The sequence below is a fragment of the Euphorbia lathyris genome, chromosome 3, assembly GCF_963576675.1.
Source record: "Euphorbia lathyris chromosome 3, ddEupLath1.1, whole genome shotgun sequence".
Classification (NCBI taxonomy): Eukaryota; Viridiplantae; Streptophyta; class Magnoliopsida; order Malpighiales; family Euphorbiaceae; genus Euphorbia; species Euphorbia lathyris.
In genome coordinates, this window is record NC_088912.1 from 23,354,895 (window position 1) to 23,499,073 (window position 144,179).

The 144,179-nt window shown below is 36.1% G+C and overlaps 3 protein-coding genes, 1 long non-coding RNA gene and 1 pseudogene across 8 annotated transcripts; all 5 read left to right on the forward strand.

Annotated features, from left to right (window-relative positions):
- The first annotated feature begins 26,394 nt into the window (after positions 1-26,394).
- LOC136222573 (vacuolar iron transporter homolog 1-like) lies at positions 26,395-27,302 on the forward strand (annotated as a pseudogene).
- Positions 27,303-39,993: 12,691 nt separating this feature from the next.
- On the forward strand, positions 39,994-40,870 carry LOC136224131 (vacuolar iron transporter homolog 4-like). Its single transcript, XM_066012389.1, has one exon. The coding sequence runs from the start codon at positions 40,021-40,023 to the stop codon at positions 40,669-40,671; it is 651 nt and encodes a 216-aa protein (XP_065868461.1). The 5' UTR covers positions 39,994-40,020; the 3' UTR covers positions 40,672-40,870.
- Positions 40,871-56,135: 15,265 nt separating this feature from the next.
- On the forward strand, positions 56,136-57,449 carry LOC136223236 (vacuolar iron transporter homolog 4-like). The gene has a single exon (XM_066011128.1). The coding sequence runs from the start codon at positions 56,355-56,357 to the stop codon at positions 57,024-57,026; it is 672 nt and encodes a 223-aa protein (XP_065867200.1). The 5' UTR covers positions 56,136-56,354; the 3' UTR covers positions 57,027-57,449.
- Positions 57,450-78,186: 20,737 nt separating this feature from the next.
- LOC136223914 (uncharacterized) lies at positions 78,187-83,186 on the forward strand. 3 transcript variants are annotated; one of them, XR_010686201.1, is made up of 8 exons: positions 78,204-78,326; positions 78,752-78,898; positions 79,001-79,060; positions 80,424-80,515; positions 80,627-80,716; positions 80,800-80,865; positions 81,407-81,664; positions 82,603-83,186. XR_010686201.1 is itself a non-coding variant. In XM_066012084.1 (8 exons), exons 6-8 carry the CDS (start codon positions 80,968-80,970, stop codon positions 82,630-82,632), a joined length of 309 nt encoding a protein of 102 aa, XP_065868156.1. In that variant the 5' UTR covers positions 78,204-78,326; positions 78,752-78,898; positions 79,001-79,060; positions 80,424-80,515; positions 80,627-80,716; positions 80,800-80,967; the 3' UTR covers positions 82,633-83,185. The 3 variants fall into 3 exon arrangements, 1 of the variants encoding a protein (XP_065868156.1); XM_066012084.1 differs by having other exon boundaries at positions 80,800-80,988; positions 82,603-83,185; XR_010686200.1 differs by lacking the exon at positions 78,752-78,898 and having other exon boundaries at positions 78,187-78,326; positions 80,800-80,988.
- A 1,672-nt stretch (positions 83,187-84,858) lies between these two features.
- LOC136221989 (uncharacterized) lies at positions 84,859-88,364 on the forward strand. Of its 3 annotated transcripts, none has more exons than XR_010685453.1 (3): positions 84,859-85,358; positions 86,367-87,414; positions 87,986-88,364. It is a non-coding gene; the product is annotated as an uncharacterized lncRNA (long non-coding RNA). The 3 variants fall into 3 exon arrangements; XR_010685454.1 differs by lacking the exon at positions 87,986-88,364 and having other exon boundaries at positions 84,862-85,358; positions 86,367-87,113; positions 87,212-87,978; XR_010685455.1 differs by having other exon boundaries at positions 84,877-85,358; positions 86,367-86,443.
- Positions 88,365-144,179: the final 55,815 nt, after the last annotated feature.

The window sequence follows — 144,179 nt, forward strand, 5'->3', positions numbered from 1 at the left end:
CTATTTATAGAGATTTATAGCGGCCCTATTCATTTAACTAGCCGTTTTACCTAGGGACGTTCAACAGACAGAGATTCTGTCATTTATGACACCTTCGACGTATGGGTTTAGCCATTAATGTGTGTCTTTCCAAGGTGCTAGTTGTTACACGTGTAGGCATTTATTTTATGCAAGTGGGTTTTTACTCGGTTTTGCTAGAATTCGAAGCATTTGTGATATTGAGTACCTAGTTTTTGTGAATATGATTTTTCTATCTCTAGGTAACTCAGTATATGTACTTACTCAGTATAATCACTCAATATGTATGTCAACTCAGCATAGGGTGATTTTTCTACATTTCAAACTTAGTAAGTAGTAGTTGCTTATTGTTAATTTACTCAGCATGGCATTTGCACAATCATTCAAATTTCCACTCAACATGGCAATCACTCAACATTCAATTTTTCATATAGATTTATCTAGAGTGGATTTGACATACCGATGGCTTCCCTTAGTATGTTGAATTGTTCTCGTGCCAAAGGCTTAGTGAAGATATCTGCAAGCTGTTCATTTGTTGGCACATAGGTCAGCTTGATCTCATCTTTTAGTACGTGATCTCTGATGAAGTGATGTCTTATGCTAACATGTTTCATCCTGCTGTGTTGGACTGGATTCTTAGATAGATCAATGGCACTCTTGTTGTCACATCTGATCTCTATTGTCTTTGTTTTAACTCCATAATCCTCAAGCTGTTGCTTTATCCATAGTACTTGTGCAACACAGCTTCCAGCAGCCACGCACTCAGCTTCAGTTGTAGACAGGGCTACGGATGATTGCTTCTTGCTAAACCAAGATACTAGACAGCTTCCAAGGAAGTGACATCCTCCCGAAGTGCTTTTACGTTCTAGCTTATCTCATCCATAGTCAGCATCAGTATATCCAATGAGTGTGAAGTCATTTGAAGTTGGATACCATAGACCTGCATCAACTGAACTCTGCAAATATCTAAATATTCTTTTTACAGCTGTTAGATGAGATTCTCTGGGGTCAGCTTAATATCTCGCACAATAACATACTGAGTATTGTATATCAGGTCTACTAGCTGTGAGATAAAGTAGGGAACCTATCATACCTCGATAGAGTTTACTATCTATTGACTTACTTTTCTCATCTTTGCATAGGACAGTATCAGTACCCATAGGGGTTGATATGGATTTGCAATCTACCATGCTGAATTTCTTTAACATTTCCTTGGTGTACTTGGACTGACTTATGAAGATGCCATTCTTACCTTGCTTGATTTGGAGTCCAAGGAAGAAGTTGAGTTCCCCCATCATGGACATCTCGAACCCAGTTTGCATCTGTTTGCTAAATTCTTTGTACAAAGATTCGTCAGTAGCACCAAATATTATATCATCTACATATATTTGTGCAAGTAGGGTATGTTTTCCCTTTTTCTTAATGAACAAGGTTGTGTCAGCTTTTCCCTTGACATAGTTCTTGGTCAGCAGGAAGTTGGTCAACCTCTCATACCAAGCTCTTGGAGCTTGTTTTAGGCCGTACAGTGCCTTTTTAAGTTTATAAACGTGGTTTGGAAATTTTGGATCTTCAAACCCAGGAGGTTGATTAACATATACCTCTTCGTTTATGAAACCATTAAGAAATGCACTTTTGACATCCATTTGGTATAACTTAAAGTTCATGAAACTGGCATAGACACACAATATACGTATAGCTTCTAATCTAGCAACTGGTGCAAAGGTTTCACCATAATCAATGCCCTCTTGCTGACTATAGCCTTGGGCTACAAGTCGAGCTTTGTTCCTAACAACATTTCCATGCTCGTCTAGTTTGTTTCTAAAAACCTATTTAGTCCCTATGGACTTTTGATTTATGGGCTTAGGTACTAAATCCCATACCTTATTTCTTGTGAATTGGTCAAGCTCTTCTTGCATAGCGTTGATCCAATATTCATCATGCTCAACATCAGCAAAGTTCTTCGGTTCATGTACTGATACAAAGGCAACGTTGCTGAGGAACTTCCTAAGCTGATCTCTTGTCATCAGCTTGTTGTCAGCAACATCAAGAATGGACTTTTCTGAATGTCCTCTTGGAATTTTTATTTCCTTGGGCAATGTTGAGTCATTTGGAGCAGGTGTTCTACAATCTCTGCATGAACAGATTGGTCAGCAAAGGTAATTTCTGTTTCGTTTTTACCTTTGGTCAGCTCTTGTGCTAATGACTCAGCATGTCCATTCTGATCAGCAGAAGCTGTGTTGGGTTCTTCCTCTGTGTGTTGAGTTGTTTTTCCTGCAGGGTCAGTTTCATTGAAGTCTACATGGACTGACTCTTCTACTACCTGAGTCCTTTTATTATAAATTCTATATGCTTTACTGTTTGTTGAGTACCCCAGAAAGATCGCTTCGTCAGCTTTGGCATCAAACTTTGCCAGATTATCCTTAGTGTTGAGTATAAAGCATTTACACCCAAAGGCCCGAAAGTATCCAATATTGGGCTTTCGTCCTTTCCAAAGTTCATAAGGAGTTTTCTTTAATATAGGTCTTACCAAGGCCCTATTCAATATATAACATGCTGTATTGACAGCTTCTCCCCAAAAATACTTTGGAAGCCTATTTTCACTCAGCATTGTCCTAGCAATTTCTACTATTGTCCTATTCTTCCTTTCAACAACTCCATTTTGTTGAGGAGTTCTAGGGGTAGAGAAATTGTGGTCAATACCATTAGTTTCACAGAATTCATCAAACATTTGGTTTTTGAATTCTCCACCATTATCACTTCTAATGTGAGCTACTCTTAGGTCTTTGTCATTTTCAAGCTTTTTGACTAATGTGGTAAACATCTCAAATGTCTCATCTTTGCTACTCAGCAAGATGACCCAAGTATACCTAGAGAAATCATCTACAATAACTAAGGAAAATTTCTTACCTCCCATGCTGAGTGGCTGGATAGGTCCGAAAAGATCCAAATGTAGTAATTCCAATGGTCTTTTGGTTGAAACAATATTTTTGCTATGAAATGACTTTTTGATTTGTTTACCTTGCTGACAAGCATTACATAGTTGATCTTTTTCATATTTTAGTTTGGGTAATCCTTCAACTAGTTGCTTTCTAGCTAATTTGGCTAGGAGGTCCATGCTGACATGCCCAAGTCTCCTATGCCATAGCCAGGAGTTGTCCTCTGTAGACACCAAGCATATACTTTTTGAAAATTGTTTTTCCAAACTCAACATGTAAACATTTTCTACACGAGGGGCTGTTAAAATCAAATCATTTGTTTTTCCCTCGAGTATTTGACACTTAGTATCATCAAATATAACCTTTCTTCCACTCTTGCAAAGCTGAGCTACACTTAGAAGATTATATTTTAGACCTTTAACTAAGGAGACTGACTCAATTTTAGGGTTACCTCCAATAGTTCTTGAGCCAACTATCTTGCCCTTCTTGTTGTCTCCAAAGCTTACACTACCTCCTCGTTTAAGCTCTAGTGTGATGAACTGAGTTTCATCACCTGTCATGTGTCTTGAGCATGCGCTGTCTATATGTTGGTCCCTGGTAATTAGTTCCAAGGGGGGGTTAGGAACTATTATAACTTTTTCGTGTTTTAATTAAGCTGACTGAAAGTTATTTTGAGAGTTTATTAACTCAGCTTATGGTCAGCTTGGTGAGATATGTTTGAAGACAGCTTTAGTCAGATGTTGACTAAAGTTGTTTTCTTGTGAGTTGAGAATTGACACTCTTGGAGGTCAGCTTCTAACTCAGCACCACTTACTTACTCAAGATCAGCTTAGACAATTTATATGCTGAATAAATAAAGTAAACAACACATGCAATTATAAGAGAGAGTTTAGAGATTACTCAGTATCACTTATCCTGGTTCAGCCTCTCTGCCTACGTCCAGTCCCCAGAGTCCTCCGGGATTTTTGAATCCAATACTGAGCTCTTTAAAGGTAGAGCACAAACCGATTACAAGGCAGTTGAATATGCAAGAGTACTTTCCTCTATTCGTCTACTCAACTCCTACTAAGTGCTACAACCCAGCACCTAGATTTCTCTACCACTGAAATGCTTACAACCAAGCACTCAGCTTTACACTCTCAATATTCCTATTGATCACAGACTTATTCTTTTTGAACTAAAGAACACTTTAGATGATTACAAATCAATCTAGCATTTACACATAGAATAGAAAAGTCGGTGTAAGATTCTTTTTGTATTTGAGTGCTTTTGAAACTTTCTCTCTTGTATTTTTCTTTCGATTCTTCAGTAATTATCCAAGTTTTTCGATTGTCCTTTTATAGAAGGAAATCTGTAGATTTGATCGTTTTGAAATGTCCTAACCGTTAACATCAAAACGGCTCTTTTGGGGAACAATTTCTGGAAAGCTTCAGACTGCACCTCCATTCCCTTTCTCTATTTTCTTCAGGCGTCAGGTTTGTCTTCTAGCGTCTGGTTTGTCTGTTTGTGCCAGTTGTCTGTTTCCAATAATCCAACGTCCCATGACTCTTGGAATTAGTCTTTTAGGTGTCTTCGAGGTTCCAATTATTGGTGCAGAAGATTGGCAGACTTTGTCTTTTAGTGAACGGATCCTTCATGCTGTCCTGACTGTTACTCAGCTTCGTTTGTTCTTTTTGAATGTTCAATGTTCATGCTGAGTTCCTTCAAGGTCAGCTCCGTTTTGTTTAACCGCTCCTGAAGAAGTCTTCAACTTTAGTCAGCTTCGTTTTGCTTCTGAATTTTAACTCCACTCAGCTTCTATTCTGTCATGCTGAGTTCCATTTCTACTCAGCTTCGTTTATGCTGACTTTTGACCTGTCTTTACTTTATATATTTTTGCACTCAATATTTAACAAACATATTAGTACAATTAAATCAAAGCATCTAAATTTAATTGCCTCTTAATCATGGATGATTTTGTCAAATCAAAATCTTGTGGAAAGGTGTTTCAACAAACTCCCCCATTTTGATGTTGGCAAAATACATAATTACGGAACTCAGTTATAAGTTGCCCTATGATTGATATTTTTGATATGACTCCCCCGTAAGGGTTGCATACATTTTGTCTTAATTTTATTCTAAACCTTCCAAGATCTAATTTGATTAGACTTAAGACATTTGTGTGTACTGACTCAGTTTTGGAAGGATGTTGTCTCTCAGTTTTTAGTGTTAATATGTTTAACCTTTTTGATTCGTTTGTTCAAACTTGATTAGTCAGATCAGGAAGAAAACTGATACTTGTGATATTAGATTAAACCATTAACCAGTAGACAACAAAAATAGGAAACAGGATATGATGCTAAGTCTCTAGACACAGACTAGCTAGTTTTACTTCTTCTTTCTTTGAGCTGAGGGATCAACATAAGCAATGCCTTTTCCTTTGCTTCCAGACGCAGTACCTGCAGGCTGAGGCTGAGTTCCTCCTTTACTTGTCTCCCCCGTTTTGCCATCATCGGGTTTGTAGAGGAAAGTTTCATTCCGTGCTGCGGAGGAGAGATACTGAGAGTAGCGCTGGAGCCTTTTGGTGCTTTCACCCAAGCCATCAATGACTGGCACACTATCATCTTGGATATGCCGAGGAACCCTAAGAGAGTTGCTGATCATACTAAAGAGGCATTCATGAGATTTGCTCAGGCAGGTGAGGGAGCTTGTGATCTAACCAAAAGCTTGATGGAACAGCTTGAGCAGAGCAGAATCATAAAACATGCGTTGGCCATTGTTGATGCGCATTGCCTTCATGATAGCTTGTGAAAAGCTCATGAGTTCAGTGTTGGAGATGGGATCAACATCCATTTGGACTCGGTCAATGTTGAGTAGTCTGACTGCCTCACTCAATTGGTCAATAGTACACTGGGAAGAGGAGGATACTAGATCACGTGTGCTGGTCAGCTCAGTATGAAGTTGGGTGAAACATTTTTGAAGTTCGGCAGAGGTGGCAAACTCAGCATTGCCGGGTGGAATTAATTTGGTCAGCTCAGCATTCAATTTGGTAAAATAGTCTTGCAATTTAGCAGATGTAACAGACTCAGGATTGGCAGTTGCTTTAGAGGTGGTCAGTTCCCCTGCTAGCTTAACAAAGTAGCTTTAAAGCTCAGTGGAAGTGACATACCCTGGATTGACTTCTGACAGTTGGTGAATTTTGCCTTCAAGCGAATTCATATGGTTGGCCATTGTAAGCACTAGTTCAGTCAGTTTTGCGATTTGCTCTTGATTAGGTTGCTGAGTTTGAACCGCAGTGATAACACTAACCAGATCCTTAAGCCCTCGAAGTTCATTTAGAAGCTGAGTAATACCAGACAGGTGAGAGGACTCAGCTTGAGTGGATTGGTGACCATCAGCTTGAGTAGTATTGAAGTCTTGAAGCAAGGACTGAGCCGAAGCAATGACACGTCGGCCAGACTCAGTAGCATTCAAGTATGGAAACTTAGCAGTATTGGACTTAGAGGCTGGTACAAAGTTTGATGGTGGTGGAGGAGTTGGTTCTCTGCCAGATTGAGTACCTTGATTGGTACCTGGACTTTGATGGGTTTCTTGAGCTGAATCATCAACATGTTGTGTTGGGGGTGGAACTTGATTAGATAAGTTAATCTGCTCAGCTTGAAGTGGGGAAGTGGAGACAGGAAGTGTGCTACCTTGAGCATCTTGGATTGGATCTGCAGGGTTTTTGGCTTGTTCCTCATCCTGAGTAACAGAGGCTTATTTTTCCACTGGATCTTCTGGTGGTGACTCAGTTTCATTTGAGAAGTACTGGAACTGGATTGTAGAGAGGTCAGTTTCAGGCTCATCAATGGGAAAGTCGTCCATGAGATCAATTTGCTTTTGTGCTTTCTTTTTGAGTCTTCGCCGTGTCTCAGTTCTTGGCGGTGAATGGTCAGTTCGAATACCTTCACTAGACTCAATAGCAACTGTCTCCTCTTCTACAGGTTGCTCAAAAGGACCCTCAACGGTATTACTTTCTTTCTTTCTCTGCTCAGTATTATCCTGAGGTTCTTCAACATTGGGACATTCTTCCTGCTCAGCATTAACTTCTTGGTGTTCAACATGTTGCTCAGTCTCTTCCACAGCTTCCTTTTCTTGGTCAGTTCCATGACCTTCAGGTTGAGTAGAGGCTAGTGGGACAGCTTCTACTATCTTTAAGGAGTTACCCTTTTTCTTCTTCTTTAAAGGGGTTTCTGGAGTTTCTTCGTTCTCATCCTCAGGCTCTTCTTGCCTCTTTCTTTTCTCAGCTTGCTCCTCAGCCTTGTCGGCTTTAGCTTTTTCTCTTGATGAAAGCCTTACTTTCTTTGGGACAGCATGAATGTCCTTGGAGCAGGTTTCTGTAGCCTTCCTCTTCTTCCTTCTCTCAGGCTGAGCTGTCTCAGGTGACTCAGCATGAGTCTCAACATCTTCTGCAGGCTCAGCTTCAGGCTCAATTTCTTGTTGCTCATCTTCTTCATCTTCCTCAGCATCTCCAGCTCCTTCATAACCCTTCAAGGTTTGATTATACAATAGTCCATCCAGCAGGACTGTAGTAATTTCACTTCCCAATGTGCTTGTCTCATTCACCGTCTCTATTTGCTTGTCCTGTATAATTTTTGTAATGATTGAGCCCAAGCGGAGTTTCTTACCACTTCGTTGAAACGCTCCAACTAGAAAGACGGGAAGATTGAACAGAGTGCAGGTCAACATGTGCCAGATGAAGCACTGTTCGAAGTTTGATGCAGATGAAGCTGAGCTGAGTTTGGGGAAGATAAAGTTGGTCAGCATGAAGTGGACCATCTTTTGTGCTTTACCCATACAGGTGCTGGGTATTTCCCCCTTATGATCTTTGGGTTTACAGAACCCCTTTAGCTTATCAGATGTGGCTTTTGATATTTTCTCCTTTGTTGTTCTAAACTGAATTCCTTCGTCTGGTAAGTCTAGCGATGTGGCTAGATAGGCAGGGGTTACGACGATTTTCTGACCTTTAACAGTGGTCTCCAGATAGTCACAGTCATCTGCATCAACATGTAGATTTGAGTAGAATTCCCGTACTAACCTGGGATAGGTTGTTCCTGAAAGAGAGAAGAGACCTTTCCATTTGTTCTTCTCGATCCATTCGCAGAATGGTTTCTCAGACGAGACGAAACTTGGAGAAAACCATCGGCACTTTAAAACCTCCAGATTGTTGACCTTGGAGTGTACCTTGATCATTTTCCTTTCTATTTCCGTTGAAGGACCTGCGAGGTCAGTGGGTTTATCTGTGGTTTGAGTTTTAGGGTTTTTGTTTTTGCCGGGAGCCATTTTTGAAGATTTTGAAGTTCTTAGAGAGAAATAAATTCGATTTTAGGAGATTACATTCGTAGTGAATGAAGAGTGGGGATTTTTCCACTTTTTATATAAATCTACGACGGTCCTTAATCATTAACTAGCCGTTTTTACCTAGGGACGTTCAACCGACAAAAATTCTGTCAATTATGACATCTTCGGCGCATGGGATTTGCCATTAATGTGCATCTTCCCAAGGTGCCAGAGGTTACACGTGTAGGTTCTCTTTACGCGAGTGGGTTTTTACTAAGTTTTACTAGAATTCGAAGCATCCACGATATTTATTGCCTAACTTTTGAGAAGATAATTCCTCTATCACTAAGTAACTCAACATATATTACTTACTCAGCATGCGTATTTACTCAGCATAGAGTGATTACTCAATATGTTTATCTACTCAACATAGGATATTTACTCAGCTTTTATGCCTACTCAGTGTCATCACTTAATATATATGTCAATTCAGCATAGGGTGGCTTTTTCATTTTCAAGCTTAGTAAGGAGTAGATATTTTACTCAACATGGCATTTGCACAATTATTCAAAGTTCAACTCATGTGACAATTTATTCAATACAGATTTAGTTAGAGTGGATTTGACATACCAATTGCTTCCCTTAGTGTGTTGAATTGTTCTCGTGCCAAGGGCTTTGTGAAGATATCTGCAAGCTGATCGTTTGTAGGCACGTAGGTCAGCTTGATCTCATCTTTTAGTACATGGTCTCTGATGAAGTGATGCCTTATGCTAACATACTTCATCCTGCTGTGTTGGACTGGATTTTTAGATAGATCAATGGCACTTTTGTTGTCGCATTTGATCTCTATTGTCTTTGTTTTGACTCCGTAAACCTCAAGCTATTGCTTTATCCATAGGACTTGTGCAACACAGCTTCCAGCAGCCACGTACTCAGCTTCAGTTGTAGACAGAGCTACGGATGATTGCTTCTTGCTGAACCAAGATACTAGACAGCTTCCGAGGAAATGACATCCTCCCGAAGTACTTTTTCATTCTAGCTTATCTCGTCCGTAGTCAGCATCAGTATATCCAATGAGTGTGAAATCATTTGAGGTTGGATACCATAGACCTGCATCAACTGAGCTTTGCAAGTATCTAAAAATTCTTTTTACAGCAGTTAGATGAGATTCCCTGGGATCAGCTTGATATCTAGCACAATAGCATACTGAGTATTGAATATCTGGTCTACTAGCAGTGAGATAGAGTAATGAACCTATCATACCTCGATAGAGTTTACTATCAACTGACTTACTCTTTTCATCCTTGCATAGGACAGTATCAGTACCCATGGGAGTTGATATTGGCTTGCAATCTACCATGCTGAATTTCTTTAACATTTCCTTGGTGTACTTAGACTGACTTATAAAGATGCCATTCTTTCCTTGCTTAATTTGAAGTCTAAGGAAAAATTTGAGTTCACCCATCATGGACATTTCGAACTCAGTTTGCATCTGTTGGCTAAATTCTTTGCACAAGGATTCGTCAGTAGCACCAAAAATTATATCATCAACATATATCTGCGCAAGTAGGGTATGTTTACCCTTTTTCTTAATAAAGAAGGTTGTGTCAGCTTTTCCCCTGACATAGTTCCTGGTCAGCAGGAAGTTGGTCAACCTCTCATACCAAGCTCTTGGAGCTTGCTTTAGGCCGTACAGGGCCTTTTTGAGTTTATAAACGTGGTTTGGAAATTTTGAATCTTCAAACCCAGGAGGTTGATTAACATATACCTCTTCGTTTATAAAGCCATTAAGAAACGCACTTTTTACATCCATTTGGTATAGTTTAAAATTCATGTAACTAGCATAGGCACACAATATACGTATAGCTTCTAATCTAGCAACAGGAGCAAATGTTTCTCCATAGTCTATACCCTCTTGCTGACTGTAGCCTTGGGCTACAAGTCGAGCTTTGTTTCTAATCACATTTCCATGCTCATCTAGCTTATTTCTAAAGACCCATTTGGTTTCTATGGGCTTTTGATTCCTAGGTTTAGGTACTAAATCCCATACCTCATTTCTGGTGAATTGGTCAAGCTCTTCTTGCATAGCATTGATCCAATATTCATCTTGCTCAGCATCAGCAAAGTTCTTTGGCTCATGTATTGAGACGAATGCAACATTCCTGAGGTATTTTCTAAGTTGATCTCTGGTCATTAATTTGTTGTTGGCGGCATCAAGAATAGCTTGTTCTGTATGTCCTCTTGGGATCTTTATTTCCTTGGACAGTGTTGGGTCGTTTGGAAGAGATGTTTCTACAATCTCTACAGGAATAGATTGGTCAGCAAATGATATTTCAATTTCTTGCTTACCTTGAGTCAGCTCTTGTATAGATGACACAGAGGCTTCTGGTTGATCAGCGGAAGCTGAGCCTGGTTCATCTTCTTCAGGCTGAGCTGACTTACCTGTAGGGTCAGTTTCATCGAACTCAACATGTACAGACTCTTCTACGACCTGAGTTCTTTTGTTAAATACTCTATATGCTTTACTGTTTGTTGAGTACCCTAAAAAGATCGCCTCGTCAGCTTTAGCATCAAATTTAGCAAGGTTGTCTTTTGTATTGAGTATAAAGCATTTACACCCAAAGGCACGAAAGTATCCAATGTTGGGCTTTCGACCTTTCCAAAGTTCATATGGGGTTTTCTTAAGTATAGGTCTAACTAGAGCCCTGTTTAGTATGTAACATGCCGTGTGAACAGCTTCACCCCAGAAGTACTTTGGAAGCCTATTTTCACTCAGCATTGTCCTAGCTATTTCGACAGTGGTTCTATTTTTCCTTTCAACGACCCCATTTTGTTGAGGTGTTCTAGGAGCAGAGAAGTTCTGGTCAATACCACTGGTTTCACAGAATTCATCAAACTGTTGATTTTTGAATTCTCCACCATTATCGCTTCTAATATGAGCTACTCTTAGGTCTTTATCTTTTTCAAGATTTTTGATCAATGTGGTAAACATCTCAAAGGTTTCATCCTTGCTACTCAGCAAGATGATCCAAGTGTACCGAGAGAAATCATCTACAATAACCAAGGAAAATTTCTTACCTCCCAAGCTGAGTGGCTGGATAGGTCCGAAAAGATCCAAGTGTAGTAATTCCAATGGTCTTTTGGTTGAGACAATATTTTTGCTATGAAATGACTTTTTAGTTTGTTTGCCTTGCTGGCACGCTTTACACAGTTGATCTTTTTCAAACTTTAATTTGGGTAATCCCTCAACTAATTGCTTTCTAGCTAATTTGGCAAGAAGGTCCATGCTGACATGCCCAAGTCTTCTATGCCATAGCCAGGAGTTGTCCTCTTTAGTCACTAAGCATATGTTTTTAGAAAACAGTTTTTCTAAGTTTAACATGTATACATTTTCTACACGAGGGGCAGTTAAAATTAACTCATTTGTATTTTCCTCGAGTATTTGACACTTAGTATCATCAAATACAACCTTTCTGCCGCTCTTGCAAAGCTGAGCTACACTCAACAGATTGTATTTGAGACCTTTAACTAAGGAGACAAACTCAATAGTTGGGTTACCTCCGATAGTACCTGAGCCGACTATCTTACCCTTCTTGTTGTCTCTAAAGCTTACACTTCCACCTCGTTTAAGCTTTAGTGTGATGAACTGAGTTTCATCACCTGTCATATGCCTTGAGCATGCGCTGTCTATATACCATAGTTTTGACTTCTCCACGCATGTCAAGCTGACCTCATTGCTGTGATCCTCCTGGTCAGTTTCATCAGAAAGGTCAGCTTGCTCAGATTGGGATTGGTCAGCTCCATCATCCGCCATAAAGCATATGTTGGCTGTTTCATTTTGCTTAGCTTCAGATGATGTTGATTCGTCACTGTCACTCCATGTGGCTACCATAGCCTTTTTGCTTCCCTTCTTCTCTTTCTTGAGATTGGGACAGCTTGACTTGATGTGCGCAGTTTGATGACACTCAAAACATGTGACAAACTTTGAGCTGTCCTTCTTGTACTTGTCACTTGACTCAGCTTTATACTTATCATTTCTTCTAAATGACCTTTTGCTGTTTCTATCATTTCTCCTGAATAGCTTTTTCATCTTTCTGGTGAACATGGCCAATTCCTCATCATCAGTTGACTCTGCTTCAGTTGAGTCAGCTTTCATGACAAGTGACTTTTGTTTCTTGTCTTCTGATTTTTCTTTCTCTTTGGTTTCAAAGTTTTTCATAGAGATTTCATGGGTCAGCAGGGATCCGATCAACTCATCATATTTGTAGGTAGTCAAGTCTTGGGCTTCTTCTACAGCTGTTTTCTTTGCTTGCCAGCTCTTGGGCAGACTTCTCAGAATTTTCTTCACCTGTTCTTCTTCAGTGAAGTTCTTTCCAAGCCTTTTTAGCTCATTTATAATGTTTGTGAACCTTGCGTTCATTTCTGATATGTCTTCATTCTCCTTCATTTCAAACAGCTCGTAGAGTCTCATATGTTGATTGACTTTAGACTCCTTAACTTTGCTTGTGCCTTTATAGGTTACTTCAAGCTTTTTCCAAATCTCCTGTGCTGACTCGCAACCTGAAATCTTATTGTATTCTGCAGGATCTAACACACATTGAAGCATATTTATAGCCGAAGAATTATTTTGTAATTTTCTGAGGTCATCCTCTGTCCATTCAGCCTCACTTTTAACAATTTTCTCATCGTTAACAGTTTTGTATGGCACATGTGGACCTTGAACAATTGCAAGCCATGCACTCATGTTTGTGGCTTGAATAAAGTTTTTCATCTTATTCTTCCAGAATGTATAATTTGACCCAAAGAATAGGGGAGGTCTAGTGATTGATAGTCCCTCAGGGAGTATCTGTGTTGTTTGGTTTCCTGGAAGGAACCGAGTGCTATTCTCACCCATTTTTCGGGATCAGCTCAAGATTGTTAAATCTTTGAGTAGTGAGCTTCAGCTCTGATACCACTTGTTGGTCCCTGGTAATTAGTTCCAAGGGGGGGTTAGGAACTATTATAACTTTTTCGTGTTTTAATTAAGCTGATTGAAAGTTATTTTGAGAGTTTATTAACTCAGCTTATGGTCAGCTTGGTGAGATATGTTTGAAGACAGCTTTAGTCAGATGTTGACTAAAGTTGTTTTCTTGTGAGTTGAGAATTGACACTCTTGGAGGTCAGCTTCTAACTCAGCACCACTTACTTACTCAAGATCAGCTTAGACAATTTATATGCTGAGTAAATAAAGTAAACAACACATGCAATTATAAGAGAAAGTTTAGAGATTACTCAGTATCACTTATCCTGGTTCGGCCTCTCTGCCTACGTCCAGTCCCTAGAGTCCTCCGGGATTTTTGAATCCAATACTGAGCTCTTTAAAGGTAGAGCACAAACCGATTACAAGGAAGTTGAATATGTAAGAGTACCTTCCTCTATTCGTCTACTCAACTCCTACTAAGTGCTACAACCCAACACCTAGATTTCTCTACCACTGAAATGCTTACAACCAAGCACTCAGCTTTACACTCTCAATATTCCTATTGATCACAAACTTGTTCTTTTTGAACTAAAGAACACTTTAGATGATTACAAATCAATCTAGCATTTACACATAGAATAGAAAAGTCGGTGTAAGATTCTTTTTGTATTTGAGTGCTTTTGAAACTTTCTCTCTTGTATTTTTCTTTCGATTCTTCAGTAATTATCCAAGTTTTTCGATTGTCCTTTTATAGAAGGAAATCTGTAGATTTGATCGTTTTGAAATGTCCTAACCGTTAACATCAAAACGGCTCTTTTGGGGAACAATTTCTGGAAAGCTTCAGACTGCACCTCCATTCCCTTTCTCTGTTTTCTTCAGGCGTCAGGTTTGTCTTTTAGCGTCTCGTTTATCTGTTTGTGCTAGTTGTCTGTTTCCAATAATCCAACGTCCCATGACTCTTGGAATTAGTCTTTTAGGTGTCTTCGAGGTTCCAATTATTGGTGCAGAAGATTGGCAGACTTTGTCTTTTAGTGAACGGATCCTTCATGCTATCCTGACTGTTACTCAGCTTCGTTTGTTCTTTTCGAATGTTCAACGTTCATGCTGAGTTCCTTCAAGGTCAGCTCCGTTCTGTTTAACCGCTCCTGAAGAAGTCTTCAACTTTAGTTAGCTTCGTTTTGCTTCTGAATTTTAACTCCACTCAGCTTCTATTCTGTCATGCTAAGTTCCGTTTCTACTCAGCTTCGTTTATGCTGACTTTTGACCTGTCTTTACTTTATATATTTTTGCACTCAATATTTAACAAACATATTAGTACAATTAAATCAAAGCATCTAAATTTAATTGCCTCTTAATCATGGATGATTTTGTCAAATCAAAATCTTGTGGAAAGGTGTTTCAACACTATATACCAAAGTTTTGATTTCTCCACGCATGTCAAGCTGACCTGCATTTTAAACTATTCGTTTTTAGGTACCCAATTCTTTTTGGGTCCTTTCTTGTTAGCGTAAACAGGTGCAAAGTCATATTTCAACTTGTGACGACATACTTTTATAGTGTGGCCAGGCTTACCACAGAAGTCACAAAAAAGTACCCTCTGAGGGTTGTACTAAGTATGGTCAGCATTGTTGTGTTGGGCGTGCCAGCATACTTTTGTGGAATGCCCTTTTCTTCCGCAGAAGTCACATTGGACAATCCGCTTGTTATGCTAACACACATTTTTTGTGTGCCCCCTTTTTCCACAACACTCACATTGAGTGAATTGCTTATGCTGACTAGTACTTGCGTACTCAGCATGGGGTTTATTTCTACTTGAGCCTTTCACTTGACTCTGCAAGGTTGTGACATCCTTTCTAAGTTTCTTTGACTCAGATTGAACCTCCGTGACAAACTTATGCAAGATTTGCATGTTGGTATGTAAATCTGAGTTGTCCTGGAGGAGATATCGGAGGTCACTCAGCTTGACCTCTTCAATCTCGTCACATCGCATGCTGAGTGATTTTATTTTGTTATTGCATTTTTTAGTTAGCTTATATAAATCACTCAGGGCATTTACCATCTCATTTCTAAACAAAAGTAAGGGTGTTACCTCATTAGTGTGTACTTCCTGGTCAGTTTCATCAGAGAGGTCATTATGCTCAGATTGACAATGGTCAGCATCGTCAGCCATGAAGCATATGTTGGCTGTTTCATTTACATCAGCTTCAGATGAGGTTGACTCATCACTATCGCTCCATATTGCTACCATAGCCTTTTTGCTTCCCTTCTTCTCCTTTTTAAGGTTGGGACAGCTTGACTTGATGTGCCCAGTTTGATGGCACTCAAAACATGTGACAGACTTGGAGCTGTCCTTCTTGTATTTGTCACTCGACTCAGCTTTGTATTTGTCACTTCTTCTGAATGACCTTTTGCTGTTTCTGTCATTTCTTCTGAACAGCTTCTTCATTTTTCTAGTAAACATGGCCATTTCTTCATCATCAGTTGACTCAGCTTCAGTGGAGTCAGCTTTCATCACTAATGATTTCTGCTTCTTATCTTCGGTTTTTTTCTTAGCTTCAAAATTTTTCATGGAGATTTCATGGGTCAGCAAGGAACCGATCAGCTCATCATATTTGTATGTGGTCAGGTCCTGAGCTTCCTCTACAGCTGTCTTCTTAGCTTGCTAGGTTTTGGGAAGACTTCGTAAGATCTTCTTCACTTGTTCTTCTTCAGTGAAATTCTTACCGAGTCTTTTAAGCTCATTTATTATGTTGGTGAACCTTGCATTCATTGCTGAGATGTCCTCATTGTCAGTCATCTCGAACAGCTCATACAATCGCATGTGTTGGTTCACTTTGGATTCCTTGACCTTGCTGGTGCCTTCATAAGTCACTTCCAGCTTTTTCCAGATCTCCTGTGCTGACTCACAACCTGAAATCTTATTGTATTCTACAGCATCTAGAGCACAGTGAAGCATATTGATAGCCGAAGCATTATTTTGTAATTTTCTGAGGTAATCCTCTGTCCACTCAGCTTCACTTTTAACAATTTTCTCATTGTTAACAGTTTTGTATGGCACATGTGGACCTTGAACAATTGCAAGCCATGCACTCATGTTAGTGGTTTGAATAAAGTTCTTCATCCTATTCTTCCAGAATGTATAATTGGATCCAAAGAATAGGGGAGGCCTAGTTATTGATAGTCCCTCAGGGAGTATCTGTGTTGTTTGGTTCCCGGGAAGGAAACGAGTGCTATTCTCACCCATTTTTCGGGATCAGCTCAAGATTGTTAGATCTTTGAGTAGGGAGCTTAGGCTCTGATACCACTTGTTGGTCCCTAGTAATTAGTTCCAAGGGGGGGGATAGGAACTAATGTAACTTTTTCGCTTTTAATTATGCTGACTTAATGTTATTTTAAGAGTTTGTTAACTCAGCATGTTGGTCAGCACGGCCGATTGATTAGTCAGACAGTTTTAGATCTATGCTGACTAAGACTGCTTGATTTGAGAGTTGTGAATTGACTCTTGAGAGGTCAGCTTCCAATTCAGCACTCAGATTTACTCAGTTTCAGTTTTAACAATTTATAAGCTGAGTAAATATCACAAGCAACACATGCACATATATATATATATATATTGAGAGAAAGAGTTTAGAAGTTACTCAGCACGACTTATCCTGGTTCGGCCTCTCTGCCTACGTCCAGTCCCCAGTTCCTCCTGGGATTTTCAATCCAATACTGAGCTCTTTCGAGGTAGAGCACAAACCCTTTACAAGGCAGTGAGTATGCAAGAGTACGTCCTCTATTCGTCTACTCAGCTCCTACTAAGTACTACAACCCAGTACTTAGATTTTTCTACCACTGAATGCTTACAACCAAGCACTCAGCATACACTCTCAATATTACAATTGATAAACACTTGTTCTCTTTCCAGTAAAGAACACTTTAGAAGATTACACAGAATCACTCTAGCATTTACACAAAGAATAGAAGATTTGGTGTAAGATCTTTGTATTCGAGTGCTTTGAAGATTTCTCTCTTGGATTTTTCTTTTTGTGATTCGGCAATGATCCAAGGTTCTTGATTGTCCTTTTATAGATGGAAATATGCATATGGATCATTTGAATTGTTTTAGCCGTTAACACCAAAACGGCTCTTTTAGGGAACATCTTCTGGTCAGCTTCAGTTTTGCAGGCCAATCCTGTCATCTGTTTTCTTCAGGTGTCAGCCTTGTCTTCTTCCTATAGACTTGTCTTTTTGTGGCAGTTGTCTTTTACCAATAATCCATTGACCCATGTTTCTTGGAATTAGTCTTCTGTGTATTTTCGAGGCTTCAATTATTGGTGCAGAAGATTGGCAAGCTTTGTCCTTTAGTGAACGGATCCTTCATGATGTCCTGACTGTCACTCAGCTTCATTCGTTATCTTCGAATGTTCAACTTCCATGCTGAGTTCATTCTTAGTCAGCTCCGTTCTGTTTATACAATTCTGAAGGAGTCTTCTAATTTAGTCAGCTTCGTTCTGGGAACTTTGAAGGAGACTTCTGATACTCAGTTCTACTTCACTCAGCTTCTATTCTTTCATGCCGAGTTTCGTTCCACTCAGCATGGCTTATGCTGACTTTTGTCCTGTCTAACTTTATATATATATTTTTGCACTCAATATTGAACAAACACATTAGTACAATTAAATCAAAGAATTTAAATTTAATTGCCTCTTAATCATGGATGATTTTGTCAAATCAAAATCTTGTGGAAAGGTGTTTCAACAGTATGATCTTATCCACTCTACCCAAGTTGAGCTAAAACAAAGTGATAAAGAGGTTCGCCAGTTTCGGGAGGAGGTGTTGGAGGCTAGAATTCTGCATCATATAATGCCAATTTGAAAAGGATACCAAAAGGAAGCTGTATAGGGCATAATGGGAGATTGAGCAACCAAAAAATGATAAGGTTTTGCTCTATAATAGGAGTTGTAGAACTCGGAAAAGAGCATTCTGTTAGGTGTCCGGGCCCTATTGCCAAAAGAGATTATGCTCTGAAGGCTCGAGATGAATTATTGACGTCACGCTTCCTTAAGTACCAACTTTTTATTCTAACAAACCTCAAAACGCATCCTGATGTACACTTCAACTTTTGGGTGCGTGTGTACCTGCCGAATGATAATGAGGCTACTGATGAACACCTAACTCCTAGGGAGTTCTTAAAGCCTGGTCTAGCTGCTATGGATGAGCAATTTGCTAGAGTCGTACTTATAAAGGAGTCTCTCGGGGGGAAATGTAAATGAAGAACCAATATAACAGACCATAATGAGAGGGATGCTGTTCTTGATGTGTAAATACATTTTATATGTTCATTTTGTATTTACGGCTTTGTTTCGCTCTTTATTTAGTTTAAGTGTTAGATTGTTTTAAGATCTTTTTAATTTTTTCGCGTGACTTTTGGTTTGTGATTGAACACGCCCATAACATGTTTTGGCTTTAAAACAATAAAAAAAAATAGAAATGAAGAACTGTCTAAAAATGGATGTAATTTTTGAGGATTTTAACTTTAGATTATGATTGAAACCCTTGTAGTATACATAAGATTGACTTTTAAATTTAATCCAAAGATTTCTGAAAATGTATTTGAAGCTTTTTATTGATGTGTAAGTGATACTGAAGGGTAGAATTTTTTTTTTTTTTTTTGAAAAAGAAGGGTAGACTTCTATAAGAAGATAAGGTCGAAAGGCCCTTGTAGAAAAAAGAAAATGTGAAATCTTGCTTTTAGCATATTGATAGAACTTCTAGAGAAATGCTACATTCCAGGTCCGGGGAACATGTTTTCCCATTAAGTCTTTCAGGTGGTAAGTGCATGTTCCTACACATTCGGAGATTTGAAACTGTCCTTCTCAATGTTTTCCCATCTTGCCTTTCTCTCCATATGCTTGGGAAGCTTTTGTTCTTCAAAGGACTAGATCTCTAGTGAAGAATTTCCTATGTCTTACCCATCTGTCATGGGTTGCCTTCATTCTTTGGCTGTAGGCTTCCATTCTTACTGCCAATTGGTCTCAATTTTCTTCTAATGAGTTTAGTTTTTTTCTGTAAGTTTCCTTCATTGTTTGTTTTAGAGTAGAAAACTATCTTAGCACTGTATTCCCTAATATCTATTGGCACCATTGCTTTGAAACCATATGTGGGAGGAAAAGGTGTTTCTCTCGTTATAGTACTAGGGATAGTTCTGTAGGCTCATATGACACTAGGTAATTCATCTACTAGAAGGTTCCTCACGTTTGTACCTGTATTTTTGCCCCATGTTCGATGGTGCAATTTTTTGCCTTAGTCATCCCATTAGTTTGGGTATGTGAGACCGAAGAGAACCGAAGCTTTATGTGATAGTTTTTGTAGTGTGCTCTAAAAGCGCAGCAATCAAATTGTTTATCATTATTTGTTATGAATGTGTTAGGAATTTTGTACCTATTGAGTGTGGATCGTTCCGTGAAATCGATGATTCAGCCTAAAGTGATTGTAGAGACGACTTTAGCTTCCACCCATTTAGAGAAGTGGTCGACAACCACGATTATGAACTTCTTCCTGTATTGGGCTACTACAAAGGTGCCCAATATATCAATGCCCCAAGTCGCGAATGGCTAGGCTAGATGGATGGTTCTTTTAAATACATTTGGGATGTTAATGTTGGGTAAGTAAGATTGGTATTGTTTGTATTGGTTGGCGAGTTTGGTTGCATCTCCCTTCATTTTAGGCTAATAGAAGCCTTGTAAATGCGCATTTCTAACTAAGGTGTCTTTTCCTTTGTGGCTCCCACAGTCTCCTTCATGTATTTCTTTGATTATAAACTCTGCTTCCTTGAAGCCTACGCATTTAAGCCAATGGTGATTGTAGGATCACTTATAGTGGGTGCCATCAATCACTCCATATGGGCCCAACTTCCAAATGATTTTGATTTGCTTGTTATTTTTGTCCACTAGGGCTCCTATTTTCAAATAAGAGAAGATGAGGAAGAACCATTCTCTATCTCAGTCAATTGCCATTACCTCGATGTCATGGATGCTTGGTTTTATGAAAATCTTGACCTATAATTAATTTTGTTTCAGCCTGTTCGGGTTGGATGCTATTTTCACTAATTGGTCAGGTTCGTATGTTTTCTTCCCAAAGGATATGTTTGGCCTTAATTTTCCTTCCCTCTTGCTACGTCAACCATGAGTTGTTTCTCTAAGGACAAGTATTGTTTCGCGATTGCATCCTTGGCTTCCTAACTAGTTAGTAAGTGGATGACTATCAACTTAGAATCACACATGAAGATGACTTTATCTGGCTTGATGATGTTTAGCAATCGAAGTCCCTGTAACATATCTTCATTTTCTGCTACGTTTTTTGAGGCAGGGAACGCTAGAGTGGCCGCATCTTGAAATGTTATTCCATCATATTCCTGATTCCTCCTTCCTAAAGCTCCCACCAACAAATATATGTCATAGGCCCAGCGTTGCATAGGTCTCTATTTTGGGTTCTAGGAAGTCTGCCAACTCTAGGTCTTTGAAAGCTTTCCAAAGCTCAAATTTTATCCCAAATTCTGTAAATTTCCTTCATTTTCTATTTCAGCTTGAAGCTTGACTGCTACTTTTACTGGTTTTCCTTCAGCCAACAAAATTGTTTCTTTTTCTCCCACTAGTCCGACTATTTCTCTCTCTTCCTCCTAAATCTTCGTATCTTTGGGCTTCATCTAGAGGAAAGCAAAATATGTTTCTTTGACGATTGTTTGATTCCCTTGAGTCGTTGCCATTCCTCCCTCTGTGAGTATTTACTAAGTTAGGCGTCGTATTGAGATGACTCTGTCCGATTCAAAAAGAAAGGGTTTACCAATGGTTGTGTTGTATGGGAGAGCGGTGCCTATCACGAGGAATTTTGCTTGAGCTTTCCATTTAAGACGTTCGTCTCTGATTTATACATGTAGCCTAACACTGCCAAACAACACACTATATAACCCATTATCCCTACTATGGGGAATAAGGTGGCTCTAGTCGGTCTTAGTCCGTCTTGAGGGCTTTATATGCCTTACGAGTGATAATGTTGACTGAACTACTCATATAGATTAGGGCATTTCAGACTGTGAAGTTTTTTATCGCCATTTCGATGACTACGACATCAGAGTAGGATTGTTTCAACACACTTTACTCTTCATTTGTTTTTGGCATAATACATCATCAGCTCCCTAAACTTGTCCATAATAGTAGATTGACTCCCTAAACTTTGCAAGTGTCTCACCAACTCCCTGAACTTGCTTATTTTGTATTACCAGCTCCCTAAACTTATCCATAAAATTTTTTTAGCTCCCTGAACTTTGTAAATGTCTCACCGGCTCCCTAAACTCGAGTTAAGGTGCAAAAACCATAATACTAACTCGAGTTAAGGTGCAAAAATACCCCTATTGTTTTGGTCAGGAGTAATTTTACCTCTAACGTCTAAAATGGTGCAATTTTACCCCTAACGTTAGTAGCCAAGAGCAAATTTATAAATTTGGTGAATTTTTTGAATTTTTTGTCCAATTCGTACAAAAACAGTATATTTTTTTCACATCCCAACATATGTTTATGATTTGTTACTGATAAAATGACGCACGTGTGAAGTGTAAATGACAAGATTCATGACCGAGAAGACAGTTTGATGCATTATTTCTCAAATTAACCAAATTTATCAATGTTATGGGTAAAATTGCTATTGGCTTCCAACGTTAGAGGTAAAATTGCACCATTTTAGACGTTAGGGTAAAATTACTCCCGACCCAAAACGTTAGGAGAAATTTTTGCACCTTAATTCAAGTTAGTATTATGGTTTTTATATTTAGTTGTTACAGAATAAGCAAGTTTATGGATCTGGTAAGACACTTACAAAGTTCAGGGAGCTAATCAATTTTTATTGACAAGTTTATGAAGCTGGTGATACAAAATAAGCAAGTTTAATGAACTAGTGAGATACTTTTGCAAAGTTTAAAAATCCAATATACTATTATGGATAAATTCAGGAAACTGGTCATGTATTAGGCCTTTGTTTTTTTTTTTTTCAATTCATTTGTTTCAAATTCTTTGAATTAATTAATTATAATTTATTTAAGGATAAATTATCCCTTTCAAAGTGGAGAGATTAAGAATGATTATATAAAAAAGTAAAAGAAAAACTTGCATGGTAGTGGGCCTTCTTTAGTTGTAAAATAAGTTAGTGGATTATTATGATTTATGCATAACCTATATATTCCACCATATCTCATTTATTTATAATGGCTTTTTAATATTTTATGTTCCACTAATTATATACATTTTTTCATTAAGGTAATGATGGATTTGGTAGTTGACCTTGTCGTTGGCATGTCAACTAATCCCACTTACTTTGTGAGATTCATATAATTACATCTAAAAACCATATTATATAAAAATAAACAACATTATAATCACTTTAAATTTTACATTAAGATTCCAAACAACAATAATATTTTATTATTATTTGTATATGCAAATGCAAACACAATAATGTTGTGAAAATACTTAGTGTGAATAAACCTAACATTATCGTTTAATTAATAATATTTTCACAACTGAGATTTGTCACTCTCAATTTCAAAATGTGGGTACACCATCACATTTGTTTATAAATAATTATATATGTTTCAAAAAAAGTGTTAATTTATTAGCTTTTGTTCTAGTGAAAATAAGATCTTAAATTCGATATCCAATGCTAATGAAATTATATGTGTTTTAAATTGAATTTCCACCGTATGATTCTAATTCTCATAAACTTAGATTTAACGACGAATTATTAAATATTATATAATCATTAAGGTCCATATAATCAAAATCATATTGATAGTTTCTTGATAGTGAAACAGATGTTTCGAAATTTGGCATGCTCATTTGCACGTGTCGCTATTTAGCTAGCTTGTGTAGTGTTTTAGAATTTCTCACGTAAAATGTTGAGTTAATGGTGTGGCAGATGTCTTAGCAAAACCCGCATTCTCTTGGACAAATCTAACTGTTTAGGATCCAGTTTCTCAATTTTTTGGGCCTATAGCTGTGTCTGATGTTTACTGTTTTAATATTTTTTTCGTTAAAAAATAAGTATTTATTGTTATTATTTTTATTATTATGTCCCCCTTTTTATTATAATTTAAAACTGGACTTGCATGTTATGTAGGATCCAGTTTGCTGAAAATATAAAAATGAGAAAATTACATATAAAAATACTTTTGAAAATTATTTTACAGTTTAATAACTCTTTTTTCTGTTTTTATCATTTTTTTTTGTCATTCTGTCATTTTTTATTTCTGTTTTTGTCATATTTCAGTTATTTCTAAATTATTTTCAATTAAAAAAACTCAGTCGTTGCAATATTTGATGATATAACCATTTTTTTTTCAAAAACTTGACATTTAAAGAAATTTTTTTTACACTAGTGGTTTATTGTAAATAGTTAACCAAATTTAACTAACATGTAACTAACCCATTTATCTCAAAACAAAAAAAAAAAAAAAAAAAAACAACATGTAACTAACCCATATGAAAATTTAGATCTATGAAGCCCAATCCAATTGGACACTATAATTTCGCTTTTTTGGTTAGTTCTCAGAATTCCCACTTTCTCTTCCTCGGCCCATGCCCCAAACCCAAACCCAAGTCCATGACATTATGGTTTATATTATCATATATTACCATAAATATCAATTAGGGTTAATTTCAAATAAAAATAAAATCTCGATTGTTTCAGTTTTTACAAATCGATATCTGTGGTTTTTATTGTTACAAAATAAATCTATATTTGCACTGTTAGCAGAATCAAGACAAATGCCTTAACTCTGTTTAAATGCCGAAATGGCATGAGAGTATTGTAGAAATTTTTTTACTTCCTTTTCTTCTTATTTTTTTTTTCCATTTTTTAGAATTCTAGAAAACTGAAATTCTAAAACATTATGGAATTCAAGCAAAAAAAAAAAAATCAAAAAGTAAAAAAAAATCCAAAATACCCCTACCTTTCAATAGACTTAAGGGTTTTTTTTATCGTGATTCGGTTACGGATCGGTTTCGGGACGTGTTAGTTTTAATTTTAAACTAACAAAGAGGTTCTTTTCAAGCTAAACTTGAAGGAGTTAATCCCGGATTTTACGGCCTAAATTTATAGGAAATCAAGATTCCCCATTGTCGCATCCCCGTTTCTTTTGGTTTACCCTGTTTGTTGGACTCCATAACTTCCTTTGTGGAAGTATTCCCACTAGTAGAAGAGTTTCTACCATTTTACCGATCACTTTTTTTTGTTGTTTTGGATGATTTGAACGACTTGGAGTATCAGTCGATCTACCTCGCCGCACAAGTTAAGACTGAACCGTAACTGGTCCATTGAGTTGGTCAACCCATGTTGGGAACGGTTTCTGAGAATACTTCCACGATCAAGTCAGTAAGAAATTAATTGAGAGAGATCAGATCCCCTTTAAGCTTTGGCTGGTTGAAGTGAGAGTTTGTTTAGTTGCTGGTTGAGAAATCCAAGTGTATATATTGAATTAATGGCTATTGAAAATCACATATTTTTTTTATATAATTATTAATTCATTCTTCTTCTCCACATTCCTGAAGTTGTCACATTGGGAAGGTAGTTATTACAACATATTATTACCACTCATTTTGATCTACCTCTTTCCATAACAACCATCCACACATCAACCAATTTTTTTTATTATTATTGTTAAGGATAAAAGTAAAAAATGTCCCTATACATTAAAAAAATTAAAATTATATGGTCTTATTTTGATAGAAAAATGTCAATTTGTAATTGACCCAATTCTTTTTAATTGTTGGACATTTATGAAGGAATCTTTGAATCTAAAATCCAAATGTTTAAGTTGATTTATTATTGTTGTTATAATTTTTTGACACACTCGTACACATGTCCTATTGATTTGAAGTGTATATAATAGCGAGCCATTTGTTTGCTAAAAGAATTTATGTAGATAAATATTTTTCTAATTTTATGGTGTTTGTTTGTTTAAAAAAATAAGTTAACGAATTTTTTTAGATTAATCAACAGAAATATATACGAAGAAAGTGAGGAAAATGTTTTAATTTTTTAAAAAATAAAACATTTTTTTAAACTATTTGGAATTTTACTATATTTTTTCTTATCCTTTTGAAAGTAGGATTTTCAATTTTATAGCAAAATACTAAAAAAATATTTTATTTTTCAACAAATAATTTACCCTTATTCAATATTTTTCGTTAACGAATAATCGGCAAATAAGTTCTAAAACCCAATAATTTTTAAAGATTCATCAATTTTATCAATAAATTAGATTGTCACGATTCAAACTTTTGACCACTTAATTTAAAAGGCTTTATTACCATATATAAAAAAAAATCATTCAATCGAACTATTAATAGTTATGCCATAGTAGTTTTTTTTTTTTTTTTTTTTTTGGGAACTCAATAGTAATCTTTTATAATAATTTCAATCGACCTCAGGGGCGGATACAAGGAGCTAGGCCCCTCCAACCGTCAGAACCACCATGACCATGAGTCTTTCGGCCATCCTATTTCCATAAAATTTGAGGTTGTACTGGTTTCGGCCTCTCTGTCTCTAAGAAATTTAGATCGGGTGCTGAATTAGCACTCCCAAAATTGGCCCAGGTCCTGTTAGGCCCTCTCCAAATTCAAAATTCTATTTTTTTTGGCCGGTTAGGTTCTCTTTAAATTCAAATTTCTAAATTTTCTAGACTGTTAGGCCATTCTTAAATCCAAATTTCTATTTTTTTTTTGTCTATTAGACCCTCCCTAAATCTGATTTTTTCTATTAGACACATTTTTTTTTTACATGTTAAGAATCTTAAACACAATGTTGCTTAATTTTGAAAAGTTTTGCATTAGTACTTAAAAATTGGCTCTTGACCATTCAGATTATAACACGTATATATATGATTTTTTTTTTTTTTAACAAATTCGATTTAGCAAAATTTTTTTTTTTACACACCACGTGTAAAATCGGTCCCCCAACCAAACAATCATATATTCACGACCTATTTTCTAGGTTAAGAGTAAATTTAAACTTACCTATATTTTATTTTTACCCTTTGTTGTTATTTTAGAGTTAAAAATCATCTGCCCCATTATAAATATGACCATATGGGCGTGTGTCCTCCATACTCCCAAAAACACTTCTTTCATTCACTTTCAGAAATAAAATATGGCACCCAATCAAGAATATACCCAAATTGAAACACCATTTCTCTCAACAGATCATGAAAACCAATCAAACCCAGATCACCAAATCCAACTCTTAGATTTAGACTATTCAAAGAGAGCACAATGGCTCCGAGCTGCTATTCTCGGTGCAAATGATGGTTTACTTTCAACCACTTCTTTAATGGTAGGTGTAGGATCAGTCTATAACGACCCCAAAACAATCATCCTCGCCGGTATAGCCGGTTTAGTCGCCGGAGCTTGTAGTATGGCTTATCGGAGAATTAGTGTCAGTTTACTCTCAATGTGATACAGAAATGGCTCAATTGAAAAGAGAGATGAGATCAAGAGATATGCAATTAACTGAAATTGAAGCTAAAATGTTGAAAAACGAAGCTAAATAAAACAGAATTAATTAAGCAGAGATCGAACACAAGAATTTGTTAACGAAGTTCGGTAGTTTTGAATTGCCTACGTCTTCGGGAGCGATGAGCGGTTTTTCTTATATCGTGTAAAAGAGATACAGTTTTACATCGTTCCGCTCGATGCGCTCCGCTCCTCTCGCTCCTCTCCGCTCCACTCCGGGATAAGCCCCTTTGATATTATGAGCCATATCCAACATAAAAAGAAGGAGATGCCTAGCCCGTTACAGGCGGTCGGAGCCTCCGCGTTTGCGTTTGCGGTCGGGGCGGTCATATCATTGATCGGAGCTTGTTTTGTTAAGAATTATGGTGTGATGGTTGGGGTGGTAATAGGTTTGGCGAGCCTTGCTTTGTTAGGGTTTGGATGGTTCGGTGCAGTGCGGTAGGTCGAGCACCTGTAGTTAAGTCATCTTTTAGGGTTTTGGTTGGAGGTTGGATGGCTATGAGAACTTATGTCCTAACTAAAACGATTGGTAGTACTATTATTTAATTTTACTATATATCCGGCATACTATGTGATGTAGATTAAAATCGACTGGAGGTTTTAATCGTAAACCAACAAAGATTACAAACTTCTCAAGCTTAACTTGAAGGTTGAATAAACCCAAAAGGAATGAATCCTTGCTCCAATGGAGGCTTCAAAATATAATTCATCAAAATTACTCAACATTACAAAAGATGGAGAATATATACTCCTTCCAAATCAAAGATAAAGACTAAAAGGCCACTCCTAGGGTTACCAACAACTAAGTAGCCCTAGGGGTAAAATAGGAAATGCATAAAGATAGATATTAGGGTAAGTAAGTTCAATGGCAAAGAGGTAAATAGTAGAGTGGCAAAACAGTAATAAAGAAGGTGGCAGATCTTGTCCTCAACAAGAAGAACTTGGGGAGGAAGTATTCTCCAGGTCCGATACGCCCCGCGCCTACGAGCTACGCCCCGCGTGGATGTGCTCCTGAACTTGAGGTTGCTGGCTCGAACTCAGTACGCGAGGCGCCCAGTAGATTACGCCCTGCGTCAAGATTACGCCCCGCGTCTTGCGACATACGCCCCGCGTACTCGACCTACTGATCTGAACTCTCATCCGAGGCTGGATCCACGCCCCGCGCCTCGCCATACACGCCCCGCGTGTATGACCTCTTGGGTTGTTCCCCCGACTTCGAGTCCTTCACGCCTCGCGTCCCAGTGGACACGCCCCGCGTGCTCTGTTCTTCGCCCTTTCCTTCCTCCCTCTCGGTTAGCTTTCTACGGGTCCCATCCTTCAACTCCGGTTCAACCTTTAGGGACCGGATGTCCTCATCATACTCTCCTTCTTTAGAGGAGTTGGGCCCCAACTCAATGTTAGTACAAGGATGACTCTCCCCCAAGGTTGATGCTCCGCTCTCCCCACTAGCAATGCTCGTCTCTTGGGTCGGCTCACCCACACCTAACAACCCGACGGGCTGCTCAACGCAGGTCTCTTCTAGCGGCGTCGGTTCCCGGCTAGGGTACGCAATCAATGCCGCTTTCTTTTCTCCCTTAGTAGGACCCGTCAACGGCATGAGAATATACTTGGCCCCATCTTTGAAAACGGTGTACGTGTTGTCCCGTCCCGCATGTGAGGCATCACGGTCGAATTGCCAAGGCCTCCCAAGAAGCAAGTGATACACATCCATATCAGCCACATCACACATAACCTCATCGTGGTAGGCCCCAATAGAGATAGGAACCTTGCACCGGTGAGTGACATTGAGCTTCTCCCCCTCTTTGATCCAGCCCACTCGGTATGGCTTCGGGTGTGGCTCGGGTACTAAGCCAAATTTGCTCAAAGCGGCTTTACTAAGGATGTTGTCTTGGCTTCCACTATCAACAATCAATTCACATTTCAATCCGTGGATTAGACCTCTAGTTCTAAACAATTGGTGCCTCGGGTCATGCTCTTGTTCAACCGACATCAGTACCCTCTTCACTACATGGACCTTCCGCTCATCCCCGGATGATCCACTATCAATGGGCTCACAATACAACTCATCATTACCTCCATAATCACCATCATCACATCGCTCAACCATATTAGCGCTCCTCCTCCTTGGACACTCATTCGAATGATGGCCCGGTTCGTTGCATCGGAAACACTTAAACGGAGCCGGTTTTGTGTACGGGTTGTTGCCCTTAGGAAGGGCGGCTGTCCTAAAGGGTCGCACATCTCCGCTATGTGATTTTCCCCCGCTCAAGATCTTGGTTCCACTTGAACTAGCACCATTCTTATCCTTGCCCACCTCTTTGGACTCTTCCCCCTCTTCACAAACTTCCTCAATCCTCGGCCTCCGGTATCCGTCACATGCCCTAACATTCAGTTGAGGCTCGGCCTTCAAAGCTAGGTTCCTTGCATCTTGAATCCGGATTACCATTTGTTCCCAATTCTGTCTTGAATATTATACCGTAGCCCCTCTAGATACCTTGAAGTCTTTTGGCTTTCGGTTTCCGACAAGTTAGCCCTTGCCGAAAGCCTTAAGAACTCCGAAGTATACTCGTGCACGCTCCTCGGTCCTTGCGAGCAATTCCGGTAGGAGCTGTAGATATACTGCTCGTAGTCGGGTGGTAAAAACCGCTCTCTCATCATCGATTTCATCCTCCTCCAAGACCTAATCGGTTCCCTTCCTCCTCTTCTCCGCTCTTCCTTCACATTATCCCACCATACCGAGGCTCCCCCTTTCAACCTATACGCCACTAACCGAACTCTCCTATCTTCCGGTATCCCCGCATAGTCGAAGAACCTCTCCACTTCAAGCAACCAATCAAGGAACCCCTCAATGTCAAGTTCCCCTCCAAATGAAGGTAGATCAACCTTGAGTTTGAAAGCATCATCCCTATCATAGTGTCCTCCATACCCCACTCTCCCATTCATTCCGTCTCTATATCCGCCCCTATCAATAGCATGACCCCCATACGGATTATTCATTCCATAATTTCCCCTTCCATGACCACCTACATCATCATCATTCAAAATATCCAAATTCCCGGCATGCACATGCACGGGACCAACAACATCATGCATATTCATATCATTCACATGCCTAACATTCCCAATACCGACATCATGCTTAATACCCATGTTTCTAGCAATCCTATTCAAGTCGAAATCATCAAATAGGTCGCCGTCACTATCACTATCGGCATTTCTAATGACCATGGTGTTAGGATGCCTTACCTCATGAACCCGAGGGTCCACTCGTTGTGGTGCTTGGTTTCTCAAAGGAGGTGGCGTCGGGTGTCTATCCGGTGGAGGCCGGATCGCCTCTTCATTTTTCCGGTGAAGGTCTCCGGTGGGTTGAGTGTGGGTATTCCGAATCTTAAGAACAAGTCTCTCTATAGCAAGTTGCATTTCTCTTCTACCCGCTTCTTGCTTCTCTTCAAACTCCATCATCTTGTCATTCATTGCCTTCATATTTGCTTCTAAGGCTTCAAACCTTTGATCATTGGCTCCAATGGCTTCGGTGGTGATACGTGGTTGAACCATCTCCGAGAAGAAGTCTCCGGTCAAGAAAAACGACTCGGCTCTGATACCAAATGATGTAGATTAAAATCGACTGGAGGTTTTAATCGTAAACCAATAAAGATTACAAACTTCTCAAGCTTAACATGAAGGTTGAATAAACCCAAAAGGAATGAATCCTTGCTCCAATGGAGGCTTCAAAATATAATATTCATCAAAATTACTCAACATTACAAAAGATGGAGAATATATACTCCTTCCAAATCAAAGATAAAGACTAAAAGGCCACCCATAGGGTTACCAACAACTAAGGAGCCCTAGGGGTAAAATAGGAAATGCATAAAGATAGATATTAGGGTAAGTAAGTTCAATGGCAAAGAGGTAAATAGTAGAGTGGCAAAACAGTAATAAAGAAGGTGGCAGATCTTGTCCTCAACAAGAAGAACTTGGGGAGGAAGTATTCTCCAGGTCCGATACGCCCCGCGCCTACGAGCTACACCCCGCGTGGATGTGCTCCTTAACTTGAGGTTGCTGGCTCGAACTCAGTACGCGAGGCGCCCAGTAGATTACGCCCTGCGTCAAGATTACGCCCCGCGTCTTGCGACATACGCCCCGCGTACTCGACCTCCTGATCTGAACTCTCATCCGAGGCTGGATCCACGCCCCGCGCCTCGCCATACACGCCCCGCGTGTATGACCTCTTGGGTTGTTCCCCCGACTTCGAGTCCTTCACGCCTCGCGTCCCAGTGGACACGCCCCGCGTGCTCTGTTCTTCGCCCTTTCCTTCCTCCCTCTCGGTTAGCTTTCTACGGGTCCCATCCTTCAACTCCGGTTCAACCTTTAGGGACCGGATGTCCTCATCACTATGTTATTTATATGTTAAGGTAATAATTAATTTGATGTTACGATGAATTCGTCTATATGCATAACACATGTAAGTCGAACGTTGTTTTCAGTTACACTAAAATATTTAATTAATTAATTATATGATTAAATTATGACATGACATCAAATTAATTATTAACTTGATATATATGGATAATGTCATGTGCCATACATATAATAAAACCTCTCAATCTTTAAGACAATTCTTTTTGGAGCAAGCTTCTCATTTCTTTTTATGAATGTATTTATTGGCAGTATTGGACTTTCAATAGCTTAATTTATCGACGAATTACAGCAGAATTGTTGTCGGTAAAATTTTGGAGACTTTTTCGTATCAAATGTACTTAAAGGACTGCAATAATATACTCCGTTTAGTAATTTTGCAAAAATTATTTATTGCCAAATTTACTCAGAGATTGCAATATAAATTCCGTCGATGATGCGTTGAACATTTTTTTTTTATATTTATAACTATAATTATAATTATAATTATAATTTACAATTGCAATTACAATTTAATTGTAATTACAATTATAATTGCAATAAACTTCACAATAAATTAAACATATTTAATCAATAATATTCATGAAACTAGAAATATATATTTATAAATAATATATGAAGTTAATAAAAAATACGTAAATATTATGTTATAAATTAGCCTAAATAAGTTAAAGACAAAATATATTGATATTATATTCTAAAACCTATGGTTAAGTGATGTCAAAAATATATTATAATCCAGCGCGTAGATAGATTAACTTATAAGGGACTAAAAGATGCTGATGGTACCTAGATTTGGGAGGGAGATGATGTGGGCATCAACAAGAGCGAACTAGGGAAAGCCTGAAGCAGGGCTCACACGGCTTGTGGGGACAACAACATGCAATGTGAGCACTCAATGATTGAAGGAGCTGGGCAGAGAGGACAACAACATGCAAGGTTTTGAAAGCTTTTCTTCCTTAAAGTGCAATCTATTTCTTTTGATTTTACGTGTTTTTGTTTATTTCAGGTTTTTTGATCAAGAAGGAAAATTGATGCATGTAAAAGGTCACCGATTAACGATGTAATCACTGATCGGACACCTCGTGTCAGATTGGTGACAAACGACAGACAGACAAAATTTTGTCTCGAGTCTAGTAGTTTTAGGTTTTGCTTATTTCGGTACATTTTTTATTGTACATTTGCATGTTTTATTATAGCATGGAGATGGAATAAAACCGAATAGGGAGTAAAAATGGTATGTTAGTTTTTTTTAAAGATATTAAATTAAATAAGGTATGGATCAAATTGCATGCTCATGTGATTAGACAATAAGATCTGATTGAATCCTAATTGATCGAGTTTGGTATCGTAGTTAAATTCGAAAGACGGATCCTAATGTCCCGCGGCTAACGTTTATTACTTTGCAGGTTTAATAGATTTATTTTATAGGACTAGAACTGATGTAATAGCGCTCTTGCGCCATTTGTATCATGATGTAGTATATTTTTATCATTTCAGTATTAATTTATCGCTTTCGAATGTAAATTGATATTTAAATGGAATTTGATTTAGAATATAAATGATATTTTAATAAAAGACAAGTCTACGCGTTCATTAATCAGACCCTTTAAACGTTTAAATCACGAACCTAACTCTTAAGAGGTGGCATGTTGTGAGTCAGTGTTTCATCTAATATTTCACATGTTACCGAACACTAAAACTCGGGTGGCGACTCTAAAATAATTAAGCTAACCTAAAAACATGATAAATGGGTTAGCAAATAAATTGAATGCATACAAAGGACACACTAAGCGTCGTCCTTAAAAACATAAGTGATGGTGTCATGTAAAAATGGAATAACATTTTCCGAAACGATCCTTTCTCAAAGTAGGGTAATCGGGTTCCACGGCCTCTCACAGGTATTTAAGCCAAACATTTTGTAAGGATGCTTAACTTTTTTTTATCAATACAAACTTATTTTCCTTCATTGGAGTAAGGTTTCTACCTTATGGTATTACTTCCTACAAGTTGAACTATTGAAGAGATTATTTCTTTGTTGGTTTAAAACTAAAACCATCATTATCGTCACCGATCCATATCAGAGGTTATCAAGGGTATGGTAACTGGCTTTTTCCACTCGATGTACTCAGAAAATAATTTTTCTCGCCTCAGCTAGTCTCTGATACAAACTTTTCGATTTATGACTCAAATCTTCTTACTACACTTATCAGGGAGTTTCGGCCCGAGGATGTCAGAAATGAAGTTTTTTTGGTATGGATCCATACAAATTCCCGGGTCCAGATGGGTATTAAGTGATCTTCTTTCGAAAGCTGTTGTCTAAGATTGGGGGGAAAGTTTGTTATACCCCCACTCAGTTTCTCAATTACGGTTGTCTCGTGTCCGATAATCTTTCTCATTTTTTTCCTCATTAGCCTGTGGAATATTGTTTACAAGATTGTGGCTAAATGTATTGTTTGATGACTTAAGCACGTCTTCCGTTCTATATGAGTCCTAATTAGAGCAGATTTGTCATTGGCCAGCAAATTCCTGATAAGATTAGTTTGGTTTAAGAAGTTCTTCACTCTATGAAGCGCAAGAAGGGTCAGTTAGGTTTGATGCTTTTGAAGCTCGATATCAAGAAAGCTTATGATAGGGTGAGTTGGCAGTTTTTACAGGATACTGTTATTTATTTGGGTTTACCTTAATACTAATTAAAAAATGTCTTTCTAGCTCATCCATCCCAGCTTTCTAGAAAGGGGAGCAGTTGCAGTAATTCAAGGCCACTAGAGGCCTCCGTCTGGGTGATTCTTTCTCACCACATATGTTTATTCTGTGTTTAGAGAGATTGGGCCATTAAATTAATGATGTTGTTAATAGTAAGGCTTGGAAACACATTCATCTTTCGCGAAATGGGACCCCTCTTTCTCACTTATTTTGTGCAGATGATATTGTCTTGATGGCTGAGGCAATAATGGAATAAGCCTCTGTGATTAATAGTGTTCTTCTTACTTTTTGTGATAGCTTTGGTCATAAGGTCAATGTGGCTAAATCTCCCGTTTCTTTCTCCGATAATGTCTGAGAAGCTGCTAGTAGGGGTGTGTGTGATATCTTGGGCTTCTCCACTACAAAGGATCTTGGCAAGTACCTAGGGATGCCTCTAATTTACAGGTAGGTTTATAAAACAACTTTACTAGTTGGAAGGCTAAAATCCTCTCCATAACTAGGAGGTTAACCTTGATTAAGTTGGTGACCTCGTCGATTCCTAACTACGTGATGCCGAATACCATGCTCCCTGTTTCCATCTCTAAAAAAATTGAAGCCTATAACCGCAATTTTTTATAGGGCTCTATAGAATATGCGAGGAAAATGAATTATGTTAGCGGGAATAAGGTTTGTTCACCTAAAGACCGAGGGGGTCTAGACATTAGAAGGGTTAAGGAAATGAATAAGGCATTCTTAGGAAAAATAAGTTGGCGTCTACTTATGGAACCAGAAGCTTTGTGGGTTTGGTGATTAAGAACAGATATGGGGGGAACGAGAATGATTGGATATTATTCATAATATGAACAATTGTACATCGAGCTGGAAAAACATAGTGAAAGAAAGCTCTGTACTGAAACAGGGCTTGCATAAACTCGTTACCAATGGGCAACAGACCAACTTGTGGTTGGATCGCTAGTGTGGGGAAGAACCGGTGTACAACCATATTACATTGTGTTCAGTTGGCATGAATCTTTAGAGCCCAATTGTTGACTTCTGGAATTCAAAGGGAGACTAGAAGTGGGACATTATTGCTTAATAAGATCATTTTCTAGCTTGCATCCTTTGTCATATTTCCGGATACTGAGGAAAACGATAACTAGTTCTGGACTAAAGTTGCATCTGGTTCCAGTGGCGGAGCTAGGAATTTAGTCTTAGGGGGGCTAATTTCGCCGTGACGTTAAGGGTAAATTTTTAAAATCTAGCCCGTTAAGACTGGACAAATTTTTTCTAGCCTCCAACATGTTAAAACTGTAAAAATGTTATCATTTATTGGAAACTAGCATTGAACTAATAGAAAATTAAATATGTTTATTCTTTTCATGTTGGACACTTTTAATGTTTTAGCGAACACACCGTCGTTGGTAAAGACATAATAAAAATGAATTCAAAAGTCTTATAAAATAAAGAGTCCATTTAAATTAATTATTAATGGTAACATGTTTTTATAATTATTGAAAAATAAAGTTAAAATAAATAAAAACTTTCTAAAATAAAATGAGGTTGAGAGGAGTTGAACCTAGGACCTCTTAAAAAAGAGCAGAATTCTTAACCACCCCATCCACCTTCAAACATTAAAATAACACTACACCGAATCAATCTATACTAATTTTAGGGGGGCTACAAGAGACAAAACCACAAATACTCAAGACGGAGCCGGTGGCCGGGGGGGCTCCCCCCCCCCCCCCCCCCCCCGAGCCCTGGACTGGCTCCGCCCCTATCTGGTTCGTACATAGTAGCGTTAGGATATGAGTTACTCACTTCATATTTATTTGGCTCCTAATGAAGCTATGATCGAGGCGCTGGAAGATTAAAGAACCGGAAAGAATTCGCTTCTTCTTGTGGCATGCGTGCCACAATCCAATTCTTTGCAACATATTACGGTTTGTGGATTGTTTGAGTTATTCTACAGCTTATGTCATTTGTAGGGGGCTGATTCGAGATGATAGAGGGGAATGGCTTACAAGTTTTAATGTGAATATTGATATCTGCATGGTGATTGTTGTTGAACTTTGGGGCTATACTTTGGTTTGCAGGTAGCTTGGAATAAGATTTCCGCCGTATTATAGTCGTGTTGGACTCTCGGGTTGTCTTAAGCTTTATGATGAGTAGGTCCCTAACCACCATCTCTGTTATTGGTTTATTGGCAAGTGTCGAGAGTTTCCTGATTGAGATTGGATTCTGTCTTTTGTTCACTGTTATAGAGAGAGTAATCGAGTTGCGGACTACTGTGAATTTCGTAAGGACTATTTTGTTGGGTGATCATGTGCATCATGCAAACCTCCGAGACATCCTTTTACCAATCAAATGAGTTTTGCTCTGAGCCATATTGTGTAGCTTGTTCTTTTTTCTTCCTGCTTTTCTTTTGTTTTTCGGGCTTTATGCCCCTACCCTTACAAAAAAAAAAACATTTTTGAAGAAGAGAATTACTTCACTTTTGTAAGTTATTATATATATTGTTTTTTTATAGCTAATGAACGTGGGATATATAAATAGACTCACATCACATATACATATATATAAAAAAGCAGGGGCAGATATAGTCTAGATCCCTCCGACCACTGGAACCACCATGACTATGAGTAGTTCTAGTTCCACTATCTCTACTAAATTTGAGGTTGTTATATGATTTGATTAAACGTTGATTGGATATTTGATAAATTGGGGATTGTTATATGATTAATACAAAATTAACTCATTAAGGTTGTGTTTAATTAAGGTTCGGATTGGTTAATTAACTCATTGAGTTTGTATTTAATTACAAAATTCAACTAGATTAATATATGATATGCGATAAATTTCTCAAAGTTTATTAACAACGACTCAATCTTACTTTTATAGTACTAATCTAGCTTAATTTTGAGAAGTTTTACTTTAGTATGTAAAAAATGGTTCTGAAACACTCAAATGATATCACGTATATATTCAGAAAAGTAGAAAAGTTTTGAGTAAGTCCGATTTAACAAATTTTTTTACGCAATCAAATGTAAAATCGGTCCCACCAACAGACCAATCCTATATTTGCGACTGTAAAAAGAGTAATAAATAGAAATCTAATTTTGTATTTGGAGTGTGTTCCTTTAGATGCCCCATTGAAAAATCCAACTATATATTCATTCATGTAGGTACATAGTTTTATAAATGCGAATTAATTCATATTGAACATCTTTCTTTTCTTTGTACAATTATTAATTTGTACAATTCTTATACTCCCCATTCCTGAAGTTGTCATATTTGGAAGGTAGCTACAAGAGATTACCAGTGATTTTGATCTACCTCTTTCCATAACAACCATCTACCTATCAACCAATTTTGTTTTCAAGTTTGTAAAAAACTTTAATCACTAGTCAGACTGATATGATTTAATTGGATTTATAATTTTTTATTTGTTAATAAATAAATTATTATATAAGTGTATGCATTTAAAATATGTATTATACTATATAAAAATAATATAAAATGATTTGATATAGAAAAACGTGTATATTTGTGATAAATATCCTTAAAAATATACCAACAACAATAATGTTATTGAAACAACTCAACCAAACAAGATCAATTTTGAACATAGACTAGAAGCGCGACCGTCTCAGACCTAGGGTTGATAGGAGCCTATTTTTTTAGGTATATATTAGAGTAATTTCTTTTATTATAAATGTATTAATACGTTTAAAATAACCCAAATAATATGAAATTTCAGATCTAAAATATCTTTATCATTTATTGGAATATCTTTTATCTCTTACTACGTCTAAGGCTCATAAATTGCCAAGACAGCCCGCAACCAAGTAAAATATAATGCGCATATATAAATAATAATTCACTGAAAACTATGGAATAATGTCCTTAAAGTGTCAACTATATCATGTAAATAAATAGCCAACATAATTAAATAAAAATATTTGAAAATAATAAGAACAATTTGCCCGAAATCATTCGACAATGTTCAAAAGTTAGTTATAATAAAACAAAAAAACGTTTTTGTTTTAGATGGTCTAGACACTATCTAAGTACACAAAAACGGCTAGTGGACCGAAAAACACCTAAGCGAGAAAAATTGAAACGAGTATCTACACAATCCGAGATGCCTTATTTTTAAGGCATAATACCTATTTGACTCCCTAAATTAAGGCTTCAAATTCAATTAAGACCTTAAACAATTAAAATCATCAATCAGGTCCTTGAACTAACCAAAACTCATCAATCTAGTCCTTATTCTAAACAAAAATCATCAATTAAGGCCTCATCGAAAATCATTCGATTGAACAGTTTCAGACTCTTTTCGCCAAAACTCATTTTGAACAAACATAAAGATTATTACAGTCTATAATAAATAGTCACAGTTTCTGATTTTAGGATAGAATAGGGGATCAATTGATAATTTTTACTTAGTTCAGGGACCTAATTGACTTTAAAACTTTAGTTTAGAGACCCAACTGAGTGTAATGCCTATTTTCAATTAGTGGTTATTGTTAATGATAAAAGTACAACACATCCCTATACAATAAAAAAAAATCAATTTTATCCTTAACATATAAAATGAGTGAATTACAGAATTAACATTATCAAATAAGATGGGCTATGATTATTATTGATGAATAATATATATTGACAATACTGAAATAATGATAACTCCATGTCTCAAAACTTGGTAGAAATTAAATTTTGGTTGGTATGATTTTATTTGGAATAAAGTATTAAAATATTTTGAAGGTTTTTGAAAAAAATGTCAATTTAGTCATAATTTACAAAATAATATCATTTTAATTTCAATGTTTGAAATTGTATAATTATAGGTTTGGATAACGAAAACTTGATATCTCAAACATACTTGCCATTAATTTAAATTCCATTATTCATGCTTATAATTGCAAAATTTCACAATCGTCCCAATTAAAATGATGTTATTTTATATGTTAAGGCTAAATTAGAATTTTTTAAAAACCTTGAAGTTATTTTGTTACATTGATCATTACTACTGTATCATCCCAGCTTCTATCGAAAAAAAGAAGTTATTTTGTTACATTCTCTCGTTCCATTTTGATAGAAAACTGTTAATAAATTATATAATCGGCATTTTTTTTTATTATGTTGGATCTTATTAAACAATCATTCGATCCAAAAGTTTAAGTTGATAAAATCTAATAATAGTTTTTATTATAATCTCTGACACACTTGGATATACATCTCATGGATTTAAAACGTGTACAACATAAACTCATTAAGGCCTGCTAGTTTTTGCAGACTCATCATGCTAAATTTCATCAATAAATTAGATTACGGGGATTCAAATTCTTGATCACTTGGTTTAAGAGGCTTTAGCACCGTATCAGAATAATTTGATTAAAAAGTTTAAGTTCATAATTAAAGCTCAATAATAATTTTATTATAATTTCAAGAGATAATTTCAAAAATAATTCATGCGGCTTCACTGATTTATAGATGATTGTTTGTAGCTTTTTTATTACAAAAAGAGAACTAAAGTTTGTCGGGTTAGCAAAACTAAGGACTTTTATATTGACACTACCAGCTTGATTGTTGATGACCTTCAAATAAAAAAAAAAAAAACTCAAAGAATTAAATTTGTTTAGTGTCACATTTACCAAGGAACCACATGTTTTATTTTTCAAAATTGTAAATTTTCGATACTTTCTCTCTCTAGAAATTAACTTTCTCCCCCCTAACCAACCAACATCTATCTGACCTTAAAATTAAAAAATTTGAAGATTTAAAGTTGTTTAAAATATTATTATTTCTTAAAATTTTTTATTTTGAGATCATTAATGGTCAAATTGACCGTCTCAACCTAAAAGTAATCGGTTTTGCTAAAGGGTGAGGACCTTCATCATCTTTAAAAAAACCCACAGACATCCATATGTAATGAAACACACAAGTTATTTTTAGAATTATCTCTAATTTCAATAAACTTATTTTTCTTGGTTAAAAGTAAATTTAAACTTTATTATAATTTCAATTCACCTATTTTCCTACATATATATTTTTACCCTTGTTTATGAATGTGCTACCATTATAAATATGACCATATGGGCGTGTGTCCTCCACATCCCAAAAAACTTCTTTCATTCACTTTCAGAAATAAAATATGGCACCCAATCAAGAATCTACCCAAATTCAAACACCACTTCTCTCAACAGATCATGAAAACCAATCAAACCCAGATCACCAAATCCAAGACTACTCAAAGAGAGCACAATGGCTCCGAGCAGCTATTCTCGGTGCAAATGATGGTTTACTTTCAACCACTTCTTTAATGGTAGGTGTAGGTGCAGTCTATAATGACCCCAAAACAATCATCCTCGCCGGTATAGCCGGTTTAGTCGCCGGAGCTTGTAGTATGGCTATCGGAGAATTCGTGTCCGTTTACTCACAATACGATACAGAAATGGCTCAATTGAAAAGAGAGATGAGATCAAGAGATATGCAATTAACTGAAATTGAGGCTAAGAAGAAGGAGATGCCTAGCCCGTTAAAGGCGGCCGGAGCTTCTGCGTTTGCGTTTGCGGTTGGGGCGGTCATACCGTTGATCGGAGCTTGTTTTGTTAAGAATTATGGTGTGATGGTTGGTGTTGTAATAGGTTTGGCGAGCCTTGCTTTGTTAGGGTTTGGATGGTTCGGTGCGATATTGGGTCGAACACCTGTGGTTAAGTCATGTTTTAGGGTTTTAGTTGGTGGTTGGATGGCGATGGGTATAACTTATGTCCTAGCTAAAACTATTGGTAGTACTGCGTTTTAATTTTATTATATGTCCGGCGCACTGACTATATGTTAAATAAGTTAAATTAATTTTGAAGAAAATTTTGATACATGTAAGATGTTTAATTATGGGCTTAATACATCATTTTGCTCCCTGAACTTGTCCAAAATGGTTGATTGGCCCCCTGAACTTTCAAAGTGTCTCGATAGCTCCCTGAACTTACATAAAATGTTCAGTTAGCCCCCTGAACTTGCGTAAAATGTAATCAATTGATCACTCGGTTGCAAAAAAGTAAGTTAAATACGGAAAATGTATTGCAAGCGTCTTAAAAAAAGTAAAACAATCAAGATCGGGGTATTACGGTTGTAATATTAGAGAATACAATGTTCATAGTTGATCAAGTAATAACTTCATTTTTACTCTATTTTTAAATTATGTAATAACATTTTAAGACACGTGGAATACATCTTCCGCATTTAACTTACTTTTTTGCAACCGAGTGATCAATTGATTACGTTTTACGCAAGTTTAGGGGGCTAAGTAAACATTTTATGCAAGTTCAGGGGGCTATCGAGACACTTTGAAAGTTCAAGGGGCCAATCAACCATTTTGGACAAGTTCAGGGGGCAAATGATGTATTAAGCCTTAATTATTTCATTCAATATACTATAAAGTAATTAATTAATTAATTAAATTATTACGTGACATTAAATTAATTATTAACTTAATATTCGTATAACGTTAACAAGTTTTTCATTTCCTTTCATGAATGCATTTATTAGTAGTATTCGCCTTTCACTAGCGTAATTAATAGCTGAAATTAAATAAGATAACTCAATTATATTTATGAGATTTTTTATTGTCAGTTTTATTTTATATATGTAGATCGATTAATAGTGTTTACATAATATAATGAATTTGGTTAGTTATATTAATAAATTAATTAGATTTAACAGTGACTATTAGTATCTATGGGAACACTACTTATATATTTATACCGATATAATCTCTTAATTTTTATAATCTTTGTAATCTTGGTACACCATGTAATCTTTGTTTTATGGCTTAAGAAGTCATGTCATACATATGAACATGTGTGTAAGAAATGGGATTTACCGACAACAGTAGCGTTTACCTGGACCTTGAATGATTAAATGAATTTGGTCATTCGCCGTTAGATCTGAACTCATTAAAATCTTACAGTGGAAATTCAAAGCATTCTGAAGTGTAAATTTAATGAACCTAGATCTAACGATAAAAGACCAAATTCATTTACATTGACATTACTTTTTTTCATTTTCTTTTTCTAACCAATCGGTATCTTATATCGACACTCCAAATTCGAGTTGAATAAGTCGTTGTCGAAAAGCAAAGCTCCAGTTATTCATAATCCACTCATTGAAGAGATAATCCCCTTTATAACAATAGTGTAAATGATTATTTAAATCTTCATAGGCCAATTTGGTAAACGAAATACTAGTATCTCATATTTTTTCCAAAATTAGTTTTGGTTATTCTGTATTTTAACTTCATACCAATGAGGTTTTTCTGTCAAATTTCAAGGTTTGTTCATTGTATACATGTTATCAAATGACCACTTTACCCTTATTAATATTTTTAATGGTCTGTTTTTTTTTTAAGGAATGGTCTACTTTTTCTTTTCTAGCTATTTTTTTTTTCTCAAAATCTTTCTATTTTTTATGTTAAGATTAAAAGACCATAGTTGTATAATTGTTGTTTTTTTCAGTTTATTTGACGATTTAACAACTAAAAAGTAATAAAGAATATTATTTCTGCCTAAAAAAATAAAGAAATTTTGTGAACGTGCCAAAAAAAATTGTATTGAAATCGCAAAAATATGTTTGCTAAATTTATTAATTGTTTAAAAAATAAATGATTTGTTGGGAAGTAAAGTGTATGTTTTGATTTTAATAAAAGGATTATAAATGTCGAAAGGACGAAAATGACAAAGTTCGTAATTATTCTTGTTTTGGTATAAGATTTAATTAAACGAAGGAAATAAATATAAAAGACAAAGATTTGTATTGAACAAGTGCAGGAAATGTAGATTGTGTTAGTAGTTATAGTCTTGTTCTGATTAGCATTGATTCTAATTGGCAACTTTGATCAATAAGCTTTGATGATAGTGATACGAATTAATGTCTAAAAAGAGGATTTTGATCTTAAACCACACAAAGAGTTTCTTCTCTAGTTAAACTAAAAGGAGTTAATCCTAAGTTTTACGGGCTAAATCCGTAGGAATAATGAAATCCCCATTGTTGAAGGTATGAAACCTTAACAAACTTTAATATGAAGATAATAGTTTTTTAATTGATAAAATTGACGAATTACATAGAAAGAGATGAATTTATAGCATTTCAAGATCTAATTGGCAAATTATAGAAAAGGGTAAATGTATATAATAAAGGATAGAAACTTAAGAGATAAAATAGGATTGTCTATAAAGTATCAACCATTGCACTGTGACAGTACCATGCAGGGGGCATGTCAGGATTGTCCCCTTGGACAGCAAGTAAATCACGTCCTATACGGATTGAGTCATTCTGGTCTCCTTAGAGAGCAAATAAACCGAAGATGCGCAGCACCAAATAAGATCGAAGCAATTAGGGATAGGGAGCCGAAGAGACTCCCCCCTATGTTGACCGAAACAACTTCAAAGAAGAGGAACCGAACTAATCATGCTGAGCTGTTACTTCTCTGTTCGGACTTGGATATTATGAAGGATGTCCTCATCATTCTATTGTTACGGATTAATGTTTAAAAATAGGTTTTTGATCTTAAACCATACAAAATGTTTATTCTTTAGCTAAACTAGAAGGAGTTAATCTCAAGTTTTATGGACTAAATCCGTAGAAATAATGAAATCCCCATTATTGAAGGTATGAAACCTTAACAAACTACAATATGAAGATAATAGTTTTTTATTTGATAAAATTGAGGAATTACAAACAAAAAGATGAATTTATAGCATCTCAAGACCTAATTGGTAAATTACAGAAAGGGTAAAATTATACAATAAAGGATAAAACTTAAGGGATAAAATAGGATTGTCTAAAAAGTATCAACCATGGCACTATGAACAGTACCATGGAGACAACGTGTCAGGATTGTCCCATTGGACAGCAAGTAAGCCACGTCCTGTACGGATCAAGTCATTCTAGTCTCTTTGGAGAGCAAGTAAACCGAATATTATTTCTCGATGAAGTGACATTGGTGGTGAGAGGGCAACCGTTGTCGGTAAAATTATTTCTCGAAACTCAACCAATTTCCTGATGTAAACATGTCATGTCTCATAGTCAAGGCATATATCCCCTGCATAATTAGAAGAAGGCCCCAAAATAGAGGCATAATTTTGATAGAAAATCAAATTTTTATTTATTATAAGGATGAAGATACAAATATATACTACAACCAAAAACACGTAGAGAAAGATAGTCAGGATTTTGTTATATAATTTAAAAATGGAGATGAATTGGAAAGAGTTTTGGTAAGAAGAACATTAATTAGATGCATGTTGTGTGTGATTGCATAATGCTAGAATCGAAGGGAGAGAGATGTTGTTGCAAGTGAAGTAGATGTATCAACTAAATGCCTAATTTTTCGCTCGGTAATGCCATTTTGAACATGTGTATGTGGACAAGTAAGTTTGTGCAAAATACCTTGACTTTTTAGAAAATGTATCAATTTTTTATAGGGTAAAGTTCAAATAAAACCCCTGTGGTTTCACTAATTTTTAGATAAAGTACTGTGGTTTACTTTTTGTCAAAACCAGGACTGAGGTTTTCAACTTTAGCAAAATAATGACTTTTTCGATTGATACTATTAAAATCACCATTAACAACTTCAAAAATGACATATTTTAAGAACTAATAATATTCTAAGCAACTTTAACTCTTCAACTTTTTTATTTCGAGATTATTTAGATGATGTTTGGTAGAGAGAGAAAGTTAATGTTTAGAGAGAGAAAGTTCCAAAAAAGATGATTTTCTAAAATCGAAAATGTAGTTCCATAGAAAATATGACATTGAATAACTTTAATTCTTGAAAATTTTCATTTTCAGGTCGTTAAAGATAGTTTTAATAGCATTATTAAAAGTGCGACACCTCAGTCCTCGTTTTGACAAAAAGTAAACCACAGTCCTTTATCTGAAAATTAGTGAAACCACAGAGGTTTTATTTGAACTTTCCCCTTTTTTATATTCACCGCCAAAATCAGACTACATACTTTTAAATTTGGCATTGAACTGAATACGAATCATGGCATAAAATTCATAAAAAAATAGAAGCAACATCACTTTTGTTCTTAAAACAAAATACCCAAACAAACGAGACTATTCATCCACAATAATCATAAGTTGGGCTTAGCCCAAGTAAAATTTATGAAATAAAGCCATTTCAAGTGTCTTTATGTTTTTTCAAGTGAAAAACATCCCACATTGCTTTCAAAGCACTAAGTGGAGATGTTTATAAAGAAGGTCCTCACATGCTTGGGGTGTGCCCCAAGGGGTACCCACTTTTGTGAATTTTTATTAAAAAATTATTATTAATAATATTATTTATTATTATTTTTAATTTCGGAAATCCTTTTTTATTTAATTATTTATGCTCTGATTTAGTCTTTGTGAACGTTGTTCACAACGTCCATTTTTCTGAACGTGTCTTCAGTCTCCTCCACCTTCCTGGTTTTCCTCCTTCTCTTTCTCCATGAAATCAGAGCTCAAACATCTCTTTTTTCTTGTATAAATAGGTGATGAGAGACTGCCTTCAAAGACAATTTACTTTCATTCATTCAGTATTTTTTCGAAACTGAGCAAGTAAACAGAGAGTGTATACAGAACGATTTTCGTATGGTGCAATACGAAAATCGTATTTAAGAGGGTTGTTTTATCCTGGAGGCGACCGGAGTTCATACTGTTTGCTAAATTCCGGCAGTTCCGCGAACGTCTTAAAGAAAGCGACATTGTCCGCGACTCTGTCCATTTAATTTTGTTCGGTCTGTTCCTATTTTCTGAGTTCGAGCTTTAACAATTTTAAGACGAGTCAATTACTGATGATGGCTACCGAACAATCAAATGAGATTGCTAAGATTAACAAACCATTCCGGAGTTCATACTGTTTGCTAAATTCCGGCAGTTCCGCGAACGTCTTAAAGAAAGCGACATTGTCCGCGACTCTGCCCATTTAATTTTGTTCGGTCTGTTCCTATTTTTTGAGTTCGAGCTTCAACAATTTTAAGACGAGTCAATTACTGATGATGGCTACCGAACAATCAAATGGGATAGCTAAGATTAACAAACCATTCCGGTTTGAAGGAGCTCATTTCCGAAGATGGAGACAGAAGATGCTGTTCTACCTCATAACAAAGAAGGTAGCTTCTGTTCTGACTTCGAAAAAACCAATTGTTCCTGAAGATGGTGACGAGGCAGATGTTCGTGCTGCTGAGAGATGGACAGAAAATGATTTTCTGTGCAAAAATTATATACTCAATGGACTGACTGACGATCTGTATGATTACTACACTGCTGAAGAAAAAACAGCAAAAGAAATTTGGGAAGCTCTGCAGAGGAAGTATGACACTGAGGAGGCCGGATCGAAAAAATACGCTGTAAGTCGCTACCTCAAATTCCAGATGACTGATGACAAGTCAGTGGAAATTCAATCTCATGAATTACAGAAGATAGCACATGAAATTATCTCAGAAGGTATGCCTTTAAACGATCAATTTCAAGTTGCTGTCATAATTGACAAATTGCCTCCTTCGTGGAAAGATTTTAAAAATATTTTGAGGCACAAAACAAAAGAATTTTCGATGGAAAGTTTGATTACTCGCCTCCGAATTGAGGAGGAAGCTCGAAAACAAGATTTAAAAGAGGAAGTGCTTATTGTTTCTAATAACACTAAAAGGTCCACTGCGGTTCTGAAACCCACTCAAAAGAATTTTAAGAATCAGAACCGCAAACCAATCCAAAACCGCAACACCCGAGTTAATTTGAATTGGAACCTTCAAAGGAACCAAAATAGGCCACAGCAACAACCACCTAGAAATGATGCTGCTTTCCTATGCTTTAATTGTGGGAAACCAGGTCATATGGCATGTAAGTGCAGGAACAGGCCAAACACTACTCCTAGTGTTAACCTGACTGAAGAGCAACATAACTTTGTTGCTATGATCTCTGAGATCAACCTCATAGGTGGATCAGATGGGTGGTGGGTAGACACTGGTGCTTCTCACCATGTTTGCTATGATAGAAGTATGTTCAAAACATACAGTGCTGTGACCGAAGATAAGAAAGTGTTATTGGGTGATTCCCATACCACTATTGTTGCTGGAATTGGTAGTGTGGAATTGAACTTCACATCTGGAAAAACCTTAACTTTGAAGGATGTGATGCATACTCCAGAAATGAGAAAAAATTTGGTTTTGGGCTATCTTCTCAACAAGGCTGGTTTTACTCAGACTATAGGAGCAGATTTATTTACTTTGACTAAGAACAATGTATTTGTAGGAAAAGGTTATGCTACTGAAGGCATGTTTAAGTTGAATGTTGAGATTAATAAAGTGAATGCTTCTGTTTACTCCTTGTGTACTTTTAATGTTTGGCATGCTCGTTTTTGTCATGTTAATAAGCGAATCATTAAAAATATGAGTAACTTAGGGTTAATTCCAAAATTGAATTTGAATGAATTTCTTAAATGTGATTATTGTAGTCAGGCAAAAATCACAAAAACACCTCATAAATATGTTGTTAGGGATTCTGAACCTCTAGATTTAATTCATTCAGATATATGTGAATTAGATGGAAAGTTGACTAGAAATGACAAACGATACTTTATAACCTTTATTGATGATTGTTCTGACTTTACTTTTGTTTATCTTATGAAAAATAAAAGTGAAGCGTTTGACATGTTTAAGTTGTTCATAGTTGAAATAGAAAATCAATACAATAGGAAAGTCAAGAGACTTCGTAGCGATAGAGGCACAGAATATGGTTCTAGCCTGTTTATTGATTTCTATAAAACACATGATATTATACATGAAACCACAGCTCCTTATTCACCAGAAATGAACGGAAAGGCTGAAAGGAAAAATAGGACACTTACCGAATCTGTAGTAACTATTATGCTTAGTTCAGGTGCCGCCTCACATTGGTGGGGAGAAATCCTTTTGACTGTTTGCTATGTGCTAAATAGGGTCCCTAAATCCAGAAGCAAAATCTCTCCTTATGAGATCTTGAAAAATAAAACACCTAGTCTATCATATTTTAGAACTTGGGGTTGTTTGGCTTATGTTAGGATTCCTGACCCTAAGAGAGTCAAACTTGCTAGTAGGGCTTATGAATGTGTGTTTATTGGATATGCTGTGAATAGCAAAGCATATAGGTTCTATGATTTGAATGCGAAAGTCATATTGAAGTCGAACGATGCTGACTTTTATGAAGATAGAGTTCCTTTTAAGTTGAGAAATAGTGGGGGTGCATCATCTAGTAGCATACCTGCTACTAGACCTATAGTGCAAAAAGAGATTGAGGAATCTGAACCTAGGAGAAGTAAGAGACCTAGAGTATCTAAAGACTTTGGTTCTGACTTTTATGCTTTCACAGTAGAAGAGGATCCACTTACCATACAAGAAGCCTTAACACCATTAGATGCTGACTTATGGCAAGAAGCCATTAATGATGAAATGGACTCACTTGAGTCAAACCAAACTTGGCACTTAGTAGACTTACCACCAGGTTGTAAACCAATAGGTTGTAAATGGATCCTTAAGAAGAAACTGAAACCTGATGGTTCAGTAGATAAGTTTAAGGCTTGCCTTATAGCTAAAGGCTTTAGACAAAGAGAAAATGTTGATTTCTTTGATACTTATTCACCTGTCACTAGGATTACGTCTATACGTGTTTTGATTGCTATTGCTTCTGTGCACAATCTAGTAGTGCACCAAATGGATGTTAAAACTGCGTTTTTGAATGGTGAACTAGAAGAAGAGGTTTATATGGATCAACCTGAGGGCTTTGTAGTCTTTGGTCAAGCCCATAAGGTATGTAAGTAAGATAAGTCTTTATATGGGCTAAAACAAGCACCTAAGCAATGGCATGCAAAATTTGACAACTTGATTATTTCAAATGGCTATAAGGTGAATGAAAGTGATAAGTGTATCTACTAAAAATATGAAAATGGTCTTTGCACCATTATTTGCTTATATGTTGATGACTTGCTTATTTTTGGATCTAATATTCATGTTGTAAATGCTGTTAAGTCAATGTTGTGTGAGAACTTTGACATGAAAGATCTAGGAGAAGCGAACGTCATTCTTGGCATAAAGATAACTAGGTCTGAAACTGGAATTTCTCTAGATCAATCTCACTACGTTGAGAAGATTCTAAAGAAATATAACTACTTTGATTGTAAACCTGCATGTACACCTTATGACCCTAGTATAAAACTTTTCAAGAACACTGGAGACAGTGTAAGACAATCAGAGTATGCTAGCATAATTGGCAGTCTTCGTTACGTCACTGATTGTACTAGAGCGTATGTCGTAGGACTGCTATGCAGATTTACTAGTAGACCTAGTGTGGAGCATTGGAATGCTATAGAAAGGGTCATGAGATACCTTAAAAGAACCATGAAACTTGGATTACATTATCAAAGGTTTCCAGTAGTCCTTGAAGGATATAGTGATGCTGACTGGAATACCTTATCAGATGATTCCAAGGCTACTAGTGGCTATATTTTCAATATAGCTAGTGGTGCTGTTTCATGGAAGTCTAAGAAACAGACTATTCTAGCTCAATCAACCATGGAATCAGAACTGATTGCACTAGCTGTGGCTAGTGAAGAAGCAGGTTGGTTGAGAAGTCTGTTAGCTGAGATTCCCCTATGGGAAAAACCGATTCCAACTGTATTGATCCACTGTGATAGTACCGTGGCTATTGCTAAGATTCAGAATCGTTATTACAACGATAAGAAACGACAGATACGTCGTAAGCACAGCACTGTGAGAGAGCTACTCACTAAAAGAGCTGTTAGAGTGGATCACATACGCTCAGAAGAGAATTTAGCCGATCCTTTGACGAAAGGATTAGCTAGAGAGAAAGTCCATAATACGGCAAAGAGTATGGGACTTATGCCCCTACAGTGATGAGTTACACACAATGGTAACCTAACCTATAGACTGGAGATCCCAAGAAATAGGTTCAAAGGGTAATAACAAGTTGTGTTGTAATATGAGTCAGATCATGCAATTTGAAGCATGAATATCCTGAAGCGATTTGAGGTTGAGATAATAGAAACTCTTAATGAAGTCTATACTCCATTTGGAGTGAAGTACATAGCTACATGAGTACTTTTGATAGACTCACCTATATGAATGTGGAAGTGAGGCTGCTTCCTATGAGTTTAGGGCAAAACTCTAGAGCATTCATTAAACCGGGATAGACGTGTAAGGCCATAAACGCACGGGCTACTAGAACTACACTCTGAAAAGGTTATGGCGTGATATACGTCAGAGATAGAGTTCAATACTACGAGTCACTCTAGTAAACTCTGAACTATACTCACTACGCAAAGGTTCAAATCGAAAGATACCTTTGTTTATGTCTGACCTTATGTAACTGCTCAGTAAAACGTTTTCAAAAATTTTAGTGGGGGATTGTTGGGCTTAGCCCAAGTAAAATTTATGAAATAAAGCCCTTTCAAGTGTCTTTATGTTTTTTCAAGTGAAAAACATCCCACATTGCTTTCAAAGCACTAAGTGGAGATGTTTATAAAGAAGGTCCTCACATGCTTGGGGTGTGCCCCAAGGGGTACCCACTTTTGTGAAAGGGTGAGGACCTATCTCTTTGGTTGACCACCACACGCGCGCGCGCGCCGTCCGTCCGTCCGGTCGGGTCAGGTTGGGTTGGTGTGGTGTGGTGTGGTGTAAAATGATTAATTTTTTATTAAAAAATTATTATTTATTATTATTTTTAATTTCGGAAATCCTTTTTTATTTAATTATTTATGCTCTGATTTAGTCTTTGTGAACGTTGTTCACAACGTCCATTTTTCTGAACGTGTCTTCAGTCTCCTCCACCTTCCTGGTTTTCCTCCTTCTCTTTCTCCATGAAATCAGAGCTCAAACATCTCTTTTTTCTTGTATAAATAGGTGATGAGAGACTGCCTTCAAAGACAATTTACTTTCATTCATTCAGTATTTTTTCGAAAGTGAGCAAGTAAACAGAGAGTGTATACAGAACGATTTTCGTACGGTGCAATACAAAAATCGTATTTAAGAGGACTGTTTTATCCTGGAGGTGACCGGAGTTCATACTGTTTGCTAAATTCCGGCAGTTCTGCGAACGTCTTAAAGAAAGCGACATTGTCCGCGACTCTGCCCATTTAATTTTGTTCGGTCTGTTCCTATTTTCTGAGTTCGAGCTTCAACAATAACGATGTCCAAATGGAGACAAAACCGGTGCAAGGCCCCAAACATTAGAATGTAAATGTTAAAAAACAAAAGTACTGGAAAGATTAATGGAAGGCAAAGAATACCTAGATAATTTCCCTAAAGGACAGTGCAGACAAGCCTTAACTAGAGCTGCATATGGTAAATTATTTGTTTTAATAATGGAGCTAACGGTACGATCTTGACAATGACCCAGATGCATATGCCACCTCTTAGTCGACACATTTTCACCAACAAGTGCCTTCTTTAAGGTAGATAGAAGCACGTACAGCCCATCCATACTCGGTCCGCGATTGCCCCAAATACTTGATCCTTAATAAGAAAGTGATTAGGCCAAAACTCAAAGTAACACAAATATCCTTAGTGAATTTTTGTAGATATAGTAAAGACTTAGTTAATTTGGGAACAAGTAATGCATCAAACATTTTTAGATTATGTACTGAAGTGTGACCAATGTGAGAAATTTTCAAACCTTATCCATTGTTGAACTAGACTGGATCATATATATCCTTGATATGGATGCATTTGTTGCAGGTGATTCGGGTCTTCTGTCATATGGTATGTAGCACTAGTGTCAGGATACCAGGGTTGGTTTGGTCTAATGAAAGGATTCAGATTCTGCTGTGGCTGTCAAGCCATATAGGTATGCGGACATGGTCCATGACCCTGGATATGCTGATATTGTCCCTAATTTAGCTTCTTGCATTTGTCAGCCCAGTGATTGATATCACCGCATTTGAAGCATGTACCCCTCTTTTTATACTACTTTTGATTATGATGTTCCGACGGACCGCTGATAGAGATATGAGCTTCTGGAGTAACAAATGAAAGTTCTGCAGTATGTGCACTTTGAAAGAGTCCCTCATAAGACACCAGATGGTCCTGTAGATCATAGTAATCAATGTTGGCTCCCTTTTGAGTGATTAAACCTTGGATCATATTGTGATATTTAGATCCAAGATTTTTAAACAAAAGAACATGCAGAAGATGTATTAGAAAAGGATTACCTGATTCAGCAAGATCATCGAGAATAACCTTGATTTTCTGCACGTATTCAGTAACTAACATTGCATTCTTTTTTAGTCCATAAAGATCTAGGCTCAGCTAAAAGTGGCGTGTACTAGAGATGATACTATATGTTATTTCAAGGGCTATCCAGATGTCACGAGAGAGTTTAAAATCATTGATAACAAGATAGACTTCTTCAGTGATAAAATTAAGTAAAACAGCACAAATCGTATTTTCCACATCATTCCAATCATTAAACATTGGATTTGAAACAATATCGACTTAGGAGGATGGATAAGCAGAATTGTAGAAGTAACGAGAAGGTGGAGCGGCATTAATGGTGATATGATCAGACAGATGATGTGATTGTAAAATGGCTTCAATGTTCATTCGATAAGAACAATAGTTATGTGGGGTTATACGGATATTAATAGAAATATTGGTGAGAGTAGGACAATGAAACTGAGATATAAGAGAGAAAGTTGGGGTATGTTTCGGTATCATGTTCATGTAGTGGCGGAGCCAGGATTTGATGTTTGGGGGGGCTAATTTGTAATTGTATAGTTTGCGGTAATTTTTTAAAATCCAGCCCGTGAGGGCTAGACAAATTTTTTTTAGTCTCTAACATTATAAAACTGCTTCATTTTGGCCAAAGTGAAAAGCGTAAAACTTATTTAATTTTCTATATGGCCAATGTTGATTTCCTAAACTAAGACACCTACATTTTCGTCGTTTTGGTGTGTTGAATGCTAAAAAAATTAAAAGTGTTAGGCCTAAAAGAAGTAGAGATATTTTTTTTTTGGCAGGGAAAAGAAGTAGAGATATTTAATATTTTATAAATCCAACATTAATTGCTTAAAAATTATATTCGAAAAAAAAAGTTTAAACGAGTTGTATGGAAAAAATCAATTAGATAAATAATAGCAAAAAAATGAGGTTTAAGGGGTTTGAACACATGACCTTTTACATAAAAACAAACCTCTTAACCAACCCAACCACCTCAACATATTGTCATAACTTTACAAACATGCATTAATATACTATAATTAGGGGGGCTATCAACTACCGAGCAAATTTTACTCAAGGATGGAGTCGGTGGCCGGGGGGCAGAGCCCCCCCAAGCCCTGGGCTGGCTCCGCCCATGTGTTCATGGGGTAGGATGGGCGAACATGGTGAGGAATGAGAATTTTAATTGGAGCTATTATTTTTTATTTTAAATAGGGGAGTTTTGTGTTCCTGGATCGATGGAACCAGAAGGATGGAAGTTCGGGCAAGGGAGAAAATGATTGTTGGTCAGAGCAATAATAGTCAGATTAAACGAAAAGAGAGGTAGGGTTTTATGTTGCGGGTAAGAGTCTCCTCAGAAGTTTGAGAATAGATACAAACTAGTGACATCAGACTGCTGAGGCGGGGTGGCTACTGGTGGTGGTAAGGTGGTGAAAGGCGAATCAACACGCCATGGTTGGGTTGAGGGAGGAAGAGAAGAAGTTGTGGAAGATATTAAGGTAAATTCAAATGTGCTGTTCGTGGAGGAATCAACGACAGACTGAGGTAGAGATACAGAAGGCTGAGGAGGGGCAGGGATTGTCGAAAAAGAAGATGATTCCGACACAGAAGGAAGGGAGATGGCCGGAGTCACAAGGCTAGCCGACGTATGAGGCTCTGATACCATGTTGGGATAGTGAATACTATGTTAAAGATGAATTAAATGCTTTCCCTTGATTATAGAGTATATTGATTAAAGCATAAATCTACTATAAACTATATACAAATTTGGAGTAAAACTATATGATATAGATACAACTAGTAACTAAACTTATATGTTTTTTTATAAAGTGATATGGTAATTAGTAACATTATGGGCTTAACGAACCAAGCCCATGCCCATTCATTACCATGGCATTAGACCAGCCCATCAGAATGACTTTTCCGAAAGATAAAGATGGAAATGGAGCTTCGGATATCAATATATACACGCAACTCTGCTGATTACGGAATTATAGGATCCGAACTTATGATTTGTTGACACGTGTATAAATGTACAGACCAAGAGGTAAATGGTTATCTATAAATAGCATCGAGATCATCACCACAAGTGCACAACTTCTTATAATACATTCTAACTAATTTCAAATTAGTATTCTCATCACTAACTTAAGGGCTTAATTGGATGAAGGGTAAGGAAGGATTAATAAAGGAAGGGTAGAGATGGGTAGGGAAAGGTAAGGAAGGGGAAGGAAGGTTAATTTCTAACCCTTCCAAACCCACCAAATTGGAGGGTTGAAAATTGGATGTAATTTCTTAAAAAGAAACCCTTCAAAACCCCTCCAAACCCTTACCCTTCTAATTTTTTTGTGTTCCAAACATGGGTTTGTAGAAACCCTTACTAACCCTTCCTCCTCCCAAACAAAGGTTTCTATCAACCCTTACTAACTCTTCCCTTATTAACCCCTCTAAACCCTCCATCCAATCAAGCCCTAAGCATCAGGGAGGGTTCGCCGGACTCCGACCCCTATCTGACTGTATCCTTCCTTCTCAGGTAAGCAAACAAAGAGTAATTGGATATTCAGATGTTGAAAATCCATATTTGTTTTTATTTCTCTATAAGATGAAACAACAAATAACAGATTTTCTCCAATTACTTGCTCATGCATTTCATCATCACCATTGCCAACATAAGTTTTTCCTTTTTCTTTTCTTTTTTTTCTTCTTTTCTTTTCCTTATTAATTATTTAGATATTATTGCTTTGAAGTTACATCAACTATCTTTTCTTTTCAGGTAGGCGTGTGCCCTCCACAATCCTTTATCAGCTATGATGTGTAAAGAAATATATGGACTACATCTTCAAGCTATACCAATTATGTCTTTTCGGTTTTTCTATACCGAATATAATTTTTTTTTTTGCTTTAATTAAATATAAAAATTGTTAAATTTATGCTTTATACACACAATTTTATAGATTAATTGCAACAAAATTTAAGAACTTCAAAATGCTAAATTTATAAATTCTTGCTAGTTAGAATGTCGTTGTGAATTAAAATTTATTTTAAAAAAATTCATTTATTTATAAATAAAAATAATTATTATTTTATTAATAGAATTATTAATTTTTATAATTAATAGTTGAAATTTAATTATTGATTTTAAAAAATATTTATTTATTTACTAAATAATTAGATTTCAATCATTAATTATAGAAATATATAAACCCCAACTTAAAATTCAAATTGATTTATGTTATTAACAATTTCATTTTTCTTTCAAAAAAACAAATTCAATTTTATATTGTAGTTGTGACTTTATTTTATAATTAAATAGTGTGTGAATGCATTGGATTCCCAGTGGAAAAAGAAATCTTTCTTTTTAAACTTTTATTTGCTTATTCTGCTCCACATTGCTAAAGTTCTCATTTTGGGAAGGTAGATATATAATATAAGAATTACTTGCTTATCTAGATCTACCTCTTTCCACATTAAAAATAAAAATAATAATTATTATTATTTTGTTTTACCATATAGTATTTTAGGTTAATAATTTAAACTAATTCATATTCGAACCAGGTATGTCTTTTTCGAAAGGCAAAACTCTCATACGAAGTATTTTAATAATAAATGTATTGTCGTCTCCTAAACTCGAATATCAGTTGAAGGTAAACTCATTCCGTACCTTAGAACTCATTCCGTACCTTAGCCATTTGGACTACGTGGTTTGTGGTAATTATATTATTATTATGATATCATACAATTTATCATAATATATGTAGACTAATGAGATGTTCCCTTCCTCGGCAGTAACCACCGGAGCCACGTGTGCAGCCATTACAACAATTTCTGATTGACAATAGACTCCCATCATTGACTGATTGCCACATGAATCTCTGCTCTTATTTCAGACACAGAACCTGATCCTCTTATAAATATAAGATAGACAGTACACTAAAAGGTACTAAATCATCCATTTTGCTCACCTAACCTTCATACTACTTTGTACATTTTTCTCAATGACTTAGATATTAGAGCAAAGTTTCCCTAACTCCTCCTTAATCATTTTTCTGTCTTATTTGAGGCAAACTCAGACTCAAACCATATCACATCAATAATAATAATAATAATAATAATAATAATATCTCCTTTTATTTTCTTTATAAATATCAAATCTATATATAGGCGTGTGTCTTCCATACTCTCTATATCCACAACTTCTTTTTTCCATCAAAAACACATTCTTTCATTCCCTTTCATAGACATGGCGTCCAATGAAGAACTCAACCAACAACCATCTCTTAAACAAACCCAAACATCTATTTCTTTAAACCAAACCAACCCAGATTTAGAAATCCAGGTCTTAGACTACTCAAAGAGAGCACAATGGCTCCGAGCAGCAGTTCTTGGTGCAAATGATGGTCTACTCTCAACCACTTCTTTAATGGTAGGAGTTGGAGCAGTCCGAAAAGACCCGAAAACAATGATCATCACCGGCATAGCCGGACTACTCGCCGGAGCCTGTAGTATGGCCATCGGAGAATTCGTGTCAGTCTACTCACAATACGATACAGAAATGGCTCAACTCAAAAGAGAAATGAAATCAAGAAATATGCAACTCAGTGAAATTGAGGCTAAGAAGAAAGAAATCCCTAGCCCGTCACAGGCGGCTGGAGCTTCGGCCTTTGCGTTCGCGGTCGGGGCGGTCATACCACTGCTCGGAGCATGTTTTGTTAAGAGTTATGGTGTGAGAGTTGGAGTGGTGATAGGTCTAGCTAGCCTTGCTTTGTTAGGGTTTGGATGGCTCGGCGCGGCATTAGGTCGAACACCTGTGGTTAAGTCATGTTTTAGGGTTTTGGTTGGAGGTTGGTTAGCTATGGGAATAACTTATGGTCTAACCAAAGTAATTGGTAGCGTTACAGGTATTTCGCTTTGAGATAATTCTGTTCGGGACTTAGATGTTGGTTCCTGCTCCTGTTTCTGTTTGCTTTTTTAAAAAACTGCTTTTAACAGGAGGTGTCTAATCAAACACCTCAAACTCTACTTTTTAAAATGAAAATGCAAACATGAGATGAAAAGTAGATAACCAAACACCCCCTTAATTATCACCGATAAATTATTTACCTCACTTTCACTAGCTTAATTAATCTACAATTAAATAAGACACTTTATATATAACTATAATTCTAGGATTCTTTTGTCAGTTTTATTTTTATATATATGTAGATCTATATGTTTTTTGTTTTGTTTTTTCAATATAAGTGTTTTTGTTTTCTGGCTTAAGAGTTTGTGTATATTACTTAATAGTATTATGAAGTGTGTAAGAGATCAGATAATGGGAATATGATTCTATTCTATCTATTTAAAAGCATGATTATTGTTTACAATATCTGAACTGCCTCTTCCTTTATCTCTCATGTGTGTATTGTCCATTTTTAGCGAGTGATCCGATTCCTCGGTTCGAGGATTGTCGGGCACCTTTTAGATAGATACTCTCCCAAGCTTTCTACGTACTTTAGGATTCGAATTTGAGATTTAACTTAAACGACTTGAAACTCTTAACCATTCAAACCAATCTTAATTGATAATTTTCACGAACATTTTAAGTGGTAAATTAAAGGCATTGAATAAATGTGACAGAATATATATATATATAGAATATAATGATAACGGAACATTATAATATAATAAAGTAACGTGGAAATATTAGGGAAAGTGTAATTATATCTAAATATTTTTTAGGTACAATTTTACAATTTTACTCGAAATATTCATCGTTGATTTTTATCGATATTACATAAAGAAGGATAAAATTGACAAAGGATTAAAATTGCAACCCAAAAAATGTTAAAGATATACTTTTATAGTACGTTAGAATACAATTACACTTCTCAAATGTTAAGAATACAATTACACTTCTCAAATAAGGACATACTTTTATAGTTGTACTCGTACCCAAAATCAAGAGATAAAGATTAAAAAATGTCTACCTTATTTGAGAAGTGTAATTGTATTCTTAACATTTTTTAAGATGTAATTTTAACATCGTTAGTTTGCGCTACTTCAGTTTACTTTGGAAATCCGTTGAAAATTACCGACCGAATCCAAAGTAATTTCAAATGATAAAAGTTTATTAGCTAAAGCAAAATTATAAGTAAAAGTGGACCATAAAATATGTTAAGATATAAAAATGACACTTCTCTAAATATATTTTTAACCCATATCTTAAAATTAGGTACTAAAGCAAAAACTTAACTGAAAAATTACACCAAGCATGATCTTGGACATTAAAACACTATATTTTTTTATAAGAAAATAAAAATATGACCAATTTCAAGGGTTGAATCCATCTTTGGATTTTAAAAAAATTTCTATAATTTTAATTTCAGTTGCAAGCACAAGCTTTGGATATATTTATATAAAAAAAATGAATAAACATTCCCTTTATTTATCAATCATGTCTTCTTTTAATTATTAGCACAACTTTAATAGACTCTTTTCATAATGGATGAGAAAGCAAGAGATTAAAGAAAAATGATTCTTTTTTCGTTGGCAAACACATGCTTTTTAAATTTGTCTTTTCCTTAATTATACTTAATGTTAATCAATTTGCTTGAATTAAAATTTCTTCAAAAACGACATTCTATCAATGTTTCAAAAACCAGATCGGAAGTCGAACTGGATTGACAAACATATTCTGAGTCTCCATACTTGAGCCCTCCATGAATCTTTGTTGCTTTCTGATCAAGTTTCGTTCTAGCAAGGATACCCAATATCTTGGAGAGATTAGAAAAGACGTTATGATTTTCAAACCCCATCAAATTGGCTTTTAATGTCCGATTCTACTACCTAGAGTCGATCGACGCTAGAATGGAATGATAGGGTTGATCGGGTCTGGCCTCTAGAAACTTCATAGTCGAAAAATACAAACGTTCAACTATAATTAGGGGGGTATCTCTATATTAATTTTCAATCGAAAGGGTAAACAAATTTGTTTCCAAAATTACTCGATTGAAAAATTAATATGGTTCAACAACCTTAATCTATTTCCTTCGTCAAGAAGAGACTGAAGGAAATACTTATGCATTTGTTCTTGATTGAAAGGTAATTTTTTTTTATTTCCAAAAAATCATTCAATTGAAGAAATGGTCCCATTAGCAAATATAAAATTTCAAAAAATGATTGTTCATGATAAAAGTGGCACATTATCTCCGCTCATATGTTCGAATCTCAAAAAATGGTTCTTCATGACAAAAGTGGCACATTATCTAATGGTTGCCCGTAAATAAGTGGCACATCATAATATAAATTGCTGATGGAGACCCTGGACGTGCGAATATTATAAGGCAACTGACTACTATAAGTGACATGATCAAATGGAAGTTATATAAGGCTACTAAAACATATCACATGTGGAAAACAACGATTGTTGGTTTGGATGATAAACTACGCAAGTAGTAAATTCCACCGAACTTGAAGTTCCCCAAAAAAATGTTTAAATTACCTCTTTGGTTCTTTGAAGTTTAGAGTAAGAAAGAGGAAAATCATTAAGTTATAAGGTGTAAATCACCCAAAAATCACATAAACGAGTTATAAATACCTTTAACGCTATCATTAATCTTGTTAAACTTTCGTAACTCTTCAAAAGTAGTGTACATTGTGTTGAAATTTTCCAAAAACTTTTTAGTTTGTCCGTTTCGAGAGCTTTAACTAGGGTTTAAATGTAGAAAAACACTAAGTTAAACTCTACATATGCTCTAGATACACGCAATAAAGTTAACAAACTGGAAGGTTTAAAGATCGTGTAAATACATGTTTTGGTTTTATTTCGTTTTTACTCTGTTTTTTTGTGTTTACTGTTCTTTTCTAGAGAATGGCGTGGATCGACTTTTCCGGATAAATCTAATGGACCTTATTCTTGAAGAATTTTTTTTTTATCGTCAGTCAAGGGCCAATAAACTTTGTCGTGGTTAAATGAGGTTGGCCGACCTTAGCACTAGATATTCAAATTTTTTTCCCGTAAAAATGTCTTTATCTTGACAAAAAAAAAAAAAAAATACCTAAAATAAAACTCATTTACTTAGACCTATGGTCTAGAAGGTCAATCAATGTGGTTTGGGGATTTTAATGTTAGATCCATTAGATCTAAAGAAATTTCACTTGAAAATGGATTTTCATGTATAGAATCTGTAAAAAAAGTGTTTTATTTAGGTCATTATCCATCAAAATATTTTCCTTTTCATAATATTAAGTGTTAAAAGGTTTCATAAGATGTTTTATCCTAAAAGATGTTTTAAAAGGTTATATATATATTTTAAGGTAAAATGTATTCATGAGCCACCATCGGCAAAAAAAAAAAAATATTAATTACATCTACCAAGAAACAATGTAAATTCTCAAAAATAATGAGACTATTAGCAAGACGAGACTCTCTAGCTAAACTATGAGCAATCATGTTTGCCTGTCACCAAATGAAAGTGACCAAGTTGAAACTCTATTAAGGTAAGAGAGAAAGTGGAGAGATAAGCTCTGGTTTTTGTTTCTTTTCAAGTGGGTTTCTTTTTCCTCTGGTACCTTCCCTATAGATCTACTTCATCTTTCATCTCGACCATCCTTCTTCGTCTCCCTCCTGGATCTGCTTCTTCTGGTTCTGCATCCAAGGTTGTTCATCCCGTTTCCACCCCCCTGGTTCTGTCTCGTCTTGGTCTAAATGAGAAATTTCACCGCCAGTGTGTCTCTAGCAGCTCCCACGAGAGGAAACCCTGAGCGTCTTCTAGGCCGTGAGGAGCATCATTATCTCTGGCCAGATCTAGTGGATTCTTGGAAGGTAGTAGATCGAGGGAAGGAGAAAGGAGAAATTAGTCTCTTTAATGGCCATCCCTTCCTAGCCTTCACCAGCAGGCGTGCTTTTAAGGTTTCGGGTCCAATACCTCTGTACCACCCTTGTTGGTTTCTATGTGTTTTTCGAGTTTGGTTCTCTGATCCTTTTTTTTAGCCTGCTTAGGAAGTCTTGGAAGTTCTAAAAACCTCTCTCTGGCTTGAGGATCTGGATCTACAAGTGTTTTGTATATTTTCTGATTCCATTTTTGCTGCTCTGGACTTTTATGTTAATTTTGTAGTTGGAATCTTACTTGTTTTGCTTAGATCCTCTTTAGCCGTGTTGTTTCGATACTGTACAGTATCTTTATTTCTCCAATCAGCGAACCGGGTTGGCCCTTCTTCTGTTTAGGCTCCCGGCTCTCATCCTGATTGTCTGGTGGATTACTATACTTTGATATCTGATGTAATCTCCTTTATCTAATGAACTATTCCCGTTTTAAAAAAAATATGAAAGTGACCAAGAAAGATGACATCCTTTCTATCCCAACTTTGCCAAATTAAAGGCGGTAAAATCTCGAAAACCCAATCCTTTTAAGTGCTTTGAGATACACAACTTCTCCCAACTCATCCAATTAATTGAGTGATCCTTACTCTTTTTAATACTCCACTAGAAAGAGTTCAGCATACACTGAAGCTCCTTAATAGTAGAAATAGGTAAAAGGAAGACACTCATAAAGTACACCGAGACAGCCTGACCTGCTGCTGTGATAAGTAAAGCTCTCCCCACCTTAGAGAGCGGTTTCCTATATCATAATTGAAGCTTCTGCCATAACTGGTCTTTTTGGTTGGAGAAAATGGCTCGTTTTGATCTCCGAACTAATGATGGTAACCCCAAGTAGCGTCCCATGTTGATCAATTTTGAGACTCCTAAAATAGAAAATATGCCTATAGCCAACTCTGTAGCCACTTGTTGTTGCACATAATTCATGATTTGGGAAAATTAATCGCCTAACCTGAAGCTGCTTCATACACCTCTAAAATATTTTCCATAACCCGACATTCCTTAGTATTGGCCCTAAAGAACATGAACGCATCATCCGCAAATAGTAAGTGTGAAATACGTGGAGCTCCTCTCCCTACCCGAAACCTGTGAATAAAACCTTTAGAAGTCGCATTATCCATTAACATAGATAAACTTTCCACACAGAATAAGAACATGTAAGGGGGAAATGGATCTCTCTATCTTAAACGTCGCTGCAGAATTATTGACCCGATCAATTGATTAGTAATTTTGATTGAGTATCTAACCGAAGTAATGCACATCTTGATCATTTCCACCCAAGTTTCAGAAAATCCCAACTTCAACATAATAGCCTTTAAATAGTTCCAGTCCACCCGATTGTAAGCTTTACTGATATCGATGTTGTCAGGTAAAAATCCTTTAAGACGATTAGCAAGAACTTTCGAGATTACCTTATAAGCAACTTTCGAGATGCTATCAGTGATAATGTTCCTAAATTAATTAGTAAATATAATGTGATTATAACACTAATTAAATCTGATAACATATTGATTTACAAATAAGCTGGTATTCCTTCTAGAACTAGAATAAGGAATAACGATTAACGGATCCTATGGTTAAAAGGAGTAGGCTAAAAATTTTATATTTCCGCTGCTATACCTTAGCCTTAATTTCCTTCAGTGGTATCAGAGCCATCGTTAAATCCGTTATTTCATATATGAAAATTTAGAAGTTTTTCAATAGGATTGAATAAATATTTATGGTTAGGATTAATTAACAAATAGTTTTGATTAATTAATCCTAAGGATAAATAAGTTTTAATTAATTGTTAATTAAAATTGATTATGCGTATGTTCCTAATTATTTCGGTTGATAATCATTATAACAAAATCTATTAGTTTTATAGTTAGGTTAATAAAATCAGTTTTATTAATACTAAAGATAAAACGGAAACCTATTGTAGTTTTTCCTATTTCTGAAAATCGTTTTTAAAACCGTTTTAAAAACCTGATATATATATATATATATATATATATATTTATATAAAAAAAATAACGCAACAGCAGCCCAAGTCGCGCCTCGCGGCGCGACTGGCCGCTGTCGCGCACGGCTGCTGCCTCGCGGCAGCAGCTACGTGCGGCGCTGGGGCGCCACTGCCGCAAGGCAACGGCGTCCCGCGCGCCCTAAGGGCCGCTGCCAATCGGCAGCGGTCCACTCTCGGCCCCGACCCGATACCCACTTGATTTTAAATGGTTTAAAATCGTTTTATATTTGAATATATATATATTTCAGAAATTGATAGTTTTCTGTTCTTGATTATCGAATGAAAATTTGTTTAAAAGTTTGTTTTACCAATTTGTAAATCAAAATGTTAAATGAATTAAAATCTAAATAATTGGAACATGCATAATTAAAGTTTTGTATAGTTATATTAACCTAAAAGTTTAATATAAAAGGATACGAAACTATTAGAAGTAAAATTGGATGAAAGTTAATTTGTTAAGTTAATGTGATTAACATAAATATTACATAAGATAGTTATGTAATCAACCAATTAAATTTATTTAATTGAGTCTATGCATGTTTGGAGTTATGGACATATTTGGACCCTCTTTTAGTCTTTTGGTATTTTTGAAATAGGGCCTGCGAGTCCTGCCTATCTACTATCTATTGTAATTTCTCCTCTCATCTAATTCCCTTCAATTCAGTTGAAGTTTTCTTTAGTAGTATAGAAATTAATATGTAATTTCAAGGCGCCATGGAGAAGACGGAGGACCTAAAGAGAAATATGTAATAGTTAGTATTTCCTTAGGTTTGCCCTTTTATTCCGTCTCTGGCTCGACGGAATAATTTAGATGATATGTCCATAACGCTAATGTATGTGAATGTATGTGTCTGATGTATGCTAAAACAAATCAAGACTAAGTTAGATTATGAGACCTAAAATAAAATCTCTCATTAAAAAGTTAAGTAAATAAGCAAGTTATTAAAATCGGTTGCCCCTCCCTAATATTATAATTCAGCCGACAGTACTGGGGGCCTTTGGGTTGTTGAGTAAACTCAAGCTCGGGGTCTTGTGGTAACACCTGAATGATCGAAAATCGTTCTTTCATGAATATGGGGTAATACTTAAATTAGATTATGATAATTGGATGAGTAAACTCATGTTATCATAAACTAATGGGCAAGATGGTTGGGATTAATATGAATAGCATATTAGTTACTAATGTGGTTAGTAACCCAATAACCTAGGAATCACATTAGAGATGTGATTGATCATATGTATCTACCTAATGAATGAGACTAGCTTGTTGAGTAAACTCAAGGCGAAATCTCAGGAGTTAGGATCCTAGCTCACTAAAGGATTTGTGAAATTCTTCGAATTAATATGGAGGGCTATTAATTTGGCAAAATAGTGGGAGCAATCTGAAATAAATTAAAAGGCCTATAATTTTAGATTGTTATACTTTAAAGCAAATGAATGACGTACGTTTACTCTTTTTCACTCTCAGGTTTTGTTTAAACACACACTCTTAAAATCATGACTAACACCGATCTGCGTTACATCATTACCGATAACAAATTGAATGGTTCAAACTTCACCGACTGGTTTCGTAACCTCAAAATTGTTTTGAAGTTCGAAAGGAAAGGGTATGTACTTGATACACCGATACCCCCTTACCCAACTGATGATGCTCCCTACCAAGAATTTTATGCTTACTTGAAGCATAAATCTGATGATGATCAAACGGGGGACATCATACTTGCATCTCTGACACCGGAAGTCAAAAGGAAACTACATTCAGATATGGATGCCTATTCCATGGTCAAGCACCTCAAAGAGTTATTTGTGAATGAAACTCAGTGCGAACGCTTCGAAATAACCAAGGAGTTATATAAAAGCAAGATGCAGGTAGGCACATCTGTAATGGCACATTGTGCAAAGATGATCGGCCTTGTCACCAAGTTTTCTAGTATTGGAGATGCGATGGACCGTGAACTAAGTGAAAACTTACTTCTTCAGTCCCTCCCCGAGAGTTACTCACAGTTCATAATGAACTACCAAATGAGTGGCTTGCAAACCTCTCTTGTAGAGCTTGCGCATATGCTCGAGTCAGTCGAGCCCATTATAAAAGAAAACGAGGAGATACTGGCCCTTGCTATTGAAGGATCGAGAAAAAAGAAAGGGGTCGCTCCCAATCCAAACCATCTTGATAAATGCAAGGGGGCTGTGCTCACCGAAACCAAGGGAAAGGAACCAAAGAAGCCCAAAGGAAAGTGCTACTATTGTGGTGACTTAGGGCATTGGAAGAGGGATTGAATGGAGTACCTAACCTTCCACGAGAAGGAAAATAACGGTGCTTCAGCATCTGGTATGTTTTATATTGAAATAAATACAGTTTCGCTGTCTGAATCTTGGGTACTTGATACCGGATGTGGATCTCATATTTGTACAAATATGCAGGAGCTAAATCAGACTAAGGAACTAAAGAAAGGAAGCATAAACTTGCGAGTTGGAAATGGAGCAAGAGTTGCCGCCCTCGCAATTGGAGATTATGTTTTACCTTTGCCCTCTGGGCTTGTAATAGAATTAAGGAATTGTTTATACGTTCCTGAGATGTCTCGTAACATTATTTCTATTAGCCGTCTTGTTGACGACGGTTTTCATATTTCAATAAAGAACAATAGTTGCAATTTTTATAAAGATTCGATCTTTTATTTTTCAGGAATATCACAAAATGGGATTTATGTGTTAGATGATAAAACTCTTGTTTTTGCAATTGATACCAAAAGACATAAGATAGATAATTCAACTTACTTGTGGCATTGTCGTTTAGGCCATATAAACAAGAGACGCATGCTAAAGCTACATTCAGATGGGCTTATAGATCCAATCGATCATGAATCATTGGAAACATGCGAATCATGTTTAAAAGGTAAAATGACAAAGACACCCTTTAGCAATAAAGGTGAGCGTGTATCAGACACTCTAGGACTTATTCATTCAGATGTATGCGGTCCTATGTCAGTCCAAGCAAGAGGAGGATTCAGATACTTCATAAGCTTCATAGATGACCATACCCGATATGGTTACGTCTATTTGATGAAGCACAAATCAGAAGCTTTTGAGAAATTCAAATGCTTCAAGAATGAAGTGGAAAATCAATTAGAAAGGAAAATAAAGACGCTTCGATCTGATCGAGGTGGCGAATATCTTTCAGATGATTTCTTGAATTATCTAACTGAATGTGGGATATGCTCACAATGGACACCTCCCTATACACCACAACACAATGGTGTATCCAAGAGGAGAAACCGTACCCTACTAGATATGGTACGATCCATGATGAGCATGGCCTTACTTCCAAAGTCGTTCTGGGGCTATGCCTTAGAAACTGCCCTCTTCACCCTAAATCGAGTACCAACTAAATCCGCTAGTTCCACACCATATGAATTGTTCGTTGGTATGAAACCCGTGTTCTCATTCATGAGAATATGGGGTTGTTCAGCGTTTGTCAAACGCATTGCGTCCGACAAACTAGATTCGAAATCTGATAAATGTTTCTTCATTGGATACCCTAAGGAAACTATGAGATATTACTTCTATCATCCAGATGATCAGAAAGTAATCGTATCCAAGCACGCAACCTTCTTAGAGAAAGAGTTTCTCGAAGAAACACAAAAGGGAAGCATGATTGAACTCGACGAAGTTCAAGAGGAAGAAACACCGACTGAAACAACAGAAGCGGTTGAGGTACCCGAAGAAGTCCCATTAGATGAGACTCCAGTGGCACCTATTCGTACATCACGAAGAGTTCGTGAACTCCCAGTTAGATATGGTTTTCTAGTGGGAGATGATAACGAGGTTCCCATGTTAGACGACGAACCCGAAAACTACGAAGAGGCTCTTACTAGTCCAGATTCTAAAGCATGGCTTGAGGCCATGGATTCTGAAATGGATTCCATGTATACTAACCAAGTGTGGACTTTGGTTGATCCACCCGAAGGGATAATTCCCATTGGGTGCAGGTGGATCTTCAAAAAGAAGACTGACATGGATGGAAAGGTTAGCACCTACAAGGCTAGGCTGGTAGCGAAAGGATATCGTCAGAAACAAGGTGTTGATTATGACGAAACCTTCTCTCCTGTTGCTATGTCCAAATCAATCAGAATCATGCTTGCTATTGCCGCTCACTACGATGATGAGATTTGACAAATGGATGTGAAAACAGCTTTCCTAAATGGAAACCTGCTTGAGGATGTATACATGATGCAGCATGAAGGCTTCATATCAAAGGATGCAAATAAAGTTTGCAAACTTCAGAGATCCATTTATGGACTCAAGCAAGCATCTAGAAGCTGGAATAAGCATTTTGACGAAACCATAAAACAATTTGGTTTCGAACAAAATTGCGAAGAAGCTTGCATTTACAAGAAAGCAAGTGGGAGCTCTATAGCATTTCTCATACTATATGTGGATGATATACTGTTAATGGGAAATGACATTGCTCTATTACAGTCGGTAAAAGTATGGTTGTCCGGTAACTTCTCAATGAAATACCTTGGTGAAGCAGCTTATATACTTGGTATAAAGATATATAGAGATAGATCGAGAAGACTGCTTGGTCTTTCACAGGCTACATACATTGAAAAGGTGCTAAATCGGTTTAGCATGCTTGAATCGAAATGAGGTAACTTACCCATGCTACATGGAGTAAAGTTAAATAATCATCAATGTCCTAAAACTGATGATGACAAATGACGCATGGCTGTAGTCCCGTACGCCAGCGCGATCGGTTCGATTATATATGCTATGCTATGCACTAGACCTGACGTAGCATTCACGTTATCTGTAACGAGTCGTTACCAAGGGAATCCGGGAGACGAGCATTGGATTGCCGTCAAGAACATTCTTAAGTACTTGAGAAGGACTAAAGACATGTTCCTAGTGTACGGAGAAGGAGATCTGAAAATTGAAGGATTTTCAGACGCTAGTCATCTCACAGATGAGAATGATTTTAAATCCCAATCAGGATACCTGTTTATCTTGAATGGGGGCGCGGTCAGTTGGAAAAGTTCCAAGCAGGGAAGCGTAGCTTTCTCTACGACCGAGTCAGAGTACATCGCTGCTGCGGAAGCAGCAAAGGAAGCAGTTTGGACTAGAAAGTTCATTACAGAACTAGGTGTGGTGCCTGACATTGTCAATCCCATTAATCTGTACTGTGATAACAATGGAGCCATTGCGCAAGCAAAGGAACCATAGTCTCATAATGCATCCAAGCACTACCTAAAGCGATACCACATCATAAGAGAGATTGTGGCTAGAGGAGATGTGAGAATAGAAAGAGTACCTACAGAGGACAACGTTGCAGATCCGTTGACAAAGCCTTTAACCCAGAAAGTACATGCTCGTCATTTAACTTCTACTGGGATAAGTTTTAGAAACAATTGGCTTTAGTCCAAGTGGGAGTATGTTGGGGTTTAGTGTCCTATAGACAATTGTTGCAGGATACAAACTTAATGTAAATGAATTGTTCTTTATATCATTTGTTTTAATAAGATATATGTTTTATAACTATATAAAGGCAATCCCTTTTAAGCACTAAATAAAGTCTAAATAAAAGGAAATCCGTAAGTTTGTTTAAAGTGATTATAAAGTGTTCATACAAGCATGAAGTGAGACAAAACTTTATAATAAACTAATAAACTTAAAACCACCCCAAGTCAAGTGATATGTTTAGGATTGATATATCACTGTTGAGACTTGTATGTAACAATGTCTTCTGTCCGACAGAAAGCTGATCTCACAAGCTTCATATATATAGATATCTGGACAGTTACATGGATCCGATGAAACGTCGTTCATTAGGATTGGGGATCCGATTTGAGATAACAGGATGGGTAGATTCATCCTTGTCATCTGTTCATCTCATTGGTATTAATAGGTATAACTAATCCTCAGACTCAAAGAAATGTTAATTGGTCATCCTGAATTACTGAATGTGAGACTTTGATCCTGCGGTCCCACGATCCTTAATAGAGATGACTCTGGGGTGTGAACTGCAAAGGTTGGGTGTCACAGGAGGTAATGTCAAGGTAGTTATACATTGGATTGAGCATTTATCACTCCCGATTAATGGGAGATACATCCAAGGATCGCTTGTGGAAGACTCGACTCTAAATCCTTGCAAGGTGATAGCTTAAGAGTAAGAAATACAGATTTCACTTAACCTATCTATTTGAGTTGACTCGGCCTATACAAATAAAACGAACGTCTCGCTATATGTGACTTGACATCACCCATAGTCATAAGATTCAGTTCAAGGATGTAGTTGATAAAGGATCGAATTATACTATAACTCATAAGGAAGGGTTAATGACAGAATCAACCTGTCTTCTTAACGGACTCTGGGGGAATGATTACAGACTTGCCAATAACATACTCAGTACATCATTCCGTTATGCAAGGATTGAATATAATTCTTGAAGAAATTAATTTAATAGTTGCATACGTCCAGAAGTAGTAAGAACCTAATGGATCACACATAAGACTTGGAACCAAAAGAGAGATGGATGTCATTAATAGATGGAAGCCCAAATGAGCCCAGTAAGGCCCATTTAATTAGGGGAGGTCGAAATTTATATATAATAAGTTAGGAAATATTTTAATTCCATTAATCCTAATTTGATTAGGTTTGTGAATTAAATTAATTAAGAGATAATTAAGTTAGGAGTTTTAATTAGATTAATATACTCCTATTATTATCCAATTAGGTTATTTATTATTATCCTAAATATATTAGATATATTATAAGATAATAATTGGGAATCCTATTCCAAATTGAATTCCTATTAAGTAACCTATTCCTATCTAACTAGGGTTTAGATACAAGTTATTATATATACCCCCTAATAAGTGAATTTAGACTAAGCCTAACCCCTCCCCTTATTGTGATTTTCGAAACATACAATAGAGAGAGAAAGTGAATTCGCATCCCCTAGTTCGTGGACAAGAATTCATACGGCTTCCGTCGATTGATTAATTTCATTCATCTCCTTTTCTCTTTGATCTTGTGTTGGTTAATTAGAGGCAATCTATTTTGGTTGCATCTCATAAGGGTTGATTCTAACTTAACCTCACCGTGTTATACTTCGTGCTTGGAAACTCGAAGAAGAATTGTGGGCGCTTCTTTAACAACGGTAGATTGTTCTTCAAAAGGTATTCCTTCTTATCCCTCTTTATATGAAATAACAATTAACGGATCCTATGGTTAAAAGGAAGTAGGCTAAAATTTTTATATTTCCGCTGCTATACCTTAGCCTTAATTTCCTTCAAAACTAAGGTTTTAAAATCAATTAGGACTCTAAACTATCAAAATCATCAATTATGTCCCTAAACTAGCTAAAAATCATCAATTGAGTCCACATTCTAAATAAAAATATTCAATTGAGGCCTCATCGAAAATCATTCGGTTGAACAATTTCATACTTTCTTCCCCAAACCCATTTTAAACCAACACAGAGATTATTACAGTCTATATCAAATAGCCACCTTCTGATTTTAGGATAAGATATGGACTCAATTGATGATTTTGATAGTTCAAGGTCTTAATGATTTTGAAGCTTTAGTTTAGGGATCCAAATGGATATAATACCATGACAAAACGTTATTCCTTCTTAAAAAATGATTAATGACAATTAAATATAGGATTAATACAGAGTTAGAGGAATAATGGCAATTAATGGAAATTATGACAAAACGTTATTTCTTCTAAAAGAATGATTAATGACAATTAAATGCAGATTTAATGACAATTAACAGAGAATTGATGATAATTAAACTCAATTAATGGTAAGAAGTTTTTTTATATAACAAATGGTAATGCTGAGATCTTTGGAGGAGAGACTTATTATTCCTAATTTGGTTGAGTTCTTCTCTAAGAATTTTTTTACTATTGCTTATAGCTTTAAAGATGATCCTCTGGGTAAACCTATCCAGAAGAAGGTTGTTCATCTCTTTGGCTGGTGTAGGCCTAGGGAAGGGATGGTGAAGTTAAATATTGGTGGCTCTTGTCACAAGGATGGTAAAATTGCTGCTGGAGGAGTTCTGAGAGATGATGGTGGTGCTTGGGTTTCTGGGTTCTCGCAGAAGCTGGGTATGGGCTCCTCCTTTTCTGCAGAGCTTTGGGGGATCTTTTCTGGTCTTAGACTTGCTAGGAGTATGGGTTTGAAGAAGGTGCTTGTGGAAGCTGACAACCTCGAAGCTATCAAAATGATCTCTGATGATAATGCTATTTGTTTAAATAGCCAAAATTTAATCAAAGATATTAGAAGGATGTGTTCTTTCTTTGAATCCATTAAGTTCAGCCATATTTTCAAAGAGCAGAATAGGGTGGCGGATCGTCTGGCGGCTGAGGACCATGAGAGGATGTTGGGCGTCACAACCTTCTCTTATCCTCCTGATTTCCTTTCTTCCCTCATGTTGGATGATGTGGTGGGGGTTAGCTGCCCTAGGCTAATCCCGGGTTAGGTTTTTCTTTTTGGTTTTTGTTTGTCTTTTCTTTCCTTTTCCTACAAAAAAACAACTCGCAAAACACTATATATATACCCTATACTACATGTTTGGTAAGGGCCACCAGACCAGAAACCCTAGATTTTTGGGGAGTTTGTGGTGGTTGCAGCTATACCCTATACTACATGTAATTCCACCAACTCAATTTTATAGATTAGATAAAAAAAATATATATTTCCATTACATCTATCTTTGTTTATTTTCCTTCATGTCTACCTCTGTTTCTTCTCTATGTTCTATCTTCTTTTGATTTAAGTTAATACATCATTTTCTTTAAAGAAAAAATCAGAAATTACATTTATCTTTATCTATTTTCCTTCGTATCCACCTCTCTTTCTTATCGATGTTCTATGTTCAGAATTAAGTTAATACATCATTTTCTTTCAAAAAAAGAAAAAAAAGATTTAGAAATTTATGGAATATCCTCTTTTGTAGTATGTGAATAAGAATTTATATTTTAATACCAAAACAAAAATACCATTTTTTATCAAAAGGTCAAACCGTTCCCTAATTTCGAAACAGACCAATCATAGATGACATTGACTTAGACCATCACTCAACTTAACCAAATCCTAAACTTTCCCACATAAGAGCAGCCCTAGTGGCTCATTTTTGTTTGTCAGTTTTGAAAATAAAGAGTAACCAACCACTATTTTGTATACATCTAATTAGTTTGTTACTTATTTTGTAAACAAACTTTTCACTGTATAAGCTTTGACAAATAAATTAGTAAAGAGCGCGCAGTCGCCAGAGGCTGCCGCCTTTGGCACAAGTACTACACGCGCCAGGGATGGTGCGTCTCGCGCCTACAGTGGTATATAAAGCAATTGTTGCTTTTTGGTGAAAATATCTCGTTTGATCCAGTTTCATTAATTAAAGTTTATTTTTGACCCCGCATAATTTACATTTTGACTCCATAAAATTTAAAAGAAGTAATGTTTTCTAGTGGTATGTATACTTTGTTTGTGTTTTTGTCTTAGGTGGAAACAAAGAGTTGTTTCCACCACTAAATGTGCTCTAATATTTCTTCTGTCGTTTTTCCCTTATCACGTATTATCACGACAATAATATATTCTCTCTTTGTCCATGGAAGAAGTCAGTAACAAATTCTCGAATGAACAAAAGGCGAAATACATGGAAAAGAGAAGACAAAATAAATATATATATATTATAACCCATGAGTTATGTCGTTCATCTGCCATATGAGAGAAGAAATTTGGCATGAGAGAGGCGGAAGAAGAGATCAACGTGGGGAGAGCATGAAAGAGGATAAAGAGGGGCGTAATGGTTGGACGTCCAAAATCAACATATGGATGTTGGGCATAATTGGCAACCAACTATATTGAAATTAAAGTTAAAAAAACTATATTGAAATTAAAATCAGCTTCAATTTTAATCAGTTGAATTTATGTTTTTCTACAGATTTGGATTTACGAGAAATATATTATTTTGTATTTTTTTATGCCTTTTATAGATTTTTTTTGCTCTTTGTAGTCATTTTCATCCCTTTATAGAAATTTGTATTTGTCTGTAATCGTGTGAGGTTTTATTCCTCACATTTTGCTTGTTATACTTTTTATTTTTTTCATCTAATGAAATTACAAGCAATTTCTCAAAAAAAATTAATCAGTTGAAATTCATTGTTCCTCCGAGCATATTCTCTTTTAATTCTCTGATATAAAAGAAACAAAATAATATAATGAAGTGATCATTTTCAATTTTTGTATAATAGGAATTTACTGTAATGTTTAATAAAGAAAATGTGGTGATCAATTTGAATAGATTTTATTTTTATCAATCTATATCTATACTATATATATATAGTGGAAGCAAACAGAATTTACAAGAAGTGTTTTAAAGCCTTTTTGGCTTAGTTGGCATCATAAAATGAATTTTTTTAAAACAAAATAAATGAGTTAATGAGCTTTTATTATCTCTATATTATAAGTACTATATTAATACATTATTTATTATCAATTATTAGTCCATTTTAATTAAAATAAGAAAAGAAAGTACGAGTTACAAGAAGATGAAAAAACACTAAAAGGAAATACAAAAATCAGAAATATTATTCCATCGTTATATTCATTGGCCACCGAAAATCAAAGACCTCCTTTAATTTTGATTATGTATTAATTTTGTTCTTAATCTTATAATTTTGTTCTTACTTCAAATAATATAGTCTCATAATTTTGTTCTTACTTCAAATAATACAGTCTTATAATTTGGTTCTTACTTCATTAAGAGATTCAGATTTATTTAAGTGGGGTTTTCATTGATAAACTGTATTAATAGCATTTTTTTCAAGAATTTAGAGAATTTAGACTTTGATATCTCCAATTGAAGAAATCGGATGGAAATAGAAGATGCGTAGACAACTGAAATCGGGAAAAGCAAATATCTCAGAAATTATAGGAAAACGTTACGTTTCTGACGGTAATTATTCAGTTTTTTTCATGTGTATTAGTTATTTTGTTCTCAATTGTGTTGTTCTACACGTCTCGCTGCCTTATTTATGTTCTCTTTTTTATTTGTTTTTTTAATTTTTTCAAAATGACTAAATAAAGATTTGTATATTTTCATTCTTTTTTGGTATAAGTTGTTAGGTGTACTCATTTCGATTGTTAACTTTAACTAAAATATAGATTTTCGGCTTTATTATATGAACTCAGTTGTTAGGTTTAATTGGAGTTAGATCAATTTTTCCAACTCAGAACTTGGTAAAATCCACTAATTTTTTTAATTTGGGTTTATCTAACTCATATGGATTGAATTTTTTAATTTTATGCATTTTTTGTATGAGCAGATATAAAATTTCACATAAAAGTTGTTTAATGAAGTTGGAGATATATATAAAGAGGTATTGAAACATTATAGTTGCAATGAAATATATTTCAATTATAAATCATGCTTTGTCATGATTACCATTCTAAGTTTCTTTTATAATTTTCAGTGATGGATTCTATATCTATATTATATTTAATAATGCAAGCAGAGAGAAATTAATTAGGACAGTTTTAGAAGCCTTTTTCATTAATTGTCAAAATAGTAATAAAGGAAAATTATAAATATTATATCTAACCTAATATATATTTTGATTAAAAAAACCTAATATATTTAATAGATATAATAAAAATAACTTACAAAATATCCCAAAAAAACTTATATGACGATAAAAAAAATATGCAATGATCCATTCAAATTACATTCATTTAACTTTAATAAATAACATTAAAACCAATTTTACTCAAAAAAATTATATTTATATTTAATAGATATAATAAAATAACTTATAAAATATCACTATGGAAAAAAAATATATATAACGACAAAAAATATATAAGGATTCATTCAAATTCCTTTTATCTAATTTTAATAAATAACATTAAAACCAATGTTACTGAAAAAAAAAATTATAACACATTGACAAAAAAAAAATGTAAGATTCATTCGAATTTCATTGATTTAACTTTAATAAATAGCATTAAAACTAACGTAATTGAAAAAAATTATATTTATATTTAGGCAAAAGCTAACGAGCGTCCCAGGGGAGCTAAATAAAGAAAATAATTGCCATTAATTACTACATTGAAAGAATAAATAAAAGGATGTCATTATTGATCATTAATCATTTGTTTTGACTAATTGATCATTAATCATTTTTTTGACTAATTAATCATTAATCATTTTTTTACTAATTGATCATTAATTATTCAATTTTATTTCCACCATAACATCTCATTCCCTCTATTTTTTATGAGTTGTTAATTATGATTTTTCTTTTATTTTATGAGTTGTTAATTATGATTTTTCTTTTATTTTATGAGTTGAAAATCTTTTTTTTTATTGGGATGAGAAATGATTGGTAAATTGGACAGATGAAATGGCGAGAAGGAAGTGGGGAGGATGTTCATGCCTTAAATTTCAAAGGCCAATTTGATTATTTTCTTTTTGTTGGTGGAAAGGAAGTAAGGACATAAATTGAAGAACAAAAATCTGCAGAAATTAAAAGAAAAAAATCTCAAAAGTAAGGTGAAATGGTGGGAAATATTATGGAGGGAATGAGATGTTATGGTGGGAAGATGGAAAAAAGTTGAAAAAATTATAAAATTTCTAAGGGAAGATGAAATGGTGTGAATAGAAAATAGAGGGAATGAGATGTTATGGTGGAAATAAAATGAAGAAATTAATAATCAATTAGTAAAAGAAATGATTAATGATTAATTAGTAAAAAAATGATTAATGATCAATAATGACATTCTTTTATTTATTTTTTCAATGTAGCAAATTAATGATAATTATTCTTATCAAGCGCCCCGGGACGCCCATTAGCGGGCTCGTTATATTTTTTTTTGGTAAGAAGCGGGCTCGTTATATTTAATAGATATAATAAAATAACTTACAAAATATCCCAATGAAAACAAATTATATAACGATAAAAATATGTAAGGATCTATTCAAATTACATTCATTTAACTTTAATAAATAGCATTAAAACCAATAGAATTAAAAAAAAATATATAATATATTTAGTTTTTCATTGTAATAATTAAAACAATATTTAAAATTACAAACTACTATATAAACCAAATAAAATTTAAAAAGAAATACATGCTTATTTTAAATTAATGGATTTATCAAAGATTTTTTAAAACACGAGAAAAAGAATTTTGAGGAGAGCTAGAATTTGATTGAAAAAACATCGCCATGGTGTAGTAAATATTTTAAAGTTGCAAAATTATATAGAAAAAGTATTACATAATAACAAAAAGGAACCCTTGCAAACATGACCAATAGATCATGACTTCAACAACTTCCAAAATTTATTATCAAGCAATTATAAAGATATGTATGTTATTTATTTATAATTTGTAAATTAAAATTATTAATATTACTATATATAAATGATATAAAATTTTAAAAATATTTAAAATATTGTACAAAAAAATTATGCACCTGCGCAACGCACGGACACAATACTAATTATTAATATAGTAGTAGATGAATAGATTTTGTGAATAGTAATTATTAATCCATTCAATTGTAAATGAATATATTTTAAACAAATTGATTCATAATTTTGATTATATTAAAAATGTGATTTAATGATTATAGCATTATTTTCCACATGGTTTTAAAAAAATTGGAATTATTTACATCTAATTTTAAAAAGTTTATCTAATTAGTCTATATTATAACAAAATATAAGTGGTCACGACTTTTATACTAAATTAAATAATGACGAATAGAAATTTTTCATCAAAATTATTGTATACAACGATGATATGAAATCGTCATCAACTGACATAATAATGACCATTATTATATATCGTTATAGAAGTACATTAAAATGCACAACAATATTTAAATTACGTCAGTTACTTTTCCAAGAATTACATATTAAATTTTCTATATAAAAAATAAACATGATGAAGAATTTTAACACTTGTCGCATTTAAGCAATTATCAGTGACAAATATGGTCACAATAAAATAACTATAAATGACAACATATATATATTTGATCACATTTTCTCAATTATTTTATGACATATTAGAATCATGATGAACATATTATCGTCCATGATTTAAAGATAAATTATCATTTATTAAAAATAATTCGTTTGTAAATTTTTCTTTTCTCTAATTTGAAATAAATAAAATTTCTATGTAAATATTATACTGATGATCGTTGATATAGCGTCACAATAATATTAAAATACATGACAATATTTAAATAGTCTCACAAAAGATTAAAAAAGATGACAAAATTTACTTTGTTATTGTTTGTTCGAACTAAGTTATTACGAATACAAAGTGTCACAAAAAAGTACTTTTTACCAAGAAAATAAATTTATCATCAATTATCAATATTTCGTCAAGAAGAGTTTTCCCTTCCAAATTGATTCTTCTAAATTTGATTAGAATTTTAGATTATATATATAACTAATGGTAATGTTTCTAAATTTATTAGTAAATATAATGCGATTACACTAAATTAAATCTGATAACATCTTGATTTATAAATGATATCATCAACCGTTATTCACTACAAGAAAAACTGTAATTAGCAACCAATATTTGAAACCAAATTAAAATTGGTTGTAATATTGCAACCTGTTTAGTTGCAAAGCAATATCATTGGTTGTAAAGATAAGAATTAGATTTGTGAAATATATTTGTAACTAATATACGGTTTCAAAGGTATATTGGTTGGAAAAATTCACTACAAGAAAATTGAGTATTAATAAACAAATTCTAATAAGGGTGTAAAATACACTTATTAAAGATATATTCTTCATGCATATCATAAGGGTTAATTCTATAATTATATTATTAATAAGTAAAATACTTGTTTATTAAATTTTACTAAAATTTCCCTTTATTAATTCACTTTAAATTAAAATATTTTTATTTTTATTTCTTTAAAAAAATTAAATTCCCTTACTAATACAATTAGAAAAAGCTAAATGCTTATTAATTACAATAGTAATAAATAAACCCCTTCTTAAATGTTTAGATATTAATTAATTAATAATTATATTAAAAAATGTAATCAAGGGTGAAAATAAACCCAAAAGTGTTGTTTTACCGCCAAACACACTTTAGTGTTTCCCCTTCAAATTTCATTTTCCTAATCCGCCAAAAATTCAAATAAAAAACCTAGGTAATTGAAATCGTTTTCTCTTTTGCCGAGAACAAGCGCCCCTTACTCCCAATCCCTAATTCTTCTGTTAGCCGTCCAAATGACAGTCTCCTGTTCTCTCTTCGCCTTCTGCTCTCAATCCCTAATTCACCGCGCGAGCTCGTCTGCACATCGAGGTATGAGTATGTTCTGCACTATCTCATCTCATCTCTTGTATGTTTGGTTGTTCTGCGCTTTATTTCAGTCTACTTATATTTGCAGCTCTCATATGTTTGGCTGTTCTGCAGTGTCTTTTTTTCAATTTGTAATTATTGATTTTTCATATGTGATGTATTTTGTGCAAGTTGTGGCTAAAGTAGAAATTTTATATTCCCAGTCGAACAACCATATGATTAGTATAATTTTTATGGTATATATGTTTGATGTGTCCAGATATGAGTTGTGTTGAGAGATACGAGAGTTGCAAATGGATCTCTGGTTAACTTCATTTCAGCCTTTTTCTGTGTTTTTGTTAGTTTTTCAGATTCAGTCTAAGTGGCTACTCATCTTTTAAGTAGTTACCTTTTTAACCGTACTCATCTATGTGTCTGATATCTTATAGGCTTGACAATTGTCTTTTAGTGAATGTACTTTTTAAAAGGGTTCTTGATGGAGGAACAAACCATATGGTTATTCACTAAAAGACAATTACTTTTGGCTTCATAATTTCTGCTATTTTCTTGGCTCCCATTTCTTACTACTTAGAAAGGTATGATATCACTTTTAAAGGGTACTTAGAAAAGTATCTATGTATATAAATTTTTTTTAATTACTTCAATCCATATAGTTAATTAATTACTTCTTACTGCAGAACAAGTAGACAAGCTTACATTTCACATCTTATGCTATCCTTTTCTCGTGCTCTTGTCGGGTAAGTAGAGAATAATTTCTCATTTTCAGTGATTGCTTTTAATAAATGAGTAATGGTATGAAAACAAATTATGTATGCTGAATGAAAAACAGAGAATGCACAACAACAATTCTGAACAAATTTGAGAATGGAAAATGCTCATAATTTTCAAATGCTTAAGAAAGGAAAATATTGGAGTTGCTTCTATGTATGTACTAAATATTGTTTACTTGGCTAGTATTAATTTTTGAACATAGCAATTCGTCAACTCTCTCTTGTTTGCTAGTTAACTTAATTAGGTATGATATTAATAACATTTTTCTTTGAATTGATGTTTATCATTTAGAGTATGTCCAAAGGAATTTAGGAGAAACATTAGAGTTTCAATTCATGAAGAATATACCACTATTTATTACTGTCAGATTTGTCCTGCCACATGCAAAATTAAATTGTTTCATGAAAATATTATTAATTAACAATGATAATGTTAATGTAAATCCTTAATTATTTGTAATAAAAAAATAATTAGCATATCATGATCATGATTCTATTACTAACATTTTTGTTTTTTATGAACACTTGTGATTATGAATGGAGTCAGGGTAATTTATTTGCTTAGGATTTTAACTTAAAAAATGTTGCTTACAATGAAATAATTAGGAAGTGTATACAAAATCTAGGAAGATCCTACAAGTATTACATATAAGTGCAACGAACTATATAAAGGCTCTTCCCTTATTTTAGTTATCCTTTCTCTGGATCCTCACTGTAAGGCTACAAAATCCATTTTTTTCAGCTCCTCTGTTCAATGCAGTCTCTGTTCAATGTAGATGTTTGTTTCTTTGTTTACAATTTACATACCTCTAGCAATTTTTTGCAATAACATCTGTTTCATGACATTCTTATTCAGCTACTACTTTGGTTTTCTGTTATAATTATGATTTCCTAAAATAAAAAATGAATTTTAGTTTTTTTTGTGATTATCTAGTTTGTTTATTCTTTCTCGTGGTTAGAAGACGATTTCCAACTTCCAAATCATTGATTAATCATAGAAGCATAACATTGCACTTTTGCTTATATTTTTCTTTCTTGAACGATTATCAATGTGCAATCAATTCAGTCTGTTTGATTACGTTTTTGGTTTTCTGAAATTCCGGTTATCCCTGCCATCCACGATGGACTCGATAAATGACTCATATGGAGAATTCAAGTAAACTGACAAACATAACCCGGATGCAACTTAAGCCTAATATTTGAGTTTGTTAATAATTTATAACTCAAGATTATATGATTGTATGATATTGATATTGATATCTGATTCACATTTCAGATTTGTAATTTACTGATTATGTGCTTCTTTTGCTATCAAATTGTCACGAAAAAGTGGGGAAGCTCAACAGGCTGAATGGAGCAAGATTCAAACACCATCTGCTGAAGTAGTTAATCCTTATGATACCTTGGCCCCTGTTCCTGAAGGTATATATCTTTATTGAAAACTAGTATACTAATGCTATATCTCAATTTTGTGGCTTCCTTTTTTTGTATTTTCAAAAGTATGCTCAAATGATACCTTGGCCCCTGTTCCAGAAGAAACTAAGAAGCTTCTCAATGAACTCGTTGTTTTGAAGCTTAATGGAGAACTGGAAAACAACTATGGGTATTCATACTTTTAACTAGGTAAGTATAGTTACTATGTTTCTTGTTTTAGGAAGACATGAAAAACTTCTAAATATATGATCTTTTGTCCTTAATCTATGCAGAATCAATAGTATTGGAGTAAATGCCAACAGAAAGCATATACTGCACAAGTCACATTTTCATAATTGGTAATGGCTGTTTTAATAAAAACCAGCTTTAAAAGCAAGGATGTGGTGTGATTACTCAAACTTATTTTAATTTGCAAATTGGTTGATCATCGCTTGCTTCTCATGCCCACTTTCCTGAATCAGGTTATAATTTAGATTAAAATTAGACCAAGCTTGTTTGATTTAATTCTTCCATGTATCTGACTCAATTTTACTACTTTTGGTAGTTGGATATGGGTTGGGCGTTCACTGTAATATGGATTGCTTAATTTGTTGATTAATAGCATGATTTGGTGTTTATTTAACTTAAACTCAATAGAAAGACGTTGTAGGACCTGAACTATCACTTTTTTCAATTACCTTGTCCATTCTTATGAAAATTTTGGGGACAATTCTGCTGGAAAAGAACATGAAATTGAAAAAAAGTGGATCTTTGGAGCATAAAATTAGATATGTATTAGTTAATAAGTACAAGATCGGAATACAACTACAGTTTAGTGAAGATCCACATGAATGCTTTTTTCAGGAAATAAAAATTCTTACTTACCCTATTTCTTTGCAGGCCATGCTGAATATAAACGAGTATATGCATAAGATATGGAAGAATCAAGTGGAGGAGCAGTCTTTGCATTCAAACATATCCAACTGGATTATGAATCTACCTTTTGATATGAAAGTTAAGGAATGGTTAGCTGCAGAAGAAAAATACAAGCCACAGGTGCAGATGAAAAACATTCTTCCTGCTGTAGCAAACAAGTTTCTTGTAGATCGACCAACAGATGAAAAGGGCGCCAGCCTTCTTTGCTTCGATGAAATAGAGGTATGGACAAAAATGTCCTAAACTAGCTTTTATGATATGATTTCAGTCTTTTGGATCATGCTCTGTAGCTTGGAGGTCCTAACCCTGGCTTATTTCAACTCATGTATCTTCTGCGCGGCTTGATAATATTTTGCATGTCGTAAGATAATCTGTCTAAGTTTCTTGTGTTTTCTACCCTTAATTTTATTCACAGATCCACATAAGGAACATTTAAAAATCATAATTACATGTTGAAAATGGGCTGACTAAATTCGTAACTCATTTGACCACTTAAAATTTGCGCTTTTATATTAGAGACAATTGATGTATTTGCTATTGTGGCCTTATTTGGAATTCTAAGCAGATTGTTGACTGCAGCATGACCCCATCCTTCCATCTAATATCAATCTTTAGTTTATTTAACATAATGACTTAGCTTATTTAAGGTTAGATATAGTTATTTACATGTTGTAATGCTTTTAGAATTCATAATAGATGTGTTTGTTGAAGTTTGCCATCAATGTTTTATGTGAGTTGATTATTGGTGATCGACTGATTGGGAAGTTCCATATTTTCTCTCCTAATATTGAACCTTTAAGTAGGCTTTTAAGTGATGGTATATATTAATCACCTAAAAAAGAATACAATATATAGCATGTAGTCCTTTTATAAATTAAGTCATATGTTAACTTTATAACTTTATGATAATAGGAGATATTATAGATAATTTACTGGTTGGTATTTGATTAAAAAAAATATTACTAGTAAATTATTCGAATGCCTTGACATCTTGTATTATGAGGATATAAGTTCAAGGACTAATAATAATTATTAATTACCTTATAATTTATTAGGTGTATATATGATTTACTTAATTCTTTTAATTATTCCCACTGAACTTGAGGTAGCTGTTGAAGCCATTAATGAAATAGAAGCATTTTATGTGGCTTGTGGAGCAGTTAACAGGGATGGAGCTATTTATGGCTTAGGTTCGGCAGCTTTTCATTATTATCGGGACAGCATTGTCACATCCTAGAAATGTAGGAGCTGCTTCATCTTCAAGTCCTAATGTTAATGGTGCATTTAGCTCACATGCTAATACACAAACCAATCTGCACTATCCATGAGCAACATGATGGTTTCAATGCGGAGAGGGCTGGTTTTATAGTGCATCTAGAGCGAATAAATGAACGCCAACAACGGCCTGATGATGTCGATGAGCTTAACCAACTTCGGGGGTGATTGATGGATATTGAGACACAAATTGGTCCATCTGTAAGGTAAATTCAAACCCTTGTCGACCGACTACATGCCTTGGAGAGGTTAGATCGTGATCCTAACAATTAGATTCTCATGTCTTGGAATATTTATTTTTGGTAGTTTTTTGAAATGGGGTGTATATTGAATCTAAGGCCTCCCACCTTAATATTAGAGGTGTACCAAGATGTATAGGCTTATTTTGGCACTTACATTACTATGTCATTTTGGTACTTGGCTAGTTTAGTTTACGTATAACTGTAATTATATTACTTATAAATATATATTTTGTTAAAGAATTTATATTATTTGTTTTATTATGGAAGTTCTTAATATAATATTTTAGTTTAATAATAGTAATAACAATTTACAGAGAAAAAAAATCAAAGCAATGGTCCAGAAAATTTACCGTCGATAATTATTGTCAGTAATCTGACAGTATAACGGTGGGTGATGAAGTGAGTTTTCAACTTACGGTCGGAAAAACCGTCTAAAAACCGTCGGTGAATTTTACAACCAGATTCGTTGCAACCAAAAGCTAGTCTCTAATGGCATTAGATACACAACTTTAAAATTGGATTTTGAAACCAAATAATGGTTGTAAAGAAATGGTTTCTAACTTTGCAACCAACTTAACAACCAATTTATTGGTTGCAAATATTGCTACCATAAAGCTAGACATGGTTTCAAAGATTTAGCAACCTAGCAATTAGCAACCGATTCATTTTGGTTGTTAAAAACAGAAATCTGGTTGCAAATGTGTATTAGAGACCGATTTAGCAACCAACTTCCCGGTTGCTAATTACTGTTTTTCTTGTAGTGATTCCTTCTAGAATGGGGAATAATGACAATTAATAGAAATTATGATAAAACGTTATTCCTTTTAAAAGAATGATTAATGACAATTAAATGCATGATTAATGTGGAATTAGAGGAATAATGATAATTAATGGAAAATTGATGACAATTAAACTCAATTTAATTGTAAAAAGTTAACAACTTGCAAAAGGTTATATATATATATACCCTATACTCCATGTAATTCGACCAACACAATTTTATAGGCCAGATAAAAAATTTCAATAAAGATAGATGGTTAGCAATTTAGAGGCTAGAATAGATATAATTTTTTTATTAATTAAATGGACTATTCTAAGCTTAAGTAATTCTACATAGTTTTTTTTTCTTTTTCTTTAATTTTTATTGTTATAAAAAACGTGAATGTGAAACATTTAATACAAATTCTCTTTCTAAGAATGATTAATTAAAATTATAAAATTAACAATAAAAAGAAGCATTTACATTTGAATATTTTTTCTAAATTTTTCTTTTATTATTTATTTTGAATTTCAAAAAAGCCTAGAATAGGAAAAGCTATCCGGATAGAATAGGAATTTTTGGTTATTGGACTGAAATATCCTCTATGATAGTTTCTGTATTACTTTATATTTTAACTCATAATTTAAAAAGTGTTTTGCTATTTATCGCCCCAAATTACTTAGCATTGTCCCTATTTAGACAATTTTGCCCTTTGCATAATTATTTTTCAAAACTGCAAAAAAATTTGAGAGAATCGGCCAAAATTTGGCCTAAACGGATGTGGCATCCGTTTGGCCCATGGTGGGAACGGATGCCGCATCTGTTCCCGTCATGGGCCGTACGGATGCGGCATCCGTTCCCACCATAGGTCGAACGGATGCGGCATCCGTTTAGGCCAAACACTACAAGAAAACAGCAAATTAGCAACCGAATTTAGCGACCATAAAAAATTTGGTCGCTAAGTTGCGACCGAGTCGGTTGCTAATAGTTTCATCTGTTGCAAAAACGCAACAGCAAAATTGACCCCAAATTTAGTGACCCGTGTTTTCATTTAGCAACTGCGTTGCTGTTGAAAAATAAAATAAAAAGACAATGGAAAAAGAAAACATAAAATAAATTAAAAAGAAAATATAAAATAAATTAAAAAGAAAAAAGAAGTATATATATAAACATAAAAGAAAACAAAGAAAACCCTAAAACCCCTCTTCTCTCTTCTCCTATATGACCTCGACAATCCTCCTCTCCTGAAAGATCGGCCTTTTACTCATCTTACTGTCCTCTCCTTTCTTCCGCTCCGACCTAATATCATCTCTCACCTAAGCCCTCAGCTTATCCTCTCCTATCTTCTTCTTCCTCACATCAGTTATTTCAAGAAAAAACAAAAATGGCGATGCCGATGTTTACCGAGTGCTATTCTTCAACTCTCAAAGATAAGCTCAAATCCATAATTTCATGTTTCACTTGTTGGAGGGACGACATTGATAGACTCGGCCTGTCAGATCCCGTAGACGACATCTAGATCTCATTGCTCCTGGTTTAAATCCTTATCGCAAGATCTCGAGATTAAGGAAAAGTGTTTGGGGATAATATGAAAGAGATGGAAGAATACTCCAACGCCCTATAATTTGGCTGATTTTAGGTGCGATTTTGCTAGTTATACTCTTAATTTTGATTATGAGGTTAAAAAACGCATGAGTAAGGATAAATGCTCTGTTTCTATAAAAAAAAAAAAAAAGGGCGGCCCGGTCGCATTACGCATCCCCGCTGAGCGAGGGTCCGGAAATGCTCTGTTTCTATAAACATACAAAAACATCCAGGGAGCTCTTTCATAAATAAGTCTTTATAATTCTTTCATTATCACTGTGCATGATTATTAATTAGCATTTTGGATGCACTTTGATTAATATGATATCGAATTATGTTCATCCTGGGTTTGGTTGATGTTTTTTTTTTAGAAATATGCTGAGTTTATTGATTGATGAAGGAGCTTGTTAACTTCTTTTCCTCTCCTGTTTTAGTAACCCTGTCATTCATTAATGTTTTTGTTTCTAAATACTGCTGGATTTCTAAGTATTAATTGTAGATTCCATGATCAAAGACTTGACAACTTCTACAAGTTTGTGGTTAAGAAATTTAATTATGTGGGGAATGAAAGGTCTGATATTTTTTCTTGACCAAAGACGAGTTCGAGTCTTTAGCGGCCTCTTGCCAACCTTTTGGAAAATGACCCTGACCCTGGTTCTAATGCAGTACCTTTTGGAATTTTTAGGAAGCTTTCAAGCTTTTCGTTTTCAATAGAATATTATCTCATGAGCCACACTTCACATAATTACAATGAAACAAAGGAAAAGCAATATATATATGGGTAAGGGTATACATCTGGCTTTCTTTCTGTTTTTTTTTCTAATGTTTACTCCAACACACACCCTTATCTATAATTTTCATACATAATGTAAACTAAATGTTTTCATCTCCCGTACTTATCTAAGGAGGTAAAAAACTATAGGTGAGAATATTTGTAGGTTGAGTTGGGCTGCTATAAGCTAGTTCACTTGGACTGATAGATTGTTCAAAATATGTGCATCTTTCTCAATCTTCATGTGATAACGGTGATAGATTGTTTTGTTGATATTCAATCTGTTTGTAGGATTGATAGCTGGATTTGATCAAGAAGCATCTGTTGTAGCCATGGCACGCCTAGTTTCATTTAAGATGGAAATTGAGGTAACAAACAATATGCTCCACCATGCTTCAAATTTTATGTTTATGGCTGAAATCTTTTGAATAGGCTTGATCATCTATCTTCCCCTCTCTACTTCACACACGCACATGTGGACACATGTATGACTAAGCCAAGAAACATACCAACTGAACTCTAGCCCTGCCTCTTCATTTGTAGCGTATTTAGTATACTCGTAGATGATATGGTTATATATATGATAGGGATAAATTTGTTTAAAGACGTGCATTACATGATTGAAGCAAGACATCTCATTCATGATATCATTCATGATCTAACAACTTGTTATATGTTTGAGCTTTGTGGTGAAGGGAATAACTGCCTTGGTGACAGGACTAGAGCGAGAGATGAAATCCATCTTGATTTCTCATTTGATTAGGAGATAAATCAGGATGTCGAAAATGACCCTGACCCTGGTGCTAATTCTTATATGATGACAGAACTAACCCTGGGGCTAATGTTTTTACTGTTGTTATTATTATATGCAATTACATGTGGTTTTCTTGACCAAGAAGTCACGAGTTCGAGTGTTAGGAGTGGCCTCTTTCCAAAAAAAAGGGGAAGGCTTGCTCCCAGTACACCCTTGTGGTGGGACCCCTCCCCGGACCATCGCTCAGCGGGGACGCGTAGTGCACCGGGCCGCCCTTATTCATTGTAATAGAATCCACCTGTGTACAACTTCTATTTAAGCATGCTCTGTTTCAATGAATTTTATACTCATTGATTTGTCTTGCAATCTTCTATTTCAACAGATTCTGGCCAGCTTTCACGCCTTTTCTATTATGTTGATACTAAGATTCATAGTCATTTATCATGTTCCACTTTTGGTTGTGCGCTTACTAATAATGATGGGATTCGGATTAGTTATAAATTTGCCGGTTTGGCTAGTTGTACAACTCCAAGTATGACAGAAGCTTTGTTTCTACGTGAAGCACTTTTATGGGCACCGTTTGTGGTATTCATAGTCTCATACTCTAACTATTTTATCGGATTTTATTGGATCTATATTTATTAGGAATCATAACTTCAGATTATAAAAAGCTCATTCAAGAGCTTAATGATATTTGTATTGTTTTTATCCCGTGATCAGATAATGAAATTATCCATGCTTTAGAAAAATTGGCAATTTCAACTGTGTGAATTATTATTATTATTATTATTTGTGTTCAATTGTGGCTTTATAAGCCCGTAATTATATGTTTCCTTGTTTATTAGGGTTGTTGTCATTGTTGATGCTTGATGCTCCTCTTGCGATCAGTTATAAAATGTATTTCTGCAAATGAGACAGTAATCATAAATTAATGTCCAATTAATATCAGATAGATACATCTAATCATCTATTCTATTTGATTGTCATTGTTCTATTACGTTATGCTCGAAATGTAGTATTTATTTAATATGATCTATGTAGTGCACTATTTCAACTTAAATCATATTGGAACTTAAATTAATTGTATAGAAATCCACTTTGTTTTGTTGTTTTCTACTTGTATTTTCTTTTCAGAATCTCTCTTCTGGTTATGCAGGACTTTCACTGCTATGAGTGTGGTTGTGAGTGCTCTCGGAGTCTTTTGGCTATGCAGGACTTCGGCTAGTGTGGCTGTGGGTGCTGGAGGGCTTAATAGGGATGGATAAATTTTTGTATTGGATATTTATATCATAGTATAGGTGTTAGATTATGATATTTATATATTTTGACTTAACGGTGTTCGCTATGGTTACTTTGTTTTTTACAAAGTACCGTTACTTGGTGTGGTTTTCACCATTGGATTAATTTTATGCTCTATCATCCAATGGTGAAAACCACACCAAGTAACGGTACTTTGTAAAAAACAAAGTAACCATAGCGGGCACCCTGACTTAACTTATTAAGTTTAATCTAGCACTTGGATTAGGAGATTTATATGTTTTGATGTGACTTCAAATACTATTTATAAATATATTCTGAGTTTCATTTATATTACAAAATTATACTATAATTTTGATTATAATTATAATAATAAAAATAAAAAATTATTATCTTGTATATATTTACAGACAGAATTGTTCATTTTCAGTTTGTCGGTGAATACGTCATAACAAATTATCAACAAAATTACCGACAAATATTATGTTCTATTTCGTCGGTAAACTGTCCCAAGTCATGTAATGAAAGTGGGCCCTATTCTAGTGTTAGCGACCGACAGTGGTTGCTAAAGCGGTCGCAAATATTAGCGACTGCAGATGGGAATTCGGGTTGCAAAATTTAGCAACAGGCTAGTTAGCGACCGAACGCATTCGGTCGCTAAAAGACAAAATTCGATCGCTAAAACGCTTTAGCGACCGAAATTTCGGTTGCTAACTCGCTGTTTTCTTGTAGTGAAATTTTAGCCGGTACAAAATCGTAAAATTTCTAGTGACAAACAATACTAAATCGTTCAATTTTTTATGATGAAAAATCTTCAATTTTTTGTGACGAAAAATACAAAATCATCATAAAAAATTATATAATTATTTTCATGAGTTCTTTGATAAAAAATGTAAATTTTAATATTTTCAACTTGTAATCATCCATTTCCAGGATTCGAGTTGTCACACATCAATTATTTTCATACTTTCAATTATTGTTGTTAGGATTTATGATTTTGAAGAGAAAATTTTCAGTTTTTGATCAAAATTATGAGAAGGGCAAAAAAGTACAAATAAAAACGATGATAAGTAATTTAAGGGATTAAATCCTTATTTAGGGTCATTTTTATAAAAAATTACTTTATTGTATCTGGTTAAGAAATATTTCTCTTCAAGGGACTATTTTCTAACTAGAGTTAAAAGCTGTATTTTTTTTTTATTTTTTCCTACTCATTACGGCGCCATTGGCGGCGCCGTAATGAGCTAGTGGACATGAATCAAAAGGATTCATGTCCACTAGTGGGGGCAGTGGCGTCTAGTGGGGGCAGTGGCTTCACGCCACTGCCCCCAATAAATATAAAAAAAAATTAATTATTATTTTATAAAAATCAAAATAAAATTTATAAAATAAACTAATTTATTATTTTATAAAAATAAAATTATATATACAATGATGTTATTAAATTTTTATTTTATAGGATTAAATTTATACAATTTTATATGTTGGGACTAAATATGTACTTTACTTGAAACGTGACGATTAAATATTTAGTGTAATAATAAAAATATATTAAAAAAATTGTGATTAATTTATATGTAGTAGGTTTAGTTTTTCTGAAACTATCTAAAATACTTTACTGTGTTATTAATATAATTACAAAAAAAAATATGAAACTGATTCAATTGATCGAAAAACTGGTTTAGAAGGTCTGACGTGGCTAAATAACAGTCAAACAAATCTTTTTAAATTTTCGGTAGCGTGTGGTTAAAATTGATCTTCCTTGAAAACGTTAGTGTTAAATTTGCACAATTTCATACGTGATGGTAAAATATTTTACTGTGTTATTAATGCACTAAATATTTAACCTTAAGATTTTAAGCGAAGTGCAGATTTAGTCCTAACGTATGAAATTGTGCAAATTTAACCTCAACGTTTTCAAGCAAAATCAATTTTAAGCACACTCTACTGAAAATTTGAAAAGATTTGTTTGACTGTTATTTAGCCCATTCAGACCTTTCAAACCATTTTGTTGATAAATTGAAGCAGTTTTATACATTTTTTATAACTATATTAATAATACAATAAATATTTTAGACAGATTCAAAAACATGTTACATATAAATTAATCATAATTTTTTTTGAAACTGTCTAAAATATTTTACCGCGTTATTGATATATGTAGCAAAAAAAATTATAAAACTGTTTCAATTTATCGACAACCTGGTTTAGAAGGTCCGATATAGCTAAATAACAGTCAAACAGATTTTTTCAAATTTTCGGTAGCGTGTGGTCAAAATTGATTTTGCTTAAAAACATTATGGTTAAATTTGCACAATTTCATACGTTAGAGCTTAATCTGCACTTCGCTTAAAACGTTAGGGTTAAATTTTACATAATTTCATACGTTAGAAATACACTAAATATCTGACCTTAACGTTAAATACAAATTTAATACTAATGTATAAAATCGTACCAATTTAACCTTAAATTTTTTAAATAAAACAAACTTTTATTTTTTATTAAAAAATTATATAAAACAAAAACTCAACAATGTAATTTATTTTTATAAATATAATAATTTTTTTAAAAATTATTAATATAAAATTTTGGGCAGTCGTGTAGCCACTGCCCAAATAGTTGACAGGAATCCCTATGGTGGGATTCCTGCCAACAATGTCCATTACGGCGCCAATGGTGCCGTAATGGCTAATTAAACTTAAAAAAAAAATTATATTTTTAACTATGGTCGGGAAATAGCCCTTTCTAAGGACATATTTCCCAACCAGATCCAATATAATATTTTTTTTTAAAAAATTACCCTAAGGAAAGGATTAATTCTAATTTAAGGGCGCCATTTAACAACCCATTTTAAAAACCTATGCTTTAATATCTTTTCCCAATGACATGGAATTACTTACTCTTTTTTTTTTCTTTTTCATTATTGTTTTATTGAATCATTGGTTAATAACTAATACTAGTAGTTAAGATTTTTTTTAATAAGGTCCAAATTTGACCTAGCGTTTTCAGTGAAGTGCAGATTTATTATCACACCCGACCCTAGACGACCTCAATTGGCATCGGACGTGAAATAGAAAGATTATAATCAATACTTAGGAGTCTCCAACCTCGCCTAATCGGTCGGTAACCTTCTTTATATCATGTACTTTATCACCTAAAAACATTAAAACATTTAAAAACGTGAGACAAAAATCTAAGTAAGAAACAATCAGCTATAAAAACCAACTTTACTTAACATAGTTACATATATACCTTTATAAATGGATTTAATCAAAACCTTATAAAATATACTCAAAACTCAAGTTCATATAATTTTATCAAACCAATTCATAATCAAATAAATGTTTTATCAAACCAACTTGTAATCAAATAAGTGTTTTATCAAACCAAATCGTATTCAATCATAACCGGAAACATAATCCAAATGAACTTAAAACATTGTATCCATCCTCGAGCTTCTCCCCTTAAGTATCAATTCATAACCACATATATAGTCGAGACGTCTCTTAACATTGCCTATCCCATATGGTCTTACCCAACACTTCGCTATTATACCCAATAGATCTTCAGACTGTGTACACAGGCCATGTCCCTCACTGAACATGGTCTTCAAATATAAAACCACCGATCCGGATAACTCTCAATGGATATAAAATCATAAAATCATAATGTGCTCAAATTTCCTTTCACAATCAAATTCCAAACTATTTCATAACCATAAATCATTTGGCTTCAATTAGCTCTTTTGTAAAAAATAACCACAGTTATTCAAAATATCAATCATTAATCATTAAAAATTCTAAAGTTAATCAATCAAATTAAGCCTTAAATCAATATAATCAAGTAAAATCTGAAATGTCACATCCGTGTCTAAATTTCTAAAATTTATATTTTGATATTAGTATATATTATAATTATTCGGTATGTGATTTTTATTTGGTGTTATAGGAAAAATTTGGAGTTAATTCGATGGTTCTATGTATAAATTAAAAGTTTAGAATAACGTTTAAAAGATTATAGAAAGATGGAGGATCAAATTGTGGTCCCGTGTGATTAGTTCCAAGGGGGGGGTAGGAACTAATATAAATTTTTCGCGTTTAATTGATAAGCTGACTTAATAATTTTGATGAGTTGGTCAACTCAGCTTTTGGTCAGCTTGGCCGAGCTTGGTGCGAAACAGCTTTAGTCAGATGTTGACTAAGGCTATTATGCTTGTGAGTTAGGAATTGACACTTTAAGTAGTCAGCCTCTAACTCAGCACCTTATTTTACTCAGGGTTAGCTTAGGCAGTTTATATGCTGAGTAAATATGTCAAACAACACATGCAAATATATATATCTTGAGAGAGAGTTTAGAGATTACTCAGTATCACTTATCCTGGTTCGGCCTCTCTGCCTACGTCCAGTCCCTAGAGTCCTCCGGGCTTTTTGAATCCAATACTGAGCTCTTTAACGGTAGAGCACAAACCGATTACAAGGCAGTTGAATATGCAAGAGTACCGTCCTCTATTCGTCTACTCAACTCCTACTAAGCACTACAACCCAATACTTAGATTTCTCTACCACTGAATGTTTACAATCAAACACTCAGCACAACACTCTCAATATTACAATTGATAAACACTTGTTCCTTTTCAAATAAAGAACACTTTAGAAGATTACAAATAATCTCTCTAGCATTTACACAGGAATGGAGGATGGGTGTAAGATCTCTTTTTGTATCTAAGTGCTTTTGTATCTTTTCTCTCTTGTACTTTTTTTTTTTGTAAATCGGCAATGATCCAAGGATTTTGATTGTCCTTATATAGAGGAAAATCTGTGTTGGATCATTTTGAAATGATTTAGCCGTTGATGTTAAAACGGCTCTTTTAGGGGACAGCCTCTAGTCAGCTTCAGAATTCTCAGGCCAATCCTTTTCTCTGATTTCTTCAGATGCTAGGTTTGTCTTTATCTTGCAGACTTGTCTTTTTGTGCCACTTGTCTTTTACCAATAATCCATTGACCCATATATCTCGGAATGTGTCTTTTGCGTAATTCTGAGGTTCAATTATTGGCGCAGAGGGATGGAAATCTTTGTCTTATAGCGAACGACTCTTTCATGCTGTCCTGAAGATTCACTCAGCTTCTACTGCGTTATTCATTGTCTTTGGCAGCTTCAATGAGTTCATTTTTAGTCAGCTTGGCTTTGCAAGACAATTGTTAAGATGGCTTCTTATGATGAGTTCCATCTCGCTTATCTCTGTTGGACTTTTAGGTCTCAATCTTTTGATGCTAAGTTTGATTCCACTCAGCTTGATACTTTAGACTTCTATGCTGACCTTCATTCCACTTAGCTTGTTCTGTTCATCTCATGCTGACTTCGTCCTATCTTACTTTTATATTTATACTTATACTCAATATTGAACAAACTGATTAGTATGATTAAATCAAAGCACTTAAATTTAATTGTTTCTTAATCATGGATGATTTTGTCAAATCAAAATCTTGTGGAAAGGTGTTTCAACACAAATATGATATTTGCTAAATTTGGATATATATTCTCAAATTCATTCCAGAGAATATCATCGTCTATCTTCATTCTTTTCTTTTCTTTTTCCATTCCTTTTAAATTCATCAGTTTTTCTATGAACCGTTTCTCCACCGTTTCTTTGATTTACGGAGATTCGACCGTCCGAATCACTTGAAATTTAAAACATAGCATCCTTATACATAGATCTAAGTTCTAACTGAAGAGTTTTTGAGTTTCGGCAATGTTTGGAGAGAAATGTCTTAGACAGAATTTAGAAAAGAATCGATCGGGTATATTTTCCTCAATTTATAGCCAAGGTAAGTAACTATCAACTATACTTTGAGTTTTATGTATATATAGATATATATAATGAAAGAAGTTTCAGAAAGTGATATTTTAGGGTTATGCAGGAATTTTATAAAATTGGGATTTTTCATGATTTTGCTTTTTATCGTGAAATTATGGTTCAGATGAAGCTATTGACTATGCTTCTATGTGATTTTCAGATTTTATTTGATTATGTTGATTTAAGGGTTAATTTGGTTAATTTACATATATACATATATGTTTTGAGTTTCAATGTATATATATTGAATAAAATGAATTTGATGATTTCTTACGAATTGGTTTTGGATTGAGAAATCTGTTGCGGTTATTATTGTTATTATTTTGGATTGAAATCCATATATGATTTTTATGAGTTGTGATATTTCGAAAGTTTAAATGGTTTTGTCCATCCAGGATTGCCCGGGGTAGGAGTGGTATTTGTAAGACCATATCTAATGGCGGTATGGCCAGAGTGCACGGCTGGTAGTCCTAACTGTTAGGCAAGGAACGAGATATAAATGAGATATCTCGATATTGTTATAATTGATGTTATGATCTACACGGGTGGAATTCGAGGATGGATACACATACATAAATTTTATTTTATGAACTTAAGTTTTGAGTATATTTTATAAAGTTTTGATTAAATCCCTTTATAAATGTATATATATATATATAGCTATGTTAAGTAAAATTGGTTTTTATAGCTGATAGTTTCTTACTGAGATTTTTGTCTCACCTTTTTAAATGTTTTAATGTTTTTAGGTGAGAAAGTACAGGATAGAGAGAAGGTTACCGACCGATTAGGCGAGAATCGGAAGTTGGAGACTATTAAGTGTTGATTGTGATCTTTCTATTTCACGCCCGATGCCGATTGAGGTCGTTTAGGGTCGGGTGTGACATGAAATTCACATAGAAGCATAGTCAATAGCTTCATTTGAGCCATAATTTCATAATAAAAAGCCAAAATCATGAAAAACCCTAATTTTATAAAATTCATACATAACCCTAAAATATCAATTTCTAAAAATTCTTTGATTATATATATATATATATCGATATACATAAAAACTCAAAATATAGTTGATAGTTACTTACCTTGGTCACTAATTGAAGAAAACACACTCGTTCAATTCTCCTCTAAATTCTGTCTAAGACGTTTCCTCTCCAAACACTGCCGAAACTCAAAAACCCTACGGTTAGGACTTAGATCTATACATAAGGATACTATGTTTTAAATTTCGAGTGATTCAGGCGGTCGAATCTCCGTAAATCAAAGAAACGGTGGAGAAACGGTTCAGAGAAAATTGATGATAAATATGAAAGAAAAAGAAAATGAAATTGATGATGATGATCGAGTATATATATCAAATACTCTGGAATATTTGAGAAAAGTTTGGCAAATATTACGTTTAATTCTCCATCTTTCTATAATCTTTTAAAAATTATCCTAAACTTTTAATTTACACATAAAACCATCAAATTAACTCCAAACTTGTCCTATAGCACCAAATAAAAATCACCCACCTAATAAATATAATATATATTACTATCAAGGTATAAATTCTAGAAATTTAGACGTGGATGTGACATTTATCCTAATGTATAAAATAATTTATATTTAACTATAACGTCCTTAAGCAATATCAATTTTAGTTCTACGATGCCGGCAATTTGAAAATACTAGTTTAACTTTTATTTACCTGTCATATCGTACTTACCAAACATCAATTATATCTACGATATTTAATGTGTTACTAACACAGTTACAAAAAAAATCGATTAAAGTGTTAACAGCTAATTCCGCCATATATAAATTAATCAAAAAATCTTGGTCAAGTTGTCTAAAATGTTTATTAGGTTACTAATATAGTTACAAAAAAATGTACGAAACTGATTCAGTTTATCAACAACTTGTTTGGAAGGTCCGATATAACAGTTAGATAATAATTAGCCTAACTTTTTCAAATTTTCGGTAATGTATGACTAAACTTGATCTTAATTGAAAACGTTAAAGTTATATTTGTACCATTATATATTAAAGCTATATCTGTATTTTTTTTAAAATGTTAAGGTTGATCTTTTTTTGTGTTTTTTTTATGAAATTTCTTTTTGTATTATTATTCTAGATTTAATTTTTTTTGTTTAATTCTTATCACAAAATTTTCTTCATTTAATTATATTTTATTAGGTTACTAATGAAAAATTAAATCCACATCTATGTAGGGGTTCCGTTCTAATGGGTAAAAGAATTCTCCATAGGACGGGATGAATTTTTTTAATCTCTAAAATTGCCAGTCATGTCCTACTGAGTTTTAAATCCATACTGTATTTAAATTCTTGAAATTATTAGTAAAATGATTTATGTGTTGATTTTTACTAGTAAACACATTATCATAATTTTATAAATGTTTTACATGTAACATTTTCATCAAAGACCTTAAAGCCATATTAGATTGTTATTTAGAAATTAATGAATTCTTCATTATATATATATTTTTTCAAAATTTGCGCAATGCGCTTACATTAAAGAAGAAAGAAAAATCCCCACCAGACCCGGATGTGATTCGAACTCATGACCTCCCAAGGCATAGATAAGCTCTCAACCACTAGACTAAGAGCTTCACCACTATTCTTCATTATATTTGAGTTGAAAAGGAAAATCGAGAAAAAGAGTTTGAAAATAATAATATTAATGAAATAATTACATTTATATTACAGTAATATGTGTACAGTTTTATTTTGATATTTTGATTTTAAAAAATTATTAAAAAAAATGGACGCTCAACATAATTTCAATAATATTTTATTTTTTTAAATATATTTTTATATAATAGTATTGTTTATCATTAATAAGTTTATGATGATGAAAAGCTCCTAGCATAGTAATCGGGATTATAGCTATAATTGAAGAAGTCATGTGTTTAAATCACATCTGATGGGGTAAAAATTTTTCTTTATTATTTCATATAAACGTAATTGTGGATTTTTTTCATACATATACAATTGTGGTTAAGAGCTAGTTTTTTTAATTTCTAAAATTGTCATCTCGTCCCGCAAAGTTTCGCAACAAATTTATTTGAATTCTCGAAATTATTAGTAAATTAACAGGAGACATGTAATCCACTCTGCTCCACAATCTGCAACCATCTCCTACAATTCCACATCAATATAATTATAGAAAGCTCAGCTCAAGGTAAACATATTCCTCTTGTGATTAGAGCTATAAATAAGTTGAGCTGCCCATGAGCGGCTCGGTGGTCGGCTTGATAAAAGCTCGACTCAGCTCGATTCAATTTGTAATGAGCCGCTCGTGAGCACGTTTTACTAGCTCGGTTCGTAAATGAGCCGAGCTTGAACATGACAAAACTCAGCTCGAAAGCTCACGAGCATGCTCGATTAAAACATTTATGAACAAATTTTAGTTTTGTAGAAAATTATATAGTTTTTTTTGTTAGTTCACAAATATCTGAACTTATTATTATTTCATTTGTTATTAGATGAGTTCGTTCACAAACATAATAAACGAGTAATAGACGAACTATTTATAAGCATCTTGTTTATTTATTCACGAACTTTGCTTGTGAGCTTGTTTATATACATAATTAAAGACCTATTTGCGAACCAAGCTTAAAGAGGATTTTGGACTCGAAACAAGCTCGAAGCTCGGCTCGAGCTTATTTATTTTTTAATGAGCTGAGCCAAGCTTGAGCAAGCCAAAGCTTGCTTGGACTCGAGCTCATTAATATTGATGCGAACCCACGAGGAACAATGCCTCGAAAACCTGACAACTAGATTTGATCCCTAGGAAAGCTAACGAATTAGGGTCGGACATAAAATAACCCTTACAAAACTAGGTTGTAAAGACCCAAGCCCTGTCTCCAACAATTAAGGATTTAATCCCGAACTGTTCAAAGTAGTGCCACTAAAAAATACAAGAGAAACCACTCACAAACTCTTAAAGGGTAATATTTTTATTAATATCAAACTTGTGTCTTACGTATGAAAAAGCTCACCCTTAAATAGGTAAAGCAAATACAAACAATGACTTGAATTGCACTTACATATCTTTGATAACAACAATAATACAAGGACATTTAAGTGTTGGTCCCGTGTGATTAGTTCCAAGGGGGGGTTAGGAACTAATATAACTTTTTCGTTAATTATTTATGCTGACTTATATGTTTTAGATAAATTGGTCAACTCAGCTTTTGGTCAGCTTGGGCGAGCTTAGTGCAAAACAACTTTAGTCAGATGTTGACTAAGGCTATCAAGCTTGTGAGTTAAGAATTGACGCTTTAAGGGGTCAACTTCTAACTCAGCACCTTAATTTACTCAGGGCCAGTTTAGGCAATTTATATGCTGAGTAAATATGTCAAACAACACATGCAATATATATATATATATATATATATATATATATATATATATTGAGAGAGAGTTTAGAGATTACTCAGTATCATTTATCCTGGTTCGGCCTCTCTGCCCACGTCTAGTCCCTAGAGTCCTCCGGGCTTTTTGAATCCAATACTGAGATCTTTAACGGTAGAGCACAAACCGATTACAAGGCAGTTGAATATGCAAGAGTACCATCCTCTATTCGTCTACTCAACTCCTACTAAGCACTACAACCTAGTACTTAGATTTCTCTACCACTGAATGTTTACAACTAAACACTCAGCACAACACTCTCAATTTTACAATTGATAAACACTTGTTCCTTTTCAAATAAAGAACACTTTAGAAGATTACAAGTAATCACTCTAGCATTTACACAGGAATAGAAGATGGGTGTAAGATCTCTTTTTGTATCTAAGTGCTTTTGTATCTTTTCTCTCTTGTACTTTTCTTTTGTAAATCGGCAATAATCCAAGGATTTTGATTGTCCTTATATAGGAGAAAATCTGTGTTGGATCATTTTGAAATGATGTAGCCGTTAATGTTAAAACGGCTCTTTTAGGGAACAGCTTCTGGTCAGCTTCAGACTGTTCCGGCCATTCCCTTCCTCTGTTTTCCTTCAGGCGCCAAGCTTGTCTTCTTTCGTCAGACTTGTCTTTTTGTGCCAGTTGTCTTTTACCAATAATCCATTGACCCATACATCTTGGAATGTGTCTTTTGCGTAATTCCAAGGTTTCAATTATTGGCGCAGAAGATTGGCAATCTTTGTCTTATAGCGAATGACTCTTTCATGCTATCTTTGAGGAATCACAGCTTCTACTGTGTAAATCATTGTCTTCGGCAATTTCAATGCTGAGTTTAGTTTTAGTCAGCTCAGCTTTGTAAGACAAATGTTATTGCGGCTTCTTATGCTGAGTTTTATTTCGCTTCTCTCTGTTGGACTTTTATGTCAATCTTTTGATGCTAAGTTTGATTCCACTCAGCTTGATACCTTAGGCTTCTATGCTGACCTTCATTCCACTTAGCTTGTTCTGTTCATCTCATGCTGACTTTGTCCTGTCTTACTTTTATATTTATCTTTATTTATATTTATACTCAACATTGAACAAACGGATTAGTACAATTAAATTAAAGCACTTAAATTTAATTGTCTCTTAATCATGGATGATTTTGTCAAATCAAAATCTTGTGGAAAGGTGTTTCAACAAACTCCCCCATTTTGATGTTGGCAAAATACATGATTATGGAACTCAGTTTTGAAATTCCCCATGATTGAATTATTTTTCATATTTCTGAAATTGTTCCCCCGTAAGGGTTGCATCTGTTAATTTACCTCTAAACCTTCCAAGATTTAATTGAGACAAATGTGTACTGACTAGATTAAGTTCTAATTTATTTCGAGTCTAGGTCAGCTTTCAGAAATGCTTGTATGCTCAGTTGATTTATTATGTATACTGAGTATTTGTTTGTTCAGTTTGCTCATATTAATATGCATTGATAAGCATGGCATTTGAACAGAATGAAAAACAAAGTTCATAGGATAGATAATGAAATATACAAGATATTGAACCCACAGAATTTAAACATAAAAGTTCACTTAAACTATTTTCTCTTTTTCAGGTTCACTTGCGCTTCATGCACAGCCTGATACTTGCCCTTTTCTTTGGCTTTGCTTCCTGATGCACCTTCCCCGTGTTGAGTTCCATCTAGACTTCTCTCCCCCGTTTTGCCACCATCTGGGCGATAGAGGAAGGTTTCTTTCCTAGCAGCAGTGGAGAGGACATTGGAATAGTGCTGTAACTTCCGTGTACTTTCATGCATGCCATCAATTACAGGCACACTGTCATCTTGAATAGGTCGGGGAACCCGTAGGGAACCACTAATCATACTGAGGAGGCACTCATGGGATTTGCTGAGCCAGGTAAGTGAGCTGGTAAGCTGAGCAAAGGACTGATGATACATTTTGAGCATTCCTGCGTTAAAGAAAGTTCGTTGAGCATTGTTGATGCGCATTGCTTGGAGGATGGCTTGGGAAAAACTCAGAAGCTTATCGTTGGTGATGGAGTCAACGTCCATCTGGGCTTTGTTAACATTGAGTAGTCTCACAGCTTCACTCAATTGATCAATTGTACACTGAGAGGATGAAGTGACTAACTCACGGGTACAAGTGATATCGGCAGTCAGCTTGGTAAAGCATTCTTGCACTTTCGCAGATGTGGCATATTCTGGAGTGACCGTAGACCGGAGATTGGTCAGCTCTGCAGTCAGCTTAGCAAAGTGTTGAGCTAACTCAGCTGATGTGACATATCCCGGATTGAGCACTGAGAGATTGTTGATTTTTCCTTCAAGCGAATCCATGTGATTTACCATGAGAAGCAATAGCTCAGTCAGCTTGGCAATTTGATCTTGCTTGGGTTGCTGTGTTTGAACTGATGTCATAACACTTATAAGATCCTTGAGTCCCTTGATCTCATTGAGAAGCTGAGCAATGGATGAGATGTTAGATGACTCAGGATGAGCAGACCCAGCTGTTGGTCCCTTGTGATTAGTTCCAAGGGGGGGGTTAGGAACTAATATAACTTTTTCGTTAATTATTTATTCTGACTTATCAGTTTTGGATGAGTTGGTCAACTCAGCTTTTGGGTCAGCTTGGGCGAGCTTTGTGCGAAACATCTTTAGTCAGATGTTGACTAAGGCTGTTAATCTTGTGAGTTAAGAATTGATACTTTGAGGAGTCAACTTCTAACTCAGCACCTTAGTTTACTCAGAGTCAGCTTAGGCAATTTATGTGCTGAGTAATTATGTCAAACAACACATGCAATATATATATATATATATATATATATATATATATATATATATATATTGAGAGAAAGTTTAGAGATTACTCAGTATCACTTATCCTGGTTCGGCCTCTCTGCCTACGTCCAGTCCCCAGAGTCCTCCGGGCTTTTTGAATCCAATACTGAGCTCTTTAACGGTAGAGCACAAACCGATTACAGGCAGTTGAATATGCAAGAGTACCTTCCTCTATTCGTCTACTCAACTCCTACTAAGTGCTACAACCCAGCACCTAGATTTCTCTACCACTGAGTACTCAACACCAAGTACTCAGCATACACTCTCAATATTACAATTGATAAAAACTTGTTCCTTTTCAAATAAAGAACACTTTAGAAGATTACAAGCAATCACTCTAGCATTTACACAAGGAATGGAAGATGGGTGTAAGATCTCTTTTTGTATCTAAGTGCTTTTGTATCTTTTCTCTCTTGTACTTTTTTGTTTTTGTCAATCGGCAATGATCCAAGGAGTTTGATTGTCCTTATATAGGGGAAAATCTGTGTTGGATCATTTTGAAATGATTTTAGCCGTTAATGTTAAAACGGCTCTTTTAGGGGACAGCTTCTGGTTAGCTTCAGACTGTTCTGCCCATTCCCTTCCTCTGTTTTCCTTCAGACGTCAGGCTTGTCTTCTTGCGTCAGACTTGTCTTTTTATGCCAGTTGTCTTTTACCAATAATCCATTGACCCATACATCTCAGAATGTGTCTTTTGTGTAATTCCAAGGTTTCAATTATTGGTGCAGAGGGTTGGCAATCTTTGTCTTGTAGCGAACGACTCTTTCATGCTATCTTGAGAAATCACTCAGCTACTACTGCGTAAGACATTGTCTTCGGCAATTTCTAAGCTGAGTATATTTTTAGTCAGCTCAGTTTCGTAAGACAATTGTTATTGCGGCTTCTTATGCTGAGCTTTATTTCGCTTCTTTTTGTTGGGCTTTTATGTCTTAGTCTTTTGATGCTAAGTTTGATTCCACTCAACTTGATACTTTAGGCTTCTATGCTGACCTTTATTCCACTTAGCTTGTTTTGTTCATCTCATGCTGACTTCGTCCTGTCTTGCTTTTTATATTTATCTTTATTTATATTTATACTCAATATTGAACAAACGGATTAGTACAATTAAAATAAAGCACTTAAATTTAATTGTCTCTTAATCATGGATGATTTTGTCAAATCAAAATCTTGTGGAAAGGTGTTTCAACAAACTCCCTCATTTTGATGTTGGCAAAGTGCATAATTATGGAACTCAGTTTTGAAATTCCCCATGATTGATTTATTTTTCATATTTCTAAAATTGCTCCCCGTAAGGGTTGCATCTATTAACTTAACTCTAAATTTTTCAAGAAAAGATGCTTGTACTGACTAGGTTCAATCCTAGACCTTCTGAGATCTACTAGGTCAGTTTTTCAGAAATGATCATTTTTAGAAACATTTTATTACTTCAGTTTACTTATGTGTGAAGATGTATACTGAGTATGTTTCATTATGATTTGTTTGTTCAATTTGAACAGATCAGTATATCTACTAAGCATGGTATTTAAGACAGGTTGGATAAAGTGATGCTTGCCATAAATTTACCATAAATGTACTTGATATGAGACACAAACATTTAAGCACATGTCTTAAACTAGACTAAGCATAAATTTTAAACTATACTACTTCTTCTTCTTTAGACTGCCTTCAACATACTTGCCTTTTCCTTTGTCTTTACTTCCTGATGCACCACCGGCGTGTTGAGTTCCATCTTGGCTATTCTCCCCCATTTTGCTATCATCGGAGGGAGGAGGAACGGACGTATCATTTCTAGCAGCGCCAGACAGAGCGTTTGAATAACGCTTCAACCTTCTTGTACTCTCACTTAAGCCATCAATAACGGGAACACAGTCATCCTGAACATTTCGAGGAACTCGTAAAGAGCTGTTTATCATGCTGATGAGGCATTCATGAGATTTGCTGATCCAAGAGATGGACGCAGTGAGCCGAGCAAAGGATTGATGGTACATCTTGAGCAGAGCTGAGTCGTAGAATTGCCGTTGAGCATTTGTGTAGCGGATTGAGCGAAGTATGGTTTGTGAGAAGCTCAGAAGTGTTTCATGAGTGATGGGGTCAACAGCCATCTGTGCTTTGTTGACGTTGAGTAGACTTACCGCTTCACTTAGTTGGCCAATTGTACACTGAGAAGAAGAATAAACTAACTCACGTGTATAAGTAAGATCAGCAGTCAGCTTGGCAAAGCATTCTTGTAACTCAGCAGATGTGGCAGATTCAGGATTTCCCGTAGACCGTAGATGGGTTAGCTCTGCAGTCAGCTTAGCAAAGTGTTGCGCCAATTCAACTGAAGTGACATATCCTAGATTGACCACAGAGAGAGTGTTGATTTTTCCTTCAAGTGAATCCATATGATTGACCATGAGAAGGAGCAGCTCGGTCAGGTTCGCAATTTGGTCTTGCTTGGGTTGCTGTGTTTGAACTGATGTCATAACACTTATAAGGTCCTTGAGCCCCTTGATTTCATGAAGAAGTTGAGCGATGGATGAGATGTTAGATGACTCAGGATGAGCAGACCCAGCAGCATCAGAAGAGTTGAACTCATGGAGAAGGGATTGAGCAGTTTCTACGATGCGACGGCCAGATTGAGTTGCACTAAGATAGGCAAATTTACCAGTTGGATTTGTCTCAGAAGCAGGTATGGAAGTTGAGCTAGATGGTGGTGGAGTTGGCTGCTTATCAGCTTGAGTTGAGTGATCAACAGTTGTTCCTTGAGGTAATTCAGTACCAGGAGCTGAGTTTTGAGCAGGTGGATTTATGGTTTGGTCTCCTTTTTGTGTAGCTGTGACTTCGAGTTCTTGCTCGGCAGATTTTGGATCCTCTGGAGTCTTGGCTTGTTCCTCAATATGAGTAACAGAGGCTTGATTTTTGGCCGGTTCTTTAGGAGGAGACTCTACGGTGTGGGAGAAGTATTGCAACTGAATATCAGACATATCGGTGATTTGGTCCAGAGGCGGAGAATCTATGAGTAGATCAATAACTGGTCCTTTGAAAGCCTTCCTTTTGAGCCTTTTGAATGACTTAGCTTTGGGAGGAGACGGGTCAACTTGAATGTCATCTGGACTTTCATGTTGTGTGAGCCTATCCTCTTGCTGATCATCTCCTTCTTGTTCAGCATCTTTTGCTTGATGTTGCTCAACATTATCTGACTCAGTATGAACTTCTTCCTCAACATCAGGCTGATTGGCATCCTGTTGCCGTTCTTCCGCTTCTTCTGTTTGCTCAACTGGAGTTTTCTCCAGGTCAATTCCAAGACTTTGAGAGTAATGTGATTTTGGCGTCACAACCCAATCAATGGGGTCAGCTTCCACAATATTCAAACCAGAACTTCGACGCTTCTTCTTTAGAGGTTGTTCTGGGGTGTCATCACTTTCTTCTTCTGGCTCAGCTTGCCCTTTTCTTTTCTCTGCTGATCTAGGGGTAACATGAGGTTGGTCAGTATCATCGTTCTTGCCCTTACCCATGGCCCGCTTCTTCTTTGGGACGGCAGAGATGTCCTTGGTGCATGTTTCAAGTGCTTTCCTCTTCTTCTTTGCCTTTGGTGACTTAGCAGGGACTTCCTTTCCTTTCTTAGGTTCAACTTCTGCCTCAGCATCATCTGCTTCTTGCTCAGCTTCGATTTCTTGGTCAGCATCGTTTTCTTCCTCATCTTCCTCAGCATCTTCAACTCCCTTTAAAGGTTGGTTGAATAACAACCCAAATAGCAGAGCCGCGGTTATTTATGTTCCCAAACTTTTAGTCTCAGTGATTGTCTCGATCTTGTGATCTTCAAGGATTTTGGTGATTAGAGAACCTAGTCGAAGTTTCTTACCTCCATGTTGAAGTGCACCAACCAGAAACAGAGGCAGATTGAGTGGGCTGTAGGTCAGCATATGCCATATAAAGCACTGCTCGAAGTTGGAGGCAGACGATGCTGAGTTGAGTTTAGGGAAGATGAAGTTGGTCAATATGTAGTGTGCCATCTTCTGGTTTTGTCCCATACAGGTACTGGGTATCTCTCCTTTGTGGTTTTTGGGTTTGCAGAATCCCTTGACATGATCAAGCTTTTCCTTTGTTGTTCTAAACTCAGTCCCTTCTTCTGGTAGATTTAGCAAGGTTGCCAAGTAGGATGGTGTGATTGTTATCTTGTGGCCCTTGACATGGGTTACCAGGTAGTCTGCATCGTCTTCATCCACAAACAGACTGGAGTAAAATTCCCTAACCAGGCGAGGATAGGTAGTTCTGGGGAGAGAGAAAAATCCTGCCCAACCGTTTTTCTCGATCCATTCACAGAATGGTTTCTCGACGGTGATGAAGCTAGGAGAAAACCACCGGCATTTTAGGACTTCGAGATTGTTGACTTTCTTGTGAACCTTTACCATGATTCTAGCCTTGGGTTGTTGTTGTTTTGAGGAGCTTGCTGGGTCAGCTTGAGGGTTTTTTGTTAAGAACAGGGGATATGGGATTTTCATCGGTGTGATGTTTGCCGGAATCACCATCGGAGACGTTTTGAGAGTTTGACATTTTCTTTCTCAGAGATTTTTAGGAATTTTGATTTTTAGAGAGAGAGGGGTTCGAATGCAAAACGATTCAGGTGTAAAGAGGATTAAGTAGGAAATCTTCCACTATTTAAAGAGATCTAAGTCGGCCCTATTCATTTAACTAGCCGTTTTACCTAGGGGCGTTCAATCGACAGAGATTCGGTCATTTATGACATCTTCGGCGCATGGGTTTTGCCATTATTGCGTACGTTTTCGAGGTGCTAGTTATTACACGTGTGGGCATTTAATGGTGCAAGTAGGCTTTAACTCAGTTCATTCTATAATGTGAAGCGTTTGTGATACTGAGTACCTAATTTTATGTAGAGGAATTTCCTATCTCTTAGTAACTCAGCATAGGGTAGTTACTCAGCATGTATATCTACTCAGCACAGCATATGCATCTACTTGGGATAATCACTCAGTATGTGTATTAGGTCAGTATGGAGTGATTTTCTGCATTTTAAGCTTAGTATGTAGTGGTTACTAATTTTGAATTCACTCCGCATGGCAATCACACAACATTCAATTTTTCATAGAGAATTATTGAAGGGGATTAGACATACCGATAGCTTCCCTTAGTATGTTGAATTGTTCACGTGCCAAGGGCTTGGTGAAGATATCTGCAAGCTGTTCTTTTGTTGGCACATAAGTCAGCTTGATCTCATCTTTTAGTACGTGATCTCTGATGAAGTGATGCCTTATGCTGACATGCTTCATCCTGCTATGTTGGATTGGATTTTTGGAGAGATCAATGGCACTCTTGTTGTCACATTTGATCTCTATTGTTTCAGTCTTCACTCCATAATCCTCAAGCTGTTGTTTTATCCATAGAACTTGAGCAACACAGCTTCCAGCAGCCACGTACTCAGCTTCAATTGTAGACAGGGCTACAGATGATTGCTTCTTGCTGAACCAAGATACTAGACAGCTTCCAAGAAAATGACATCCAACCGAAGTGCTCTTACGTTCTAGCTTATCTCGTCCATAGTCAGCATCAGTATATCCAATGAGTGTGAAGTCATTTGAAGTTGGATACCATAGTCCTGCATCAATTGAGCTCTGCAAATATCTAAAAATTCTTTTTACAGCCGTTAGATGAGATTCTCTAGGGTCAGCTTGATATCTCCCACAATAACATACTGAGTACTGTATATCAGGTCTACTAGCTGTGAGATAAAGTAATGAACCTATCATACCTCGATAGAGTTTAGTGTCTATTGACTTACTTTTCTCATCTTTGCATAGGACAGTATCAGTACTCATAGGGGTTGATATTGGTTTGCAGTCCATCATATCGAATTTCTTTAACATTTCTTTGGTGTATTTGGACTGACTTATGAAGATGCCATTCTTACCTTGCTTGATTTGGAGTCCAATGAAGAAGTTGAGTTCCCCCATCATGGACATCTCGAACTCAGTTTGCATCTGTTTTCTAAATTCTTTGCACAAAGATTCGTCAGTAGCACCAAATATTATATCATCTACATATATTTGTGCAAGTTGTTGGGGTTTTGTGTCCTATAGTCAATTGTTGCAGGATACAAACTTATTGTAAATGAATTGTTCTTTATATCATTTGTTTTAATGAGATATATGTTTTATAACTATATAAAGGCAATCCCTTTTAAGCACTAAATAAAGTCTAATAAAAGGAAATCCGTAAGTTTGTTTAAAGTGATTATAAAGTGTTCATACAAGCATGAAGTGAGACAAAACTTTATAATAAACTAATAAACTTAAAACCACCCCAAGTCAAGTGATATATTTAGGATTGATATATCACAGTTGAGACTTGTATGTAACAATGTCTTCTGTCCGACAGAAAGCTGATCTCACAAGCTTCACATATATAGATATCTGGACAGTTACATAGATCCGGTGAAACGTTGTTCATTAGGATTGGGGATCCGACTTGAGATAACAGGATGGGTAGATTCATCCTTGTCACCTGTTCATCTCATTGGTATTAATAGGTATAACTAATCCTCAGACTCAAAGGAATGTTAATTGGTCATCCTGAATTACTGAATGTGAGACTTTGATCGCGTGGTCCCACGATCCTTAACAGAGATGACTCTGGGGTGTGAACTGCAAAGGTTGGGTGTCACAGGAGGTAATGTCAGGGTAGTTATACATTGGATTGAGCATTTATCACTCCCGATGAATGGGAGATACATCCAAGGATCGCTTGTGGAAGACTCGACTCTAAACCCTTGCAAGGTGATAGCTTAAGAGTAGAAATTCGGATTTCACTTAACCTATCTTTTGAGTTGACTCGGCCAATAACAAGTAAAATGAACGTCTCGCTATATGTGACTTGACATTACCCATAGTCATAAGATTCAGTTCAAGGATGTAGTTGATAAAGGATCGTATTATACCGTAACTAATACGGAAGGGTTAACGGCAGAATCAACCTGTCTTCTTAACGGACTCTGGGGGAATGATTACGGACATGCCGATAACATGCTCTGTTCATCATTCCGTTATGCAAGGATTAAATATAATTCTTGAAGAAATTAATTTAATAGTTGCATACGGCCAGAAGTAGTAAGGACCTAATGGATCACACATAAGACTTGGAAACAAAAGAGAGATGGATCTGATTAATAGATGGAAGCCCAATTGAGCCCAGTAAGGCCCACATGGATAGGGGGGTCGAAATTTATATATATGATTAGGGAAGGAATTAATTTATTCCACTAATCCTAATTTGATTAGGATTATGAATTAAATTAATTAAGAGATAATTAAAGTAGGAGTTTTAATTAGATTAATATGCTCCTATTATTATCTAACTAGGTTACTTATTATTATCCTAATTATATTAGACATATAGTAAGATAATAATTAGAAATCCTATTCTGAATTGGATTCCTATTAAGTGACCTATTCCTATCTAACTAGGTTTAGATACAACCTAATATATATACCCATACCCTAATGAATTTCGACATACACTAATTCCTCCCCCCTACAAGTGATTTTCGAAATTGCTTCTAGAGAGAGAAAGAAAGAATTCCCATCCCCAAGTTCGTGGACAAGAATTCATTCGGCATTCCATCGATTGATTAATCTAATTCATCCCTCTTTCTCCTTGATCTTGTGTTGGTTAATTAGAGGTAATCTATTTTGGTTACATCTCATAAGGGTTGATTCTAATTTAACCTCACCGTGTTCACGAAAGAAGAAAAACAATCAAAAGGGAGAAATTCGTTTTTCTTCGCCTACATCAGGTCATTTCACTATTTCGAGGATTCCCGGAGATTGAACCGTCGGATCGTCGCGATGTTTGGACAGTAGCTTCTAGACATATTCTTCTACGTTTCCACTGAAGGGATTGTCGTTCGGAGGTCTGGAAGGTCTGTTTCGAATAGGGGCAGATTGGTAAACAGTTTACATCTCCTTTGAAGTTGTGGGCACTTCGTTTGCAACGGTAGATTGATCATCGAAAGGTATATCTTCTTATCCCTCTTTATATGAAATAACGATTAACGGATCCTATGGTTAAAAGGAAGTAGGCTAAATTTTTTATATTTCCGCTGCTATACCTTAGCCCTATTTCCAACACAAGTAGGGTATGTTTCCCCTTTTTCTTAATGAACAAGGTTGTGTCAGCTTTTCCCCTGACATAGTTCCTGGTTAGCAGGAAGTTGGTCAACCTCTCATACCAAGCTCTTGGAGCTTGTTTCAGGCCATACAGGGCCTTTTTGAGTTTATAAACGTGGTTTGGAAATTTTGGATCTTCAAACCCAGGAGGTTGATTAACATATACCTCTTCGTTTATGAAACCATTAAGAAATGCACTTTTAACATCCATTTGGTATAGCTTAAAGTTCATGAAACTGGCATAAGCACACAATATACGTATTGCTTCTAACCTAGCAACAGGTGCAAATGTTTCTCCATAGTCAATACCCTCTTGCTGACTATAGCCTTGGGCTACAAGTCGAGCTTTGTTTCTTATTACATTTCCATGCTCATCTAGTTTGTTTCTAAAGACCCACTTAGTTCCTATGGGCTTTTGATTTCTAGGCCTAGGCACTAAATCCCATACCTCATTTTTGGTGAATTGGTCAAGTTCTTCTTGCATGGCATTTATCCAGTATTCATCGTGCTCAACATCGGCAAAGTTCTTTTGTTCATGTATTGACACAAAAGCAACGTTGCTGAGGAACTTCCTAAGCTAGTCTCCTGTCATTAGTTTGTTATCAGCAGCATCAAGAATTGACTTTTCTGAGTGTCCTCTTAGAATCTTTATTTCCTTGGGCAATGTTGTGTCGTTTGGAAGAGGTGTTTCTACAATCTCTACAGAAGTAGATTGGTCAGCAAATGATATTTCAGTTTCTTGCTTACCTTTGGTCAGCCCTTGTATACATGACACAGAGGCTCCTGGTTGGTCAGCAGAAGCTGAGCTTGGTTCATCTTCTTCGAGCTGAGCTGACTTTCCTAAAGGGTCAGTTTCATCGAACTCAACATGTACAGACTCTTCTACAACCTGAGTTCTTTTATTATATACTATATATGCTTTACTGTTTGTTGAGTACCCTAAAAAGATCGCTTCATCAGCTTTAGCATCAAATTTAGCAAGGTTATCTTTTGTATTGAGTATAAAGCATTTACATCCAAAGGCGCGAAAGTAGCCAATGTTGGGCTTTCATCGTTTCCAAAGTTCATATGGGGTTTTCTTAAGTATAGGTCTAACTAGAGCCCTATTCAGTATGTAACATGCTGTGTGAACAACTTCACCCCAGAAGTACTTTGGAAGCCTATTTTCACTCAACATTGTCCTAGCTATTTCGACAATAGTTCTATTCTTCCTTTCAACAACCCCATTTTGTTGAGGAGTTTTAGGAGCAGAGAAATTGTGGTCAATGCCACTAGTTTCACAAAATTCATCAAATTGTTGGTTTTTGAACTCTCCACCATTTTCGCTTCTAATATGAGCTACTCTTTGGTCTTTGTCATTTTCAAGTATCTTAATCAATGTGGTAAACATCTCAAAAGTTTCATCCTTGCTACTCAGCAAGATGATCCAAGTGTACCGAGAGAAATCGTCTACAATGACTAAGGAAAATTTCTTACCTCCCAAGCTGAGTGGCTGGATAGGTCCGAAAAGATCCAAGTGTAGTAATTCCAATGGTCTCTTGGTTGAGACAATATTTTTACTATGAAATGACTTTTTGGTTTGTTTGCCTTGCTGACAAGCTTTACACAATTGATCTTTTTCAAATTTTAATTTGGGTAATCCCTCAACTAATTGCTTTCTAGCTAATTTGGCGAGAAGGTCCATGCTGACATGCCCAAGTCTTCTATGCCATAGCCAGGAGTTGTCCTCTTTAGACACTAAGTATATGTTTTTAGAAAACTGTTTTTCTAAATTTAGCATGTATACATTATCTACACGAGGGGTAGTTAAAATCAATTCATTTGTGTTCCCTTCGAGTATTTGACACTTAGTATCATTGAATACAACCTTTCTGCCGCTCTTGCAAAGCTGAGCTACACTTAGCATATTGTATTTGAGACCTTTAACTAGGGATACTGACTCAATAGTTGGGTTACTACCGATAGTACCTGAGCCGACTATCTTACCCTTCTTATTGTCTCCAAAGCTTACACTTCCACCTCGTTTAAGCTCTAGTGTGATGAACTGTGTTTCATCACCTGTCATGTGCCTTGAGCATGCGCTGTCTATGTACCAAAGTTTTGACTTCTCTACGCATGTCAAGCTAACCTGAATTTTAAACTATTCATCTTTAGGTACCCAATTCTTTTTGGGTCCTTTCTTGTTAGTGTAAACAGGTGCAAAATCATATTTTAGTTTGTGACGACATACTTTTATAGTGTGGCCATTTTTACCACAGAAGTCACAATAAACTACCCTTTGAGGGTGATACTGAGTGTGGTCAGCATTGTTATGCTGAGCGTGCCAACATACCTTAGTGGTATGTCCTTTTCTTCCGCAGAAGTCACATTGGACAATCCGCTTGTTGAACCAACACACCTCTCTTGTGTGCCCCCTTTTTCCACAACATTCACATTGAGTGAACTGCATATGCTGACTAGTACTTGCGTACTCAGCATGGGGTTTATTTCTTTTTGAGCCTTTTTTTGACTCTATAAGATTGTAACATCCTTTCTAAGTTTCTTTGACTCAGATTGAACCTCCGTGACAAGCTTATGCATTATTTGCATGTTGGTATGTAAATCTGAGTTGTCCTAGAGGAGATATCGGAGGTCACTCAGCTTGACCTCTTCAATCTCGTCACATCGCCTGCTGAGTGATTTTATTTTGTTGTTGCACTTTTTAGTCAGCTTATATAAATCACTCAGGGCATTTACCATCTCATTTCTAAACAAGAGTAAGGGTGTTACCTCATTGTTGTGTACCTCCTGGTCAGTTTCATCAGAGAGGTCAGCTTGCTCAGATTGAGAGTGGTCAGCATCATCAGCCATGAAGCATATGTTGGCTATTTCATTTGCATCAGCTTCAGATGAGGTTGACCCATCACTATCACTCCATGTTGCTACCATAGCCTTTTTGCTTCCCTTCTTTTCTTTCTTGAGGTTGGGACAGCCTGACTTGATATGCCTAGTTTGATGGCACTCAAAGCAAGTGACAGACTTGGAGCTGTCCTTCTTGTATTTGTCGCTGGACTCAGCTTTGTACCTGTCACTTCTTCTGAATGGCCTTTTACCGTTTTTGTCATTTCTTCTGAACAGCTTCTTCATCTTTCTAGTGAACATAGCCATTTCCTCATCATCAGTTGACTCAGCTTCTGTGGAGTCAGCTTTCATCACTAGTGATTTTTGCTTCTTATCTTCAGATTTTTCTTTAGCTTCAAAGTTTTTCATAGAGATTTCATGGGTCAGCAAGGATCCGATCAGCTCATCATATTTGTAGGTAGTCAAGTCTTGAGCTTCTTCTACAGCTGTTTTCTTTGCTTGCGAGCTCTTAGGCAGACTTCTCAGGATTTTCTTCACATGTTCCTCTTCAGTGAAGTTCTTTCTAAGTCTTTTGAGCTCATTTATGATGTTCGTGAATCTTGAGTTCATTTCTGAGATGTGTTCATTCTCGTTCATCTCAAACAACTCGTAGAGTCTCATATGCTGATTGACTTTAGACTCCTTAACCTTGCTTGTGCCTTCATAAGTTACTTCCAGTTTCTTCCAAATCTCCCGTGCTGACTCACAACCTGAAATCTTATTGTATTCTGCAGCATCTAAAGCACAGTGAAGCATATTTATAGCCGAAGCATTATTTTGTAATTTTTTGAGGTCATCCTCTGTCCACTCAGCTTCGCTCTTAACAACTTTCTCATTGTCAACAGTTTTGTATGGCACATGTGGACCTTGAACAATTGCAAGCCATGCACTCATGTTTGTGGCTTGAATAAAATTCTTCATTTTATTCTTCCAGAATGTATAATTAGACCCAAAGAATAGAGGAGGTCTAGTGATTGATAATCCCTCAGGGAGTATCTGTGTTGTTTGGTTTCCTGGAAGGAAACGAGTGCTATTCTCACCCATTTTTCGGGATCAGCTCAAGATTGTTAGATCTTTGAGTAGTGAGCTTAAGCTCTGATACCACTTGTTGGTCCCTTGTGATTAGTTCCAAGGGGGGGGGGTTAGGAACTAATATAACCTTTTCATTAATTATTTATGCTGACTTATCAGTTTTGGATGAGTTGGTCAACTCAGCTTTTGGTCAGCTTGGGCGAGCTTGGTGCGAAACAGCTTTAGTCAGATGTTGACTAAGGCTGTTAATCTTGTGAGTTAAAAATTGATACTTTGAGGAGTCAACTTCTAACTCAGCACCTTAGTTTACTCAGAGTCAGCTTAGGCAATTTATGTGCTGAGTAATTATGTCAAACAACACATGCAATATATATATATATATATATATATATATATATATATATATATATATATATATATATATATATATATATATTGAGAGAAAGTTTAGAGATTACTCAGTATCACTTATCCTGGTTCGGCCTCTCTGCCTACATCCAGTCCCCAGAGTCCTCCGGGCTTTTTGAATCCAATACTGAGCTCTTTAATGGTAGAGCACAAACCGATTACAAGCAGTTGAATATGCAAAAGTGCATTCCTCTATTCGTCTACTCAACTCCTACTAAGTGCTACAACCCAGCACCTAGATTTCTCTACCACTGAGTACTCAACACCAAGTACTTAACATACACTCTCAATATTACAATTGATAAAAACTTGTTCCTTTTCAAATAAAGAACACTTTAGAAGATTACAAGCAATCACTCTAGCATTTACACAAGGAATGGAAGATGGGTGTAAGATCTCTTTTTGTATCTAAGTGCTTTTGTATCTTTTCTCTCTTGTACTTTTTTGTTTTTGTCAATCGGCAATGATCTAAGGAGTTTGATTGTCCTTATATAGGGGAAAATCTGTGTTGGATCATTTTGAAATGATTTTAGCCGTTAATGTTAAAACGGCTCTTTTAGGGGTCAGCTTCTGGTCAGCTTCAGACTGTTCCGCCCATTCCCTTCCTCTATTTTCCTTCAGACGTCAGGCTTGTCTTCTTGCGTCAGACTTGTCTTTTTGTGCCAGTTGTCTTTTACCAATAATCCATTGACCCATACATCTCGGAATGTGTCTTTTGTGTAATTCCAAGGTTTCAATTATTGGTGCAAAGGGTTGGCAATCTTTGTCTTGTAGCGAACGACTCTTTCATGCTATCTTGAGAAATCACTAAGATACTACTGCGTAAGACATTGTCTTCGGCAATTTCTAAGCTGAGTATATTTTTAGTCAGCTCAGCTTCGTAAGACAATTGTTATTGCGGCTTCTTATGCTGAGCTTTATTTCGCTTCTTTTTGTTGGGCTTTTATGTCTTAGTCTTTTGATGCTAAGTTTGATTCCACTCAGCTTGATACTTTAGGCTTCTATGCTGACCTTCATTCCACTTAGCTTGTTTTGTTCATCTCATGCTGACTTCGTCCTGTCTTGCTTTTTATATTTATCTTTATTTATATTTATACTCAATATTGAACAAACGGATTAGTACAATTAAAATAAAGTACTTAAATTTAATTGTCTCTTAATCGTGGATGATTTTGTCAAATCAAAATCTTGTGGAAAGGTGTTTCAACACCAGCAGCATCAGAAGTGGTGAACTCTTTGAGAAGAGATTGAGCTGATTCGATGATGCAACGGCCAGACTGAGTTGCGCTAAGATAGGCAAATTGACCAACTGGATTTGGCTCAGAAATGGGAGTTGAGCTGGATGGTGGTGGAGTTGGCTGCTTATCAGCTTGAGTTGAATGATCAAGAGTTGGTCCTTGAGGTGGCTCAGTGCCAGGAGCTGGGTGCTCGACATGATGTGGAAGTGGAACAGATTGATTTGTGGTTTGCTCCCTATGTTGAGCGGCTGGGACTTCGAGTTCTTGCTCGGTAGGGTTTGGATTCTTTGGAGTCTTGGCATGTTCCTCAGTACGAGTAACAGAGGCTTGATTTTGCTTCGGTTCCTTAGGAGGAGACTCAACATTGTGGAAGAAGTATTCAAACTGGATATTGGACAGATCTGTAATTGGGCTCAGAGGCGGAGAATCTTCGAGTAGATCAATAACAGGAGCTTTGAAAGCTTTCTTCTTGAGCCTTTTGAGTGACTTAGCTTTCGGAGGTGAAAAGTCAGCTTGAATATCATCCTCAGTATCATGTTCGATGTGCTCATCATCAGCTGCGGGATGTTCCATATGAAGATTCTCCTCTTGCTTATCTTCTCCTTCGGGGTCAGCATGTTCCTCCTGATATTGCTCAACATCATCTGACTCAGTATGAACTTCTTCCTCAACATCAGGCTGAGTGTCATCCTGTTTCTGTTTTGCCTCTTCTTCTGTTTGCTCAACGGGAGTTTTCTCCAGGTCAATTTCAACACTTTGAGCGTAGTGGGATTTTGGTGTCACAACCCAATCAATGGGGTCAGCTTCCACAATTTTTAAGCCTGAACTTCGACTCTTCTTCTTTAGAGGTTGTTCTGGGGTGTCTTCACTTTCTTCTTCGGGCACAGCTTGCCCTTTTCTTTTCTCTGCTGACTTAGGTGTAGCCTGAGGTTGGTCAGCTTCAATATTCTTCCCCTTAGACATGGCTCATTTCTTCTTTGGGACAGCAGAAATGTCCTTTGAGCACGTCTCAAGTGCTTTTCTCTTCTTTGTTGCTTTAGGTGACTCAGTAGGGACGTCCTTTTCTTTCTGAGGCTCTTCATCTTGGTCAGCAACATTTTCTTCCTCATTTTCCTCAACATCTTCAACTCCTTTCAACGGTTGGTTGTATACTAACCCAACCAACAGAGCCACTGTAATTTCAGTTCCCATACTCTGGGTTTCATTTATTGTTTCTATCTTCTGATCCTCGAGAATTTTAGTGATTAAGGAGCCCAGTCTAAGTTTCTTACCTCCTCACTGAAGTGCACCAACTAGAAATACAGGCAGGTTGAGGGGGTTGTAGGTCAGCATGTGCCATATGAAGCACTGCTCAAAGTTGGAGGCCGACGAGGCTGAGCTGAGTTTGGGGAAGATGAAGTTGGTCAATATGTAGTGCGCCATCTTCTGGTTTTGCCCTATACAGGTACTGGGTATTTCTCCTTTGTGATTTTTGGGATTGCAGAATGCCTTGATATGGTCAAGCTTTTCCTTTGTTGTTCTAAACTCTGTCCCTTCTTCTGGCAGGTTGAGTAAGGTTGCTAGGTAGGATGGGGTGATTATTATCTTGTGGTCCTTGACATGTGTTTCCAGGTAGTCAACATCGTCTTCATCAACATAGAGATTTGAATAAAATTCCCTTACTAACCTAGGATAGGTTTTCCCAGGGAGAGAGAAGAATCCGCCCCATTGGTTCTTTTCAATCCATTCACAGAATGGTTTCTCAGCGGTGATGAAGCTGGGAGAGAACCATCTGCATTTGAGAACTTTAAGGTTGTTGACGTTCTTGTGAACCTTGATCATGGTCCTAGCCTTGGGTTGCGTGTTCTTTGCTGGCTTTTTCTTCTTTAAGGAGCTCGCTGGGTCAGTTTGTGAATTTTTGTTCGGAGTTAGGTTAGACTGAGGATGAGATTTGGGGTTTTCATCGGTGTGTAATTTTCCGGAATCACCACCGGAGACGTTCTGAGGGTTCGACATTCTCAGAGATTTTTTAGGGATTTTGAAGTTTTGAGAGAGAGGAATTCGAATGCCAAAGGATTCACGCGTGAAGAGGATTAGGTGGGAAATCTTCCACAATTTATAGAGATCTAAGTCAGTCCTATTCATTAAACTAGCCGTTTTTCCTTGGGGCGTTCAATTGACAGAGATTCTGTCATTTATGACGTCTTCGGTGCATGGGGTTTTCCATTATTGCTTACCTTTTCAAGGTGCCATTTATTACACGTGTTGGCATTTTAATGGTGCAAATGGATTTAACTCAGTTTTATTAGAATGTGAAGTGTTTGTGATACTGAGTACCTAGTTCTATGTAGATGAATTTCCTATCTCATAGTAACTCAGCATAGGATAATCACTCAGCATGTATATCTACTCAGCACAGGGTGATTACTCAGCATATGCATCTATTTGGGATAATCACTCAGCATGTATATTAACTCAGCACAGAGTGATTTTCTTAAATTTTGAATTCACTTAGCATGGCAATCACACAACATTCAATTTTTCACATAGAATTATTGAAGGGGATTAGACATACCGATAGCTTCCCTTAGTATGTTGAATTGTTCACGTGCCAAGGGCTTAATGAAGATATCTGCAAGCTGTTCATTTGTTGGCACATAGGTCAGCTTGATCTCATCTTTTAGTACGTGATCTCTGATGAAGTGATGCCTTATGCTGACATGCTTCATCCTGCTATGTTGGATTGGATTTTTGGATAGATCAATGGCACTCTTGTTGTCACATTTGATCTCTATTGTTTCGGTCTTCACTCCATAATCCTCAAGCTGTTGCTTTATCCATAGGACTTGAGCAACACAGCTTCCAGCAGCCACGTACTCAGCTTCAGTTGTAGACAGGGCTACAGATGATTGCTTCTTGCTGAACCAAGATACTAGACAGCTTCCAAGGAAGTGACATCCTCCCGAAGTGCTCTTACGTTCTAGCTTATCTCGTCCATAGTCAGCATCAGTATATCCAATGAGTGTGAAGTCATTTGAGTTTGGATACCATAGACCTGCATCAACTGAGCTCTGCAAATATCTAAAAATTCTTTTTACAGCCGTTAGATGAGATTCCCTGGGGTCAGCTTGATATCTCGCACAATAACATACTGAGTACTGTATATCAGGTCTACTAGCTGTGAGATAAAGTAACGAACCTATCATACCTCGATAGAGTTTACTGTCTATTGACTTACTTTTCTCATCTTTGCATAGGACAGTATCAGTACCCATAGGGGTTGATATGGGTTTGCAGTCCATCATATCGAATTTCTTTAACATTTCTTTGGTGTACTTGGACTGACTTATGAAGATGCCGTTCTTGCCTTGCTTAATTTGGAGTCCAAGGAAGAAGTTGAGTTCACCCATCATGGACATCTCGAACTCAGTTTGCATCTGTTTGCTAAATTCTTGACACAAAGATTCGTCAGTAGCACCAAATATTATATCATCTACATATATCTGTGCAAGTAGGGTATGTTTCCCCTTTTTCTTAATGAACAAGGTTGTGTCAGCTTTTCCCCTGACATAGTTCCTGGTCAGCAGGAAGTTGGTGAACCTCTCATACCAAGCTCTTGGAGCTTGCTTTAGGCCGTACAGAGCCTTTTTGAGTTTATAAACGTGGTTTGGAAATTTTGGATCTTCAAACCCAGGAGGTTGATTAACATATACCTCTTCATTTATGAAACCATTAAGAAATGCACTTTTAACATCCATTTGGTATAACTTAAAGTTCATGAAACTGGCATAAGCACACAATATACGTATTGCTTCTAACCTAGCAACTGGTGCAAATGTTTCCCCATAGTCAATACCCTCTTGCTGACTATAGCCTTGGGCTACAAGTCGAGCTTTGTTTCTTATTACATTTCCGTGCTCATCTAGTTTGTTTCTAAAGACCCACTTAGTTCCTATGGGCTTTTGATTTCTAGGCCTAGGTACTAAATCCCATACCTCATTTCTGGTGAATTGGTCAAGTTCTTCTTGCATGGCATTTATCCAATATTCATCGTGCTCAGCATCAGCGAAATTCTTTGGCTCATGCATTGAGACGAAGGCGACATTACTGAGGAACTTCCTAAGTTGATCTCTTGTCATCAACTTGTTATCAGCAGCATCAAGGATGGATTTCTCTGAGTGTCCTCTTGGAATTTTTATTTCCTTGGGTAATGTTGAGTCGTTTAGAAGAGGTGTCTCTACAATCTCTACAGAAGTAGATTGGTCAGCAAATGAAATTTCAGTTTCTTGCTTACCTTTGGTCAGCCCTTGTATAGATGACACAGAGGCTTCTGGTTGATCAGCGAAAGCTGAGCTTGGTTCATCTTCTTCGAGCTGAGCTAACTTTCATGTAGGGTCAGTTTCATCGAACTCAACATGTACAGACTCTTCTACAACTTGAGTTCTTTTATTATATACTCTATATGCTTTACTGTTTGTTGAGTACCCTAAAAAGATCGCTTCATCAGCTTTAGCATCAAATTTTCTAAGGTTATCCCTTGTGTTGAGTATAAAACATTTACACCCAAAGGCACGAAAGTAGCCAATGTTGGGATTTCGTCCTTTCCAAAGTTCATATGAGGTTTTCTTAAGTATAGGTCTAATTAGAGCCATATTCAGTATGTAGCATGCTGTGTGGACAGCTTCACCCCAGAAGTATTTTGGAAGCCTATTTTCACTCAGCATGGTCCTAGCTATTTCGACAATCGTTCTGTTCTTCCTTTCACCAACCCCATTTTGTTGAGGTGTTCTAGGAGCAGAGAAGTTGTGGTCAATACCACTGGTTTCACAGAATTCATCAAACTGTTGGTTTTTGAATTCTCCACCATTGTCGCTTCTAATGTGAGCTACTCTTAGGTCTTTGTCAATTTCAAGCTTTTTAATCAATGTGGTAAACATCTCGAAAGTTTCATCCTTGCTACTCAGCAAGATGATCCAAGTGTACCGAGAGAAATCGTCTACAATAACCAAGGAAAATTTCTTACCTCCCAAGTTGAGTGGCTGGATAGGTCCGAAAAGATCCAAGTGTAGTAATTCCAATGGTCTCTTGGTTGAGACAATATTTTTACTATGAAATGACTTTTTGGTTTGTTTGCCTTGCTGACAAGCTTTACACAATTGATCTTTTTCAAATTTTAATTTGGGCAATCCTTCAACTAATTGCTTTCTAGCTAATTTCGCAAGAAGGTCCATGCTGACATGCTCAAGTCTTCTATGCCATAGCCAGGAGTTATCCTCTTTAGACACTAAGCATATGTTTTTAGAAAACTGTTTTTCTAAATTTAGCATGTATACATTATCTACACGAGGGGCAGTTAAAATCAATTCGTTTGTGTTTCCCTCGAGTATTTGACACTTAGTATCATCAAATACAACCTTTCTGCCGCTCTTGCAAAGCTGAGCTACACTCAGCAGATTGTATTTGAGACCTTTAACTAGGGAGACTGACTTAATAGTTGGGTTACCTCCGATAGTACCTGAGCCGACTATCTTACCCTTCTTATTGTCTCCAAAGCTAACACTACCACCTAGTTTAAGCTCTAGTGTGATGAACTGTGTTTCATCACCTGTCATATGCCTTGAGCATGCGCTGTCTATGTACCAAAGTTTTGACTTCTCTGTTGGTCCCTGGTAATTAGTTCCAAGGGGGGGGGGGTTAGGAACTAATATAGCTTTTTCACGTTTTAATTAAGCTGACTGGAAGTTATTTTGAGAGTTTATTAACTCAGCTTATGGTTAGCTTGGTGAGATATGTTTGAAGACAGCTTTAGTCAGATGTTGACTAAAGTTGTTTTCTTGTGAGTTGAGAATTGACACTTTTGGAGGTCAGCTTCTAACTCAGCACCACTTACTTACTCAAGATCAGCTTAGGCAATTTATATGCTGAGTAAATAAAGTAAACAACACATGCAATTATAAGAGAGAGTTTAGAGATTACTCAGTATCACTTATCCTGGTTCGGCCTCTCTGCCTACGTCCAGTCCCCAGAGTCCTTCGGGATTTTTGAATCCAATACTGAGCTCTTTAAAGGTAGAGCACAAACCGATTACAAGGCAGTTGAATATGCAAGAGTACCTTCCTCTATTCGTCTACTCAACTCCTACTAAGTGCTACAACCCAGCACCTAGATTTCTCTACCACTGAAATGCTTACAGCCAAGCACTCAGCTTAACACTCTCAATATTCCTATTGATCACAGACTTGTTCTTTTTGAACTAAACAACACTTTAGATGATTACAAATCAATCTAGCATTTACACATAGAATAGAAAAGTTGGTGTAAGATCTTTTTGTATTTGAGTGCTTTCTAGACTTTCTCTCTTGTATTTTTCTTTCAATGTTTCGGTGATGATCCAAGTTCATCGATTGTCCTTTTATAGAAAGAAATCTGTAGATTTGATCGTTTTGAAATGTCTTAGCCGTTAACACCAAAATGGCTCTTTTAGGGAACAATTTCTGGTTAGTCTTCAGACTGCTCCGCCATTCTCTTTCACTGTTTCCTTCAGACGTCAGGTTTGTCTTCTTGCGTCTGGCTTGTCTTTTTGTGCCAGTTGTCTGTTTCCAATAATCCAACGTCCCATGACTCTTGGAATTAGTCTTTTAGGTGTCTTTGAGGTTCCAATTATTGGTGTAGAGGATTGGCAGACTTTGTCCTTTAGTGAACAGATCCTTTATGCTGTCCTGACTGTCACTCAGCTTCGTTTGTTCTCTTCGAGTATTCAACGTTCATGCTGAGTTCCTTCTAGGTCAGCTCCGTTTTGTTTAACTGCTCTTGAAGAAATCTTCAACTTTAGTCAGCTTCGTTTTGGTTCTGAATTTTACTCCACTCAGCTTCCATTCTGTCATGCTGAGTTCCGTTCTACTCAGCTTCGCTTGTACTGACTTTTGTCCTGTCTTTACTTTATATATTTTTGCACTCAATATTTAACAAACATATTAGTAGAATTAAATCAAAGCATCTAAATTTAATTGCCTCTTAATCATGGATGATTTTGTCAAATCAAAATCTTGTGGAAAGGTGTTTCAACAAACTCCCCCATTTTGATGTTGGCAAAATACATAATTACGGAACTCAGTTATAAGTTGCCCCATGATTGATATTTTTGAAATCACTCCCCCGTAAAGGTTGCATATATTTTGTCTTTAACTTTATTCTAGACCTTCCAAGATCTAATTTAATCAGACTTAAGACATTTGTGTGTACTGACTCAGTTTTGGAAGGATGTTGTCTCTCAGTTTATTTTTTGGTGTTAATGTGTTAAATCTTTTTGATTTGTTTGTTCAAACTTGATTAGTCAGATCAGGAAGAAAACTAATACTTGTTATATTGGATAAACAACAACAACAAAAAAAAACATATTAACCTAAACAACAAGCAACCATATGTTCAAAAACAGAAACAGGATATGAAGCTAAGTCTTTGGACACTGACTAAGCCAGTTTTACTTCTTCTTTCTCTGAGCTGAGAGATCAGCGTGAGCAGTGCCTTTTCCTTTCTCTTTCCCTTTGCTTCCAGACGCATTACCTGTAGGCTGAGGCTGAGTTCCTCCTTGACTTGTCTCCCCCATTTTGCCATCATCGGGTTTGTAGAGGAAAGTTTCATTTCGTGCTGCAGAGGAGAGATAATGGGAGTAGCGGTGAAGCCTTTTGGTGCTTTCACCCAAGCCATCAATAACTGGGACACTATCGTCCTGGATATGCCTAGGAACCCGAAGAGAGCTACTGATCATGCTGAGGAGGCATTCATGAGATTTGCTCAGGCAGGTGAGTGAGCCTATGATCTGTCCAAAAGCTTGATGGAACAGTTTCAGCAGAGCAGAATCATAAAACATGCGCTGGCCACTGTTGATGCGCATTGCCTTCATGATAGCTTGTGAGAAGCTCATGAGTTCAGTGTTGGAGATGGGATCAACATCCATCTGGGCTCTGTCGATGTTGAGTAGTCTGACTGCTTCACTTAATTGGTCAATAGGACACTGAGAAGAGGAGGATATTAAGTCACGTGTACTGACCAGCTCAGTATGAAGCTGGGTGAAACATTGTTGAAGTTCAGCAGAGGTGGCAAACTCAGCATTGGTGGGTGGACTTAATTTGGTCAGCTCAGCATTCAATTTGGTAAAGCAGTCTTGCAATTCAGCAGACGTAGCAGACTCAGTATTGGCAGTTGTGCTAGAGGTGGTCAGTTCCGCTGTTAGCTTAACAAAATAGTTTTGAAGCTCAGTGGAAGTGACATACCCTGGATTGACCTCTGACAGTTGGTGAATTTTGCCTTCAAGCGAATTCATGTGGGTGGCCATTGTAAGCACGAGTTCAATCAATTTTGCTATTTGCCCTTGATTCGGTTGCTGAGTTTGAACCGCAGTGATAACACTGACCAGATCCTTTAGTCCTCGAAGTTCATTCAGAAGCTGAGTAATACCTGACAGGTGGGAGGACTCAGCTTGAGTAGATTGGTGACCATCAGCTTGAGTAGTGTGGAAATCTTGAAGCAGGGACTGAGCAGAAGCAATGACACGTCGACCAGACTCAGTAGCATTCAAGTATGCAAATTTAGCAGCATTAGACTCAGAGGCTGGGACTGAGTTTGATGGTGGTGGAGGAGTTGGTTCTCTGCCAAATTGAGTACCTTGATTGGTACCTAGACTTTGATTAATCGGATCAGCTGAGTCATCAACATGTTGTGTTGGAGGTGGAGTTTGAGTAGATAAGTTAATCTGCTCAGCTTGAAGAGGTGAAGTGGAGACAAGAAGTGTGTCACCTTGAGCAGCTTGAATTGGATCTGCAGGGTTTTTGGCTTGTTCCTCATCCTGAGTAACAGAGGCTTGTTTTTCCACTGGATTTTCTGGTGGTGACTCAGTCTCATTAGAGAAGTACTGGAACTGGATTTTAGAGAGGTCAGTTTCAAGCTCATCAATGGGAAAGTTGTCCATGAGATCAATTTGCTTTTGGGCTTTCTTTTTGAGTCTTCGCCGTGTCTCAGCTCTTGGCGGTGAATGGTCAGTTCGAATACCTTCACTGGACTCAGTAGCGACTGTTTCCTCTTCGACAAGTTCCTCAACAGGACCCTCAACAGCATTACTTTCTCTTTTTCTCTGCTCAGCATCATCCTGAGATTTCTCAACATTTGGAGATTCTTCCTGCTCAGTATTAGCTTCTTGGTGCTCAACATGTTGCTCAGTTTCTTCTACAGCTTCCTTTTCTCGGTCAGTTCCATGACCTTCAGGTTGAGCACAGGCTAGTGGGACAGCTTCCACTATTTTTAAGGAGTTCCCCTTTTTCCTTTTCTTTAAAGGGGATTCTGAAGTTTCTTCTTCCTCATCCTCAGGCTCTTCTTGCCTTTTTATTTTCTCAGTTTGCTCCTTAGCCTTGTCAGTTTTAGCTTTTTCTTTTGATGAAAGCCTTACTTTCTTTGGGACAGCATGAATGTCTTTTGAGCAGGTTTCTACAGCCTTTCTCTTCTTCCTTCTCTCAGGCTGAGCTATCTCAGGTGACTCAGCATGAGCCTCAACATCTTTTGCAGACTCAGCTTCATGCTCAGTTTCTGGTTGCTCAGCTTCTTCATCTTCTTCAGCATCTCCAGCTCCTTCATATCCCTTCAAGGGTTTATTGTATAACAGTCCATCCAGTAGAACTGAAGTGATTTCACTTCCCAATGTACTTATTTCATTCACCGTCTCTATTTGCTTGTCCTGTATAATTTTTGTAATGAGAGAGCCCAAGCGGAGTTTCTTAACACATCGTTGAAACGCTCCAACTAGAAAGACGGGAAGATTGAACGGAGTGTAGGTCAACATGTGCCAGATGAAGCACTGTTCGAAGTTTGATGCGAATGAAGCTGAGCTGAGTTTGGGGAAGATAAAGTTGGTCAACATGAAATGGACCATCTTTTGTTCTTTACCCATACAGGTGCTGGGTATTTCACCCTTATGATCTTTGGGTTTACAGAACCCCTTAAGCTTCTCAGTTGTGTCTTTTGGTATTTTCTCCTTTATCGTTCTAAATTGAATTCCTTCGTCTGGTAAATCTAGTAATGTGGCTAGATAGGCAGGGGTTACGATGATTTTTTGACCTTTAACAGTGGTCTCCAAATAGTCAGAGTCATCTGCATCAACACGTAGATTTGAGTAGAATTCCCGTACTAACCTGGGATAGGTTGTTCCTGAAAGAGAGAAGAGACCATTCCACTTGTTCTTCTCGATCCATTCACAGAATGGTTTCTCAGATGAGACAAAACTTGGAGAAAACCATCGGCATTTTAAAACCTCCAGATTGTTGACCTTTGAGTGTACCTTGATCATTTTCCTTTCTATTTCCGTCGAAGGACCTGCGTGGTCAGTGGGTTTGTCTGTGGTTTGAGTTTTAGGGATTTTTGCCGGAAGTCATTTTTGAAGGTTTTGAAGTTCTTAGAGAGAAAGAAGTTTGATTTCAGGAGATTACAGGCGTAAGGAATGAAGAGTGGGGATTCTTCCACTTTTTATATAAATTTACGACGGCCCTTAATCATTAACTAGCCGTTTTTACCTAGGGACGTTCAACTGACAAAAATTCTGTCAATTATGACATCTTCGGCGCATGGGATTTAATGTGCGTCTTCCCAAGGTGCCAGAGGTTACACGTGTAGGTTCACTTTTCGCGAGTGGGTTTTTACTAGGTTTTGCTAGAATTCGAAGCATCCACGATATTGAGTGCCTCACTTTTTGTGAAGATAATTTCTCTATCTCTAATTAACTCAACATACGTTACTCACTCAGCATGTGTATTTACTCAGCATAGAGTGATTACTCAATATGTTTATCTACTCAGCATAGGATGTTTACTCAGCTTTTATGCCTACTCAGTATCATCACTCAATATATATGTCAATTTAGCATAGGGTGGCTTTTTCATTTTCAAGCTTAGTAAGGAGTAGATATTTTACTCAACATGGCATTTGCACAAAATATTCAAAGTTCCACTCATATGACAATCATTCAATACAGATTTAGTTAGAGTGGATTTGACATACCAATTGCTTCCCTTAGTGTGTTGAATTGTTCTCGTGCCAAGGGCTTTGTGAAGATATCTGCAAGCTGATCATTTGTTGGCACATAGGTAAGCTTGATCTCATCTTTTAGTACATGATCTCTGATGAAGTGATGCCTTATGCTAACATGCTTCATCCTGCTATGTTGGACTGGGTTCTTTGATAGATCAATGGCACTTTTGTTGTCACATTTGATCTCTATTGTCTTTGTTTTGACTCCATAATCCTCAAGCCGTTGCTTTATCCATAGGACTTGTGCTACACAGCTTCCAGCAGCCACGTACTCAGCTTCAGTTGTAGATAGGGCTACGGATGATTGCTTCTTGCTGAACCAAGATACTAGACAGCTTCCGAGAAAATGGCATCCTCCTGAAGTACTCTTCCGTTCTAGCTTATCCCGTCCATAGTCAGCATCAGTATATCCAATGAGTGTGAAGTCATTTGAGGTTGGATACCATAGACCTGCATCAACTGAGCTTTGCAAGTATCTAAAAATTCTTTTTACAGCAGTTAGATGAGATTCCCTGGGGTCAGCTTGATATCTAGCACATTAGCATACTGAGTATTGAATATCCGGTCTACTGGCAGTGAGATAGAGTAAAGAACCTATCATACCTCGATAGAGTTTACTATCAACTGACTTACTCTTCTCATCCTTGCATAGGACAGTATCAGTACCCATGGGGGTTGATATTGGTTTGCAATCTACCATGCTGAATTTCTTTAACATTTCCTTGGTGTACTTAGACTGACTTATAAAGATGTCATTCTTACCTTGCTTGATTTGAAGTCCAAGGAAGAAGTTGAGTTCACCCATCATGGACATTTCGAACTCAGTTTGCATCTGTTGGCTAAATTCTTTGCACAAAGATTCATCAGTAGCACCAAAAATTATATCATCTACATATATCTGTGCAAGTAGGGTATGTTTACCCTTTTTCTTAATAAACAAGGTTGTGTCAGCTTTTCCCCTGACATAGTTCCTGGTCAGCAGGAAGTTGGTCAACCTCTCATACCAAGCTCTTGGAGCTTGCTTTAGGCCGTACAGGGCCTTTTTGAGTTTATAAACGTGGTTTGGAAATTTTGGATCTTCAAACCCAGGAGGTTGATTAACATATACCTCTTCGTTTATAAAGCCATTAAGAAATGCACTTTTCACATCCATTTGATATAGTTTAAAATTCATGTAACTGGCATAGGCACACAATATACGTATAGCTTCTAATCTAGCAACATGAGCAAATGTTTCTCCATAGTCTATACCCTCTTGCTGACTATAGCCTTGGGCTACAAGTCGAGCTTTGTTTCTAATCACATTTCCATGCTCATCTAGCTTATTTCTAAAGACCCACTTGGTTCCTATGGGCTTTTGATTCCTAGGTTTAGGTACTAAATCCCATACCTCATTTTTGGTAAATTGGTCAAGCTCTTCTTGCATAGCATTGATCCAATATTCATCTTGCTCAGCATCAGCAAAGTTCTTTGGCTCATGTATTGAGACGAATGCAACATTGCTGAGGTATTTTCTAAGCTGATCTCTGGTCATTAATTTGTTGTTGGCGGCATCAAGAATGGCTTGTTCTGTATGTCCTCTTGGGATCTTTATTTCCTTTGGCAATGTTGAGTTGTTTGGAAGAGGTGTTTCTACAATCTCTACAGGAATAGATTGGTCAGCAAATGATATTTCAATTTCTTGCTTACCTTGGGTCAGCTCCTGTATAGTTGACACAGAGGCTTCTGGTTGATCAGCGGAAGCTGAGCCTGGTTCATCTTCTTCAGGCTGAGCTGACTTACCTATAGGGTCAGTTTCATCGAACTCAACATGTACAGACTCTTCTACAACCTGAGTTCTTTTGTTAAATACTCTATATGCTTTACTGTTTGTTGAGTACCCTAAAAAGATCGCCTCGTCAGCTTTAGCATCAAATTTAGCAAGGTTGTCTTTTGTATTGAGTATAAAGCATTTGCACCCAAAGGCACGAAAGTATCCAATGTTGGGCTTTCGACCTTCCCAAAGTTCATATGGGGTTTTCTTAAGTATAGGTCTAACTAGAGCCCTATTCAGTATGTAACATGCCGTGTGAACAACTTCTCCCCAGAAGTACTTTGGAAGCCTATTTTCACTCAGCATTGTCCTAGCTATTTCGACAATGGTTCTATTTTTCCTTTCAACGACCCCATTTTGTTGAGGTGTTCTGGGAGCAGAGAAGTTGTGGTCAATACCACTGGTTTCACAGAATTCATCAAACTGTTGGTTTTTGAATTCTCCACCATTGTCGCTTCTAATGTGAGCTACTCTTAGGTCTTTGTCATTTTCAAGCTTTTTGATCAATGTGGTAAACATCTCAAAGGTTTCATCCTTGCTACTCAGCAAGATGATCCAAGTGTACCGAGAGAAATCATCTACAATAACCAAGGAAAATTTCTTACCTCCCAAGCTGAGTGGCTGGATAGGTCCGAAAAGATCCAAGTGTAGTAATTCCAATGGTCTTTTGGTTGAGACAATATTTTTGCTATGAAATGACTTTTTAGTTTGTTTGCCTTGCTGACAAGCTTTACACAGTTGATCTTTTTCAAACTTTAATTTGGGTAATCCCTCAACTAATTGCTTTCTAGCTAATTTGGCAAGAAGGTCCATGCTGACATGCCCAAGTCTTCTATGCCATAGCCAGGAGTTGTCCTCTTTAGACACTAAGCATATGTTTTTAGAAAACTGTTTTTCTAAGTTTAACATGTATACATTTTCTACATGAGGGACATTTAAAATTAACTCATTTGTATTTCCCTCGAGTATTTGACACTTAGTATCATCAAATACAACCCTTCTTCCGCTCTTGCAAAGCTGGGCTACACTCAGCAGATTATATTTGAGACTAAGAAAGTCTAGTTCCGCACAAGACATGCAATCGAGAAGTTCTTTTTCCTTTTCTTTTAAGTTGGAGTTCCCTAAATTTGATGCAGTCACTAAGTTCTATCTTAGGAGTGTTAATGAGGCGAGGCTTGCGTGCTAAGCGTTGCTGCTAACTTCTCAGCCAGCCTTTTCTTTTGTTCTCTTTGACCGGATATCCATATCCTCTGTTTAACTAAGGAGACAGACTCAATAGTTGGGTTACCTCCGATAGTACCTGAGCCGACTATCTTACCCTTCTTGTTGTCTCCAAAGCTTACACTTCCACCTCGTTTAAGCTCTAGTGTGATGAACTGAGTTTCATCACCTGTCATATGCCTTGAGCATGCGCTGTCTATATACCATAGTTTTGACTTCTCCACGCATGTCAAGCTGACCTGTATTTTAAACTATTCATTTTTAGGTACTCAATTCCTTTTGGGTCCTTTCTTGTTAGTGTAAACTGGTGCAAAGTCATATTTTAACTTGTGACGGCATACTTTTGTGGTGTGGCCTGGCTTACCACAGAAATGACAAAAAGGTACCCTTTGTGGGTTGAACTGAGTATGGTCAGCATTATTGTATTGGGCATGCCAACATACTTTTGTGGTATGCCCTTTTCTTCCGCAGAAGTCACATTGGACAGTCCGCCTGTTACGCCAACACACATCCTTTGTGTGTCCCCTTTTTCCACAACACTCACATTGAGTGATTTGCTTATGCTGATTAGTATTTGCGTACTCAGCATGGGGTTTATTTCTATTTGAGCCCTTCCCTTGACTCTGTAACATTGTGATATCCTTTCTAAGTTTCTTTGACTCAGATTGAACCTCTGTGACAAACTTATGTAAGATTTGCATGTTGGTATGCAAGTCAGAGTTGTCCTGGAGAAGATATCGGAGGTCACTCAGCTTGACCTCTTCAATCTCATCACAGCGCCTGCTGAGTGCCTTAATCTTTTTGTTACACTTTTTGGTTAGTGTATATAAGTCACTCAGGGCATTTACCATTTCGTTTCTAAGTAAGAGTAAGGATGTTACCTCATTGCTGTGATCCTCCTAGTCGGTTTCATCAGAAAGGTCAGCTTGCTCAGATTGGGATCGGTCAGCTCCATCATCCGCCATAAAGCATATGTTGGCTGTTTCATTTTGCTCAGCTTCAGATGATGTTGATTCGTCACTGTCACTCCATGTGGCTACCATAGCCTTTTTGCTTCCCTTCTTCTCTTTCTTGAGATTGGGACATTTTGACTTGATGTGCCCAGTTTGATGACACTCAAAACATGTGACAGACTTCGAGCTGTCCTTCTTGTACTTGTCACTTGACTCGGATTTATACTTATCATTTCTTCTAAATGACCTTTTGCTGTTTCTATCATTTCTCCTGAACAGCTTTTTCATCTTTCTGGTGAACATAGCCAATTCCTCATCATCAGTTGACTCCGCTTCAGTTGAGTCAGCTTTCATGACAAGTGACTTTTGTTTCTTGTCTTCTGATTTTTCTTTCTCTTTGGCTTCAAAGTTTTTCATAGAGATTTCATGGGTCAGCAGGGATCCGATTAACTCATCATATTTGTAGGTAGTCAAGTCTTGGGCTTCTTCTACAACTGTTTTCTTTGCTTGCCAGCTCTTGGGCAGACTTCTCAGAATTTTCTTCACCTGTTCTTCTTCAGTGAAGTTCTTTCCAAGCCTTTTTAGCTCATTTATAATGTTTGTGAACCTTGCGTTCATTTCTGAGATGTCTTCATTCTCCTTCATTTCAAACAGCTCGTAGAGTCTCATATGTTGATTGACTTTAGACTCCTTAACTTTGCTTGTGCCTTCATAGGTTACTTCAAGCTTCTTTCAAATCTCCTGTGCTGACTCGCAACCTGAAATCTTATTGTATTCTGCAGAATCTAACGCACAGTGAAGCATGTTTATAGCCGAAGCATTATTTTGTAATTTTCTGAGGTCATCCTCTGTCCACTTAGCCTCACTTTTAACAATTTTCTCATCGTTAACAGTTTTGTATGGCACATGTGGACCTTGAACAATTGCAAGCCATGCACTCATGTTTGTGGCTTGAATAAAGTTTTTCATCCTATTCTTCCAGAATGTATAATTTGACCCAAAGAATATGGGAGGTCTAGTGATTGATAGTCCCTCAGGGAGTATCTGTGTTGTTTGGTTTCCTGGAAGGAACCGAGTGCTATTCTCATCCATTTTTAGGGATCAGCTCAAGATTGTTAAATCTTTGAGTAGTGAGCTTAGGCTCTGATACCACTTGTTGGTCCCTGGTAATTAGTTCCAAGGGGGGGTTAGGAACTAATATAACTTTTTCGCGTTTTAATTAAGCTGACTGGAAGTTATTTTGAGAGTTTATTAACTCAGCTTATGGTCAGCTTGGTGAGATATGTTTGAAGACAGCTTTAGTCAGATGTTGACTAAAATTGTTTTCTTGTGAGTTGAGAATTGACACTCTTGGAGGTCAGCTTCTAACTCAGCACCACTTACTTACTCAAGATCAGCTTAGGCAATTTATATGCTGAGTAAATAAAGTAAACAACACATGCAATTATAAGAGAGAGTTTAGAGATTACTCAGTATCACTTATCCTGGTTCGGCCTCTCTGCCTACGTCCAGTCGCCAGAGTCCTCTGGGATTTTTGAATCCAATACTGAGCTCTTTAAAGGTAGAGCACAAACCGATTACAAGGCAGTTGAATATGCAAGAGTACCTTCCTCTATTCGTCTACTCAACTCCTACTAAGTGCTACAACCCAGCACCTAGATTTCTCTACCACTGAAATGCTTACAGCCAAGCACTCAGCTTAACACTCTCAATATTCCTATTGATCACAGACTTGTTCTTTTTGAACTAAACAACACTTTAGATGATTACAAATCAATCTAGCATTTACACATAGAATAGAAAAGTTGGTGTAAGATCTTTTTGTATTTGAGTGCTTTCTAGACTTTCTCTCTTGTATTTTTCTTTCAATGTTTCGGTGATGATCCAAGTTCATCGATTGTCCTTTTATAGAAAGAAATCTGTAGATTTGATCGTTTTGAAATGTCTTAGCCGTTAACACCAAAACGGCTCTTTTGGGGAACAATTTCTGGTTAGTCTTCAGACTGCTCCGCCATTCTCTTTCACTGTTTTCTTCAGACGTCAGGTTTGTCTTCTTGCGTCTGGCTTGTCTTTTTGTGCCAGTTGTCTGTTTCCAATAATCCAACGTCCCATGACTCTTGGAATTAGTCTTTTAGGTGTCTTTGAGGTTCCAATTATTGGTGCAGAGGATTGGAAGACTTTGTCCTTTAGTGAACGGATCCTTTATGCTGTCCTGACTGTCACTCAACTTCGTTTGTTCTCTTCGAGTATTCAACGTTCATGCTGAGTTCCTTCTAGGTCAGCTCCGTTTTGTTTAACCGCTCTTGAAGAAATCTTCAACTTTAGTCAGCTTCGTTTTGCTTCTGAATTTTACTCCACTCAGCTTCCATTCTGTCATGCTGAGTTCCGTTCTACTCAGCTTCGCTTGTGCTGACTTTTGTCCTGTCTTTACTTTATATATCTTTGCACTCAATATTTAACAAACATATTAGTACAATTAAATCAAAGCATCTAAATTTAATTGCCTCTTAATCATGGATGATTTTGTCAAATCAAAATCTTGTGGAAAGGTGTTTCAACATTCTCCACGCATGTCAAGCTAACCTGCATTTTAAACTATTCATCTTTAGGTACCCAATTCTTTTTGGGTCCTTTCTTGTTAGTATAAACAGGTGCAAAGTCGTATTTTAGTTTATGACGACATACTTTTATAGTGTGGCCTTTCTTACCACAGAAGTCACAATAGATTACCCTTTGAGGGTGATGCTGAGTGTGGTCAGCATTGTTATGCTGAGCATGCCAACACACCTTAGTGGTATGTCCTTTTCTTCCGCAGAAGTCACATTGGACAATCCGCTTGTTAAACCAACACACATCTTTTGTGTGTCCCCTTTTTCCGCAGCAGTCACACTGGGTGAACTGTTTATGCTGACTAGTACTTGCGTACTCAGCATGGGATTTATTTTTATTTGAGCCTTTTACTTGACTTTGTAGGGTTGTAACGTCCTTTCTTAGTTTCTTTGACTCAGATTGGACCTCCGTGACAAACTTATGCATTATTTGAATGTTGTTATGTAAGTCTGCATTGTCTTGGAGGAGATATCGGAGGTCACTCATCTTGACCTCTTCAATCTCGTCACACCGCCTGCTGAGTGATTTGATTTTCTTGTTACACTTCTTAGTTAGTGTATATAAATCACCCAGGGCATTTATCATTTCGTTTCTAAGCAAAAGTAAGGATGTTACCTCATTATTGTGTTCCTCCTGGTCAGTTTCATCTGATAGGTCAGCTTGCTCAGATTTGGTATGGTCAGCATCATCAGCCATGAAACATATATTGGCTGTTTCATTTTCATCAGCTTCAGATGAGGTTGACTTATCACTATCACTCCATGTTGTTACCATATCATTTTTGCTCCCTTTCTTCTCTTTCTTTAGATTGGGACAACTTGACTTAATGTGCCCAGTTTGGTGGCACTCAAAACATGTGACAGACTTGGAACTGTCCTTTTTGTATTTGTCGCTGGACTCAGCTTTGTACCTGTCACTTCTTCTGAAGGGCCTTTTGTTGTTCCTCTCATTCTTCCTGAACAGCTTCTTCATCTTTCTTGTGAACATGGCCATCTGCTCATCATCCGATGAGTCAGCTTCTGTGGAGTCAGCTTTCATCACTAGTGATTTCTGTTTCTTATCTTCAGATTTTTCTTTAGCTTCGAAGTTTTTCATGGAAATCTCATGGGTCAGCAAGGAACCAATCAGCTCATCATATTTGTAGGTGGTCAAGTCTTGAGCCTCTTCTACAGCCGTTTTCTTTGCTTGCCAACTCTTAGGCAAACTTCTCAAGATCTTCTTTACTTGTTCTTCTTAAGTGAAGTTCTTTCCAAGCCTTTTGAGCTCATTTATAATATTTGTGAATCTTGAGTTCATTTCAGAGATGTCTTCGTTCTCGTTCATCTCGAACAGTTCGTAGAGTCTCATATGCTGATTGACTTTGGACTCCTTAACTTTGCTAGTACCTTCATAGGTCACTTCAAGCTTTTTCCAAATCTCCTGTGCTGACTCACAACCTGAAATCTTATTGTATTCTGCAGCATCTAGAGCACAGTGAAGCATATTTATAGCCGAAGCATTATTTTATAATTTTTTAAGATCATCCTCTGTCCACTCAGCTTCACTCTTAATAACTTTCTCATTGTTAACAGTTTTGTATGGCACATGTGGACCTTGAACAATTGCAAGCCATGCACTCATGTTTGTGGCTTGGATAAAATTCTTCATTTTATTCTTCCAGAATGTATAATTAGACCCAAAGAATAGGGGAGGTCTAGTGATTGATAATCCCTCAGGGAGTATCTGTGTTGTTTGGTTCCCGGGAAGGAAACGAGTGCTGTTCTCACCCATTTTTCGAGATCAGCTCAAGATTGTTAGATCTTTGAGTAGTGAGCTTAAGCTCTGATACCACTTGTTGGTCCCGTGTGATTAGTTCCAAGGGGGGGTTAGGAACTAATATAACTTTTTCGTTAATTATTTATGCTGACTTATATGTTTAGATGAATTAGTCAACTCAGCTTTTGGTCAGCTTGGGCGAGCTTAGTGCGAAATAGCTTTAGTCAGATGTTGACTAAGGCTATCAAGCTTGTGAGTTAAGAATTGACGCTTTAAGGGGTCAACTTCTAACTCAGCACCTTAATTTACTCAGGGTCAGTTTAGGCAATTTATATGCTGAGTAAATATGTCAAACAACACATGCAATATATATATATATATATATATTTTGAGAGAGAGTTTAGAGATTACTCAGTATCACTTATCCTGGTTTGGCCTCTCTGCCTACGTCCAGTCCCCAGAGTCCTCCGGGCTTTTTGAATCCAATACTAAGCTCTTTAACGGTAGAGCACAAACCGATTACAAGGCAGTTGAATATGCAAGAGTACCATCCTCTATTCGTCTACTCAACTCCTACTAAGCATTACAACCCAGTACTTAGATTTCTCTACCACTGAATGTTTACAACTAAACACTCAGCACAACACTCTCAATTTTACAATTGATAAACACTTGTTCCTTTTCAAATAAAGAACACTTTAGAAGATTACAAGTAATCACTCTAGCATTTACACAGGAATAGAAGATGGGTGTAAGATCTCTTTTTGTATCTAAGTGCTTTTGTATCTTTTCTCTCTTGTACTTTTCTTTTGTAAATCGGCAATGATCCAAGGATTTTGATTGTCCTTATATAGGAGAAAATCTGTGTTGGATCATTTTGAAATGATGTAGCCATTAATGTTAAAACGGCTCTTTTAGGGAACAACTTCTGGTCAGCTTCAGACTGTTCCGGTCATTCCCTTCCTCTGTTTTCCTTCAGGCGTCAGGCTTGTCTTCTTGTGTCAGACTTGTCTTTTTGTGCCAGTTGTCTTTTACCAATAATCCATTGACCTATATATCTCAGAATGTGTCTTTTGCGTAATTCCAAGGTTTCAATTATTGGCGCAGAAGATTGGCAATCTTTGTCTTATAGCGAATGACTCTTTCATGCTATCTTTGAGGAATCACTCAGCTTCTACTGCGTAAATCATTGTCTTCGGCAATTTCAATGCTGAGTTTAGTTTTAGTCAGCTCAGCTTTGTAAGACAAATGTTATTGCGGCTTCTTATGCTGAGTTTTATTTCGCTTCTCTCTGTTGGACTTTTATGTCAATCTTTTGATGCTAAGTTTGATTCCACTCAGCTTGATACCTTAGGCTTCTATGCTGACCTTCATTCCACTTAGCTTGTTCTGTTCATCTCATGCTGACTTTGTCCTGTCTTACTTTTATATTTATCTTTATTTATATTTATACTCAACATTGAACAAACGGATTAGTACAATTAAATTAAAGCACTTAAATTTAATTGTCTCTTAATCATGGATGATTTTGTCAAATCAAAATCTTGTGGAAAGGTGTTTCAACATTAAATACTTTATTTAGTCAATCATTAAGACAAAGAAAACCAACACACAATTGACAATTGTAAATGAGAAAACAAAAATCAACTCTTATGGAATTAATTAGGATCACATGGTTTGTGGAAGTTGCCATTTTGACCATTGAAAAAGTTAAATCAATTCATATTGAATTGATTTTATTCTCTCATTAATCCAAATGGTTAAAACTCATCCTGTAATTTTTTTCAACCAATTTTATTATCCGTTTCGTTTAGCTCATGTTCGGTTTGTTTGATGTCTTCACTTTCTGAGCAACTTGAGAGGTATGAAAAAGTTATAGCTTCTTGAATTCCACCTGTGTCAATTGAAGGAAATTAGGGCTAAGGTATAGCAGCGGAAATATAAAATTTTTAGCCTATTTCCTTTTAACCATAGGATCCGTTAATCGTTATTTCATATAAAGAGGGATAAGAAGGAATACCTTTCGATGAACAATCTACCGTTGTTAAAGAAGCGCCCACAATTCTTCTCCGAGGTTCCAACCGCAAAGTAGAATACGGTGAGGTTAAGATAAAATCAACCCTTATGAGATGCAACCAAATTAGATTGCCTCTAATTAACCAACACAAGATCAAGGAGAAAGAGGGATGAATAAGATTAATCAATCGATGGAATGCCGTATGAATTCTTGTCCACGAACTAGGGGATGGGAATTCTTTTTCTCTCTCTAATTAGCAATTTCGAAAATCACTATATGGGGGAGGGATAGGCTTAGTCGAAATTCTTATAGGGAGGGGGTATATATAGTTGCTTGTATCTAAACCCTAGTTAGATAGGAATAGGTTACTTAATAGGAATCCAATTCGTAATAGGATTCCTAATTATTATCTCACTATATATCTAATATATTTAGGATAATAATAAATAACCTAATTGGATAATAATAGGAGTATATTAATCTAATTAAAACTCCTAATTTAATTATCTCTTAATTAATTTAATTCATAATCCTAATCAAATTAGGATTAATGGAATAAAATTAATTCCTTATTTCTATATATAAATTTCGGCCCCCTCCATATATTTGGGTCTTACTGGGCTCAATTGGGCTTCCATCTATTAATCATATCCATCTCTCTTTTGGTTCCAAGTCTTATGTGTGATCCATTAGGTCCTTACTACTTCTTGCCATATGCAACTATTAAATTAATTTCTTCAAGAATTATATTTAATCCTTGCATAACGGAATGATGTACTGAGTATGTTATAGGCAAGTCTGTAATCATTCCCCCAGAGTCCGTTAAGAAGACAGGTTGATTCTGTCGTTAACCCTTCCGTATTAGTTACGGTATAATACGATCCTTTATCAACTACATCCTTGAACTGAATCTTATGACTATGGGTAATGTCAAGTCACATATAGCGAGACGTTCGTTTTACTTGTTCTTGGCCGAGTCAACTCAAAAAGATAGGTTAAGTGAAATCTGTATTTCTACTCTTAAGCTATCACCTTGCAAGGGTTTAGAGTCGAGTCTTCCACAAGCGATCCTTGGATGTATCTCCCATTAATCGGGAGTGATAAATGCTCAATCCAATGTATAACTACCCTGAAATTACTTCCTGTGACACCCAACCTTTGCAGTTCACACCCCAGAGTCATCTCTGTTAAGGATCGTGGGACCGCAGGATCAAAGTCTCACATTCAGTAATTCAGGATGACCAATTAACATTCTTTTGAGTCTGAGGATTAGTTATACCTAGTAATACCAATGAGATGAACAATTGACAAGGATGAATCTACCCATCCTGTTATCTCAAGTCGGATCCCCAATCCTAATGAACAACGTTTCACCGGATCTATGTAACTGTCCAGATATCTATATATATGAAGCTTGTGAGATCATCTTTCTGTCGGACAGAAGACATTGTTACATAGAAGTCTCAACTGTGATATATCAATCCTAAACATATCACTTGACTTGGGGTGGTTTTAAGTTTATTAGTTTATTATAAAGTTTTGTCTCACTTCATGCTTGTATGAACACTTTATAATCACTTTAAACAAACTTACGGATTTCCTTTTATTAGACTTTATTTAGTGCTTAAAAGGGATTGCCTTTATATAGTTATAAAACATATATCTCATTAAAACAAATGATATAAAGAACAATTCATTTACAATAAGTTTGTATCCCGCAACAATTGACTATAGGACACTAAACCCCAACATACTCCCACTTGGACTAAAGCCAATTGTTTCTAAAACTTATCCCAGTAGAAGTTAAATGACGATCATGTACTTTCTGGGTTAAAGGCTTTGTCAACGGATCTGCAACGTTGTCCTCTGTAGGTACTCTTTCTATTCTCACATCTCCTCTAGCCACAATCTCTCTAATGATGTGGTATCGCTTTAGGTAGTGCTTGGATGCATTATGAGACCGTGGTTCCTTTGCTTGCGCAATGGCTCCATTGTTATCACAGTACAGAGTAATGGGATTGACAATGTCAGGCACCACTCCTAGTTCTGTAATGAACTTTCTAATCCAAACTGCTTCCTTTGCTGCTTCCGCAGCAGCGATGTACTCTGACTCGGTCGTAGAGAAAGCTACGCTTCCCTGCTTGGAACTTTTCCAACTGACCGCGCCCCCATTTAGGATAAACAGGTATCCTGATTGGGATTTAAAATCATTCTCATCTGTGAGATGACTAGCGTCTGAAAATCCTTGTATTTTCAGATCTCTTTCTCTGTACACTAGGAACATATCTTTAGTCCTTCTCAAGTACTTAATAATGTTCTTGACAGCAATCCAATGCTCGTCTCCCGGATTCCCTTGGTAACGACTCGTTACAGATAACGCGAACGCTACGTCAGGTCTAGTGCATAGCATAGCATACATAATCGAACCGATCGCGCTGGCATATGGGACTACAGCCATGCGTCGTTTGTCATCATTAGTTTTAGGACATTGATGATTGTTTAACTTTACTCCATGTACCATGGGTAAGTTACCTCGTTTCGATTCAAGCATACTAAACCGATTTAGCACCTTTTCAATGTATGTAGCCTGTGAAAGACCAAGCAGTCTACACGATCTATCTCTGTAGATCTTTATACCAAGTATATAGGCTGCTTCACCAAGGTCTTTCATTGAGAAGTTACCAGATAACCATATTTTCACCGATTGTAATAGACCAATGTCATTTCCCATTAACAGTATATCGTCCACATATAGTATGAGAAATGCTATAGAGCTCCCACTTGCTTTCTTGTAAATGCAAGCTTCTTCGCAATTTTGTTCGAAACCAAATTGTTTTATGGTTTCGTCAAAACGCTTGTTCCAGCTTCTAGATGCTTGCTTGAGTCCATAAATGGATCTCTGAAGTTTGCAAACTTTATTTGCATCCTTTGATATGAAACCTTCAGGCTGCATCATATATACATCCTCAAGCAGATTTCCATTTAGGAAAGCTGTTTTCACATCCATTTGCCAAATCTCATAATCAAAATGAGCGGCAATTGCAAGCATGATTTTGATTGATTTGGACATAGCAACAGGAGAGAAGGTTTCGTCATAATCAACACCTTGTTTCTGACGATATCCTTTCGCTACCAGCCTAGCCTTGTAGGTGCTAACCTTTCCATCCATGTCAGTCTTCTTTTTGAAGATCCACCTGCACCCAATGGGAATTATCCCTTCGGGTGGATCAACCAAAGTCCACACTTGGTTAGTATACATGGAATCCATTTCAGAATCCATGGCCTCAAGCCATGCTTTAGAATCTGGACTAGTAAGAGCCTCTTCGTAGTTTTCGGGTTCGTCGTCTGACACGGGAACCTCGTCATCATCTCCCACTAGAAAACCATATCTAACTGGGAGTTCACGAACTCTTCGTGATCTACGAATAGGTGCCACTGGAGTCTCATCTAATAGGACTTCTTCGGGTACCTCAACCGCTTCTGTTGTTTCAGTCGTTGTTTCTTCCTCTTGAACTTCGTCGAGTTCAATCACGCTTCCCTTTTGTGTTTCTTCGAGAAACTCTTTCTCTAAGAAGGTTGCGTGTTTGGATACTATTACTTTCTGATCATCTGGATGATAGAAGTAATACCCTATGGTTTCCCTGGGATATCCAATGAAGAAACATTTATCAGATTTAGAATCTAATTTGTCGGACGCAACGCGTTTGACATATGCTGAACAACCCCATACTCTCATGAATGAGAACACGGGTTTCTTACCAACGAACAATTCATATGGTGTGGAAACAGTGGATTTAGTTGGTACTCGGTTCAGGGTGAAGAGGGCAGTTTCTAAGGCATAGCCCCAGAACGTCTTTGGAAGTAAGGCCATGCTCATCATGGATCATACCATATCTAATAGGGTACGGTTTCTCCTCTCGGATACACCATTGTGTTGTGGTGTATAGGGAGGTGTCCATTGTGAGCATATCCCACATTCAGTTAGATAATTCAGAAAATCATCAGAAAGATATTCGCCACCTCGATCAGATCGAAGTGTTTTTATTTTCTTTCCTAATTGATTTTCCACTTCATTCTTGAAGCATTTGAACTTGTCAAAGGCTTCTGATTTGTGCCTCATCAAGTAGATATAACCATAACGAGTATGATCATCTATGAAGCTAATGAAGTATCTGAATCCTCCTCTTGCTTGGACTGACATAGGACCACATACATCTGAATGAATGAGTCTTAGAGTGTCTGATACACGCTCACCTTTATTGCTAAAGGGTGTCTTTGTCATTTTACCTTTTAAACATGATTCACATGTTTCCAATGATTCAGAATCGATTGGATCTATAAGCCCATCTGAATGTAGCTTTAGCATGCGTCTCTTGTTTATATGTCCTAAACGACAATGCCACAAGTAAGTTGAATTATCTAGCTTATGTCTTTTGGTATCAATTGCAAAAACAGGAGTTTTATCATCTAACACATAAATCCCATTTTGTGATATTCCTGAAAAATAAAAGATCGAATCTTTATAAAAATTGCAACTATTGTTCTTTATTGAAATATGAAAACCGTCGTCAAGGAGACGGCTAATAGAAATAATGTTACGAGACATCTCAGGAACGTATAAACAATTCCTTAATTCTATTACAAGCCCAGAGGGCAAAAGTAAAACATAATCTCCAATTGCGAGGGCGGCAACTCTTGCTCCATTTCCCACTCGCAAGTTTATGCTTCCTTTCTTTAGTTCCTTAGTCTGTTTTAGCTCCTGCATATTTGTACAAATATGAGATCCACATCCGGTATCAAGTACCCAAGATTCAGACAATGAAACCATATTTATTTCAATATAGAACATACCAGATGTAGAAGCACCGCCTTTTCCCTTCTTGAGGGTGGCTAGATACTCCTTGCATTTTCTCTTCCAATGCCCGTCTTTACCACAGAAGTGGAATTCTCCTTTGGGCTTCTTCACTTCCTTTCCCTTGGACACATCTCTTTTACCTTTCTTGGGATGTTTAGGATTGGGAAAATTCCCTTTCCTTTTCTTCGATCCCTCGATTACAAGAGCCGGTATGGCCTTGTCTTTCTTCATATTGGGCTCAACTGATTTGAGCATGTTTGCAAGCTCTTCAAGAGAGGTTTGCAAGTCATTCATTTGGTAGTTCATGATGAACTGTGAATAACTCTCTGGGAGGGACTGAAGAACCAAGTCGGTACTTAATTCGTTGTCCATCACAAATCCAATACTAGAAAGTTTGGTAATATAGCCTATCATCTTGACACAATGTGTCATGACAGATGTGCCCTCTTGCATCCTGCAACGATATAACAATTTTGATATCTCATAGCGTTCGCACCTGGTTTGTTTCCCAAACAATTCCTTTAGGTGCATGATGATGGAATAGGCATTCATCTCCTCATGTTGCCTTTGTAATTCCGATGTCATCGATGCAAGTATGATGCAAGCGGCATGATCATCATCAGCCTTGATAAGCATCAATTTCCTCGATGGGAGCATCATCTTCAGGGACAGGGGGTATCGATGTATCAAGTACATACCCAATTTTCTCGAACTTCAAAACAATTTTGAGGTTACGAAACCAGTCGGTGAAGTTTGAACCATTCAATTTGTTATCGGTAAGAATGTTTTGCAGATTGGTTTTAGTCATGATTTTAAGAGTGTGTGTTTAAATAAAACCTGAGAGTGAGAAAGAGTAAACGTATGTCATTCATTTGCTTTAAAGTATAACAATCTAAAATTATAGGCTTTTAATTTATTTCAGATTGCTCCCACTATTTTGCCAAATTAATAACCCTCCATATTAATTCGAAGAATTTCACAAATCCTTTAGTGAGCTAGGATCCTAACTCCTGAGATTTCGCCTTGAGTTTGCTCAACAAGCTAGTCCCATTTGTTAGGTAGATTCATGTAATCAATCACATCTTGAATGTGACTCCTAGGTTATTGGGTTACTAACCACATTAGTAACTAATATGTTACTCATATTAATCCCAACCATATTGCCCATTAGTTTATGACAACATGAGTTTGCTCATCCAATTATCATAATCTAATTTAAGTATTACCCCATATTCATGAAAGAATAACTTTCGATAATTCAAGTGTTACCATAAGACCCCGAGCTTGAGTTTGCTTAACAACCCAAAGGCCCCCAGTATTGCCGACTGAATTATAATATTAGGGAGGGGCAACCGATTTTAATAACTTGCTTATTTACTTAACCTTTTAACGAGGGATTTTATTTAAGTCTTATAATCTAACTTAGTCTTGATTTGCTTTAGCATACATCAGACATACATACATTCACATACATTGGCGTTATGGACATATCATCTAAATTATTCCGTCGAGCCAGAGACGGAATAAAAGGCCAAACCTAAGGAAATACTAACTATTACATATTTCTCTTTAGGTCATCCGTCTTCTCCATGGCGCCTTGAAATTACATATTAATTTCTATACTACTATAAGAAAACTTCAATTGAATTGAAGGGAATCAGATGAGAGGAGAAATTACAATAGATAGTAGAAAGGCAGGACGTGCATGCCCTATTTCAAAAATACCAAAAGACTAAAAGAGGGTCCAAATATGTCCATAACTCCAAACATGCATAGACTCAATTAAATAAATTTAATTGGTTGATTACATAACCGGCTTATGTAATATTTAGGTTAATCACATTAACTCGTCAAATTAACTTTCATCCAATTTTACTTCTAATCGTTTTGTATCTTTATATTAATCCTTAGATTAATATAACCATATAAAACGTTGATTATGCACGTCCCAACTATTTTGATTTCAATTCATTTAACACTTTGATTTACATGTTGGTAAAAACAAACATTTAAACGAATTTTTCATTCGATAATCAAAACAGAAAACTATTAATTTCTGAAACATATATATACATTTAATACAAAACGATTTTAAACCATTTAAAATCAAGTGGGTATGGGGCCGGGCCCGAGAGCGGGCTGCTGCCGATTGGCAGCAGCCCTTAGGGCACGCGGGACGCTGCTGCCTTGAGGCAGCGGCGCCCCTGCGCCGCACGCGGTGCCCCTGCGCCGCACGCGGCTGCTGCCGCGAGGCAGCAGCCGCGCGACAGCGGCCAGTCGCGCCGCGAGGCGCGACTCGGCTGCTGTCGTTATATATAAATTTTTTTTATTAAATATATATATATATATATATCAGTTCTAAAACAATTTTAAAACGATTTTCAGAAATAGGAAAAACTACAATAGATTTCCGTTTTATCATTTAGAATTAATAAAACTAATTTTATCAACCTAACTATAAAACTAATAGATTTTGTTATAATGATTATCAACCAAAATAATTAGGAACATAAGCATAATCAGTTTTAATTAACAATTAATCAAAACTTTATTTATCTTTAGAATTAATTAATCAAAACTATTTGTCAATTAATTCTAACCATAAATATTTATTCAATCCTATTGAAAACTTCTATATTTTCATATATGAAATAACAGATTTAACGATGGCTCTGATACCACTGAAGGAAATTAGGGCTAAGGTATAGCAGCGGAAATATAAATTTTTTAGCCTATTTCCTTTTAACCATAGGATCCGTTAATCGTTATTTCATATAAAGAGGGATAAGAAGGAATACCTTTCGATGAACAATCTACTGTTGTTAAAGAAGCGCCCACAATTCTTCTCCGAGGTTCCAACCGCAAAGTAGAATACGGTGAGGTTAAGATAAAATCAACCCTTATGAGATGCAACCAAATTAGATTGCCTCTAATTAACCAACACAAGATCAAGGAGAAAGAGGGATGAATAAGATTAATCAATCGATGGAATGCCGTATGAATTC

Coding starts and splice junctions, on each gene's coding strand:
- LOC136223914 (XM_066012084.1), top strand. CDS start 80,968: ATGCCCACTTTCCTGAATCAG. Junction 80,989..81,406: donor TGCCCACTTTCCTGAATCAG/GTTATAATTTAG, acceptor ATTTCTTTGCAG/GCCATGCTGAATATAAACGA. Junction 81,665..82,602: donor TTTGCTTCGATGAAATAGAG/GTATGGACAAAA, acceptor CTTGTGGAGCAG/TTAACAGGGATGGAGCTATT.
- LOC136223236 (XM_066011128.1), top strand. CDS start 56,355: ATGGCGTCCAATGAAGAACTCAACCAACAACCATCTCTTAAACAAACC.
- LOC136224131 (XM_066012389.1), top strand. CDS start 40,021: ATGGCACCCAATCAAGAATCTACCCAAATTCAAACACCACTTCTCTCA.